Source organism: Pogona vitticeps, chromosome 1, assembly GCF_051106095.1.
Source record: "Pogona vitticeps strain Pit_001003342236 chromosome 1, PviZW2.1, whole genome shotgun sequence".
Classification (NCBI taxonomy): Eukaryota; Metazoa; Chordata; class Lepidosauria; order Squamata; family Agamidae; genus Pogona; species Pogona vitticeps.
The window spans coordinates 332,517,481-332,653,658 of record NC_135783.1 but is presented as its reverse complement, the minus strand read 5'-3'; the positions used below and the strand labels follow the sequence as shown (position 1 = coordinate 332,653,658).

Here is a 136,178-nt window from a genome sequence, read left to right as displayed (position 1 = left end):
GTGGCTGTGGAGAAATCAATTAATGCATCACTTATGTGCATGCAATCTGCCCCGCCACTTACTTGTACAAAAGAATTTCTAGCAAATGGTTGAGGTAATGTTATTGAAGTAGCCCACTTCTTGGTCCAAAATAGTCTAATTTTCTTAGCATTTTACTTTGTTTTTAATTTTACCTATATTAAATGTAAGCCCATAATTTTAAATTGTGCAGTGCTCTGATGTGAATAAAGACTAGAGTAGGCCCATTAAAGCAGTGGGGATTTGGTGAATCAACTCCGTATAGCCCATTGGCTCAAATGAACCTTTTTTAGTTATGACTATGCCACAGTAACTTGTGTCTTATTGGTGTGTCTGTTTTACCTATATATCTTCCTTTTCCTCCATGGACCGTCTCCTTTTTATCCTAACAGTCCTGTGTGGTAGGTTAGATGGAGAGAAAGTGACCGGCCTCAAACCACCATCTGAGCTTCTTGGCTGAGGGAAAATTCAAAGTTCAGTCGCCCAAGTCCTAGCTTGGTCCTGCACTCACAGTCATTTTGCTTGTGGCTCTCTCACACACAAACTCCATTCCCCGAAATAATATAAAGAAGGTCATCATCAAGTCCTTAGGCTGCTGTGGGCCTATTAAGATGGCAAGTTTGCATATGTGATTGGAACAGAAATAACTCCTTGGAGGCATGTGAGTATGTTTTAGAGGCAACAGGGTAGCAGTAACTAGGCAGTTCTGTTGAAGTATTTGGAAAGTTAATTACATTTTCCAGAATTCATTGCCCTCAACAGCTTAGAAACCTACATGCAGATCAGCGTTGATGCTTGTTTACGGCACACACAGTATGTCCTGCAGGTTGCTGAGGGGAAGTAGTTTTACCCAAATTTGTATGTATTACAGTTGCTATTTACCTTTTGGAACAAACATCTTTCAGGCGCAGGATAGTTAGTGGTGCAGGACAATCTTTGCCCAAATTGTACCTACAGTATATGATGCCAAAGCCTAGAGCACTTAGAAATGTCTGCTGCTATAATTACCCTGTTTTTATCTAGGTTCTGTGCAGGCTAAGCTGTAGGCCTCTAAGGCTCTGTATGCACAGAGACCTAGAAACCTGCCCTCGGTCATGCTCTTCCACTTAAAACCCTCCATTGGTTGTAAGAGTTGATTAAACATGGCTTTCTGTGAGGGTGGTCACTCACCCATTACCACAGAGAATATAAAGGCACATCTTTGCATATAATTTGTATATGCTGATTTACATGCATATGGAGACTAAATATAAATTTAAACAGAAATAGTCACTGTAGAAAGGGAAAATGGTGACCATGAGATGGGAGTATGATGCTAACAACTGATCAGCAACTACAAGGCCCTTTTTCTCCTTTCTTTACACATTGACCTTTAAACCACTGGTTCTTAACCTTGGATTACTCAGGAGTTTTGGACTGCAACTCCCAGAAGCCTTCACCACCAACTGTGCTGGCTGGGGTTTCTAGGAGTTGCAGTTCAAAAACATCTGAGTAACAAAGGTTAAGAACCACTGCTTTAAACCAAAATGAGACTAGATGGCCTTTCGAATAGAGATGTGATTAGTGTGTTGGGCTAGGATTCTGGAGACCTACTGTAGGTTCAAATGTTAACCCAGATACAAAATTCACTGGTTGACCTTGACCTTGGACCCGCCATACGCTCTCAGCCTCATCGTCCTCACAGAAAAACTATATACTAAAAACTATCGTACAATGCTTTGAACTCGTAAGAAGAATAATAGCATGTAAAAGTGAAAAATAAATAAATTGAAGACTATAGTTTAGCAGTCCTTCGGAGAGAGGACTGTCTACACACAAGGGCAGCAACTCTTAATGGTGGTGTCAGGGTGGCTACAGCCCCCTGGGAGGCCCTACCACATTTAGAGAGGGCCACAGATTCATCTGTTCTTGTTGCACCCTTGTTTGCACATAGCCCAAGGCCTTCCTAGTTTGATAGGGGGTCCTGAAAACTGATAAGAGCTCCTAAAAAGGCTGAAAAAAGGTTGAAAATGGCTGTACAAGAGTATATATGCACCCTCTTTCCTACGGGTGTGTTTGTGTGTCTTATTTATAGGCCACCTTTCAATAAGGAAACTCAAGGCATCTCATAGTATTAAATAGAATTATAACACAATAGATTATCAATTAAAATAAATGATCATAACAACTAAAATACATTTAATGATTAAAAACTTTAAAAACCTCAACTAAAAAAGCAGCATTCAGGGGCTTGGTTATGATTGTTAAAACCTGAAGAGTTGGGTCTTCCATCTGTTGCTGGAAGAATAAAAGGGAGAGAGCCAACCTAACCTCCCAAGGGAGGAGAGGGTTCCATTTATGTACAAAAACCAAGGGCACCACTGCTAGTGAGCAATCTGCTCCTTTCTACATCTCGCTTTTGACACCTTTTTTCCCCCGTCGGGGCTCCTGTACATGTTGAAATTTGCTCACCCTTGTATTATTCCCAACTCAACAAAGGCTGCACTTAATTGAATTTTGATAGCCATGGTCATGTTAAATGGGCAGGGATTTTTTTCCCCAGCAGGGGCAGCTTAAGGTATGAAAGGATATGAAAGCTGCGTGGCATATCATACTGTATGTGTGAGGATTATTTGCTTTTGCTTCACACTTCCAAGTCTTTCCTAGGCCAGTTGACAATGTGAAGATTTTCCAACATTAATCTTTATGAAAATCAGCTAGGGAGCTTTCAGGACTGCAAGTGACATATAGAGTGATTATTTTCTAGGCCAGTTCTAATTTCCAATTAGAGTTATAACTAATATAGCTATGCCCAAGGGCCATCCTATATAGCACAAAGATATGTGCCCTTCTCTAAGAATCTCTGACACCTCCAGCCTTTTAATCACTGCCCTTGCATGGAGGTTGGAGGTAGCATTGGCAGTATTTTTTTCTAGGCCCTGCTCCTCTGCTTTGAACAACAGTTTCATCTGCAGCAATTAGAAGGTGGTTATAGTTATCTCCACACCACAGAAAGATTTTTCTGCTAATCTCAGCTAAGGAAAGGCAGCCTATTTCAAAGTTTGATCTCTAGTATCTTCCAGAAAGATGCGCTTCATCTTCACTGTTGAAGCCACACATTCCTGTTCAATAGTGTGTTCTCATTTTCCAATAAGCTCACAGAGCTGACCCTGATAGAGTGAGGCATTTGCCTTGGACAGCAATAGTAGGAAGACACCGGAGAAAAGAGGTAGGTGTGTCACACAGCCTGTCCTCCGTCCCCTAGTGCTATTGCCATCAAATTTGTGTCTGTAAAAATACTGAAATCTGCATGAAAACCTCAACACCGCAACATCAACCCACAACTCTCTACAAAATAATAATAATGTGTCGTCATGTCAGTTCTGACTTATAGCAACCCTTCTCAGGGTTTTCAAAGTATTTTACCCTTCCCTTCTTCTGGGGGTGCCTTGGGACTGTGCAGCTTGCCCTAAGGCTACACAGGATGGTTCTACTCAGAGAAGGCACCAGGCATAGGCATCCTTCAGTCTCGAGAGACTATGGTAACATGCTCTGAATCGAGGAGTGTCCTCTCCAGAGCATGAAGCCCGGGTAAGGTAATATGGAGGATAGGCTGTTACCCAAGCAGCAGATCCCCCCTCTCCACATTGCTGAAATGGTCCAATGGAAAGGCAAGAGCCAATACAACTGGTTCCAGCAATGTCGCAGGAGTTGGTAGAACGACACATGCTGCCTTCGGGACTCCAGCTCTGGATTTTGCCTCGAGGTTAACTCCTGAAGCCTTTTCCATGAGTGGATATAGCCTAGGAAAGGCAATGAGATTTGCATAAGCCGGGGAGGAGGCACCGTGGGCCATCAAATTCCTAACCTCTGGCTCTAAAGCTGGAAACTTAAACCACTGAACTATATATACCACACTGTAGAAGTAAAATGAAAGGAGACATTTGGCCACTAGATGGCCTGGGGAGACTTTCTAAATTTAAACAAGCTTCCAAAAATCTAGGGTGGTGTATGGAGTGTTTGGGCATTCAGAAGATGTTCACTCTTAAAGTTCCATGAGAGCCTGGCAACAATCCTGATGAATAGGTAGACTATAGGCACTTCCCCCTCTTACATCCTCCCAAGGATACCATTCACAGCCGCCGCAAGTTTGACAGAAGGAGCAAAAACTATTAATTTAATTTGTTCAGTAGGATCTTGAGCGTACACCAGCATTTAAAACAATCACTTCAGTTAGCATCTGTTCTGTATTAAAAAGAAATACGTCCAATATTTACTTAATCAAGAGCAAGATAAGTCCCACTATGTTACAACCACATGTTGAGATCCAGAGTCATCTTATACTCTCCCTTTCCTCTGTTTATGAAAACTTTAAAAAAAATACCAAGTGTTCTGGTAAAAAGACGAGAGGATTACCAGTTTCAGAGCAATACAAAAAACTGAGGCTTACTTTGTGAAAACTTGGGCCAGCTGCCCATATTGTTCTCCTTGGAAGACCTGCAACTTTATAGTGTTAACCAAATCACATTCCTTGTGTAGGATTGCAGGACATAGCCTAACAGAGCCCAGTTGCTCCTAATTCACCACCACCACATGCATTGTTTATAGGAGCCGAGAGCCGCTACTCTGCTTTCCAGTTCGAGGATCCCAATGAAGTCTCTGCAGGCATTAAAATCCAAAACAAACAAAAACCAAGGGCACCCCTGCTAGTGAGCTTGGTGTTCTTTTGGCTCAGATAAAGTCCAATCTCAGCTCTGAACCCTGGGCTTCTGTCCAAATCACCCACCCCTAAGCGTTTCCTGCTCTTTCAAAGAAAATGTCCTTACGCAATGGAGTCCAATGACAAATGTTGGTAATAACATCCCAGCAGAAGGGCTGCTCAATAGTGGAATTCACTGCTCTAGATGATGGTGAACTCTACTTCATTGGAGGTTCCGAAGCACAGGTTGACTGCTTTAGTTGTTGGTCTGCCAATGATGCTGTAACTGGATTTCCTGCACAAGCAGAGAGGTTGGATTAGCTGCCTAGAACTCTACCATTACGTGATACAGTATATTTATTTTTGTCACATATTAACACCAGAGGGCATCAAAGCACCATGTTTCCTATGCTACCATTAACACAATTTTCTAGTCTACCAGTTGGCAGTACCCCTTGCTTCAGAAATTAACAGGTTTTTAGAACTTTCCTGCTAGAATGGGGGGGGGGGGGGAGGAAGAAATCCCAGATGTTGCCTGTTGGCTGCTCAGAGTCTCGGACTGGGTTCTTTCTTAGCTTTCCCTAAAGACCTCCAGTAATCCCTGATGATTCCCCCTTCCAAGTACTCTCCAAGCCTGAAAAGTAACTTTTCAAATCTGACAAGATTGTGTGTGTTTACAGTGATGTGGTGTTCTAACTGTGTTATATAGTGTATGTTTTTTACTTTTATACAGTACATACAAATGAACATATGTCTGTTTCATACAAATGAATGCAAATTCATTGTAGGAAAATGCTGGCATAGTTTTTCACAGTTTTGTCTCTTTCAAGTCATGCACCAACAGTCCAACAGATATATAATTATCCCTCAAACTTCAGACCACTCTTCTCTCCTCTTTTTTCTCATCACTCTCTTCTAAAGTATTTATTTATGGATCAGTCATAAAGTGGTACCCCGGTTTACGATTTTAATGCGTTCTCCGGGACATTTTGTATTGCTAAAAATTCACAAACCAAAACACGGTTTCCCACAGGAATGCATGCAAGGGGCAGTGCTATACACCTCCGAGGTGCAATGCATCCTGGGGAAACTTGCTTTGTATTGTGAAAAAAACCATAAACCAAGGCGTTATTTTCAATGGATTTTCATTCGTAAACCGAAAATTACGTTAACTGAGGCATTTGTAAACCAAGGTACCACTGTATTTTTATTCGCCTGCTCTCCCATGATCTTAAGGAAGGATGTGTAGCTCTTCTCCATTTTATCCTCACAAAAGCACAGTGAGGTAAAACAATATGAGGAGAAAAGATTGGCTCAAAGAAACCCCTGTATGTATCTAAGGCTTAGTGAAGTTTAGAACTCAACTCTCCCAGTCCAGCATTGCAGTTGCTACATCACATTGGCTTTCTGTAAGGGAAAGGCTTGCTGTGATATTATGCCGAGTATTTCCACAATCCCTCATTTCACATTTTTCCTTCATGAAGGCCAAGGAAACAGCCAGGATAATATATTTCCTTTACATTTATTTAAAATAATCTAGATCCTGATTTCTCTTTATTGTATGAATCTTTAAATGTTATTTTCTTTTTCATTACCAGCTGAGCATTTTGATGCGAGAATCTAAACTGAAGTATCTTCTTTTGATATGTATGTATTCATGCCTTAAGATTTATTTAAGGCAGTTCACTTACAGATGAAGAAACCTGAAAGGTCTTTTCAGTGGTGGCACCTGGGACCATTGAATGCTTTCCCTCAAGTGGTTTGCCTAAAACCCGCTGTGACATTTTGTCAGTGCCAAACAAACATACACTTGTTCTCCCAGACTGTGTGGCACCACAGGTGCTGTGTACTCCCTTCCACCCCAGCGTGTGCTCGTCCCTCATTCAACAACCAGTGTGCAGTGCCTTTTTCCTGCTCTTCACACAATTGTCCAGTCACAGCAGGAGCACAGACATCCCCTCTCCACCTCCTCTTGCAGCCATCCACTCAGATAAGGTGTACCAAGGGTTCATGCAGTGCTGCCTTTGAGTGGGCAGCTGCCTGAGGAGGTGGAGGAAGGAGGTCTTCTGCTGAGACTAGGTGGTCACCCAAAGAGCAGAAGAAAAGCACCACATGCTGGCTTGTGAATGGGGGAGCTGGCCGGGAGGTGGGGGTAGCGAATGAGCAGCACTGCACGCGAACTGGCATAAACCTCCAAACCAAGGTTTGTGCCTATCTCTACTCATTGCACAAACAGATTGCCTGGAGAGGACAGTGGCTTAACTATTTAAATTATATTTTTCTTGTTGTTTAGTCATTAAGTCATGTCTGACTCTTCGTGACCCCATGTACCAGTGCACGCCAGGTCCTCTTGTCTTCCACTGCCTCCCAGAGTTTGGTCAAATTCATGTTGGTAGCTTCGATGACACTGCCCAACCACATTGCATTCCAAGGATAAATAATTCAGATCTGGGTTGTGAATGGGGGTTTTGGGGTAAGAACTACAAGCTTTTATCAATAGGAAGATATTGTTTTAAGGGATGATATCTTATATCCTGCCTTTATCTCAGACCCCCAGCTCTCCTGTTAAAACTAGAGCTAAGAACATTTCTCTATACTCATCTTGTAAATTAACTTGCTTTGTTTTGGAAGATAAACGTGACAATTTGCAAGTCTGATTGCTCGGGAGGAACCTGTGCAGCTGGAGGATAGATCAGGCGGTGATAGGTTAAGCTAGAATACAATGCCTGAATGAAGATCGCTCAAGGGGTTTCCTGACTAAATAACAATTTGAACCTTGCTGTTATCCAGCACTCTATTACACCATGTCTGCTCTCTTTATGAGTCACTGTATTTTTCCTCTACTTAAAAAAAAAAACTGAAGGGAAATGTAATTGGGTGCTAGATTTATGATACCAATAATAAGCTTCCTGACCTCTTCTATTATCCCTCCAAAACCAAGATATTAACTGCCTCTGTCATCAACGAACTAATGAGATTAGGTCAACGCATTTAAAACCTCGGCTGCATTTGGAAAAGCTTATGTCAAAATCTTCTTTTGATCATAATAAAACCATGTTTATTTAAAAGTTAAAGAAAGAAAAGGCATTATGTTTATGGCTTCTTCTTTCTTTTCACTGTTTTTTGCATTAAAATTAATGGTGCAAAATCAAGCATCAGTGTGAGAGTTGATGTGTGTGTTGTGGGAGAGATTTCTTAAAGATTCTTAGATGAAGCAAATGGGTTTAGGACAAAGATACAGGGATCAGGACTCCAGATTAATCCCAACAAAGACTAGTGGCATGAGGACTAGTACAAAGACTAGTACAAAGTACAGATATATGTGGGTAATATCTCTGAGAAGCTGAGACTGTAAACAGACATGACAAACAGGAGGGAATGAATGAATGAATGAATGAATGAATGAATGAATGAATGAATGAATGAATGAATGAATGAATGAATGAATGAGATTATAGGCGGTCAAGGTGTCCTGGGACTGTGCAGCTTGCCCTGGCTACACATGCTAGCTCTTCTCACAGGAGGCACAGTTGGTAGATGAACTCTCCAAACCTCCGGCTCTGCAGTCAGATGCCTAAACCATTCAGTTATCCAGCCAGCCAGAAATAAATACTTTTATTAAACATGTAATAATAGTCATACTGCTGGGCATATTCTAATTCCAGAGTATGGCCATGCTGACTGGAAGATTCTGAGAACTGTAGTTGAAAAAAGTAACTTTTCAAAGTGCTGTGACTACTTTTGAACAGGGATGGAAAAGAATTTCCTGGGGAATCAAGATCTTAATGAAAATGTCAGCTTTGCACCTCCCAAGCTCCGTTCTGACACAAAGTACAGACACCTTGCTTTGGACATTAACCCATTTGTGCGGCTTATGGTAAATTTTAAGTAAACAAGATGTGGACCTTTTTAAAAATGTGAGAAGATAACCCTGAACTATACCTGCCACCACATTTTTAATCAGTGGAAAAATGTGTACAAAAATGCATACAGTAGGAAAAGCAGGCATGACAAATGAATACCCTTGTCAATATCTGGAGGAAAAGCAATGCTTTATAATGCCATCAATCAAAGAATGGGATGAGAGATCCTGGATTCTTTCTCTCTTTATTGAATATGATGCATTTGAAGTGGGACCCAAAGAGGCGTAAAATACAACAGAGCATTAAAATACAATAACATTGTGAACATCAAAATATAAATTCATTATATTCTTAAAATACAGTTAAAATTAAAACATTTCGATAGCATTTCAAAATACTAATATTAGCTTCCTTTCTTTTAAAAAAGGAAAACAGAAAATAAAAAAAGCATGTGGCTGCAATTTTTCAATTTTACTCCTTAGTGGTGAATAATTCTATGAATACCACAATTATTCTGTTTTTATTTCCTTTAGAGAGACTGCTTGAAGCTGGCGGGCATTTTATAGTACAGTATTTACTTTTGCATGCAAATATCTATTTCTGAGTAGGGGAGAGGCCTGAAACACTCTCAACAGACCAGATAACCAAAATCAGGATCAGCCCGGCAGCCACTATTAACTTTTCAGGCTTGTTCCAATAACAAGGCACCTCTGGCCAAAGTTCTCAGTTCTCACCTGAGATTCCAAAGGAGAGAGCCAGCAGCCTAAAATGCTTACAGAACCAAATCCTTTTCTGCCTCTTTAATCGTCCTCCCTCCATTAGGTTGAATGGGTGGAGACTACTGTTCAGTGACTTTATGGACAAAAATGGAGGGCACAAGAGAAAATCCACCCTCTCTTGGACTGCCCTTGGATTATGCCCCTGCAGCCTGAGTGTAAACACTGCTCCTATTCAAAGTATAGCAAAGTGTGTTGCTTATCAGACTAGATCAGATGGAAAACTATTTAATCTCTCTAGATTGAGAGCAAAGCCCAAAGTCCAGCTGAAATACATGTGGGACCTCCTCTTCGCCGATGATGCAGCTGTTGTTGCCCATTCTGCTGAAGAGCTCCAACAACGTATGAATCATTTCAGCAAGGCCTCCCAAGACTTTAAATTAACAATCAGCCTGAAGAAAACACAAGTCATGGGCCAGAGCGTGGACTCACTTCCCTCTATTATCCTCTCCATGCAAAAATTGGAGGTTGTTCATGAATTTGTGTACCTTGGCTCAATGATCTCTGACACCCTCTCCCTAGATGTCAAGCTGGATAAACGCATTGGCAAAGCAGCTACCATGTTCTCTAGACTCACAAAGAGAGTATGGCTTAACAAGAAGCTGGCGGAATATACCAAGATCCAGGCCTATAGAGCCTGTGTCCTGAGTACACTCCTGTACTGCAGTGAGTCCTGGACCCTTTGTGCACGGCAGGAGAGGAAGCTGAACACATTCCACATTTGTTGTCTCCGACGGATTTTTGGTATCACCTGGCAGGACAAAGTTCCAAATAGAGTAGTCCTACAACGAGCTGGAATTTTTAGCATGTATACATCACTGAAACAGCGACGTCTGTGTTGGCTCGGGCATGTTGTGAGAATGGCTGATGGTTGGATTCCAAAAGATCTCCTGTATGGAGAATTAGTGCAGGGAAGCCACCCCCGAGGGAGACCAAAGCTGTGTTACAAGGATCTGCGATACAAGGGAGCTCACTCCATTGTGTGGATTCAATCTTACGACTGCTGGTCTTCTGACCTTGGAGCTCAGAGGCTTCTGCGGTTTAAGCCGCAGCGCCACCATGTCCCCTAAGAAACTGAGCTGTAGGCTATTTTTCTGGGACAGATCTGGCTCTACCACTTAACAAAGTGAGCAGATTTACAGTATTATAAAAATCGTCCTGCTAGAAGGCATATCCAATTCTGGCTCCTGTTCCCACAATGAACATTCTGATGGCTGTGGGAAATTTACAAGCATAACATGAAAGGAATGTCATGCTTGTGGGCTTGCCATTAATAGGCAGCCAATTCTTTGTTATATAATTGATTCTCATTGTATCTTTAGGAATTACAAAAAGTGTTTGTGGGGTTTTTCCTATCTGGTGCCAAATAATTCAATTGTTGTTGAATGTTATGTGTGCTGACTTAGACTGACTTGGATGCATATGGGCAGAATGTGCTGCTCTGTCTCAGGCAGCATCATGTTTGGGGCCCAGCTGGTTTGAGACTTCAGTTTGGCTGGGATTTTTTTCCTTTTCTGGAAAATCTTGGGGTCATTTCCAAATCAGTCCAAGATTACCTACTTGTGCCTTGCTTGAAAGTACTATCTAATTCACCGACTATTATTAGATTTAATATTCTTAGGCCGGTTATAGCTTATTTCCCAGATTTTGTACAAATTATGCTGTATCTGTACAGTTATCTGCTCTCCGTACATTTTAAATAGATTTTTTTTCTGAAGTCTGTAAAGACCAATTCTCAGGGTTGTTCTACGGATGAGAAAGAAGTAATGGTTTTTTAACTTACTGATTTCTGAGGCTCCTACCAAATAGTTTCATTCCTGGCTCAGACAAAAATCTATTTTTAGACAGCCTTTTAGCACCGAGAGCCTACAAGCTGAGTTTACTGGAATAACTTTTCAAAGCAATTGTCTTCCTGTGCTTTATTTTCAGCAGAGACAGCTATGTACCTCAATTTATAAGCATTTAAAAGGGTGACAGAAACTCGTACTTTGCTACATGGGGAGCAGATAGTAAGTAAGAAAAGTACTCTCTTGGCCAAATGTTCTCAAAAGGGAGGTTCTGAGGCCACCAAGCATTCACAGCCCAGCACCACTTGAAGGAAGTGAGGTCTCACTGTGCTAGTGTCTCACTGTGCTAACCAAAGTCTCAGGTTATTGCTTGGTTTCTTCAGGTTTCCAGGGTGGGAGACAAACCTCAGGGTTAGCCGTGGTGGTGGAGGGTTTTGAGTGTGTGCAGTGGCTTGAAAGTCTGAGTACCCATCTGTGCTCACTACCAGGCAATCAGACAACTCACTGGTTCAGTGGGAAGACGTGTGTTGCATATTCTATTTTATTTATACAGTGGTGCCTCGCTTGACTACGTTAATCCGTTCCAGCGAAACCGCTGTTAAGCGAAATCGTCGTCAAGTGAATTTTAAAAACCCATTGAAACGCATTGAAAACCCTTCAATGTGTTCCAATGGGCTAAATACCTCATTGTAAAGCAAAGATCCTCAATAGGGTGGCCATTTTCCTGTGTCTGTATAGCGAGGAATCCGTCCTAAAGCACAGCGGGGAGCCATTTTGCACAGTGGGCGGCCATTTTAGAGCTGCTGAAAAGCTGTTTGAAAATTGTCATCTAGTGAAAAATTGGTTCCCGAAGCAGGGAACCGATCATCGTGAAGCGAATTTTTCCTATTAGAACATCGTTTTGCGATCACAAAAGCGATCGCAAAAACCTTATCATCAAGCGGTTTCGTCGTTTAACGAGGTAATCATTAAGCGAGGCACCACTGTATAGTATATTATACTATGCATGCCAATATATTTATATATCTATTTAATTCATAAATATAGCATACTCTATTGTACTGTGCATGTGTAACCCCTATGAAATATTGGTTCAGCTCAAAGAGGTGGGACTAAGAAAGAGCAAAGCTGTGAAAAGAGATTTGAATCAGAAATAGTGGGAGAACTGAAGAGACCAGATCTCTTAAAACAGCTGAGGCCCTTGCCAGCTTTGTCTAAGGGTCTGAAGATTCCACAAGTGGAGCTATTCTTTTTATGTTATGGATACCCAACCCAAGCAACCAAGAAAATATACACAAGTCTAATTTCAAGCAATTGTAAGTAAATAAATGTTTTTATTTTTTCTTTTACAAATGTCTCAGAGTGAATTATTGAGACTTGAAGTGCCAGTTAATGAAAAAGGGAACTTGCAACCATTATCCTCTGTGGAGCTCTGTACTTCTACTGTGTAGCAAAAGGGAATTTTACCAGAAATTCTGCAATAGCAATCTTGTACAACCAACTGGAGGTGTGCTAGTATGAGATTTCACATAAGTGCACGGAGAATTGTCTTTCTCCATTTAGTTTACAAAAGGAGGCCAGTCATGTAGTGTATTCTCCATTAGAGTTTGAGGAAATAGACGTCTCCAGTTTTGGATTACATGAACTTGGCAACAAGGCAAGCCTGGTTATCAGAATCAATTTAGGAGCATGCAAGGCAAAAACCAAATCATGCTGACCCTGTAGGTTCTGGGAGTTGTAATCCCAAAAAAGAGAGGAACTCTTCAAAGGTCTAGTTGGATTCAGGAGCCATGTTGTGTGGAAAAATAAGCTTCCCACACAGAAGTTACTTTTGCCCAAATTCAGGGGGTTTCCTTTCCTTATATAGGACCACTCACCACATTCTGCAAATTTTGTGTAGTGTTTTCAGGCATCTGGAAGGGCTGCTGTGTGGCAGAAGAGTGGGGAAATCTGCTACAGCCACTAAAGTAGGGCTCAACCCATTAAGCATAAAATATCTGCTTTACCACTCAGTGCAAGGCTTAAGAGAAAAATGCTGCTTTAAAAAAAAAGAAAAAGAAGGAGGAAAAGGAAAAGAAACGGAACCCCAGAATGGATTACTTGACATTACTATTGCAGTTCATCCGGCTTGCCATTTCATTCACTGCAATATAAATGAGTAGATTTATTAAGTAGGCCACCTCAGGCTCTGCAAGAAGCCATTTATATAAGCACAGAGCATCCAGCTTTCCTGCTGTGCTATTTCTCAATGACATTTGGGCCATCGATCCAGGAGCCATCTTAGCAGGACCCGCTTTCTTTGCAATATTGAGAAATGGTATTGATGTTTCCATTAGCAAAGCTGCCCTGTTCATTTTACGTTGATATTGATTTAAAACACTCACACCAGACATGGAGGCCAAAGAGAAGAGTTACGAGGAATTCTGAAAGGCCATGGATCACAATTTCACCCCGTGTATGGTCCAATTTTTATCATTCTGCATGAAAGTTGCACCTGCTGTAGAGCAGGGAGGATTAAGGGATAATTTTGTGTTGACTAGTTTAAACCAAAAGAATTGGGGGTGGGGGTGGGAATTCCAAATATTATATTCAGGATGGAAAAAACTTGAGATCTAAAAAATGCAAACATATTTTATTTTAATTTTTTATTTAAAATATTGTAAATAGGTCTAAAGGCAATGTACATCACTAATAACACAATATCAAAAGGTAAAAGCAGGACATTTTTCAAACATTTAAAAAAATTAATCACATTATATTTATTTATTTATTTATTTATTTATTTATTTATTTATTTATTTATTTGATTTATATCCCGCCCATCTGGTTTGGTCGACTACTCTGGGCAGCTTCCAAAAAAGGTATATACAATAAAATATAAGTCCAAACACATACAATAATAAAACGAATATTGAATAAAAGAAAAAAAAGAAAGAAAGAAAGAGTTAAATATTGACAGGAGGGAATGCCTGAACGTATAACCATGTTTTTAGTTGACTCTTGAAAGAGCCCAGCGTAGGGGCCGCGCGAATCACCGGAGGAAGGTTATTTCAGAGGCGAGGAGCCACCGCCGAGAAGGCCCGATTTCGTGTCCTTTCCTTCCGAGCCTCTCTCGGCGTTAGGCTCCTCAGCCTCACCTTCTGGCTCGCACGGGTGATCCGAGTAGATCTAGGTGGAAGCAGGCGTTCCATCAAGAATCGAGGTCCTAAACCATTTAGGGCCTTATATGTAAGCATTAAATGTTAAAGGGACGTGGTAGTACTGTGACTTAAACCGCAGAAGCCTCTGTGCTGCAAGGTCAGAAGACCAGCAATCGTTAAGATTGAACTCACATGACGAAATGAGCTCCCCTCACTTGTCCCAGCTCCTGCCAACCTAGCAGTTTGAAAGCATGCAAATGTGAGTAGATAAATAGGTACCACCACAGTGGGAAGATAACGGTGTTCCGTTTCCAGTCGCGCTGGCCACGTGACCACGGAAACTGTATTCTGACAAACACTGGCTTTACAGCTTGGAAATGGGGATGAGCACTGCCCCCTAGAGTCGGACACGGCTGGACTAAATGTTAAGGGGAACCTTTACGTTTACCTAGGACTTTGACTCAGTTCATGAAATTGTGTTTGCAAGGTTCATCAATAGATATCTAAGTAAACAAACAGCCCCATCAAACTCTGTATTACTCTTCCACCCCCTTCTTCTGAAAGGTTTCTCAGTATGATAAAAAGAGAAAGGTGGCCTAGAAATGAAACAAACAATAAATAAATACAGGTGATAAAGTATTGAAAGAGACTAACAAAACACATCTTTAATTACACAAAATAGTGGACCTGAAATACTAAAAAAACTTTGAACAGAAAATATGTAATTTATCATGCCCACGTCTTTGTTCCCCTTCCAAAAAAGTGGTTTCTTGGCTGCTACCCTTCCACAAAGAGCACTCCTGATCAAGCTTCTTTGGACTGTAGAAGGGTCAACTTAGCATTGCAATTAATCTGCCAGATGCTGGACCTCCTTCGGTCTCTCAAAATCATCAATTTTGAAAGTTTTCTAGGCCTTCCAGTTCTTTTTTTGTCCTTCACTTCTGTTGATTCTTCAAATTTCTTTATAACAGTTTGAATGCCAGATCTTGAATATCCAGTTTGTTTGTTGATTTCCCTTTGAGAGTGGTCTGCTGATGCCAAAGTATGATTTTATCTCTGTCAGATTCTGTGATCTTTGGCATTTTGGATGGAATGATGTGATTGAGGTGGCCTTCTTAGCAAGCTTCCAATGAATTAAATTCATACAACATGTGTATGTTATGCTCAAGCACGTCTTGCACAAACCTGGTGCAACAGACCTTTTTTTATAGCAGTCATTTTGAAATAGTAGAACAAATGGAGGTGTTAGTAATTATAGTAATTAGAGTTCCATTCCATTTACGGGAGCCAGGTGCCTGCTATTGGTCAAAGACAAAGTAGCACTAAAATACTTGCCACTTTAGCCTATAGAAGCTGTTTTTTCTGTATGTTTTTTTTTCCTGTTTTTGAATACTACATATAAATTCCTGTATTTTCTGGCTGTATTCTAATAAAGAGATTGAGAAATAATTATATACAGTGGACCCTTGACTTACAGATGGCTTGACTTACAGACTTTTTGAGTTACAGACTTCTCTGGCCGCAAAATTTAGGTTTGACTTGCAGACTGAGATTTGACTTACAGACCAGAAAAAAACCAAAATGGAACAAAAACGGCCTGTTACGGGATTAATCGGTTTTCAATGCACTGTAGGTCAATGGAGACTTGACCTACAGACTTTTTGACTTGAGAACCGCCTTCCAATACGGATTAAGTTCTCAAGTCAAGACCCCACTGTATGATCATTATACCATTGCTAAAACATTTCTAATGATGGTCTTTTGCACAATATGTCAGATATTTCATTCACTAGTAGAATGTAATGTGTTTAATTTACAGTAGGAGCCATGTATCCTTGATGGGATTGGTTCCGTGAACTTCTGTGGATGCCTGAAACTGTGGATACAAGGGAACCCTATATACAACATACAAGGGATGGGACAAAGGCCACAAGGGAGTGTCCCTCCATGCTGAATATAGGGCTGTGGCAAACCATGGATAAGTAAAACTACAGATTCCAACCCCATGGATATGGGAGCCCTACTGTACTAATCTAAAAAAGAGCTACCTCCAAAAAACATTTAATCAACCTCCTTTATGGTTTCTCATTCAATTCTAACTTCCTCCCAGCTTTCTTGTCCACATTTGTTCCTGCCCCCCCAAAAAAAACATAAACATGGAGGGTCATGGGATTTTCTTAATTTTATTGGAGAAACAAGGATACCATTCTATACAAGATCTAGATTTATACTGCAAAGCAAATTTATCATTCTATACAAGCTCTAGATTTATACTACAAAGCAAATTTATGTACAAAGTAATAAATACATTTACTGACCGGTGCAAAAATTAGAGATGTGTGAAGGATGCTAAATACAGTCGTGCCCTGCTTAACGATTACCCTGCATTACGACGAATCCGCTTTACGATGATGTTTTTGCGATCGCAATTCACTGGATGGTGAGTTTTTAGCCCACTGGAATGCATTAACCGGGTTTTAATACGTTTCAATGGTTTTTTTATTTTCGCTTAATGACGTTTTAGCTCTACAGCGATTTGGCTGGAACGAATTAACGTCGTTCAGCGAGGCACCACTGTATACCTTATAGACAGCATGTGGAAACTCATAGTCATTTGCCCCATTTTATACCCAAAACAGCCTATATACTAGAATATCGCATAATGGGAAACATACATACTAACGAAATAGTATTGTATTGTAGTGTTTCCCAGACACAGAAAACAAGGGAAAGAGCATGAAAATAGCATGAAAACAGCAAAACCCAAACATATTTGCAAAAATCCAGCATGAAAGGTTTTTCTTCTCTGCCCCTAAAAGCTTTTTTGGCAATGTATTCACTTCCATCTGTGCTGTTCTACAAACATTGGAGTAAAAACATTCCACTTGTCCACACAGTGTTGTCTCTCAGAAATGTTTGCTACTTTCCCAGGTGGCTCTTATACCATCTCTTCTTCCGGAGACCTGTCTGCATGTAGCAATACTCTACCACTATATTTTTGCTTTGGAAGTTGTTCTTTAAGAAGAGTAATGGATGACTTTCCAGCCTTGATTAATGACTTTGTTTCCTCTTTGATCTGCATTTTTTCCAGAATGAACTCCTGGTTTTAGAAAGAGAAAACATTTCTTAATATTGCTTCATTAAGGACAACATTATCAAGAATTTTACTGGCAATTTATATGTGCATAAGTGAAAGCATGTAGGTAGTGGAGGAGAACTGCAGATAAATAATGATGCGCCCATTACAGCAAGGTGTGCCATAAGGAACACAACAGTTTATTGGTAAGTGTTGTTTGGCAATTTGCTGTTACAACTTATCCAATTTCACTTAGATGTATATAAACCACTGATAAGATTCTGGCCATAATCTATTTTGCAGGAAATGCAACATTTTTCTACGAAAGCGCACATATATCCTGGCCATTGTGTGCCAAACGTCCACATAAAAGATGGGCATAAATATGAAGCATCTATTTGTATTCATACAAATCAATGCTCCCAGCGAGTAAGGTAAAGGTAAAGGTTCCCCTTGACATTTAGGCCAGTCGTGTCTGACTCTAGGGGGCGGTGCTCATCCCCATTTCCAAGCCGTAGAGCCAGCGTTTGCCCGAAGACAGTTTCCGTCGTCACGTGGCCAGCACAACTAGACACGGAACACCATTACCTTCCCACCGTGGTGGTACCTATTTATCTACTCACATTTTTGCATGCTTTGAACCGCTAGGCTGGCAAGAGCTGGGACAAGTGACAGGAGCTCACTCCATCACGTGAATTCGATCTTATGACTGCTGGTCTTACAACCTTACAATGCAGAGGCTTCTGCGGTTTAACCCACAGCGCCACCATGTCCCAACAAGTACAAATCAACAAATTTTAACAATTTTGATTCATCAGTTTGTTGGGCTATAAAATGCTTCCCCCAGCACCTAGAGACACCAAAATCACAGAGAAGCTTCCCATGACTCTCCTCTACAATATCTCTCAGTTTGGTGAATATTGGGTTTCCCCAAGCCTGCTGCTAAAGGACACTTTCATGGGGAGACACACTTTGTGGGTGTATGACTCTGACATCTGAAACCCAGAGTTCACCAAACTTGCAGGTTTGTAGAGTCAGAGGCAGCTTTTCTAAAATTTTGGTGTCTCTAGGTGCTGGGAGCGAATGTTTTATAGAGGTTTAAAGGCAAAAATGAATTGATGAATCAATTCATCGATTCATCAGAAAAAAATGGAAATTCATTATTTGTAATTCATTGACCTTGCTGAATCATGAATCAAAACGAATCACCAATTTTCTGTTTTGTGCTCATCTCTAGTCCATATTATTAAAACGGTAGTCCAAAATATCTGAAGACTACAGCCTTAGGAAGGCTACACTAGAGCCAAGGAACTGAAAGCCACCCATCAGGTCTCAGGAAAAGTTCACCAAGACTTGTATATACCAGCAGTCAACCAAACAACCCTAAGAACCTCACAAAAATTTGGTGAAGATATTCTTCCTTTGTATCTCAGCTAGAAATGCAATGTGTATGTACAAGAACATCCCTGTCTTAGTATTTCTAAAAACAATACTGTTCAGACTGTGTACCTTACATTGGACTAGGAAATAATGTACAACAGTCCATTAGAGTGTGCACAGGTGCCTCCAGAATAGCAACAACAGTGCAAGTAACAGCTAGCCTATGAAGGTAAAAAAAATTGATGTAGCTGCTTGTGAAATAGCTCACCCATGCTTCTTGCCAAAGTGGAATGAAAGTGCTAGAACCAACACTGGCACAAGGATGAAAATTTTCAAACCATAGACGCTTTTCAGTAGTAGAAACATTCTACTATGGGAAAAACTACTATTGATAAATGCTTTATTCCTCTGATCTGAAATACATGGTTGAACCCCTTATGTTGTAGTCATTCCTTAATTGCCCTGGGTCTTAGGCCCTGGTCACACTGCCCATTTGAATCAATTCCTGCTCTGATTATTTTTATATCAGTATAAAGTTAGGTGTTATATAAATTGGTAGCCATGTTCATTTTGACTGAAATTAAATCAGGTTATTTCTAGGAATTAAAACCAGCTTTGGCAGCTACATTGATGAAATCAAATACTTTCCTTTCTGCATTAGGAGCAATAAGATAACAAATTTATTGGCTGTTTTTAAATTGCTAAATCTATGGCTGCATTCATATGAGAATTTATTTAAAAAGGAATGGTGCATTATACTGTGAAGAACGGGGAGGGTGGGTCACCATAGAGGAGACCACAACTGATAATAAAAATGAGGTTTTGTTCCCTGAAAAATAAGGTTTTGTTCCCAGAAAGGAGCAAATGGAGAAGATTGCTGTAATATAAATGTAATGATGATGCAGCTATAAACGCTCAATGCTACAAAAAACCCACAGTCACAGTGTACCTAAGTGATGCATCACTAAACATTTTTGTAAGAAATAAAAAAAAACTGGGAATGTGAAAACTGGGGTGCCAATGTAACAGTAACATTCACAAAAACTGAACTGTTGTGAATTAAATCAATTTAGAAGCAAGGTCTTTTAAAAAGCCCCTTATGACCAGTTGAAAGTCACTCACTTTGCTGCCCAAATAAATAGATTTCACCCACTGGAATTTATAAATTAATTTAAACAACATTTAAATTGATTTAACTGTGGTTCTTATTGCCAGTGAGCCTACACCCTTACTCACCTGGATCATGCTCAGCTTGGACCACAGTGTCATTTCCTGCAAAGCACCATAATGCCTCATATAGCACTGCTCTGCCAAACCGGAGACTGCCAACAGCATACGGCTTAGTTCTTGGCACTAAAAAGATACAACATGGATGCTTGATTGAAATCTGCTAATTTGAATCAATTGATTTGGGCCCCGTCTTCTGGAGTAACAGAGAACAAACTTGCTCCTTCAGATATTGAAGGATGGCTATCAAACCGCTTCTCAGCCTTCTTCTCTCCATGCTAAACATACGAGTCTTCATTTCCAGATCTGTTACCATCTTTGTTGTCTTTGCTGAGACATGATCCATCACTTTGTTAATATACTTACACTGTGATGCCTAGAACTGCACAGTATTGCATACTATTGCAGATGAATTCAAAGAATAACGGAGCGGTACTGTTACTTCCATTGATCTGGGCGCTATGCTATTCCTGATGCAGCCTAGAACCGTACGTGTTTTTTGTTGTATGTGTCTAAATATTAACCTGTGGTCTGCCAAGACCCCTGGTTCCTTCTCGCATGTACTGGTGTCTAGCCAGGCATCGCTCACCCTTTAGTTACACATCTGGTTTTTCTTGTGTAAATGTAGATGTTTGCATTTATTTATTATGTATCTGCCTTTTTCCCTATGCAGGGAACCAAGGCAGTTTACAAAATGACTAAATTACACCAATAACAGAAACATAATCCTGGTAGGTAAATGCAGTTAAAATGCAAGGAAACAAATAATAATACTTGGATATCTAATATAGTAGTTGTTATATTAGACATCCAAATCTATATCTGTCACCAGGAGACATCAGTTCATCTAATATACCTAGGTGTTCCTATATCACCTCTTTCTTTATTTTGGTCTGCAGCCCCCTCTCTGTGTTGTTATTCTATTTTCACCAGGTTCAGTATTCCTTTGATAGAGCAGATCACTGCTCCTTACTCCATTTTCATTACAGCTCTGCTGGGAGGAAAATCGTAGGCCAAGAAGAGAAGCACAAGAAGACTTACCCGCTTGGTGAGGAGATCTTCTTTAGTGTTAATAAACTGCATCAAGTCTGTGTTTTTTGTTTGCAATTCATTGTACTTTGACTGAAGTTCAGAAACTTTAGCCATCACCATCTAAGTGGATTCATAAAAAGGGAAATCGGGATGGGTTATAACTTTGCAACTTGCAAAAGGAAACCTAGGTTTTGCAAGCATTATCACAACTACATATGAGAGGAGTAGTAGAGACTGGTGAAACGTTAGGAAGAACAACCTTCAGAACACGGCCAAAGAGCCCGAAAAACCCACAACAACCATTAGATCCCGGCCGTGAGAGCCTTCACGAATACATGCAGAAGTTGTTGAAGGAAATAAGCAGCACGTGCAAGACCTGCAGCAGAGGTTACAAACTGGCAAAGGGAAGGGGTGCAATTACCATATCCCCTTTCATTGTAATCTTAGTCTGGATCAGTGCGCCTGCATCTGCCATGTACAGTGGAAAGGAACTTCCTACTTTCACCATAGAAGTTTCCCACCTAACTGTATACGTAGGGAAACAATGGGAATTCTAATAAGCAGAACAAAGTACAGCAAAGATTTAAACCCCCTCCCTCCATGCCATGACTCTGACCTACTTCAGACCTTACAACCTCCTTTCCATCACCAGCTGCTAGTTATTATCAATAATATCACATCCAGTCTGGCACGGAACAGAGGCAGTAAAATGCATGAAGTAGCACTTGGTGGGCTTGGGGTCAGGGAAATGCCCTACCTTGATGTGGAAAGCCAAATAACCATTAGTTGAGTTATGAACAGTTTTCCATTTCATCACATTGCTAGCCATTCAAGGCGCTCGTTGCTCTCCCTAAAAGCTCAGCAAGCCCAGCTCTACCTAACTCCCACCCTGTCCAAACCATTCAGTGCTATCTGTTTGCATGAGAGGTTCTGTCTACCAGGATTGTTCTCCCCCAACACCCCTCTTCACTTTAGGTCTATTTCATTAGTAACTTCCATATTTAACACATAAATGGCTCACTCCATTACACTTAAACAGGAATCTCATTGAAGTATAGATGAGTGGTGTCCTGTGAGTGGGGAAACAGTTTTAACTTGGGACTGTGATTGCACACGAATGAATGAATGAATGAATGAATGAATGAATGAATGAATGAATGAATGAGTTTTACATTCCTCTTGGAATACCACTATTGTTGTTTCAATTTACATACCACCCCATAGTGCTAAAGAAACATAAGTATACAAACAACATTTTGCCTCCCAGCAAGCTGGGTTCTCATTTTATAGACCTTGGAAGGATGGAAGGCTGAGCCAACCTTGAGCTGGCTACCTGAATCCATCGGGATTGAACTCAGACCATGAGCAGAGGCTTGACTTCAGTACTGCAGTTTAATCACTGCACCAAATGACTCATGACATTCCCTTGATGGATTGTCCACCCCATTAGGGAAAACAAAATGGTGTGTGCCTGCCCTGCAGCTCCTATCCAAGCTGTCTGCACCCAAGTGTAGTGGAGAATGCTATTGTCAGTCTGGCTGGAAGCAGGGGGCACCTTCTTTGTGTCAGTCAACAAGATGTCTTAGTAACATCTCCTCTGAACCCTTGAGATCTGACTATAACTGAACTTTACTGACAAAATATCTATGACATGAATCCAAATGGTAATGTCACCTGGAGCAGATGCAACCAATAAATGGAATCTGCATAACTGTTGACTTACATTGAACAATTGACTTTACTGACTTTTCATAAAACAGTACTTGACTGTAGCCCTGTACAAGCTGGCCTAAAGCAAAAGCAGGGACATAAAGGTAAAGGTAAAGGTTCCCCTTGACAATTTTTTTTGGTCCAGTCATGCTTGACTCTAGGGGGCGGTGCTCATCCCCGTTTCCAAGCCATAGAGCCAGCGTTTGTCCGAAGACAATCTTCCATGGTCACATGGCCAGTGCGACTTAGACACGGAACGCTGTTACCTTCCCACCGTGGTGGTCCCTATTTACTTGCATTTGCATGCTTTCGAACTGCTAGGTTGGCGGGAGCTGGAACAAGCAACAGGAGCTCACTCCGTCACGTGGATTCGATCTTACAGCTGAAGATCTACAGACCTTACAGCACAGAGGCTTCTGTGGTTTAACTCACAGCACCACAAGCTGGCCTAAAGCAAAAGCAGGGACATATATGCCCTATAGGGAATGCCCTATCCCAAACATTCCCACACACCAGCATAATTCCAGACCCTTGTGCATTGAGCATGAAGGTCTTATAGCGCTATGTAATCATGACTAGCTGAACAGAGTTAAAGAGGTCCCATTATTAGAAACCCCACTGGGTCATACAAATGTGAACTAATTAGATGGGCTTAGATAAAGATTCATAAAAGTGCTGAAATAACATTACGTATTGGGCAGTGTTGTATTCTTCTTGTAAGACCCGAAATTCATGTAGGGTTTCCTGAAGGCTATATTGCTGAACAGACAATTTCCTTAGCAAACGTTCCTTTTCCGTCACCAGAGTCCTGTGCCTTTTTATAAGGGTTTTAACTAGAGAGTCTTCTCCATATGCCAGATAGCCTACAGTGGGGAAAACAAAGAACACATTACGCATGAAAGACACGTATCAGGTTGCTGTCATTATTGGCATCATTATGTATTCAGCCTTCCCACCATAGAGTTGTCAGCAGCATATATTTTCCTTACCCCTCAAAGAAGAGAGAGAACAAAAAACAACCTTACTGCGAAGAAGGTCAGACTGAATGAAAGAGGTTGAATGATCCAAGACCACTCAGTAAGTTTCACAGTACAATAAGGTCTGGAACCTAGTTCTCCCAAGTCCTCCTGAAACATCCCAAACACAATGCCACATTGGTTCAGGTTATGTCAGCCAAGATTCAAATATTGGATCTCCATTGGGTATGTTCCAGTTGTTTCAATATAATTCACTCGGATTCATATGAGGCCTAACGTTAGTTAGAGTTTCCTGCCTGTCAAGTGTGATTAAGGGGAGAAAATGTCATATAAGGCAATTATGGGAACCACTTGCTTTTTAAAAGTAACTTTCCGAGATATGTTCAAGTGTGCATGGGACAAAGTCAGCTTGACCAGTGAATATAGTCCAGCATTCATCTCAAGTGGCAGACACTGGAACATCGGAGCAAAGTGTTGGAGAAGAGATCTCTGTGTTTCGCCTGAGCTAGCGTGCTGTCTTCAGTTATTCCGTGGGATTCTCTCCCATCTTTAGTACTGAGGAAGATTCATCCAGCAGTTCAGCTTGCTTTCGTACATGGCATAAGATGGAGTACCATCTTATTATTCTTGGCCTCAGATACCAAAACAGAAGGGGCTAGTTTTCTCTTCAACCTTTGGACCTAGAAATCCTAGATGCATGGGGTGTATCCACACAAATTGGAGCTGAGCTAACGGTTTCTCCTCCCAGGAATCATTTTCTGCATGTAAATCAAGGGCGGATTCTTACATGATTCTGGCTGCCCCCAGGAAGCCATGAGAAATGTTTCCTAGTGGTGTTAGTTTCTACGCATATGATCTAGAAATGCATAAGGAATTCTCTGTGAATTCATATGTGAACCTCCTGGAATAATAACAGAATTATCTTTTGAGCTTTTTATTGCCTCACATTTTGAAATACATTTGTGGGATGCACAAAAATGTACACAAAACTGGAAACTTTGCCATCAGCACTGAGAAGAAACAGAATGAGAAGTCCAGTGACAAGCTGCAAGAAGGAAGCGTTCTTATTAACCATGCCCAAATAAGATTTAGTTATTAATGTATTAGGCCAGATAATTTATTTTTCTTTGAATACTAGTTTCATTTTATGCCTATTTTATTATTCAGCTTTATTTATACTAATATTAAATGGGTCTGAAAACCTGTTTAATGATAGTTTTGTAGGACATCATCAAACAATTAATGCAAAAGGAAATTCAGTAAATGTTTAATAATGGCACTCACCATATTCAGTGGAGGGCAATGCATCAAATATTTTTTGCAAGAACTCTTCAAACCTTTTGTACTTCCCAATCTTTTTCTGTAGTTCTTCTTGCCTAAAAAAATGTACAGGTATTTAGAACACCCCAGACATTCAGTTTATCAATACCTTTATCAGCTATTTGTTAGCAACAGGATGACCATCCCTTGCTTTACACAAGGTTTGAAGGCATCCTCTCTGTCCAGTCCAGTGGCCTTCAGGTTGCAACTAATTGGTACCTGAAGCCCACCAAGCGAGCATACAAGCCACCTCATAACAATCTACATTGCTATCCATTTCGTTTCTATTTAAATTATAGCCGTTTCCATTTATACACACCTAACATGAGATGAATCAACTCAATAAAAGTATGATGTAATTTGAGTAGTTTCTAAGACTTGTGGCACACTATTAAACTGAAGTACTGCAGTCAAGACTCTGCTCATGACCTGAGTTCAATCCCGACAGGTTCAGATAGCCAGCTCAAGATTGACTCAGATTTCCATTCTTCTGAGGTTCATAAACTGAGTGCCCAGCTTGCTGGGGGAGCGCAATGCATAGTTTGCACTCTGGTAGTATCTGAAGGAGGTTGGACAAGGAGGCCTGGGCACTGCCTCAAAGTGGGCACCTGCTGAAGGAGGTGGGGCCGGCAACTCCTAAACACCTGTTCATCCAAAGGATGAACCTGCATGAACCACTGAATCTGTGGTTCATGCCCATCTCTATATAGGACCCTTTAGACGCTGTGAATTCATGGAGATGCCATTTATTAGACATGACCTGATAGCACATAACAAGCCACAACAATGGAACATGCCTTCTGTCCTCCTCTTTTCATGATGCTTTGCCTCCCTGGATTCCAGAAATGGGTATTGATTCACTTAATTGCCCATTCAATATGTTTTTTCACATATATAGAGAACCACAGACTCAAGCAGGTTGAATTATATGTGCAAAACCACTCTAGCAGTCCAATCCCATTGCTGAATGCAACCCCAAAACCAAGCCAGGAAACTCTCCAGAGCAGATTTTCAGGCAACATTGAGGGCTGCATAGAGAGGAGGAAAGTATGTATCCTTATGCTAGTGTGACGTTAGATTTTGGCCACAGAAAGTTATTTTATGGACATTTTTCTCAGTACTGTTCCCCAAATCCCTCAACCAGCATAACCACTGGTTTTATATTAAATTGAACGGTTTGCTCACCTAGCCTTATATGGTCTATTCTGACTTATAGCAGTTCTTCTGGCTGTCAGGTAGATGTATTTTCCAGCCCTGGCCCAAATCTGATAATCATCTTTGAAAGTCAAATGTATGCAGAGATGGCTCACCATTAGTCTCGCACCAGTTCTTCTTAGGGGCGTGGCTGTGGGCGACTGACCAACACAGTCTTCAGAATTCAACAGGTCAAGAGGACTCATATGGTGACCTTATTCCCCTACAAAAGTGTCCCGAAGCTCCAAAGGATTAGGGTGGTAGGGATGGTGGATTCATTGTAAAGGACAAAGGTGGATAGGCTGGATAGTGTGCTTTAAACGTTGTATGTAATATTTTACACACACAGCATTTTGTACTGCTCTGACATCATTCCACCTGAAATATAATTTGATGCCCTCAACCTGCTGCAGTCAGAGACTTCCTGGTTAAGAACATGAGATGTCTGCACTTCTTGAGGAAGAAGAAGGGCAACTTGTGGCTGATGGTCTCACCCTGTTGATTGGGGCTGATGGGATTGGGAGTCAAACAACATCGGAAGGGTCATAGGTTCCCAACACCTGTTGAAGAATAATGTGCCCAAACACATATGGTTAATCTCATAAGCAAAAGCCACATACCTAAATTTGAGTTTTTGAATCTTCTTTTTCAGCTGAACTATCTCTTGCCTCTTTGCTGCATTGTTTTTTTGTTCCCTCCTGTACTTCTCAAGAGCACGATGCTTCTTCTGTTCACACTCTTTCAGATATAAGTCACATGCAAAACCTTGAGTCCAGCTCTGGCCAAGGAAGGAGAGAGAAAGCTTATTGAATTTAGCATCCTTTTATATAAATGGGGCCCTCCCATGACTTTATTGTAAAAAGGCAGGAGGGAGGGAGGGAAGGGAGGAAGGGAGGAAGGGGAGGAAAGTTAAGTGGAGAGTTAAAGGAGACAATTCACCATACCATCCTATAAGGAAATAAAACTTTTTTAAAAATTGGATGAGAGGCTAATTTGTTATTATTTGATTTATATGCTGCCCCATAGTGCTAGAGCACTCTCTGGCCAATTTTACAACATAATTATAAACCAGACCACTTTAGATTTAGATTGCATACCTATGTAAATAAATAATTCAGGTGCATGGTCTGTGCTGATTGACTACTGTGAGTGATTTACAATTATAGAGTGATTGGTAGAGCGGTATATTTGCATATACTGTAGATGGGGATTGGATGAGAAAAAGAAAAGAGGAGGTACAATTCAGAATGCTTTGGCCTGAGTGAGGATAAAAGAGGGTGACCGGGGTTAGGGTTTTGAGAGGTCAGTTAGGAAAACAGAGACTGTGTATGATGAAGGACAGAAGGATGCTCAAAGGTTCACAAGAGATCTGTAGTTCATTATTATTAATCTACTATAACATATAACCAAGTGTTTTATATGTTGGAAAGTGGTGAGATGTCAGTTATAATTTATGTAAACTCTGAAACTGTAAATAATAAAATGTCTGTTTCATTTTCTAAATCATGCCTACTGTGTGAGCACTACCATAAGAAATATAAGAGCAGAACCTAATAATCAAAGGTACCACAACCATCCTTTTTATGTACTGGTGATGTTGACGTTAGTATTTATGTGGATTGTCCAACAGAATCAGGCACAGAGGTGTTTACATTTATCCATGTAGTGAATTGGAACCTCCATCAAATCCTGGAGGACAGGAGATGAAGTGAAAGGCAGGAGCTTGGAGAAGGACAAGTGGATGCCACATACAGTAACAAAGGGCAATGTAGAGCAACCTTCCTCAACATGTTGACCTACAAATATGTTGGACTAGAACTCCCATAATCATCTGCCAGCATGGTCACTGCTCCTTCTTTTCAAGAATAACTGTGAGGAGGAAGCCAGAAGCTTAATTTTCTTAAATTAACTTGGCTTCCTTGTTAAATCTAGACTGGGAAAACTCTAGTTTAAAAGTTTAAACTATTTTCCTCACAAACAAGCCTGGCTTTTTAAACAGAGAAACTTTGTTCAGGCATTCAGGATGAAAGTGCGCAAGGGCAAATGGTAGTAGTGATAAGGATAATAAGGTGTGCATGTGCACAGGCACACATGTGCGTGCGCACACACACAGAGAGACACAGACACAGACACACACACACACAAAGAGTTGCCTGATTCCAGGCAGAGTGGGGTCTGGATGGAGCCTATTTGCATACATCCTTCCCCACCATTATGAGTCTGACAGACTTGTCCTTTTCCATAGCACTAGAGGCTGGGTAGCTCAGTAGTTTAGGTTGAGAGTTCAGTTCCCACAACAGCCAGCCTGTGTGGCCTTGAACAACTAGCACATCCCAGGGTGCCCCCCCCCCGAAGAAGGGAATGGTAAATGTAATGATAAAGTTTGTTTCACTACCTTGTAAGCTGTAGGCTATAAGGTTTTACATTCTCAGCTCTTTATGCAAAGGTAAAGGAAAACACTTAGAATGGAACTGGGCCTCTTTGAAGCTTTGTCTGAGCAGACACTCTTTCCTGTTAAGATAAGGTACCATGTGAATGAACTTTTGACATGAGTACACAGGAAAACGCCTAGAGAACGCAGGCTGAATAGATAGCTACAGGGAACACCTACAAGTTCCGTATCTTCTCTGACTGTTTTTTAGGCCATGTGTCTTCTTGATATGTTTCTAATTTGGATGTTATCAATTCTCCTGACTGGACAGAACTTTTTCTGATCAAAGCTGAGGCAGGCAGGATGTGATAAGATAAAAAAGGACTTGTGAACCAAATTGTACCTGTTTGTTTGTTTGTTTTACTTGTTCTGGTCCTCTGTTAACTTGCTTTTCTGTTTGAAGAAATTTATTGACTACCTTGCATTTTGCATCCATCTTTCTGATCCCATTTGGGCCACAGGCCATGATGGTTGGTCAAAATCCACAATGGTAAACCATTTCTGAGTATTCTCTACCTGGAAAACCCTGAAAAGGGTCACTATAAGTCAAAATTGTCTTGAGGGCACATGGTTTATAGAATATTGTTTAGCACTGTGTGAAAAATTACATTGCATGCACACCACACACAAAAACAAGAAACTGGGCCTTCTCGCCTCTGGAACAATATGCCTATGGAGATTTGTGCGGCCCCTTCACTGGGTATCTTTAAAAACCAGTTACAAACATGGATGTTCACGCAGGCCTTCCCTCCAGTTAATATCTGACTTCCTTTTCTTTGTTCACTTTTTTACTTTTTATTTTTAATAATAATAATAATAATAATAATAATAATAATAATAATAATAATAATAATAATAATAATTATTATTATTATTATTATTATTATTATTATTATTATTATTATTATTATTATTATTATTATTATTATTATTATTATTATTATTATTATTATTATTAAAACAAACACCAAGTGCCCTTTTCACCAATACAAAGTGATGCTTACATTTCGATCTTTCTGAAAAATTTCCTTTCTTCGCTGAGCCAGTCCTTCCAATTTCTCTTTAATCTCTTGCTTCTTTGCATCCAGTGCTATAGTGAGTTGGTCATTCTCCATTTCTTTCTTCTTAAGTTGGAACTTATGCAGAGCTTTTCTGTAATGCTGTGTAATCTTACTGCTAGAAGGCTACAAATTACATTTTTTAAAATAATCAGTTAAAGCCCAGACAGAACAGGGAATTGGAGGAATCTTATTTCCCCCCCCTCGCATGTGTGCATGTTCCTCAAGAGTACCTAAAATATTGCTTGGTGGGAGATTAAAAACAAAACAAAGGCACTGGCTTTAAATGAAGCACATTCCAAAAAGGTTTCTCAGATTTTCCCGCCCTCAAGTCAAGAAAAAAAATTATCCTCACACAAAACCTTTGAAACAGATGGCTGGGCTACCTGGGAAGAACTGAGCAGGCTTTCCTCTGTTTAAAAAGCAAAACACAACTGTGTAAGAGGAGCTATGAGAGGTATAAAATCTGAATATATCTACCACAATGCTGGAGGTCCAACTCTTTTGAAGTACTGTAATTTGTTACTCCACAGGATTAAATTGAATCAACTAAAATCCTGTTCCTAGTCCCTACTTGAGTTTATTGAATCAATAAAATTTATATACATGTTGGCTTATTCAAAAAGAGATTCCATGACTCTACCCTAACTGGGACTGGCAATAGAGTTTAGGCCTATTGTAATGGGTTTCTCATCAGCCCTACTCACAGAATGATCATTGGTCTGGGGTTATGTCTGGACTTGACAAACAGCATTGCTGGCCTTGTGCTGTGCATCCAAGGCAACAAACCATCATACTATTTTGTTGAATGGATGGGAAATACCTAAAAGAGGATCAAGAGGCAGCACCCTCCCAGCTAAGGATATTGTACTCCAGACATGTCTCTGTGTGAAGAGGGACTGCCTGCATGCCTCATCAGTCAAGCTTGCAAATCAAGCTCATGCCCAGCTTCTAATAGCAAATTACAAAACAAAGCCAATTTAAGTGCCAAAATATGGAGATGGGGAAAACTACCTACTGTGATCAGCAGGCACATTTTTTGTTGTTGAGGGAGTATCTCTTCTACATATGTGCTAAGGTTATCATCTGGTTTGACCCTTAAAATTCTAGTTGGCTAGAGATTTGATGTGGGAACAGTGAGCTTTTGCTGTCTGTCGGAGTGTATAACAAGAACAGCTAACCTCAAGAGCAATGGGAATGTGAGACACATCTTTGCTGCCTTGTTTCCTGTAAAATAAAATGACAGTTATTGGAAGGGCCCCTTCTTAGCATTCTAGAAACAGCAGTCTATGCACAAAAGAAATGTTTATATATGTCATCATACTCTAGTTTACTATGAAAAGGAACACAAAGTTTTTCTCTTTTGAAAAACTGAATATTCTTTTTCTGGTTGATTTGTTGGAATCAGTTATGACATTTGTAGCACAAAATATTACAGAAAACACATATTTGTTAGCCTTGGGTTATCAGTACAAGGCCTAGGGAACCTTTGATCCTCTACTTGTTTCAGGGTAAGCTCCCATAATCCCCCATCATGGGCGCTGAAGCCCAAAATACATATAAGGCCGAAGATTCTCCACCCCATATCTAAACTTTACATAGTAACATTCAAAATGTGAAAATACAAGATATTGGTTTGATTACCACATAGTCTTTAAAGTCCCAAGACCAATACAGCTACAAAATCTTTTAGAGACTGCCAGCAATAACAAATATATGTCTAGCAGTGAGTGGAGACAGCAAAATGCATCACAATAGCATCTCCATGACATTTCCTTGTTTCACCCATTAGCACATTTATGTCCAGGAAAAATGCCCTTACATATAAGGAGACCTTTCCCTTTTCAAGTCAAGAAGGAAACGACTGGCCTAAATCCCAAAATTGCATTAGCACCCCAGTGCTGGCACACTGGAGCATTCTTCTTTTCCTTTCTTCCCTGCAGCCTTGCATACTCCTTGAAAACAAAAAGTGCAGGGTTTATCAGACCTCTGGAAGATGTTTTGTGGATGCATGGGAAGCTACTAGAGAAAGGGGAGTTTATTATTTTTCCCCACCCTAATAATACAAGCAGTTCTAGCCATGGGACCAGGCCACTACTGTGTTTCCCCAAAAATAAGACAGGGTCTTGTATTAAATTTTGCTCCAAACATGCATTAGGGCTTATTTTCAGGGGATGTTTTATTTTTTTTCATGTACAAACATCTACATTTATTTAAATACAGTCATGTCTTCTATTTGCTGCCTAGGGTTGGAGAACGGGGTTTCACTGAACTGGGGCTTATTTTGGGGGTAGGGCTTATATTACGAGCATCCTGAAAAATCATACTAGGGCTTATTTTCAGGGAAACAGGGTAGATACCAGCCATTAATAAGAGAAGTAGTTTAACAGTGGCTCTTTCTTATTTCTGTCACTAATCACATTAATGACGTAAAGCTGCAAGTTCACAAGCCGTGCAAGAGCTTTATATAACCTGATGCAGTAGAAGGCAAACCAGCCCTAGCCTCTTCTGACTTTTCATTAAGAGGCCCTGTCATCCGTCTACTACAAATCGTCGGTGATTGAGGTCCACACAGCAGGAGGGGAAGTAGGACCAGGCCAGGAGTCAAAACTGCTGTTTGATCACATATTGCAAGACCTGCTACTCAACCAAAGACTGGGTATGTGTTTTAGTAAAATAGTCAATTAATGAATTGATTAAATTTAATCAATTTACACTCAATGAAAAAAAATAGATGGGTGGGGGATGTGTGGCCCTCCATATGTTGTTGGACTGCAACTAGTCACAGTGATACGTACCTTAGTTATATCTTGGTTGGACTACTGTAACATACACTAGGTGTGACTGCCTTTGGAAAGTGTTCAGAAAATTCAGCGGGTCCAAAACATTGCAGCAAGATTGCTAATTGGGGCTGGTTATAAGGAATTTGACACAACTCCGGGAGGCAGTGGAATATAGGAGGGCCTGGCGTGCTCTGGTCCATGGGGTCACGAAGAGTCGGACATGACTAAACGACTAAACGACGACAACGATAAGGATTACACAACCCTCCTATTACAGCAGCTCCACTGGCTGCCGGTCCATTTCCAGACACAAAAGTGCTGGTTTTGACCTACAGTATAAAGCTCTGAATGGCTTAGTTCAAAGTTATCTCAGAGACTGAACTTCCCTTTATGAGCCCACCTGGGTTTTAAGATCTTTAGAGAAGGCCTTTCTCTAAAGATCTTATTTAGTGGGCACAGGAGGGAAAGCCTTCTCTGTGGCTGCTGTTGAACTCTGTAACTCCCTTCTGTGACAGTCCAGGCTGGCTCATCCTCGCTGTCTTTCCACAAGCAGGCAAACACCTTTCTATTTAGTCAGGCTTTTTCTTCATAATTACCTGCTGAAGAGGTTTTTTTTAAAAAAAATTGGACTGTTCTGTTTTTTGCTGTTCTTGTTGATGTTTTTATCTACGAGCTTTATTTACTTAAAATATTTATATGCCTTTCTCCTTAAAAAAGATCTGAAATGGATTACAGTATTAAAAAGAAACAATATAAAAAACCAAAACAACAAATTATTATAATATTTAAAAAGGAAGAATGCCCAGGTGAGGAAAAGCAGTAGACTTATTTATATATTCCAGGAAAAAATGATCAGGCATGGGCAACTTGGAAGACTCTGAGGGAATGTGGGAAGTTCAGATGAAAAAGTCTGTGCCTAATAAATAAAGAGATAGAAAGGTAAATAGTACTAGATAGCCACATGACACGGTCCTTAATTGGTAAGTAGATAAATAGCTAAATGCAGATCAAGAACATAGGATTTTTCCTTACATCAGATCATTGGTCCACCTAGTTCTGTGTGGTCCACCATGACCCTTGTCTCCAGAATTTTGAGTAGGATGCCTTCATGGCCCTACCTGGAGATGGCAAGTACTGAACAACTTTCTGTTTAAAAAGCAGGTCCTCTACCACTAACAATAGCCTCTCCCAAAGAAACATGTGCTGAGGAGACACAGATGAACCTCCTAGCCATGGAGGAAGGAAAAATTAAGGAGAGAAGAACTGATATGTTACTCTTTCCAAAGTAAAGAGAATAAAAGGTGAACATTTTCCTTCCATGTCATGTTGTGAACCCAGATTTCATTGTGTGGACATGGGTATTCATGTGTTTATAGGCTGTGTCATGGTAGGCATCCTTCAGTCTCGAGAGACTATGGTATCGTGCTCTGTATGGAGGTCTTGGAACAGTGTCTTGTGTGGCTGAGAAGGCCAATTCGAGAGTGACAATCCCTTCCACACTGGAGACAAATCCAATCTGTCCCCTGTCCAGCTCCCTGGTTTTGCTTGTTTCGGGACTGCCTCTTTGCCTCAGTCTGCTGTACTAGGCTGTGTCACAGCCAGATATTATACAGGTGCAGGCTCCCCTGGCAACAAGATGGGGACCGTAATGAACACAGTTTTCTCGTAGAACAGTCTGCATGTTGGTCTTTCATGCAGTTGCTAACAACGCAAGAGTTCTGCCAAGAGAAAGTGCCAAACTTCCTTACAACAACTGCTGTTTCTAAAATCCCAGGATTGATAGGGGATTTATTTTCCCATGTATGCATCATTTTTAACTGCAATCCATCAAGAAAGAACTATTTCACGCTTTATCCTGAGGGCACCAAATAGGATGTCTAGAAGACTATTTAGTGGGAGTCAGAAACCGAGGTAGGCTTCCTTAGGTCTTAGTTATGGGAAAGGCAAGCATATGAATAAAATAAAATAAAACAAGACGTCTAGAATTACCATGCATGTTCCGAATTATGTTTGCTTATTTTTAAAGGGCCATGTCTTGTCCCATGCCCTGGGCTTTCCAAAGGGTTGAGCTGGAAGTTTATGAATAATAATTTTCATCTCAAATGATGGGGTGGGCCATAACTTGGCAGCAGTTTGTGGGAACTGTTCTCACACCCACTTCTCTGGACATCCCTTTAAGGCAACCGGGAAGATACAATCTTGAAATCTGCCAACCCCATGCTAAAGGAAATTGAAAACTCTGCTTCCAGTAGAGTCTGCCAAGCTCTCTTTCCCTCCCCAGCCTTGGACTCTGTGTATCAAAAATGCTGAAGGAAAAACCATCAATCCTTCCTCTAATTTAAGACCTGCAACATTTTACAGACAAAAATGGGGTTCATTTATATGCTATTTCTCATACCAAGGATCATTACCTGAGCCTCACTCTTCCTCACTGCTTCCCAAACGTAGGTGTTGCTGGAGGTTATGCACCACATTTATTTTCATATATTTTTTCTTCTACTCAGATCTGCCCATAGCATGCATCATATGTGGGCAAATGCCAGGGAATAGCCATGTGTACGAACTTCATTTCAGTTTGATTGTGATAAGAATTTAGCAAAATCTGCATATTTCTCTCTATTAGGGGCAGAAAGAATATTACTTACAAAATGCCATTCCCCCATTTAAAAAAAAAGGGACAATCTGGACATTAACACATTAAATCAAATGGCTGAAATCCAGTAGTAAGTTCCAACTAGAGAAGGCCCATTGAACTAGCATGGCCAGAGTCCTCCATGACACCAGAAGTTTGATGCCAAGAGAGACAGAAACAAGATGGGGACCGTAATGAACACATCAGAGCTTTGGTGTTGAGAGAGATAGAAACAAAATGGGACAGGGTGAGAGACAAATGAATCAAGGGGTGGTTTGGATCCAAGCCCCCTTTGGCATTCACCCTCGTGCCCCTTTCTTGACCGTCAGGACTCAGAGCACACGAAGGCAAACAATCCCCTCTTTTACACTGCTGCCACCAGGTGTTCAAAAAAATCACTTCAAGGTCTTTTAAATAGACCTTAACCCTAATCCTAACCCTAACCCCCCACCCCCCAACCTCAATTATTCCTCCAACAGATAGAGAACTTTGTGCTACCATGACAAATTTATGGTAGCCACAAACATTTACAACAGCTCTGAAAACATATAACACACACTACTGTTCCTTCCTTCTGCCTTGCTGGAATGAGCTCCCCATCCTTATGATATAAGCTGGGGCAACTCATGGACTGGGATTTTTTTTGGAGGGGGGAGCATCCCATGTTCTGGACATGAACCATCATTGTGTTAGAGGCTTTGACATCAGAGGTCCCAGAAATGACAATGTGGAATGGCTTTTTACCCTGTAAAGGAGACAGCAGTTGTGTTGATATTGCCTTACCTGTGTTCTCCTAGCTGGATCACCCCCCCCCAAAAAAAAACCACACAATTTCTTCTGGAAAAATCATGGGGAAGCATTTTCCTTTGTAATTGTCACTGGAAAAATCATGGGGAAGCATTTTCCTTTGTAATTGTCACTGTTGCAGTGCTTTAAGAATAAAAGAAGGGGAAGCAACCTTGTCTTCAATAATTCCTATGTGCTATAATCTCCAGTTACTTGTTCCTGGGGAGAGGGGGACAAATATACTCTGGTGACTTTTAAAACTTTTCAGTGCAGCCAAATGTTTTAGCTGAATCCTGCATTGTAGAGCTGCCTGTGTGGGCAAGAAACCCAGATCCAACCGTAAAAGTTGGAAACACAGAGTGGACTGTGATCTTTCTAAATTGCTACAATTACCTTCCTGCACACAGCTGTTGTCAAGGCCTAGGGAGAATTCCCTTGCACTTCCCAGGGAAGTTCTCTATCCAGGATAGCTATACATACTGTAGACTGTTCAGGCAACTAAGAGATCTCTTTACCTGCTCATGAGTGTAGCATAAAGGTTGCTTTTCTGGGGGAAATAGTGAACTGGAAATTGTTACATGAAGTTTGACTCCCTACAGTACATTGTAATATTGTTATAACGCTATATAATTTTCACATTCTCAGATCTTAAGTGAAGGGGGAGGAAGACTTAGAATGGAGCTTGGGCTCTTTTAGGAGCTCAATAATGCGTATAATAAACCCACAACAAGAGTTCTGAGGAAAAGTAATTGCAATGGGACAGGTTAACTTGGATATATGGCAAAGTGTTGAACTCTCTCCCCATTGCCAACTGTAAAGTTTACCCTCATGGCCCCTGCTTGTTTCACCAAACCAAGGACTAAAACTACGTATCCCACAAGCTGACACCAATTTGTCACAACACCCACGTGCCCCATTTATTTTTCCCTCAAAAAAGGTGCATGTCGTGTTCTCTTCTCGCTGCCGCCAGTGGATTACTTCAATCCACAATATAAATGATATATGTCAGAACACTTGTCTTGTGAACAGAAACAGAACTTATTTATTGAAGTGAAGCAGAATGAGTAATAACAAACTTTTTCAGATATTCAGTATACATAAGCAGTTCATCAACAGTTCCCTCAGTATATAGTTGTTTTCGCTTGTAATTCCATTACCACCCTCTTTACCTATATCTGTAACCAGCTCTATCTCTCTGACTAACCAACCCTATCTGACTCCTCCTTCTCCCACCAAGCCTCATGTAGCTGCTGACTCCGCCTCTCCAGCCCTCTCATAGGCTCATGCAAATCAGCTTATGAATATGAGTGACATGAGTGATGTGGCCAGTCGCCACACCAACCTTCCTCCATAAATCCATCACTCCAAGGTAATTTTTCTCACATGGTAATTTGTTCTTTAAATTGAAAAAAAAGGCTAGGCTATCGGAGGGCATGCCATTCTCAGCAAGGGGAAGCTTGGAAAGATAAGTCTTGCCCAGATCGTGTGGTATATAAGTTTGGATGCTAAGACACTTCTTTCTAGTCCAGTATGCTGTAGAAGTTTCCATGCAGCAGAAGCCAATTCCCCCAGTGGAAAATGACCTATTCTGGTCATATAATATTGTAGCATATTTACTCAAGGTCACCTGAGATATTAATGACATTCCAACTGGCCTTTGTGCTATTTTGTAGATTTCTCTGCGCAAGCTGAAACCATTTTGGCAGATTTGTTGACGGTGGGTCTTGCACCATTACACCAAGCCTCAAGCCTAAAGGCACTTACGTAATCACAGTCTTCTGAATCAGATTTGGATCTTGCTGCTGAATAATAAAAATTTCCTAATTAGATCTAGTTGTACTTTCTACCTTCACGCAGAGCAGTGAATATTTTTCACTCTAATTTTTTGCACATAACCCTTTTGGATCAAATGGAATCATCAGAAAGGGGTCAAGCAATGAAAGCCTAAGAAGCAGAACAAACTGTTTTAATTGCACTATTTAATTTCATACGTATACAAGATAATATACTATCATAATTCAAACTTACAGCAGAACTCCTGCAGAGTATCCCACCTTGTGACAAAGGTGTTAACAAAACACTCTCCCCTTAAGATAAAATGGCACCACTCTGAGGTGTTCTAGCAATGTTAAGTAATGTATTTTTGATAGCAGTTCAGAGACTCCTGGAATCATCTGATGTGTAAAAGTGACCTCTACTTAATGTTAATTAAATAGATGTAATCTTATCATGCAGACATTATTTTCCTTCTCTTAATTTTATTAAGAGAGCAATTGACATTTTGCCCATTATGTCTTTACAATAGCTTTAAATTTACTGTACTTGTAGTTACACACATCCTTAAATACCCCAAGATCATCAAACATTAGACAGGCATGCTCTACTGTCTTTCAGGTTATTTGCTTTCTGATAAGTCTTTCCCACTTATATTTGATTTTTGTAATTGCTCCTGTACAGTTTGTTTATCACAGTATTAGATATAATTGGGAAGCCTGTCATGTTTGTTCAGGAGATGTCTATTTTTAACTAAGTTAAATGCTACACGCTCGGGTGGCATGCTCTGCAACAGATACTGTCTAGTGTCATCTGACATGTTATCCAGACACTTGTGCTAAATTTGACCTCTTAGGAGATATACTGGACAAGCAAATAGATGTCTGTTTTTCAAAACAAGATTGTGGCATGGGTTTGATTCCTGGAAATGCTACATTTCAAGTGCTAATTGCAAGCATCATATTCTTTTGTCAGTGACTGAGATGGTGAAAGCAATGGAGTAGATCCAATTATTTAATTCTGCTGTTAGAACTATTTTCCTTATGAGACTGGAGGGGGCATGCAATTCTCCCTCCCTCCAAGCCCTTAATATCTGCTCCAAAGGACTACTGGAACTTTGCAGGTTTTCAGCATACTTGAGGGTTGTGTGCAGTAGGGGAAGAAGAGATAGAAAAAATAATGTTCCAGAAATGGGCATGTGGTAGCACAACATTTCATTGACCAAAATGTCCTTAGAGCAAAACTTCACTACATGTGAAGAATGCCTGCTCCTAACATCACAGTGCCATTCTACAAACCGATAAAGATAAAGAAAGAAGAAAAAAAATAAGCTATTTAATGGGTCTGGTGGAACAGGCCTGTTTCCCATGTCAGTTTCCTCTGTTTTTGTTTTGTTGTTGTTTAGTCATTGTGTCCGACTCTTCATGACCCCATGGACCAGAGCACGCCAGGCCCTCCTGTCTTCCACTGCCTCCCGGAGTTTGGTCAAATTCCTCTGTTTTAGCTGCTGCAATAGTTTATTCCTAAGAGAATTGAGGGAGGAGCTTTCAGATTTCAATGTATTTCTTAAAATTCAATAACACTTTAATTAAAAACACCTCACTGAACCTCATAACAAAACATCAGTGATATTTGCCAAGCAAAGAACAGCTATACCAGGATATTTTCTCTTGAACAGAAAATGCCTTTATTTACCTTCACCTTTATTTTGCTTAAATTCTTGTTGCATTTGTAATCCCCTGTTGCAATTTCCAGCTCTGTTGACTCCTTGATTCCTCGTCTTCCTTCGAAAAGGAAGCTGCCTCCATGACCTTCTCGTGATATTTACACAAGGGTGTGCCTGAGCCAATAACAACAGTGAGTTCCCTTCAGGTTAGACTTGTCAGTCTGAGTCAGCAAACAGCTAAAAGGGGTCTGAGGAGCTCAGATGATGATATGGCTTCCTTGGGGGTGAATCTCTGTCAGCTGGAACTATAATGTCTTCTCCTACACAGAGATGACCTCTAAAGCAAAGCGTGCTGCTTATATACCACCCCATAGCACTTCAAGCACTCTCTGGGTGGTTTACAAGTTAATTATGCAGGCTACATATTGCCCCCACCCCACCCCAGCGAGCTGGGTACTCATTTTACTGACCTCGGAAGGATGGAAGGCTGAGTCAACCTTGAGCCGGCTACCTGGGATTGAACCCCAGGTCATGAGCACAGTTTTGGCTGCAGTACAGCGGTTTAACCACTGCGCCACGAGGCTCCAAGGCCTCGTGGTGCAGTGGTTAAACCGCTGCACCACGAGGCCTTGTCTAAGGCAAGAGACAACAGCTTACAGTAGATGGGATGTTACGTTTTGCAAAGGCCCATGTATCACTTCTGCCAAGTATAGATTCCTGAGGAAATAGCATGTTTTAGCTTCTACACCCATCCAAGAGAACCCAAAATTCCCTAGTAGAGATGTGAAATTAGCAAAATTTACCTGACCGATTTACCAAACCTTTTTATATGACCATTTGCACAACCATTTATATAACCTTTACTGATTATAATAAGAAAATGTCATACAGTCATCTCTCCTTCATATAAATGGGTAACTATAACAATTTCCAAATGTTGGTGTCAAAGGCCTTCTTTATTCTCGGCAGCTTTAAAACACTTTATTGGAAGTTTATTTGTTTGTTTCTAGTTGCATATTTGACCTATTAAATGTGTTGTGAATTGTTTTAAAGGGATTTTACTGAGCAGTTTTCAATGCTTAATATGCCTGCCTGTCTGTGTATTTGTATGTCTATCTGACAGGCACACAGGGTGCAGGGATAGGACACAACTTTGCAGAATTATAAGAGAGTACTTTTTAATTTTGACATATGGTGGTGAGCAAATATTAGCTTACGGAGGGATTTTACACACCCTCATGCTTCAAAACGGGGCCATTTTCGTCCCTCAGTGTCTAATTTTGTTGCAATTTCAACGGAACTAAACCTAGGAGACATGAAGCATTTTACTGGAGGCAGAAATGTCAAAAGGAACATTAGCATTGGCTCCACCAAGAGCAGCTCCTGGCACTGGTCCTGGTCCACTTCAACCAGGTGCCAAATACGCCACGTGCCCTGCCCACACTGTGAGCATACTGGCTTTTGCAGGCCTCAAGATTCAGCAACACATGGCACTCACCTGTGATCTTGGCTGTCGATTCCAAAACCCTAGTGCTGTCAACTTGAGGTGTAGAGCAAAATAGAATTGATCCAAGGCTAATGAAGTTAACTACCCTGAAGGAAGCCAGCCAAGTGAACAATCTTCTGTTGTAACTTCTTCCCAGTTGAAATAAATCTTGTTTTGTCTGAACTGCCTGTTTTCGAGATCATGGTTCAAGGAATGGAGAGGCAACCTGGGTATCAGAATTGGCCAGTAAGTAGAACCAGACAGAATTTCCGTGCATTTTTAAGACTAACCTCCAGTTCCTAACACTATACAGAAACTACTGTCAGGAAGTACAGTGGTGCCTCGCTTAACGATTGCTTCGTATAACGAAAAATTCACTTAACGATGGCTTTTTCGGAGTGATCTTGTGCTTCAATTAACGATTTTCCCTATGGATTTTCGCTTAACGATTTTGGGACCATGCTTCACTTAACGATGACAGTTTTAGGTCCCCTTGTTTCGCTTAACGTTTTTTTTTTACAGCCCCGTTTTTGCTATTTTTAAAATATTCTAAAATGTTTAAAAAATGTTTAAAATGCTTGGAATCGTTAGTGCACCTAATAAAACCTTCGTTAACTTAATTTGGCTTTGTTCTGAGTCCTTTTGAATTTTTTGTGAATTTTTCCCCCCACTGAAATAGGCTTCAATGCATTTCAATGGGTTTCGCTTAACGTTTTTTCCTATGGGGATTTTCGCTTAAGGATGGTAATCCGTTCCAATTGGAACGGATTATCCAGTTTTCAATGCATCTCTATGGGAAATGGTGTTTCGCTTAACAATGTTTTCACATAGCAATGTTTTTTTTGGAACCAATTAAAATCGTTAAGCGAGGCACCACTGTAACTGGTTTTATTGTTCTTGAGGACAAAGAAGGAGATTTGGCTAAAAATGCGAGCTGAAATATACAAATGCAAGCTGAAAGTATGATTGCCTATCCATTTAAGTTTTGCCCTGAGTTTTACAAAAGATTGGTAATAGTTGAATAACTCTTAGTGAAGCAGTGATGTATCTGTTTTACATTTTCCACAAATATTTATGGCTAACCATCACTAAGGAGCAAAACTCAAAATTCCACTCTAATGTGTCATATCAGGACACGATCAGGTCATCAAGGGGTGCCATAGTTCAAGGGTTTTTTTTTAAAAAAACTTTGGTATGTGTTAATGCTGAGTTGAAGCAGAGGTCAATGATGGTTTTAGAAGCCAATTCTAAAGCTGCTTGTGCACCTACCTGTCTTTCTGTGAGAGAAAGCAGAAACGATTTTTAAGAACCTGGACTTTTCATATCCTGATCTGACTTCTGCTTTTACCAGCTTGATTTCCCCCGTGAGCACATAGATAGTTTACAAGAATCGGCTCAGCCCTTTTTGTTCATGGCCCTTTATCATATTAGTCGCTGGCATTATGTTAAGACAAACAGATTGACACCAAATATAGCACCTGGTTCTTGAAAGGCATCCATAGAGTGATAAGGGCTCATACATTTATTTCTACAGATAAGTCTTTTACAAGTGCTGTTAAATAAGGAAAAACTTTGGGTGGATATGCTTATGGAGGAATTTATTACTGCACATTCTACAATGCTAACTATTGTTATACAGCATTACTAATTCGTTGCTTAAGATTGTGAGCTTTTTGCATCCAATCAATTATGTGTAAGCATGCAAAAGGCATTGTACTGGTTTCAATATGAATTTTATTTTTGCCAAGCACAAAACTAAACTACTGTAAACTACATATATTGTGAAAAATTAAACTTAAATCTTTTACGTGAAGCTAAACTCATCAAGTAGCACATGTTCAGATTTATTTTAAAAGGCGTGTCAATCATCTGCCTCATAATGATTAATTAATTTCTTAATATTGCCAATTCTGCGTATACAGTACTTGAGATAGTGGGACAACTGTCTACAATGACTTATATCTTTTAAAGCAAATTTTTTGCTAGAAATTTTTTTTTTTAAGTTTCATCAAGCTACAAATTCAAGGGGTGAAGGCTGTGCCTCCCTGTGATGTCTTCTGTGAGGCAGAGGCTGTTGAAACAGTTAAATTCAGAAAACAAAAAAATAGCCATAGTTTTCATGAGGACTAGAACACTGTTTTAATGGGTGCTTTAACATCCCCATGGTGGCATTTAGCCCCATCCCTTTTATCCTCTCACCAATAGTTGGACTCGCCTCTTCAGGAAGACTTTTGATAGCCATTATTGAGCCCCTGGATACTGGTTTTTAGCTAAGTAATTTTTTTTAAAGTTTTAAAATGTTTTAAATCACTTAAAATATTTTAAGCCCATGAGAGGACCACAGGCAGCTCACAATATCAACAACAACAAAATTAAATTAAAAACAGAATAAACTACACATTAAAAATAAATTACACTATAATAATAATGTATAATTTACCGTGTTTTAATTTTACTTGTTTTAACCTTGTGAGTCACCTTGATTCTCCTTCACTGGGAGAAAGGTGGGCTGCAAATGATGCTAAATATATAAATAAAAGAAATAGGAGCTCGTATCCTTTGCTGACGTGCTGGTGGCCTGGTATGCAGCCCAGCATCTGGGCAGCTCAGCGATCGCCCTTACCCATCTTCCTGCAGTTGTATGGCTGATTCAAAACAGCCATTGCAGTCAGTCGCATCACCACATTTGCTGCTACTTCTCTCGTCACTCAATCAGGAGCAAGTTTGGCCAGCAGGAGAGTGGGGCTCCCTAGAATGGCTGCTTGGGCATGAGCCATAAGTTGCCATAGAGAAATACTTACCAATCCTCTGATCCTGGATTTCAGCACTCCCCTCTGCTGATGCAGTGGTCCAGCGGAGGGGTGCGATGGCAACCATTACCAGTCTAGCCCAATAGGGGATTGGAGGACCAGTAAGGATTTATTGTTAATACCGCCCATGGGGGGGGGAGAGACAAGCATTTAAACCTTGCAGTACAGGAGCAGTTGTTTTTTTCTAAACTAAAACTTCAGCATTCAGATTTTAATTGCAGTATTGCCATTATGAAATAAATTTGGGCATTCGGGCTCAAAAAGGTTCACCATCACTGCACTAGGCACTCAGAGGCAGCCACTGCACTCAAGCAGCAGATTTTGCAGTACTAGTATATTTTTGCCATCTATCCATGGCATGGATCCACATGAATTTTAATGTACACTCATCTCCAAATCATTGCCCATCTCCATTTCCTCGGTTGTGGCACTGATGTGAGAGGTTGGACAGGAAGCTTATTCAAAGTGGCATATTTTCTTCCCACTTGTACTCTGCAAGGAGCTGTCCATAGATTGCTCATGGTGTTGATGATGAAGATGAGGCTTGCCAGGTCTCAGAGAATGAGCTGCTCTGCCAGGAAATGGCTCGGCTCCCCTGAATCTCCAGGCCAAGCAAACAAATGTGAGGAGCAGTGGTGGAAGGGAAGGAGTGAGTCTTGTTTATTGTTACAGGGTGGCCATAGTGTTTGGGTACCCAACTCCAACCCTCTCCAAATGGCACCAGGGCTTACTGGCTTCCTGCATCTGTCCAACACTACACATAATATACTTGCTCAGGAGCTCAGACAGGGAACCCACAATGCCTAGCTCACTCCCTCACACATGCATGAAACATTATCTTCCCAATTCCTGTGACATCACAAGGCCCCACACCATGATTTCACAAACAACCACCCCAGGCATTGGGCCCCAGATATAATGAGGGGATGGGGAAGATAATCCCATGACAGTCCCTGACAAACAAGACATTTCAAAACTGTTCTGGAAAATTCTTTTATTGGTTTTGGAAAAGAGGCTAAACGGGTATCCTGAGCGGAGACAATGGCCTAGTTCAGCTCCAGCAGGACGCCTGCCTTCTGGTCCTTCACATCCCCCTGGGGAAGAGGATGCTTCGGGCCCTACGGGAGAGAGAGAGAGAGAAAACAACTAAGAGGCGAGCTCGTCCATTGCCATCAACCGGCTTCACTGACAAATGTTTTGGTAACTTCATCCCGAAGTTCTGCCTGCCAACATCCACTGGTTTCCACCAGGAATATACACCTGTTCATCTCTTCCACTCCACTTCTGAAGCCAGCCTCCGCCAGCTCCTGAATGCTTGGGTCACACACACACCCCGGCGACATCCCGATGGAACACCAGCCAGCCCATTCACACACACACACACATCAACCACCCCCCCAACACACACACACCTTCACTCCACCAGCAATTCACACACACGGTTGGGTTTCCATCCACTGATATCCACCAAGCTTCCGCCAGCTGGTTTCAGGAGGCTAATGTCCACCAGCTTCATTCGGCAACCTCTGCCGGTCTCTGTTTTGCAGCATCAGCCAGCTTCTGCAGGCAGATTCCACCAACTTCTGTCTGCCAACGTACACCGACTTCCCCCCGGTCTATCGCTGACATCAGCCAGCTTCAAGCCACAGATCCCCGCCAGCCTCGAGCTGTTAACTCACAAGCCCACTTAGCAAGTTCATCTGCTTTCCTGAGAGAACTTGCCTTGGGCAGAAGGGCTGGGTCCCCCTCAGTTGCTGCTGCTCTCTCTGCCAGACTGCCCTCTGGCCACTGGCCCCCCCTTCTGGCCTCTTGCCCTGCCCAGCAAGCCCCTTTTATCTGCCAGCAGAGAGATGGGGCTCTGTGAGGTCACAAAGACCCAGGAGAGTGGGGTTGGGTTCCCAAGGCAGCAGCAGCAGCACCCTCGGGACTGGCTGAGTCCTGAAGATGATGTCAACAGTCCCTCTGATCATGTGATTCAACCACAGAAGCTTGCATTTTGCATGATTTTTTTATTTTTTTTTTATTTGTGGCCTATTAATGTATCCCCTGTCACCAATCCCTCTGATCGTTAAATCTCCCCATGTTGGCCTTCTGACAGGATTCTAGGCTGTTGCTCCACAAGGTTATCTTCCAGCATTTGCATCAAAAGGAACTTTCTTAAGCCATGAGCTAGGGAAAAATATGGAAGTAATAAATGAATAAGGATGGGCACAGTTACACAATGCAGCCTTTGACCCTTTTTTCTGCCTCTTTTTGGACATTTTTTTCTTGCCCTTGCCATGCAAAAGATATTATAAGGAGCCCATTAAGAAAAAAAAAACCTAAATGTTTGAAACACATATGAATATTTTAACACCATCCCTGCACTATCAGAGATGCAGCTGTGTTTCAAAGACTCTCCCAGCCTTTGGAACTCCTTCCCACTGGAACGCAGATTTGCTCCATCTTTGCTGTCTTTCCACAAACTGGCAAAGACGTTTCTCTTCAGGCAAGCTTTCCCTTATGAACTGGCTGCCTGGGCTGGGATCTTGAATGGACTGTTGTGCCTTCTTGCTTTGAACGAGTTTTTGGTGTTGCTTTTGTTTACTGTTTTTATTGGGGTATTTGTTCCTATAAATTCCTTTTTCCAGCACCTTTTGAAGTGTGGCTGTCAGGGACTGAACCTGCAAAATCCTGCATACCAGACTTGCTGCCAGCCTCTGAACTAAGTTGCTCCCGTCACATTCTCCATTGCTGGTGCCATCATTAGCCTTAGGTGGCCTTTGGTTATGGCTGGCTGGCACCTATTATATGTACAGGTAGGTGCTTGCATACTGGTGTTTGCATAAGGTTTGAGTAACGTGCCCTGGTTAATTGAAAGGTGCCAAGGAGTGTCTGGGTCACGTAGCTGGTCATTTGCCTGATTTGTGCAACCAGGATGTATCCCAGCACTTCATCAATCAGCTGCAGGTACCCATGACAAGTTACTCATCTCTTATGCAAGTCCCAGTAGGATTCAAGTTAAAATGTCTATAAATAAAAACGGATGTCTACCCAATGATCTGCAGTACTTTTCAGTAATGTGCTCAATGTGAAAATACCTATTTCTAGTTTTTTCTCTTTTTTTAATCGTTTTCAAAATTTCAGACTATGGATAAGTGCAGTATTGGCACTTTGAAATAAATTAAGTTGATTTTGTGTTGCAGTTTGGGCACTCAGGCTCAAAAAGGTTCACCATCACTGGCCTAGAGAGTATGTATTTGCCTCTACAGCCCTCTCCAACTCAGTTTTCATTTGGACACCCTTCCTTCTGTTTCATTCATGGAATTAGGTTTAAAAAATATTCAAGGATAATAGCACTTACACATAATTGCAGCAGTAGTTCAAGTTGCTTGTATGTACTTTTTTGTCAATGATTCTCATCATGGGTTTATTTGGTAAGGGTGATTGTAAACATAGGGCTGGATCTAGTTGAAGAGGGTGGGTGGGCAGGTGAGTACCTTTCCCAGGTTGGGGGTCCAGTGGGGATTCTGGAGGGGACAACAAGGGCATATCTAGCTCAGGGGAAGGGCACTGCTCTTCAAAACAGGTGGTAAAAGGTTCTCCTAATGGTATTGCACTCAGGGTACATCCTATTTTCCTGCCATCCCACGATATAGCCAGCAATGGGCTCGGATGGCTCATTGGAGGCCAATGGGTCACCTGACATTTGGATTCAGTAAGAACTTTATGCTCATAAAGTTAGTTTGGTTCCTGTAACCAACAAGGCTGCTACCATTTGTTTATCCAACATCAATAAAAATGTGTGTGTATACTGTCCTTCATGAAGGGGAGGTTGAGCTGTGTTCTCAGACAGGTCACCTAGGTTTGCAAGTAGATCTTCCTTAAGGTGTTAAAAATGTTTTTATTTATCCTAGGAGGAGTTCTCTCAGTTCCAGAAATCACATATGAACTTGGTTTTGTCTGATGGACTGCCATTAGGAGACACGCTTTGTTTGTAAATTGCCCTACAGATATGGCAGCTTTATATCTTTGGAGGGAGAATGTTTTAACACCTTCTAATTATGAAGCTTATGTAATTTAGCCCTCAGGCTGGCAATTGTATTTTCTTGGGCAGGGAGAGGTATAACAGAGCTTCTTTTTTCAGTGCAAAGAAGTCTTCCTGAACAGGGCTGGCCTCTTTTGCTTCCTGGAGTAGAATGGCAGACATCACCTCCCCAGTCGGGTTGTTTTGGCATAGCAATAGAGGGCACCTGCCCTAAGGTTCTGGCCTCTAGTTCTAATTTACTCTTCAGTTCGTATCCCCAGCAACTGGTTCCCAACTCCTGGCTCGCCTCTTGATTGCTACCATGATGCTTTGAGGCAAGATTTTTCTGATGTGCAGTGGCATAGATCAGTGACAGAAATGTTCCTTTATCATTCCTTAGAGGTCTTGTCTTGGCACAGACAATTAATTCCCATAGTCTGAAGTCTCACCGCTGAGGGTCAGCTGTATTTGATATTTCTAAAGAAAGTAATGCCTTTGCGTTCCTTCAGATGACCACCACTGATATATTCCCAGCCTGCAGAGTTCAAAGACTAGCAAAAACAGATTCTCTCCTTGATAGACGCATGCCTTGAATGCAGAAATGATGACCCATATTTTATTCTGGCAATGGCAGGAAATGTCATGTCCAAGACACTGCATTGCAGTTAGCTTGCTCTTGAGATTTTGCCGAAAGTTCCTAAGAGGAGAGCAGGTTAGCACAGAGAAGAGCTTTAACAAATACCCTTTGCTTTGTTTTAAGTACTTATAAGGGGGTCACCTTGAGCCTCTCCAGCAGGCCATTTGGCCTCACTGCACAAGCCCAGAAAAGCCAAGAGTAAGGCAAAGAGTAAGTATTTCAGCTGCCTAGCAAGTGGATAAGTGCTGCTGCAGGTGGAGGAAGGGCCACTGCCTGATGTGGGACAGCTGGAGGAGGGTACATGGGTGGGAATGAGAGGGTAGGAGATGAAGGGCTCACGGTCATCATCATCAGCCATGTCAGTTGAAGGGGCGATATGGGGGGGAGGCAGTTGAGCACTGGGGCCACATCTTCTGTGTGCAAACAGGAACAAAGAAAAAGGGAAGCCACCTCTTCCCACCCAGCTTGTTTGACTGAGGAAGAGGGAAGGGGATCTGAAAACACAGCACCCAACCAGACCTGGCATTACCTCAGCCTTGGCATCCTTGTTGCCCAATGGGAGCTGTGGAGCCTGTCCCCAGACCAGTATTGGTACTGGAGATGCAAGTGGCAACAGGCATGGCAAAGGGTGCTTTGGGAGGAGCAGCACCACAGAAGATGTTTCCCATCACAAGATTTTGCCAGCCCCCCCCCCCCAAAAGGACTGCCCCACATATTGGGACTCAAACTTCCCACTCACATTGCTGGACCTGGACTTTCAGGAATCCCAGTGAAGTCAACTGGGATCCCAGATTGATTAGCTGTGCCTAGAGAACTCAACCACTTGGAAACACAGGAGAAGGTGCAGTAGGGACTGATATAGGGCCTTTAAATAAAGCTGCCACAAATGACTAAACCAGGCTGGAACCCATGAATTTTTTGCTGGAGGACTGCTTAGCCTCACAGTACTGTTCACTTCAAATTGTACTGCAGTACTCCAAATTTCTCTGAGAAGCTATGGGCTATGCTGTGCAGGGACACCCAAGACAGAAAGGTCATAGTGGAAAGTTCAGACTAAACGTGATCCACCTGGAGCAGGAACTGGCAAGCCACTCCAGTATCTTTGCCAAGAAAACTCCATGGACAGAAAAAAAGGCTAAAAGATATGACGCTGGAAGATGAGCCTCTCAGGTCAGAAGGCGTCCAACATGCTACTGAGGAAGAGCGGAGAACAAGGACAAGTAGCTCCAGAGCTCATGAAGTGGTTAGGCTAAAGCCGAAAGGATGCTCGGCTGTGGACATGCCTGGAAGTTAAAGGAAAGTTCGATGCTGCAAAGAAAAATACTGCATAGGAACCTGGAATGTAAGATCTATGAACCTTGGCAAGTTGGATGTGGTTAAACAGGAGATGACAAGAATAAACATTGACATCCTGGGTGTCAGTGAATAAAATGGACGGGAATGGGCAAATTCAATTCAGATGATTATCATATCTACTATTGTGGGCAAGAATCCCACAGAAGGAATGGAATAGCCCTCATAGTCAACAAAAGAGTGGGAAAAGGTGTGCTGGGATACAATCTCAAAAAAGATAGAATGATTTCAATACGAATCCAAGGCAGACCTTTCAACATCACAGTAATCCAAGTTTATGCACCAACCACTGATGCTGAAGAGGCTGAAATTGACCAGATTTACAACACTTTCTAGAACTGACACCAGTGAAAGATGTTCTTCTCATTATAGGGGAATGGAATGCTAAAGGAGGGAGTCAAGAGATAAAAGGAACAACAGGAAAGTTTGGCTTTGGAGTTCAAAACGAAGCAGGGCAAAGGCTAATAGAGTTTTGTCATGAGAACAAGCTGGTCATCACAAACACTCTTTTCCAACAACACAAGAGGCGACTGTACACACGGACATCACCAGATGGGCAATACCGAAATCAGATTGATTATATTCTCTGCAGCCAAAGATGGAGAAGCTCTATACAGTCAGCAAAACAAGACCTGGAGCTGATTGTGGCTCTGATCATCAGCTTCTTATAGCAAAATTCAAGCTTAAACTGCAGAAAGTAGGAAAAACCACTGGGCGATTCAGGTAAAATCTAAACCAAATCCCTTATGAATACACAGTGGAAGTGAAGAACAGATTTAAGGAACTAGATTTGGTGGACAGAGTGCCTGAAGAACTATGGATGGAGGCTCATAACATTGTACAGGAGACAGGAACAAAAACCATCCCAAAGGAAAGGAAATGCAAGAAAGCAAAGTGGCTGTCCAACGAGGCCTTACAAATGGCAGAGAAGAGAAGGGAAACAAAATCCAAGGGAGAGAGGGAAAGTTACAGAAAATTGAATGCTGACTTCCTAAGAATAGCAAGGAGAGACAAGAAGGTCTTCTTAAATGAACAATGTAAAGAAATAGAGGAAAATAATAAAAAGGGAAAAACCAGAGATCTGTTCAAGAAAATTGGAGATATTAAAGGAACATTTTGTGCAAAGATGGACATGATAAAGGACAAAAATGGTAGGAACCTAACAGAAGCAGAAGGCATTAAGAAGAGGTCGCAAGAATACACAGAGGAATTATACCAGAAAGATCTGGATGCCACGGACAACCCAGATAGTGTGGTTGCTGACCTTGAGCCAAACATCCTGGAGAGTGAAGTCAAGTGAGCCTTAGAAAGAATGGCTAACAACAAGGCCAGTGGAGGTGATGGCATTCCAGTCGAACCATTTAAAATCTTAAAAGATGACACTGTTAAGGTGCTACCCTGAATATGCCAGCAAATTTGGAAAACTCAGCAGTGGCCAGAGGATTGAAAAAGATCAGTCTACATCCCAACCACAGAGAAGGGCAGTGCCAAAGCATGCTCCAACTACCGTACAATTGCACTCATTTCACACGCTAGCAAGGTTATGCTCAAAATCCTACAAGGTAGGCTTCAGCAGTATGCGGACCGAGAAGTATAAGGTGGATTTCGAAGGAGCAGAGGAACTAGAGACCAAATTGCTAACATGCGCTGGATTATGAAGAAAGCCAGAGAGTTCCAGAAAAACATTTACTTCTGCTTCATTGACTATGCAGAAGCCTTTGACTGTGTGGACCACAGCAAACTATGGCAAGTTCTTAAAGAAATGGGAGTGCCTGATCACCTTATCTATCTCATGAGAAATCTGTACATGGGACAGGAAGCAACAATATTTGGCAGATCATCTTCTCCCACCCAGATCTACCTGAATCACCCGACATTGCCATCAGGGACAGCTGAGGGGCCTGACGCTGAGGGAGTCCCAGAAGGAAAAAACAAGAAACCGGGCCTTCTCGGCAGTGGCCCCTCGGCTGTGGTACACTCTCCCTACTGAAATTCAGCTTGCACCGTCGCTGGGCATTTTCAAAAGCCAGTTAAAAACTTGGCTATTTAAACCGGCCTTCCCTCCAGCGAATTAAGTGATTTTTTTCTCCCTCTTCTTGAGTCCTGCCATCTTGGAAATGTGCTGTTTAGAATTAATTGTAAGAATTGTTTTTTTATTTATGTATTTTTGATGTGTTTTAACCTATGTAAGCCGCCCCGAGTAGACGCTGTCTAGAGAGGCAGGGTAAAATTTGAATAAATGAATGAATGAATGAATGAATGAATGAATGAATGAATGAATGAATGAATAAAACAGTTAGAACTGGATATGGAACAATTGATTGGTTCAAATTTGGAAAATAAGTATGACAAGACTGTGTATTGTCTCCCTGCTTGTTTAACTTATATGCAGAATACATCATGCGAAAGGCTGGACTGGATGAATCCCAAGCCAGAATTAAGATTGCCGGAAGAAATATCAACAACCTCAGATATGCAGATGATACCACTCTGATGGCGGAAAGTGAGGAGGAACTAAAGAACCTTGTAATGAGGGTGAAAGACGAAAGTGCAAAAAACGGTCTGAAACTCAACATCAAAAAAACTAAGATCATGGCCACTGGTCCCATCACCTCCTGGCAAATGGAAGGGGAAGATATATAGGCAGTGACTGATTTTACTTTCTTGGGCTCCATGATCACTGCAGATGGTGACAGCAGCCACAAAATTAAAAGACGCCTGCTTCTTGGGAGGAAAGCGATGACAAACCTAGATAGCATCTTAAAAAGCAGAGACATCACCTTGCCAACAAAGGTCCGAATAGTCAAAGCTGTGGTTTTTCCAGTAGTGATGTATGGTAGTGAGAGCTGGACCATAAAGAAGGTTGACCACTGAAGAATTGATGCTTTTGAATTATGGTGCTGGAGGAGGATTTTGAGAGTCCCCTGAATTGCAAACCTATCAATTCTGAAGGAAATCAACCCTGAGTGCTCACTGGAAGGACAGATCCTGAAGCTGAGGCTCCAATACTTTGGCCATCTCATGAGAAGACTCCCTGGAGAAGACCCTGATGTTGGGAAAGTGTGAAGGCAAGAGGAGATGGGGATGACAGAGGATGAGATGGTTGGACAGTGTCGTTGAAGCTGCCAGCATGAGTTTGACCTAACTCTGCGAGGCAGTGGAAGACAGGAGGGCCTGGCGTGCTCTGGTCCATGGGGTCATGAAGAGTCGGACACGACTTAACGACTAAACAGCAACAACAACTCCAAATTTCACTGTAATTTGACTTTTTCTTGAACAACAGTACAAAAAACAACAGAAAGGTTGTTCTTTGACACATAGTTGTCCAGAAATCTCTTAATTAGGATCCATCAGATTGTTACCAAATAGTTCATTCAAAGGCATTTCCTGGAGCACCCCCCCCCAATACATTCACAGCACAGCTACAGGATGAAGAAGTTAAAATGGAGGAAAGTCTACTGTGCTCTAGCTAATTTCACTGTCAGACACAAACAAAGGACACAATTATTGGCATGTTAAAAGCTGCAGTTCTGTTTCAGAGCAATTCTGAAAGTTCATGAGAATTTCATTTGCATGCAGAGACAGAGTTCATCCTCTTTTCAGCTACAGATTTACTATTAATATTGGGACATCCATCATGGAAAGAGTGTGTGTGTGTTCGTACAAAACCTTTTATCAATAATGATGCATATAAATAATAATACATATAAATTATTACATATGGAGGGGAAAGTATCACTAATAAGGATGCTGAAGTCTTCTGGAAGTATGGGGGTTTCATTTGAGGTGACCCATAAGATATCTCAGTGGTTCAGGTATCTGGCTGCAGAGCCAGAGATTGACAGTTTGATTCCCTACTGTGCCACCTTGCGAGAAGATCCAGCCTGTGTGACCTCGGGCAAACTGCAGTCCCAGGGCACCACCGAAGAAGAGAATGGTAACGTTTCGCCAGTCTCTGTGGCCGGCATCTTCAGAGGACAGCAAAAAAAAATTATTTTGCAGCAAAGGGGCCCAGCTCCTTTTGCACTTATCATCTCGGGTCATCAGGCAATCATGTGCATTGCACAAAAATAGTTACATTGCTCAGAAATAATTGTTTATTATCTTGAAAAGGACAGATTCCCAATAGTTCTGAAACAATATGGATTATTTCGAAATTGAATTTGGAGTACAGAGACCTTTGAATGTGAAATCTTTATTCAGATCAATCTTTGAGATGCTTTCCATGGAAAGTAGGAGCTGGGCAAGAACCAATTTTAGTGTTATTCATTGTTGTGCATAATCATAAAGGACAGAAAAGAGATATGTTTGGGTAGCAATATGCTGTCATCTGGACTCTGCATGGTGAGGCATGGGGGCATGGTTGAATGCAAAGAAATCAGCATAAAACCAAGTTTGCAGCATCCTTACATTGGTGACTAACTGTAGGAGAAGGGTAAAAATAGTGCTGGAGACCCTGCCCAAACCTCATTAATACTGATGCTCCAGTGCAGGAAAGGGCAGAAGCAACCCCCAAAAGGGTATATGCTAGAACATCACTGTAGTGTTGTGGTTGGCGTACTTTGATTGGAATTTGGCAGAGCCAGGTTCAAGCCTTCACTGCAATTCAAAATCTAATGAGCAATTTTGGACCAGTTCCATTCTCTTGGTCTTTGTCTCTGCTGCCGCCTCTACCTCATTCTAAACACTGCTTTGAGTTTACTGGAGGAAAGTTTATAAATAACTTTATAAAGAAATTTAAAGAATCAAAAGTCATGAAATTAAGAACAATCCTTCGGGGTCAGACCAAAACCTTGTATGTATAGGCTGGTTTAAACCAAAATGCTGTCAGACCAGTCTGCCCCGTTTTCCATGGCCATCCAGATGTCTTTCAGAAGCCCGCTTCTGGGAGAACTGTGACACCCCTGTACCTCCTTCATATCCTATCCCCCAGCAACTGTTATTGGAAAGCCTGCCATTTTTCATTACAAGAAATGCTACACAGTCTTCAAGTTGACAAGGAGCCATTTAGATCCTCACCCTGAAGGCATATTCCCAAAAGTTTTGGAAAGTTGCCAGAAAACTCAAATGTGAAACTGCTGCTCTTCTAACAGAAAAGTGTAACTGACCTCCCAAGAACACCCTTTTTAGCAGAAAGCCCAAATGCAGAGGGACATCTTTATTTCCCTCCTTGATAAAGGGCGCCCTACATCTTCCGAAGAGACCCAGAGAACTGTTGCATCATATTGGCACTCTGTGTTAGTGATGTGGAATGTGTAGTTCTCCAGATCCTTTTGTACTGCCATTCCCATAATCCATGGGTGTGCTCATACAGGATGATGGGAGTTGTAGTCCAACAACATTTGGAGGGCCACAATTTTCCCATCCCTACTGTAGAGCTGGGGAGTCTAATATATCATCAGTTTTGAATTTCCCTATGGAAGATTGATTGATTGATTGATTTTCCATGCCTTTTTCTTTAAAAAGAACCCAAAGCAGCTCACATCATTGAAAACACAATATGAAAAGCTAAAAACTGTAAGCTTTTCACATATTAAAAAGATGATAGGCAAAAGCATTACTAAAACGTATTTAAAGGCAACAAAGATACAAACCATCTTGCAGTAGCAACATCAGAATGTAGCAGACAAAATGTTTAATTTAAACGGGGTAGAACTAGGTTCAAAAGGGTACCTGAACATAAAGCTTGATGGCCACTCATCAGCTTGCCACTATCCTTCCTGCCCAAACTAGATGATACAATTAGTGAGAAATTAGAAGGAGAGCTTCCCGAAGAGGCAGAGTATCTCTATTTACCGTAGCATGATCTTGCATCACTCAGCATGTTGCGATTCAGTTTGCTTTTCTTTTATGATTGGTTGTTGGGAGATTAAACACAAATTTCATTTTCATTTGCAGGAACTGAGCTTTGAAGGAATTGTGTACATGGAAGGAAACACTGACAAGGAGCCATATAATAGGGCATTTAATTTACAACGGAACTCCCACAGTGATGTACCTTCCAGGATTGTTTTTGTGATAAAGCAGTAACAAAGCAATGTGTGGTGATCCTGAGCTGCTTAGAGCAAGATTGGGAAAACTTGGCTCTCAGACGTTGGTATACTACAATATCCATCATCTCAAGCTGTGCCAAGGATGATGGGAATTAGAGTCAAATACAATCTGGAGGGCCAGAGGTTCCCCACCTTTCCTTAAAGGAGGCATGGACTAAAATATAACAGATATTCTGAAAACAGCCCATCATATATTTCAGGCCAACCTTACTCCTTTCTAACATGGCACTTCCCCCCTCCCTGTAACTTTCAGCAACATGGCCATATATGGCTTACTTGTCTTGGACAATAAAAAAATAACAGGGTAACACAAATCCTTCCCTTGTGTCATTTAGCAAAGTAAAGTTCTACAGATTACAGTGTTGTAGAGACAAACCTTGTACAAGTCACTTTGTCACAAACTTCACACAGGAAATCTGAGATTCAGAACAACTTATATTTTGGCTGGTAATAGTTGATCATGGGGTGATCCAGAAATAAACTCCAGACTTCAAAGACAGGGAGAGTTCAGAGCTGCTCTGCAGAATATCAACACACAGAGCCGGGAGAAAGATGCATCCAAAGGGGAATTTGCTTTTCTGAAAGAAGAGTTCACCAAGGAAAATAATTCTGATTAACCTGTATTTCCAACAGAAACTGCAAGGTAATGCAATGTATGCTTTACATATATTGATTCCATCCAGAACATGATGATTTATTAGAATGTGCGTAATAGTTCCTATCTCTAGATGATGAAATACATTGATTTAGCTGTGTGAGGACTTGCACATGTAGTAGTTTGGAAAACAAAGCACTTTTAAAATAAGTTTTTTGATTCCTTGTAAATAAATATGTAATTTATGTCTCCCCATTCTCCACATATATGCATTCATAGGATAGGAATGTTTTATGTCTACTTTTGAAACGTTATACACAGAGGCTAAGTCATATTAAGTTAACAAATAAGTTAACAAAACAAAAATATGTCAGGCTAAAAACAAAAGAAAAATTAAAAATAGAGACAGAAATGCTGCGGCACCTTAAAGACTGGCTGCTATATTTTAATGTGTGCTTTTGTGGACAAGCCCACTTTCACAGACCTAGCACAGACTAATACAGCAACCTCTTCTAAAACTGCGTTCAAGTCATTTTTTAAAATTTTCTTTCAATGATTGGATCAAGATACTAAGGTACCACTGATGGATGCAAAGGAGTAAGGAGTAAGACAGAACAGGCACTGCAAACTGATTTCATCTTAGTGTTGGTGGAGATGTCTGGTTCATGTCAAATTCACTTTTGGGAATAGCCTGAAGGAATCTAGGCAGCTGCAGACAGGAGGGGTATTTACTCAGACATATTTAATTATCTGAAAACTTTGTTCTTTTGATTTTAACATCTTAGAGGAACCATTGTGGTAAACATCACAGTGGTATTTGCCTGCTCATGAACTGTGTTATATGCATTCCATCTAAAAACATTAGCTATGAAAGCCTGCATGTTCTTCTCTATTTACGGGAATCAAGTGTTTGGAAACACAGAGGTCTTGTGACCTGCAGGACAACATGCAATAGATTCTCTCACACAGTTTGCCCAGAGGTATGCGTAAGTCAAGAAGCAGATACAAATCCTGTATACGCTTGCATTTCATTCCTTTGTATACATGTATATTTTTAATTATGCTGATGAAATGAATACAAAAGTTGATCTAGTTGTAGTAGCTCTGTTGCTCTGCATATGGAAGGGTGTAATTCTATCCTTAAGAAAGCAGGTGCAGGTTCAAATGATGCCAGTGGGACCGACAGAAGAAAGTTTTTTGGCATAAACCTTGCAGCAATATTGGAGATATTTAACCTATCTTAAATATAGTTTATACCTTGTGTGGTGTAGTGGATAGAATGACAGACAATGACTCAGGAGATTCAGGTTCAAATCCCTGCTTGGCCATGAAAACTCATGGCGATGGATAGAACCGATAAAATAACTCCTTAAATATCTCGTTTACCTTGAAAGCACAGTTAGGTTTGCTGTAAGCCAATTCCAACTTGATAGCACAAAACACACACATATTGGGTATTTGCATTTAGATATAAACATTTACAATGAGAGGGGCCATTAAAGGCAAAATTTGCAGATCCATGGGTCTTGGAGCATAATATGATTTTGCTTTAAAATCAGCTTTATCAAAACAAAACAAACAAAATCAGACTTACCACATGATTGGAGCAGTTGTGGATTCAGGACAGATCTTTCAGGCAGAAGTCCAAAACCTCTTTCAGTTCACCACATTGGGAAGTAACTGAAGTATTACACATTACCATCACTAAGGCTGTAAAGTTTAGCTGTAAAGTTCAACACAAAGTGACACCAAGCCAGGGAAAATCCCAGACACTGACTCTTTTTTTCCATCAGTTAACCACTTCTCACCCAAACACAAAGCAATTGTCGGGACTGTTTGTCAATAAGTGTGAATTGTAGAGAACACAAGAGGGTATCCTGTAGATCACAAGTTCCTAACTTTGGGGTTGGGATCTCCAAGGGGGTCATGAAGTGTTTTCTGGGGTGGCATGGGGGGGTCACCAATTATTATTATTATTTATTTATTATGTTAAATATGGTATATGCTATTTTATTTTAATCCTTTTAGCCCACAGACAGATAAATGTAATCTGCACTGGAATTGTAGGCAACCTTGAGTTCTTAGTTATTTTGGTACCCCCTTTGGGTAGATTTTCCTTTCCTGCATGCACATCACACCCACCTCATCCAAAAGAGCTGCTCTTGCTCCTTTCTCTCTGCTCCTTCACATCTCCCTGTGGAGGCCAGACATTAGCCCTTTAGACCCAACTGTTAGCCTGGTTCAGAGAGGTCTGAAGGAGGCAAGTGTGTGCAGTGCATGCTAAATGCCTAAGATGGTGGCAGGATTGAAAGGTTGTTGCTGCCACATCAGTGGCACTTTTTGCTCTGCCTGAGTCCTGTGCAGTGATGGCAGCGCAGTGAAGGGAGGGGGGATCTGGGCAGAAAGGTGTCTCCGGGTTCTGCCTGAGTCATGGAGGAGGGAGGCAAGAGGGGCAAAAAAGTGAGGGATGAGAACCAAGGAGGAGGAATGAGGGGGCTGTGGGGGATGTATTTATTTGGGCTTGAGGGGGAGGGCCTCTTCACTGAGGGGGCTTTTTGGGGAGAAGGGGACATGAAAGGAGAGTGAATTGAACTCAAAGTGTATTGCATTTTTCCTCCTCAAATTTTATCTGCCAGAGGCAGATTTACATCCCCCCCATTATGTATTATTACATTAATATCCATATATTATGGTACAAATATATTCTAAAAAATCCATTTAATCTGTTTTATTTACCCTATTAAAATGCCTTTTATGCAAATGTGGCAGGGTGGGTTTCATTATTATTGTACTTGGGTATTTTTAAAGGGTGTTGTGACTCAAAAAAAAAAGTTGGGAAACAGTGCTGTAGACCAGTAGTCCCCGACCTTGGGCCTCCAGATGGACTACAACTCCCAGAAGCCTTCACCAGCACCTCTGCTGGCCAGGATTTCTGGGAGTTGAAGTCCAAGAACATCTGGAGGCCCAAGGTTGGGAACCACTGCTGTAGACCATCTTGACTGCTGCCATTGGTGTTGTCAACATTCAGTCTGCCCTTTGCTGTGTAAAGCTTGGTATGCTTTTTACACCTAGCAAAGTGGGCCCAATATTATGCAGCAATATTCAGCCATTTCCTAGTTTTTGAATCATGTATACAGAAGCAAAGTATCCCACATTCATAAACAGGTGGATTTTTTTTGAAGAATTGCATTTCCTGGCTTTTTAAAATGGAAGTTTAAGTAGACATAGACCACATACAAAATCCAACAGAAACTTCTCTCATACAGGATTATCCAGTGCTAGGGAATCCCAGAAGATAAGCACATGATCTGTACTATGGTTGCTGGGAAAAGACAGACAGCTGGGATGTGGCTGTAATCCCTCTGTGCCAAAATATTTTGAAAGACTGTTTCTGGACTTAAGCAAACAGTTAAGCAAAAGTGTGAGTAAGTGCAACTTATAAAATGGAGACCCTTAAAACTCTCAGGTAAACTATTGTTGCTATGCCTGCTCAGCAGAATGCAGTCTACAAAGCTGTGTTTCAATTTCCAAAACTTTTCCTTTGGGAAGGTAACCTGAGGAAAAAAAGCTCTGCAAACATGTTTTGTGTGTGCTTTCCAAGAGATGTCCCCTCACCTTTTGAGAAAAAAAAAAGAGAGAGAGAGAGCTATGAGTTAGCAAAGGTTGTTACTAGAAAGAACGGTCAAGATCATCCATTCTATGGGAAAAAAAAGACAGTGCAGAAAGGCAGGGACAAAAATCTGAAATGTGGTGTTGGTGGAGAGCCTTATAGATACCACAGCCAGCCAGAAAGGCAGTCAAGTGCTCAGTCAAGTCAAGTCTGAAAACTAGAGCAAAAATGTGTAAACTGAGGCTATCCTAAGATGCACATATAATGAAAATACAGAAATGATAAGAAAAGAGAATATTGCTGGGAAAAGGGGGGCAGTAGGAAAAGAGGAAGATCTAATATGAGATGGGTTGACTCAACAAATGAATCTACAGGCCTGAGCAGAACTGGAAAAGACATTATTATCAGGAAGTGAGGGATCAGGAAGAGAGAATAAACTAACATGATATGTTGTTGGTTTGCAAGATACGAGCAGAGCTCTTGATGATAGGATATTTTGGAGGTCAGTAACTCATATAGTCACTACACATCTTGACATCTGAGCGTTCAGCCTGAAGGCAGGCGGTACAGCATAGCCTCTCCCAATTTGAAGAGACACTTGTTCAGAAGGCTGAGGCAAAGAGGCAGCCCCGAAACCAGCAAAATCAGGGAGCTGGACAGGGGACAGATTGTATTTGTCCTCAGTGTGGAATTGTCACTCCTGAATTGGCCTTCTCTGCCACACTAGACGCTGTTCCAAGACCTCTGTTCAGAGCACATTACCATAGCCTCTTGAGACTGAAGGATGCTTACATCAGAAATGACTTAATGACACATAACATCTTTGGAGTCCCCCCCTTAATTACCAGACAACTGTATAGGGACAAGACAGAATGGTTGAGACTGTGACTGGATATAGGCATCAAAGCTCTGCTAGCCATGAAGCAAAAAATCAGTAATTTCACAGCTTAAGTGACTGAGCTTCTAAATAGTTGTTCTCTTTTTTTTAAGTATCTTATAATATTTTTACAACCAGACACAGAATGCCTTTGTAGGCACAAATCTCTGTTTGGCCAGGAAGGAGTTAAAAATTCATTTGGGTCCTAATTGACACGTTCCACAGTTCAGATTGCCCTAGACTTACTTGGAGCTGATTTCCCCTTTGAACACTGCTATCAGAAGCCTGGTCATAGAAATCCTGAGATAATGTTTTCTTAGAGCATTCAGGGCTGTTAAATTAAATCAAATCAAATTAGATTAGATTAGCATATTAATCTATAATATAATTATCAACAAGACTAACCGGTTTGCAAATATATACAGGCTTATACTCTTAAGTGGACATATAATTTATGCATATTTTGTGGTTTTAGAACATACTGACTTGTAGAATTTTTACATATCTATGATTATATGGATCATTAACCTATTCATCCTAATAATGAATAATGAGCGACAAAAAGTAATGCCAATGTTTTACAGCTCTTGCTGTAATGTTTCTAATTTTTGCCTGTCCCATTGTATCTAGACAGTGGTTTCATCGCAATCACAAACACCCGTTGCAAGTCACACTGTGACCTACTGAAGAGAATGTTCTGTTTTGCAACGCTGCTTCTCACACAGTGACCTCCTGTATACTGTTTATTTTGCTTTATGTGTCATACGAAATACTTGGCAAATGTCAGTTGCAACCTGACCCAAGCAGAATATTTTTAAAGTGTGACATAACTCGGGGGGGGGGGGGGAGGAATGGGTAGAAACTCAGGGGAGAGGGAGTTGGTATGTGGCAGCTGTGACAGGAGGCCCCTTTTGATTTGGAGGAAAGCATGTAATGTCTTGAAACGTAATACCAGCTGTTGGGAATAATTTGCTCCCTATGCTAAAAAAACCACCGGGTTTAAAATCCTGGTTTCTTCATCAAAATGCACTTTACCACACACTGTTGTTTTCTTCCAGTGCATACAGCTATAATTCGCTCTGTACTGAGAAAGGGATATCATGATTTGTTGTGCATGACTTCTTCTCAGAGGCTTTCTCCAAAATCTAAGAGGCTTTTGAACATTTGGGTAAAGGGGCTATGTATGATTTAAGGCTTATTAAAGTCCACATCGTGCATTAATAAAGTGTGTTTATGCCATGTCGAGGGAAGAGAATGTGCTAGGCCCGCCTACCCGTCCTCATGGTTGCTTTTCTCACACAATAGCAATGTTTTTGAAGAGGAAACATTGTTGTATCCATGAAGACTGTGTACTCCGGAATGGGAGGAGAAGCAGGGTTCTGGCTAAGTGTAGAGCCTCCATAGTTACAAGAGGAAATATAGAACCTCCATAGTTACAACAGGTTCTCCTCTTCAGACACATTGCTTCCACACGAGGCAAGAAACCAAGGAGGGGGCAGGGCTAAGATTCTCTCTAGTAGGAAGGTGAAAATGTAGGCATTAGAGTCCTCTTTATGAGTTAATAAAACATATATATGTGGGGAGTATATATGTTTTATTAACTCATAAAGAAGACTCTAATCATCAAGTAAGCATTTTAAGAATGTGTGTGTGTTCTGTGCCATCAGATTAGACTTATAGCAAGCAGCCCTAATAGGGCGTTTGAGGTGAGATATTTAAGGAGTTCTTAAGTTTTACAGTTCTACTGCCCTAGTGAGTTTCCATGGCCAAGCGGGAATTCGAGCTCTGTTCTTTAGAGTCCTAGTCCGTCACTCTATCCACTACACCAACACACACACAAAAATATTTGTTAAAAAAGCTCACTCAGTCTTGCTGTTAGAGTCTACGGGAAAAAATTCATGATGATTGTTATTCTTTAATGTCTGATGCCCCATGCAGGGTGGATTTGCAGTGATGTGATGAATGTCTGGATACTGCTCATTATCTTGCAAAATCAAAATCATTTTGAAAATAATGAAGTTCAAGCCACACTTTAAAAATTATTTTCACTTTTAAAGCACTTTTTCTAGCACCTCCCATACTCATTCTATTATTTTTCTAACTCTCTTAATCATCATCATCATCATCATCATCATCACATGCCATCAAGTCAGTTCTGACTTGCAACAACCCTTTTCAGGGTTTTCGAGATAGAGAATACACAGAAGTGGTTTCCCATTCCCTTCCTCTAGGGCTGTGGTAACGAACCTTTTTGGGCTTGTGTGCCCAAACTGGAAAGAGAAAAAAAAAACAGCGGGCGGAGGAACAGGAAGTGGTGGTGGAAGGGGGAGTTCCGACCCAGGGGTGCCTCGAGACCCCACTTTGGATCCACCACCAGCGCCAGCTGCTCCGGATCTGATTGCCAAAGTGCCAGCACCACTGCTGCAGCTACCCTCTCAGGTTTGGCTGTGCGGGAGGGGAGAGTAGCAATCTGGTGACTTATGGCTCATGTACTGGCAGAAAGGGCTATGTATGCCAGCTGTGGCACATGTGCCATAGGTTCGCCATCGCTGCTGTAGGGGCACCCTGGGACTGTGCAGCTTGCCCAAGGCCACACACAATTGAACTCCCAACTTTTGACTTCACGGCTAGATACCTAAACCACTGTTATCCAGCCAGCCCTCTTAAACAGACAAGGTATACTGCCTCTATCACTGGAAGTGATATTTAAACATATAAGGTTTCAAATCTTGACAGTACAGTGTATCATTTCAAATGTTAGAGGCAGTGTATCTCTGTAAATCAGTTGCTGCGAATGAAAGATGAAAGACACCGTTGCATTCATGACCCAGTGGTGGTCTTTCCAAGAGTAGTTGGTTGGCAACAGTGTGAACAGAACGTTGGACTAGCCAGGGCTCTGTTCTGATACAGTGTGGCTCCCTTTATGTCATGTTCCTATTATAATTTCCAAGTATCTAAAAGAAAAGAAAGCATTGTACAACGCCCACAAAATTCAAATTAACAATCTGCCAAAAATATGATACTTTGCTTTTACATATTTAGGTTTCTCAGGGACCAGAAAGGGAGGGGGTGGTATGTGTTCAGTTTCCTCCTTGGTAAAATAAAGCTTGGGAAAGTGACTTGATTATAACGATGATGATTCTATGATGATGATGATAACTTCAGACAGTCAGGCCACATGACAAGATATTTAAGTTCCACTTGTATATTTTCCAGGTTACATATATTTATTTATTTTAAATCATCTCGTCTGACTCAAGAGAAAGTCAGCTATGTCGACGCAGGTCACTGTGACACGAAATTCACAAACAGGAACCATAGGACATGAAGAGTACAGCCTGTATAGCAGCATGAGTGAAGATGAGCTCGTTCAGATGGCCATACAGCAAAGTCTGACAGAAGATGCTTCAGAGCAGATAGCTGCACAGAAGACTACCACAGCACCACCCAGTGAACCTTACTGCCAAAATTTTTACCTTTATCCTTGGCAAAGGTAAGCAAGCAAGCAAAATGAAACAAAACAAAACCCCAAACCCAAACAAAATAAAATATAGTAATTTCACACTGTCACCCTAATCCTAAACAAAAGTGTGCACTTTTGTGTTTTTGGACTGTGATTCCTCCACTTCTCTAAGAAGTCCAGGAACTGCTGGCCACAGAATCAAATCTGCACATCTGTAGGCTTTGCCCCAGCCCTGAAAAGTGCTTTTGAGTTATTTAGGTTCACCATTCACCCATCTGGTCTTTGATTCCTCTGCTTCCTCTGAGGAAAGAAAGATCCTGTGGTGCTTCCTTTCTGCCCATTAGGCTCCACAGAAAGCACCTCCCAAAGAACTATGACTCTCAGGAAGCATCACAGCAGCTTTTTTTTTTCCTTTCATTCATTTTTACAAATAAATTACAGGAAACAAAGGTCATAGAATATAACGGTGTTGGTAAATAACTTGAGATGTCTGGTGGGTTGGCACTTAGAGGTACAAATTTGAGTTTGTGGGCTGCTATATTCTTGAAGAATTCTGTGAACTACAATCCAAAAAAGAAAGAGCATAACCATAGCCACAAACCTTTTCTTAATTTTCTTGAAGCATCGTTCTAACTATTCTGGCATAAAGGGATAATGTACGAAGTTTGACAACAGGTGTTTACTGTGGTTCTTCTTCATGATCTTTGGTGTATTCACACACATGGGTTACCGTGCATGCGGAAAACACTGTCAGAATGTTCTAGAGCCTCTAGCCCAAATAATTATTTCCCTTTTGTACCTCATGTGCATACCCAGCCTCTTTCCCTCAGTCTGTTTCTGTTCACTGTGGCAACAACACCTCAGAACTCTAGAGTTTGGTATTAATTATTTATACAAAGCCCAAATATATACTTCTTGTTTTCATCCTACTTACTTTTCTCCATTTTTCTTATCATCTGAGGAAAAAAAGTATTTTGTCATCATTACAGACTTTACCTCAGATTTTTCGAAATCTACTTCTTTAGATCAAAATCGGCCAAATGACTCTTTGGCAAAAAAAAAAAAAAAAAAAAAAAAAAAAAAAAAAAAACCAAACAGTCAACAATGCAAGAAAGGGGACCTTCAACATCAAAATTGACTTCAGCATCTTCAAAACTGAAGGACTCTGCTCAACAGAAAAAGAACAAACATGTTAGAATTGGCTTCAGAAAAGGCTATAAAGAAAGAAAAGACCCAAACACTCGTAGTGGTTTGCACTTCTGCAGAACAATCCCATGGACGTGCAGAGAAGGTGGTTCGTACAGGACCTGTTTCTGAAGGAGAGTTAAGGAGTGAGTGTCCTCATAGTACATCTATGATAACATATGACATTGGAACCAATAATATGATTTGTTTATTCATTTATTACATTTATATCCCAGCCATCTAATGGCAAGCAAAGCAAAAAGTAAAAAAGCAAAGTGTGCTGCTTATATACCGCCCCATAGTGCTTCAAGCACTCTCTGGGCGGTTTACAAGTTAATTATGCAGGCTACACATTGCCCCCCAGCGACCTGGGTACTCATTTTACCGACCTCGGAAGGATAGAAGGCTGAGTCAACCTTGATCCGGCTACCTGGGATTGAACCTCAGGTCGTGAGCACAGTTTTGGCTGCAATACAGCGGTTTAACCACTGCGCCACGAGGCTCTCATTGTAGAGGCAAGCCACTACAATGGGAGTACTCAAAGTTTCCATGCTTCTGAGAAAATTAGAGTGTCACCTCTTAGATCAAGATTCGGCTCAGGATATCCAATACTATGTACTCAAGGGGCTTCAGTATTGAAATCTGATATACAGCGCCTCGATATACAGCATCTATGCATGGTCCAAACACTGACCATATAGCAGCATAATTCCTGCTCCAGATCAAAATCAATAGCCTCTTGACATTTTCATTGAGCTAAATCATGTTCAAGGTCTAAGTCAAAAGCATCTGTTTGTCAATATCGTTAATCCCAATCTCCATCTCAGGATCCATGGTATCAGCAATATAAACCTTTTCCAGCACCACATTATTGTATTCCTCTTTCCATGGGCTGGCCCTCGCCAATGCCATTTCAGTGCTAACATAGACAAACTTCACCATCCTGGTCTTCAAGATTTGCTGTTGTCTTTACTTCTAGACATCATGGAAAAGTTCAACATCATGATAGACAATATTAAACTTCTCAAGACAATGAATCTGACTAGTAACATGGTAAATCATCTCACTCTCATGATTTCTCAGAACTGACTATGGGACCAACTCGTTCAACAGAGAATGATCCAACAGCTATGGAGAATACTGCTTGTCTGTTCATTCACAGGATGCATTGAGACTGGGATTGATTCAGAGTAATCCAGCTTTTAATATTTCTGTTCATATGAATTTCCCACCTCCACCAGACTTTGCTTTCCAGGAATCTCTGTGTGCTGCTTCGGCACTGATGATATTTCTCAACCTGTTGGTTTATTCACGGAATTCCAATGTGGGGGGATATCTGCAATTACTCTGATTTAATTATGAGGATGGCAAAATCTCCCAAGTTCCCAGTGAAGAAGCCATACATGCACACACATAAATCAACGACTTGGTTTTCAGTCAAGTAATCAAGTATTGCTTTACAGCTATCTATATTACCTACCTTGACATATCTTATTACTTAGTCATGGCAGAAGCTACCTCCTTTACCTTAAACTTCAAGATGCATTGAGAACCTACCATGTTTTCCCGAAAATAAGACAGGGTCTTATATTAATTTTTGCTCCAAAAAAGTAGTAGGGCTTATTTTCAGGGCTTGTTTTATTTTTTTCATGTACAACAATCTACGCTTATTTATTTATTTTTATTTATTTATTGCATTTATATGCCGCCCATCTAGACATAGTCTACTCTACGCCCATCTAGACATAGTCTACTCTACTCTACTCTACAATCTATGCTTATTCAAATACAGTCATGTCATCTTCTGGTTGCTGCACAGTGGTGGAGGGCGGGGTTTCACTTCACTGGGGCTTATTTTTGGGGTAGGGCTTATATGACGAGCATCCTGAAAAATCATACTAGAGCTTATTTTCAGGGAAACAGATTATACTGAGGACAAGAAGACAGAATCTATTTCGTATTCAAGCATCCTTCCCCAAAGTTAATGACTGTGGAAACTTCACAAATATAGATGAGAAGTAGATTTTCTACAAACCCAGCAAATAGCTATAAGGGCATGTTAGGGATTTGAATTTCTAATTACCAGGCAGCTATGCAATGTATTTGGGAAAAATTCAAACCTTTCATAACCTGTCTGCTGGAAGATAAAATATCTCTTCCAACTTCCTTTCAGTGAGAACCATACTCTTCAGCAATCCATCAAATTCATTCTGTCAGATACACTGTTGACTGTTCAGCAAAAAACATGGCAGTATCAATAACATTCCACAGACATGCTTGGTTAAGGCCAACTGGAATTTCAGAAGATTCCAGGCCCAGAATTGAGGATCTCCCCTTTGATGGGGAAAGTCTTTTCAGTTGTAAGACAGATGAAATAATGGAAGACTTGTTGAAAAAAAAAGAAAACTGCAAAGCACATGGGAATCAATAACTAATGACAATACAGTCACAGGAAGTTTGAACAAAATTGGAAGAGGTATATTCCTTACAATAGGAACAAGTTACCATCTGAGAAATCAAAAGGCAAAGCTCAGCTCTCTTCTCAAAGATACACATAACAATCCAGTTACATGAAGTACACATTATCTTCATCAGCAAAAAAGGAAAAAAAGAACAAAAAAAGTAAATAACACCTTTCACTCTTCTGACACCAAAACTGATACTCACTATTAACATTCCCATCTTTCGACAACAGCAATGGATCTTTAGCACCTCACATGAACACATGGGGCATACATTATCTCCAATAGTCATCCATGGTTATGTCATCAAATTCCATAGACTCCCTCCTATGGGGCCCCTCTGTATCACCACTCAGTCTCAGGTTCTAGAAGAAGAAATAATAGTGTTAATCAATGTAATACATCCAGTGCATCTAATACATGCAAAAGACAACTATTATTCCCATTGTTTCACAGTACCAAAGAAAGATAGAGGTTTTTGCCCAATCTTGGATTTAAGAGGAGTCAACAAGTGAATCAATTTTTAAAATTCCAGTTGGAGACCCAAGCTATTGTCCTTCCCTTGCTGAAAGATGGGATTTGGTTCACAATGATAGATTTGAAGGATAGGATACATACTTCCATATGTCCATAAAACAGGATCATCTGTGTTTCCTTTGCTTTGCAGTGAGAAGCAAAATACAGTGGTGCGTCGACTTACAAACTTAATTGGTTCTGGAACTCCGGTCATAACTCGAAATGGCCGTAAGTCGAAGCATCATTTCCCATAGCAATGCATTGAAATGCAATTAATCTGTTTCGGCCGGGGGGGGGGAATCACCAAAAAACATATAAATAAATCACTGCAAGACCCATCAGAAATGCGATTAATCCCTTCCGGCTGAAACGGGGGGGGGGGGGGGAGAAAAGTAAGCGAAGCATGCAAGACCCATCAGAAATGCAAAGAAAGCAAAGCAGAAAGCAAAGCAGAGCGTGCAAGACCCATAGGAAATGTAAACAAAGCAAAGCAAAAAGCAAGCAGATCGTGCAAGACCTATTTGAAATGGGGGGGGGACCAAAAAGCAAGCAACCCCCCAAGACCCATCAGAAATGGGGGGAAGCCTCAAAAGCAAGCAAACCCCCCAAGACCCATCGCAAATGGGGAAAAAAAACCAAAAAACAAGCAAAACCCCCAAGACCCATCACAGCACAGAAACATAATGCCCCCAGCCCAAAAGCACACTGCAAAACCCACCCAGAACAGTTTTTAAAAATCAGAAAGCAGCACCTTACCAGGCAGTCCCAAGCCTCCTCTGATTGCACTCACTCTAACTGTTGGGGTGAAAGAGCTACAAAGATGCAGCCTCTTCACCTACAAAAGGTCAGCAATTTGAATTCCCTACCTTTTCCCCCTGCCTTTTTCTATTTGTAACTGGAAGGTCCGGCCGCAAGTCGAAGCAAAATTTTGTGGCTGGAGCTGGTTGTAATTCGAAATGGTTGTTAAGTCAGGACATTCGTAAGTCGAAGCCCCACTGTACTTAAAGTCAAAGCCCTTCAGTCTGCCTACTACCCTAACAGTTTTCATAATGTGTATGGCTCCAGTAGCAACCTTTATATTTGAGGAATCATCACCTTTCCTTATACCAAGGAAATATGACTGGCTGGCAGACAATCAAGATACTCTTCAGAAGAATGTTCAATTTACACTATTTCTGTTGTTCAATGTTAGTCTTTGGGTCAATTGGGAAAAATCTCTTCCGCTTCCATCCCAAAAACATACATAGGAGCGATTTTGGTGTCAGTCAATGCAGCAGCATCCCAACCTCAACAGACCATGGTAAAAATTGTCACTCAAGCATCAGAAATAAGTACCAAAAAGGTCTACTTCAATATTCTTACTTCAAACGTCGCTGGGTCTTATGGCTTCTACAACAGCCGTGGTTCATTATGCGAGACTCAAGGTGAGATCTCTGCAGTCAGACAAGATACCAGAAAGTAACAATATCTATGGAATTGGCCAATCAGCTAACATGGTGGAGAAAGGCAGAAAATTTAACAATAGGAATCCCCTTCAAGCAATTGCAGTCCACATTCTTATGACAACAGATGCAAGTACTACAGGTTGGGAAGCCCACTGTATGGCCAAAACTATTCATGCCATTTGGTTTCTAATCAATAAGAGAAAATGCTTAAATTATCTAGAACCTCTGGCAATCTTCAGAACATTGTACTTTTTCTGACAGCCAGCACTGTCTAAATCGCATCAGACAACATGACAGCAATGTACTGCATGAACAAGAAGGGAGGAGCTCACTCAATGTTTCTCCTGTTGTTAACCACAGAATTCTGGAAGAGGTGCATTTTGCAACATACCTAGCCAGTAACGATTCATGTAAGTGGGGATAGCAATCAAAATGCAGATTGAGAGAAGGAGGTTGGGCATCCTACAATGTACCAGAGAAGGGTAATTCTTTGACCCAGGGGCTCTGAAACATTCTGATGATGGTTCATATGTGTTAACCCATATGTGTGAATACTTCAAGAACCACAGTTAGAGATGATTAACTTGCCCTTCTTTTTCTGAGCCAATATAATTCTGTGGCCCTGACTAGCAGTGTCAGCCCTCCCCCTCAGGTACAGGGAGGTAGCTGCCTCAGGCAGCTTATTCTGGGCGACATGAAAAGACAGCAGGCATTTATTACCATGGAGTTTTATTGTCAAGGATTGATGATTTTAAGACTGGGCAGTCTGGCCCTCATTAGCAAGGGAATGAAGATTGCCTAGGAATGAATTTGTGTTCTTCTATTGCTATGAATTCCTTGCAGTAATGGAACAACAGAAATGTTATTTTAAAAAGTCAGATTTAGGGTTTAAACACAGAAATCTTAATTCAGAGATTAGCTACAGTCGTTGTTGTTTAGTCGTTTAGTCGTGTCCGACTCTTCGTGACCCCATGGACCAGAGCACGCCAGGCTCTCCTATCTTCCACTGCCTCCTGGAGTTGTGTCAAATTCATTCTGGTAGCTTCGATGACATTGTCCAACCATCTCATCCTCTGTCGTCCCCTTCTCCTCTTGCCTTCACACTTTCCTAACATCAAGGTCTTTTCCAAGGAGTCTTCTCTCAGCTACAGTACCTGTCCCCAAATTACGATTTAAAACGTCTGGTTATTAATATTTGACAATAAATATGCTGCAGCCAAGCAACATGTCATGTTCATTGGAAAAGCAGTTTTATTTTGAAGGGCAAGTAGCAATTTGGGTCCCCCTCCCAACCTGAGAACCTTGTTCTGAAGCATGATCCAAAGCACAGATGTGCTTAGCTGCTTTTCCTCCAAAATAAAAAGTAGCCACCTTGAGCCACACCTTTAGAAAAGCATGTTTAGCATAATACATAGTTTGACAGTGGTGTGGACTTCAAAAATTATTTAAAAATGTATTCATGTCTCCCATAGCCAGTCTTCTACCCATTCATTCCTAGTTACGTACTTTGTTTGACATTGTGGTAAGATGCAATTGCTCTCTGCTGTCACTTGTGCCAAGTAAAACAAACATTTGGTCAGAATCCTGTGTAGCTTTAGGTGAGACAACAGGAATTATTTGGTTTATGTGTGTGAGAGACTGCAAGAGAGAGAGAGAGAGAGAGAGAGAGAGAGTTTTTAAAAGTTACTTTGGAGAACAGTTTTCCCACATGTGCATCTGAACACCCATGGGTCAGTTTCACCTAGAATGATTACACACATCTGTTTCTGCTGCATTGGATACAACTCTGGCAACCGTTATCCACCTGGTCTGAGCCATTTCTAAAACAAGGTCCTTCTGCACTATTGGCCCTTATTTTGACTTGTCCAGTCCTCTGAGGAAAGGTTATGTTTATGTGCCGTTCAATTGTGCTATTAGGTTACAAACTGTTTTCCATTACTTTGGGTCACAGGAGCAGTTGCATGGATATATAAAGTCTCCCTATGGGGAAATCTGAGCAGAATGAGCTTGATTAGTTTAGTTGTTCAAGCAATATACTGTGATATACACATTGAAAATACTGTGACCTAAGATATGTGGCAAAGCTATTTTCAGTGCAGTAAACAAAGCTAGAAATAGAGGCAAATCACGGATAAAGGGTTTAAACTAGGACCACATTTGTTTAAGCCTAGGATGGCCTCACAATTCTCAGCACATGAATCAGACCAGACCCCAAGGTAATCTGTAACCTGCCCATGATCCTACAGCCTTTAGCAGCAAGTCTCAGAAATTGCCAATTACCACAAAATTACCTCAGGGTACTATGCAAACATAGTAATTCCTGCACATCCCTGTTAGATGTGTCCAATTAACCTAATGAACAATTCACCTCTATGTTACATGTTCCTTTTTGCTCAGTGCAGGGTATATGGAAAATCCTTGCATATTAGGCCAGGAAAATTTGTAAAGAAGAAAGGTTGAAATTCTACTTAGCCCTTGAAGAAAATTAGCTTACCCTTCCTGTTAACACCAGAATGGGCTGAGGTAATGTGCATTTCAGGACCACAATGGCCAATCCCCATTTGGCCTTCTCCTTGGTTGCAGGCAACCCTTTCAAAACAAATTGTGCTACTACATATAAATTTTATTCTAGTCTCTTAAGAACTTTAAGGCAACATACTGACATTTTATTGCATTTATATAGTTTATTTTATTTTATTTTTATGTCCCCTTTCCTTCCATAGGCGGCTCACAACAGATAAAACTATAAAACAAACAACAGTGTTAAAATATAAATATTATATTAAAAATAAACATATATAAAGATTAAAAACCCAAATTAAAAACTGAGATTTAACTTTTAAGAAAAATATCAAGAGACCAATTATAAATCTTCTGTCCTAATGTTAGGTGGAGGGTGTACAGAACTGCCTTCCGTTATTTCTATCTGTAGTTATTTTTCAGGGGCTGGATCTTTTAATTCTTCTTCAATCCACAGCCACTGCTGTTGTCTCATATGGTGTCACTTCTACTCAAGTTACAAAACATAATTGTGTTAGGTAAACATCCCAGAACAGTACTGTGCACTAATGAGGCAGTATAGAAGTTCAATAAATGAATGAATGAATGAATGAATGAATGAATGAATGAATGAATGAATGAATGAATGAATGAATCAATCAATCAATCAATCAATCAATCAATCAATCAATCAATCAATCAATCAATAAATAAATAAATAAATAAATAAATGGCTGCTGTTTTGTTTCCTAACCACCACCAACGACAACACTGAGTTTTTTCCAAGATACATTGCTATGTATTAACCCTGAAGCAGAAAGATGAGTTCTGCTCATTGTACCATATTTTTTCGTGTATACAACACCCCAGTGTATAAGATGACCCCCAATGTTGACCCCACAAGGGGCTGCCCAGAGCAGCTGCTCCTCCGCCTCTTGCTGCTGCCGCCGCCCAATCATCCAGCGCCAGTGCTGGGGTTCACCTCCAGCTCATGTCACCACTTAGTCCCCTGTCCGAAGGGAGCCCACGAGTGGCTCTGGAGGAGGCAATCTGGTGGTGGCGGCAGCAGTAAATGGGCACGGAAGGAGGGGGAGGCGAAGAAGCAGCCACGCTCAGCCGCCTCTCACGGCTGCTTCTTCGCCTCCCCCTCCTTCCGTGTATAAAGTGACCTTCAATTTTTCCTCTAATGATTTTAGGAAAAAGTGTCATTTTATATATGGAAAAAAATACGGTAAGTTTAGAAGCCTCTTCATCCCCATTAAATTGTCCTGATGTGGTGATCCGCAAAAAAATTGGAATATATTCTAAAGACGTTGCAATGAAAAGAAAGATCCACCAGGTGTTCCTTGTTCCATCACCTTGAAACCATGGTGGAAAAGCTGAAACTGGTGATATTCCGTGTTCAGTGCATGTCAAAAAGAAACATGTCATCTTAGGTATTGACACAGCAGCTCTTCTGTTTTCCTCTTGGCATGGTTCAGAAGCGTTCTCTCAACATCTCCCCCCCAACTGTTTCACCGTGCAATTCTCAAACTTTTCTTCTCCCTGAGGTAGAGAAAGCCTGCACAACCTTCTCTCTGCCTGCTGTGGGATTGTGGCATTAATCTCCCTGTTGGCTTATATGGTCATTTGAATCTTTTGACACTTCCTCTGTGGGCCAAAAATAATCTAGAGTGAGAGAGCAGCTGAGACCCGGGCCAGAGCAAGCTGAAGCCATCTGCTTTTGTTTTAAGTCCCAGAGGGAACACTATAGGTTTTTCCCCACATCTCTCCTTTCAGTGCCCTTTTGGAGTCTCTCTTTGAAAAGGTCCTAATATGACTTGCTTTTCTTACTCAGAGTATTTTTCACTCTTTCATTCTTGCCATTATAACTTAAGACGCGCTACACAATCCGGAGGCCAGACTGAAGCATCCAGTTCAGGGGGCAGACGAAGGTACAATGGCATGTTCCTCAGCTCATCCCAACCTGCGTAAGTTCATCCTCTCTAATTTCTTGTTAAAGACAGCATTATTGTTGTTGGTGCGCATGCCTTGATTATGTGGCTACTGGGGTGTGTGTGGCATGATGCACATCATTAGAAATTTGCATAACTGGGTAAGGGAATCTCTACAAAATTGCTCCGTTTCCTCTCATTGTTTGCCCATCTTCTTCTGATTAGCTATTCCACCTGCCTCTAGGCCTCTTAATCTTTAACTTCCAGTAAGTATCTGGAATATGGTGCAGGACACTCCACTGCACTGGAGTGAATAACTTGAAACAGGATGTGAGACAGGATGCTTGTCTAATACTGATCTATTTAGTCTGATCTCCTCCCCTGTCAAAAACTGTAAAACATATTTTTTAGGTATGTTGCCGTAAAATCCATATTTCTTTCATAGAAAATTGGGAGAAGCAATGCATTAAAGACCAATAAAATGGTGAATTGGGGAAAAGGATGTAGAGATTCCTGGGTTTAGTGGGGAAAGGGTAGGTATGTTTGGGCCTCTCTCGGTCTACAGAATTACAGTGACATAATACACAAAGTGTGAAATGTGAGATAATTTCCACTTGGTATGTGGCAAATCTGTTAAAGATGCCCAACACACATACATATGGAAAAAGCACCACTATTTCACTTTTTCTACTGCATTTATTATGTGCTGCTCTGAGATCAATGTCTGTGCAGCTGGCCAAAACTTGCTTTCATAGTTTTCTTTGGTGTAAACTAAAAACAAAAACAAACAACCCAGTGTAAGAGGGCAAGAGAAGATTTTGGATGAACAGTGGCTCAAAATAGGCAAGTATCTGAAGCTACCATGGCCTCGTCTGGCTCAGATATAACTTGAAGCCATTGTTTGGCACTATACAGATTTGGTAAATCTGTAGGCACTTGACACTATGCTCTCTATTACAGCAAGTGCCCAGAACAAACAAGTTCTAACAGTTTTCATCTTCACTAGATATGTAACTTCTAAAGTTACCTATTATTTTGCTGGGGAAATCCGTTTCTCTTTCTAAGTGCTGTGAGGATTCCAGAGGACAACAGGGAAATCTGAGGGGAATGGCAGATGATATCATTTTGCCTACTAATCAAAACAAAGTGTTGCTATCCCTTGACCAGTCTGATCTGATTGGTTCATGTTTAACAGAAGAACTGAAAGACGACCATTACATCCAGGTCAGCAAACTATGGTTTGAAGTTGTTCTCTTAAAAAAAGGAAACAAAGTTTGTTTAGAGGTTTGACAGCAACACTAGGTTTCATACAGATAGCAGGTTCTCTGTTGACTCTTTGGGCCAAGAATGAATTACATCAAAACTTTTTACTGTATTGGTGAATAAATGAAAGCAGATGAGAACAAAATGATGTTTCACGATAAATTGAAATATTGATTTTGATGAGTGATAATCAAAACAGTGATGGCAGAGGCAGAGAACAAGTGGGTTTAGCTTTTAACAGGCAAGTGAATTATGAGCAACCTGATCCTAAGAATGTTTGCTTAGAACTGAGCTCCATATTAATAATTCCTAAATAAGTGCTTATAGGAAAGGATTTGAGTTCAACTTATTTGTTTTTATAGGACTGCAGCCATGACTTACCCTGGTTCAAGGTTTTCTTCTACCTTACCGCTATGATCTTTTCCATGAGTTTGCTGCCATTTCCTTGCTTTACATGCATATTATATACTAATGTCTGTGGTCTAAAGATTACAATAATAATTGTATTCTTCAATTAAGCAACTCAGGGTTGGCTAGACAGCTCAACTGGAGTGGACTAAAATGGACTTAAAGTCATGCACAAATCCAGTATGCCATTTGGTATGACCCTTGCATCCATATGGCATACAAACTTCAAGTGAACCTATTTGGCCCACTTCCCTTAAGAAAAGAAAGAAAACAAAACAAAACAAAACAAAACAAAACAAACAAACAAACAAACAAACAAAGTCCTTTCCCCCATCCTGTTTCCTCCTCCTTCTGGGAGGAAGAGTTTCATTTATTATTCTTTTTTCTGAAAGGTATAGCATATCAATGCTGCTCTAATAAACTTTAAAAAAACATTGAGTTTTAAATGACGTAACGAATTTGCAGATTCAGTTGATTAATTGTTGTTATCCTGTATATATGATTTTTTGTGTATATCAATAAAGAGTCTGCGTGAGTGAGTTTTTAATTTCTAGATACCATTTAGTGTCTAAGCTTAACAATATTGGGACACTGAAACTGCATGGGAACTTTAAAGCAGCAAGCTCTGCTTTGGTATGATTCCTGAGATAGTACATGCTAGAAATGAACCAAAATGAGGCAATCCTGTCTGCATCTTAAAAAGAGTAGCTCCTGACATGGACCCGGAAAGGTATCATTAGGAATGTTCTGCGGATGGGCTAGTTGGTGCTGACATTTACATTGTCTGTTCACTGGCAAAAGAAGCAAACCAGCCCATCCCCAGCGTGGACCAAACAGTGGGACAAAGGCCCATGTAATGAGCAGTCTGTTTAGGAGTGCCCTAGAAAAAAACAAAATTGACTATTGCAGTTTCCTACAGTCTGTACAATCTTTCCTCTATGGCCGGGAATTCTAAATTCAAGGCTGTTTTGCTGCTTATCAGGTGAAGACATTTCCCCACCATAGAAAGCTTTCCTGTGCAGGTTCTTTAATTCCCTGTTTTATCTCAAATGCTAGAGTAATTGCTGACTTATTTAGGTTTTTGTTTGGTTCAGGTAGGACTTGGAGATCAATTGTTAAGAAGTATTTGTAAGTGACGACTCATCCTCCAGTCAAAATATAGCCACCACTCCAGTTCTAAAAAGGGAGCTGGACCATTGGAGTGATATTGCACTGCAGATTGCACACAGAATGCTTTCAGATACTGTGTGATGTCATGTAACCACCCTTCCACCCAGCTGATAAGTGCCCATGTGCACTATCCAGTGTATTTTTCTACACTTCCCATGCTTGTGAACTTCCTCTTTCTGTGCCTTTTCTACACCTCTGTACCACACATCCACACTCACCCCCTGCTCCCCAGAATGTGTGTGATCTAGCTGCAGTGAAGGCTTTTTACCAGTCAGTGCAAAGAGAGCAAGTGGAATAAGTGTTCACCTTTGTAACCCACTCTGCCTGAACAGCATAATCAGATGCATTTTCTATCTACCATCTTCCTGGTACCATGAACATCTTGGTCATTGTCTTGCCTCGTGTTCTGTTAGAGCTAGAGAACATGGGAAATCACACTGCTGTGGAAAAAAACAGCTAAAGAGCATGGGAGATCACACTGTAGTGAAAAAAAGTTTTCACAATGATTGTGGCGATCGCCCATGTCACTCATGCCGTTCATATTCATGAGCTGGTTTGCATTAAGTTATGAGAGGACTAGATAGGCGGAGCCAGCAGCTACATGAGGCTTGGCGGGAGAAGGAGGAGTCAGAGATTGGGATGAGATGCAGATAGAGATAGGGCTGGTTAGTCAGAGAGAGGGAACAGACACTGAGAGAGATAGAGCTGATTAGGAAAATAGGTAGAGAAGGTGGTAATGATATAGCAAGAGAAAACAAGTATGAAGTGAGAGGACTGTAGATTATTTGCTTATGTATAATGTGTATCTGAAAAACTTCTGTTATTATTCAATCTGCTTCATTACAATAAATAAGTTCTGTTTCTGTTCACAAGACAAGTGTTCTGATATACGTCATTTATTTTGTGGACTGAAGTAATCCACTGGTGGCAGCGAGAAGAGAAAGTGATGTGAGCCTTTGTGAGGGAAAGACAAGCAAGGGCCACGAGAGCAAGTGCCACAATAATGTCACAGATGACAAAGCAAAGTAAAGCATGTTGCTTATATACTGTACCATGTTCCCTTGAAAATAAGACAGGGTATTATATTAATTTTTCCCTCCAAAAAACGCATTAGGGCTTATTTTCAGGGGATGTTTTATTTTTTTCATGTACAACCATCTACATTTATTCAAATACAGTCATGTCATCTTCTTCTGGTTGCTGCACAATGGTGGAAGGCAGGGTTTCACTTAAATGGAGCTTATTTTTGGGGTAGGGCTTATATTATGAGCATCCTGAAAAATCATACTATGGCTTATATTTAGGTTAGATCTTATTTTTGGGGAAACAGGGTACTGCCTTGCAGCATTTAAAGCCCTAGGTGGTTTATAAGATAATTGTGCAAGCTACATATTGCTCACTATGACCATCAAGCTGGATACTTAATTTACTGAACTCAGAAGGATGGAAGGCTGAGTCAACCTTGATCCAGCTACCTAAGTCTGTCAGGATCAAACTCAGTTTGTGAGAAAAGTCTTGGTTGCCGTTTAAACACTGCATCTCAAAACACAAGTACATCTTCAATGGTATATGAAGATTCACTGCAGAATGAAAACCAAACATAGAGAGGCAGGCTCTGGCAAAATTATTGTTCTTTTTACTTTTATTGTGGGACAGAAAAAAACTCAGCAGTTCACAGTTTGGTGCGAATATTACTTTGGGACAGGGTGTACATCACTTGGACTGCTCAGCCACAAATATATAATCCCTATTTAATACAACATCAGGAAAAGTGCTATATCCCAGTGTGGCTTTTTTCACTATTATGTCATACATCACAGGCAATTTTGCAAAAACTGACTAGGTTTTCAAATTTTGTTTTAAAGAGTGGAAGATCCTCTGATCTCAGCTATCAGGAAAGGCGATGAAAAGGCACTGCACAATATGATGCAGTCAGGAAAAAACCTTGCACAACCTAATAAAGATGGATGGTTGCCCCTCCATGAAGCTGCTTACTATGGACAAGAGGGCTGCTTGAAACTGCTGCAAAAATGCAAGTATCAGAAAGCAAATGGATGACAGGTGGGATGAAAACACAAAGCCTTCACAGGATACAGAGTAATTTCTTAGGTTTTATTCTGCACTGAAATGTTCATGCTTACTTATTCAATCTGTTTTTCCAAGTACAAACCACACTCTTGAGTTTCATGCTTATAACCTTCCCCCTTTCTGAGGATCATAGAATCGTAGATTTGTAAATTTAGCAGACATCCCAGGGGTTATCTAGCTCAACTCCCTGCTGATAGAGGAATACACAGCTAAAAACATCCCTGACAGACAGTCATTGAACTTCTGTTCAAAAACTTCCAGTGAAGGAGAATCCAGTATTTTCTAAGGCAGTCTGTTCAAAAAGCTACTATCATCAAAGGTTCTTCCTAAGGTTAGTCAGAATCTCCTTTCTGGTAATTTGAACCAATTAGCTTAGCCAAGTTAACAACTTATAGTTGTTCACAACTATTTTTTTTCCACCATATATTCTGGTATATCACTTGGTATGTAATGAAGGGTAAGCAATATCAAACTATTGTGGATAACAATTCTTGTGGCTGTTCCATAGGTACCCTATTTGCCGGCGTGTAAGACGACTTTTTTGGCCCAAAAAACATGCCTCCAAGTGTGTGGGGGTCATCTTATACGCTGGGTGCACTTCAGTTGGGCCAGGAAGGAGCCTGAGTGAGTGATGCGGGGCCGCGCCGGCCGGGGAGGAAGGCAGGTGGGCAGGCAGGCAGGCGGTTGGTCTGGATGGAGGGAAGGAAGCAGAGCCAGCCATGCCTGAGCAGCCAGAGCCCGCCACCAGGCTGCCTGCCGCCCCATGCCACTGAGCCAGCTGCCTGGCTGCCCGTTGCCGGAGAGCCGCTTCCCCTCCTCCTCCTCCTTCTCTGCTGCTGCTGCCTGCCCAGCCACTTCCCTTCCTCCTCGCCCTCCACACTGCTGAGCCAGCTGCCTGCTTGCTCACCTGCCACCGGAGAGCCGCTTCCTCTCCTCCTCCTCCACTGCCGCCGGCCGCTTCCCCTCCTCCTTGCCCTCCTTCCAGGGTGGGCCCGGGCAGAGCCCCAGGCAGCCGGTGCCGGCACTGCAGCAGAGCCGTCCACTCTATATTTTGAGTGGAAATATTGGGGGGGTCGTCTTATATGCACAGTTGTCTTGTATGCTGGCAAATACGGTAGGTTTGAAGCACCTCATGTTTTAATATATTCGCGAAGGCTTTCACGGATGGGATCTAATGGTTGTTGTGGGTTTTTCGGGTTCTTTGGCCGTTTTCTGAAGGTTGTTCTTCCTAACGTTTCGCCAGTCTCTGTGGCCGGCATCTTCAGAGGACAGCACTCATGTTTCATTCTGATGATTTTTTGTTGTTGTTGTTGTTTTGGTTTGTTTTGAGGAGCACAAATCTAACTGTTCCTTGGCCAAAATAACACACTCTGGAAAAGCCAGGTGGAATCCATGTAGCAATTACTGCAACCTTCATATGTTGCCTTTAAGAGGTTTTGGCGGGGGGGGCTCTTTGGGGTGCAGTGACTGTCAATCAATCCAGCAGTAACCAATTGTTCCCTCCCTGCTTCAGATTTTGAAGAGACTCATGCCTCTTTACTCAAGAGCTCTTTTCTCACTCTTAGTTGGAGTCAGTCTCTATGCAATCATGTATTCAGCAAGTGAGTCACATAGTGAGTCAGCCATGAAGCTTGTTAATCAGTTAAGCTCTGTCCATGTAACCATTTTTTCTACTCTATGCTTGGTTAGTTAGAGGTTTTTCAGCCACAAAAGTTCACATTCTGCAAAGAATCCGCAGGGACTCCTTTACGCCATGCCCTGAGTTGGCAATGGGGCCGAGAGGAGGGCCTCCTTTGATGATCTTAAATGCTCATATGGCAACAGTAGTGGGAGAAAACCCTTGGACACCCCCAGTGGTTACATTTTGCCCACCCCTGCTTTAGTGTTTGGATTGCACATGATAGCTAAGGATGATGAGGGATCCAGAAAACTAAGTTGCCCAAAGATAGAAGAAAATCAGTGTTTTTCCTGCAAAAATACATGAAAAATGCAAAAATGTAGTGGAAGTGTACTCAGAAACAGGATGCTTTGTGTCACGTACAAATGGGACTGTGTAACAAATACTTGCCATAATTATACAGTATACCAAAATGACTGATGTTGTAACTATTCAAGTGCATGATATATATTGTTAAATACTAATGTCTTCTCAATAGCTTATCCTGGGACAATTGATCATCGTACACTTCAAGAGGAAACAGCACTGTACTTGGCAACCAACAGAGGGAACATAGATTGTGTGCGTTCATTGCTACAGGCTGGAGCAGAACCTGATATTGCAAACAAATCTAGGGAGACCCCACTTTATAAAGGCACGTAACCTTATTCCCATAGGTTTGTTGACACAAATAAGCTACTTGCTTGAATGTAACCAGAAAATGGGAGTGCAAAAAGTTGTTATATACTGTATATAGGTAAAGGTAAAGGTTCCCCTTGACAATTTTTGTCCAGTCGTGTTCGACTCTAGGGGGCGGTGCTCATCCCCGTTTCCTTGCCATAGAGCCAGCATTTGTGCGAAGACAATCTTCCGTGGTCACATGGCCAGTGCAACTAGACACAGAACACTGTTACCTTCCCATCAAGGTGGTCCCTATTTATCTACTCACATTTGCATGCTTTCGAACCGCTAGGTTGGCGGGAGCTGGGACAAGCGACAGGCACTCACTCCATCGTGTGGATTCAATCTTACAGCTGAAGATCTACAGACCTTACAGCACAGAGGCTTCTGAGGTTTAACCCGCAGCGCCACCGCATCCCTATGCTGCATATACTGAGCTTCTGTTCTTCATTGGGGACATCCTTTGATTTGGCAATTCTCCCCGTTTCAAATGCGGTTTATGTAGGGATGTAGGATACACTTATTACATTTTTAAAAATTCAGATTGGCACAGAAACAAAATAGCATGAACTGAAGAACAGCAAAAATTGAAAAATGAGATAAACCAGAATTGACAGGTTCACTACCTCTGACTTATTCAAAACTTGAGCTTTGAGGTGATCGTGTGTGAAGTGATTCTGCCTTTATGATGCCTGCAATCCAAAGAGCAACAGCAGCTGAGTTTGCCTCCTTTTAAAATTCCCAGAATGCTCTGGGGGGAAAATGTGAGGTCAGTGACATTGGGGGAAATAAAAGGGATGGCTAGATCCGGTTGCCTAGCAGAAAAGGAAATTAAGGAGGTGTGCTTTGTGCTGTCATAGGCAATTTTCGCACATACAATAAAAGATGCTAATTTATAATATTTTTTCACCATAACAGCTTGTGAACGAAAAAATGCTGAAGCTGTCCAAGTATTATTGGAGTATAATGCTGACGTGAACCATCGCTGCACTCGGGGATGGACGGCTCTCCATGAAGCTGTTGCTCGAAATGATATAGAAATAGTAGAACTTTTAATCAAAGCAGGTGCTAAGATTGAAGCTGAAAATTGTTACGGAATCACCTCTTTATTTGTGGCAGCTGAGAGTGGTCACCTAGAGTCCTTGCGATACCTTGCAAAGTGCGGTAAGTAAAACTGCACAACTGAGATTTTAAGAAGATTGACAAACTCTATTTTAAACCCCCCCCCTTTTTGCAGCTGTTTAACTCATGTTCCAGCCCTTACCTGTCATATGGTTCTATCTTCAGGTTTTATTCCAACAATGTTAAGGGCAAATTCAGTAAGAAACTGAGAGTTTTGTTTTCTGAAGTTCAGTTATGGAGCCTGTTTAAAACAACAGTAGTAGAGGCCCAGAGGAAGTATATACCACAAAAAAGAGAGGCTCAACTAAGTCCAAGAGGAGGTCAGCATGGTTAACAAGCGGTGCTAGAGAGGTTTTAAAGGGCAAGGAGGGGTCCTTCCGTAAATGGAAATCCTTCCCGAATGAGGAAAATAAAAAGGAACACAAACTCTGTCAAAAGAAATGTAAGAAGATGATATGGAAAGCAAAGAAAGACTTTGAGGAACATATGGCCAGCAATATAAAGGGGAATAATAAAAGCTTCTTTAAATATGTTAGAAGCAGGAAAACTACCAGAGAAGTGGTTGGCCCTCTGGATGGTGAGGGAGGGAAAGGGGGACTAGGAGATTGCAGAGAAATTAAATGAGTTCTTCACATGTGTCTTTATGACAGAAGACTTTGGGCAGATTCTGCTGCCTGAACGGCCCCTCCTGACTAATGAATTAAATCAGATACAGGTTAAAAGAGAGGATGGTTTAGATCTAATTGATAAATTGAAGATCAGTAAGTCACTGGGCCCAGATGGCATTCACTCAATGGATATTAAGGAACTGAGGAATGAAGTCGCTGATCTTTTAACTAAAATATACCACTTGTCCCTTAAAATGGCCACAGTGCCAGAGGACTGGACGATAACACATGTCACACCAATCTTTAAAAAGGAAAGGAGGGGGGACCAGAGAAACTACAGGCCGGTTAGCCTAATGTCTGTTCCAGGTAAGATGGTGGAAAGCCTAATCCAAGATAAAATCTTAAAACACATAGAAGAACAAGCCTTGCTGAGGGAAAATCAGCATGGCTTCTGTAAGGGTAAGTCTTGCCTCACAAACCTTTTAGAATTCTTTGAAAGGTCAACAGGCATGTGGATGCGAGCAAACAAGTGGATATTGTCTATCTGGATTTTCAGAAGTCATTTGACGGAGTCCCTCAACAAAGGCTGCTGAGAAAACTCCACAGTCAGGGGCTAAGAGGGCAGGTTCTCTTATGGACTGAGAATTGGTTGAGAAGCAGGAAACAGAGAGTAAGTGTCAATGGGCAATTTTCACAATGGAGAGAGGTAAAAAGCAGTGTGGCCTTGGGATCTGTCCTGTGATCAGTGCTTTTCAACCTCTTCATAAATGACCTGGAGACAGGGATAAACAGTGAGGTGGCCAAGTATGCAGATGACACAAACTTTTCTGGGTGGAGAAGACCAGAAGGGATTGTGAAGAGCTCCAGAAGGATCTCTCCAAACTGGGAGAAAGGGCGGCAAGATGGCAAATGTGTTATAAGAAAATGTAAAGAAATGCATATTGGGGCAAAAATTAAAAACTTTAGTTATCAGCTGATGGGTTGTGAGCTGTCTGTGATGGATCAGGAAAGAGATCTTGGTGTGCTGGTGATGAAAGCGGCAACCCAGTGTGCAGCAGGGTTCTTCTTATGTTCTTATGAAGAACATCATCAGAAAAATCACAAGGGAAAAATCTACTAAAATGATCTAACTATTCAAGCCTTAAAAGAGCCCCCCTGAGAACCTCTATAAGAATTTAATTGCATTTTATACTGCAGAATGTTTGCCATACAATAAAGATTCCACTCTTCTGTCATTAAGAATTAGCCCTTTTCTAGGCTTTGTAATTGTGTCCTCAGTTACAATTATATTAAAATTGCCAAGCACAACAGAAAGGTTTTTGTTGTTTGCAATGACAGCAGATTCCCTTCAGCAGAGACTTCTGTAGCTGAGCTTATGCATGTTTGTTCAGAAGTGAGCTCCCCACTGTATAATGAACCTTTATTCCAAATTCAATGTGCACTGGACTGTAGTCTTTGTGAACTATTAAAAAAGAACAGCCTGGCATGGTAGAATTTTATGGCATGGGACCTAGTGGATTAAAATGGGGTGGGTAACCTGTAGTTCTCATATGATCCCTTGTGGTTCTCAACCTAATTTCAGAATTCCTGTGATAACATTCATTTCCAGTCCTAGCCAACTAGTTAGGGAGGAAGAATGAAGGGATCTAGGAAGGGATAGAGAGAATGGGGTGATAGAAAGGAAAGGGAGATGGCAAAAACAGAGAGATTAAGGCAGTGGGTTTGGCTATTGTTGGCTCTGGCCATTCATTGTTTTTAGTTTGCTTATGCATATCCTAGTAGTATTCTGGGGCATTAATATTCTAATAGAGATATGCAACTCTGACCACAGTGGCATTAAAATTTACTGTAGGTGAGGAAATACTTCAGATATATAATAGTTCCTTCCTCATTACCTCCTTTTGACCAAACTCTGGGAGGGCCTGAGGGACATGGTGGCGCTGTGGGCTAAACCGCAGAAGCCTGTGCTGCAGGGTCAGAAGACCAAGCAGTCGTAAGATCGAATCCACGCGACGGAGTGAGCACCCGTCGCTTGTCCCAGCTCCCGCCAACCTAGCGGTTCGAAAGCATGCAAATGCAAGTAGATCAATAGGGACCACCTCGGTGGGAAGGTAACAGCGTTCCGTGTCTAAGTCGCACTGGCCATGTGACCACAGAAGATTGTCTTCGGATAAATGCTGGCTCTATGGCTTGGAAACGGGGATGAGCACCGCCTCCTAGAGTCGAACACGACTGGACAAAAATTGTCAAGGGGAACCTTTACCTTTACCTGGGAGGGCCTGGTGTGCTCTGGTCCATGAGATCATGAAGACTTAGGCATGACTTAATGACTAAACAACAACAACATTACGTCCTCCAAGCTGGAAGTGATACATTCAGAACTCTTGACAAAAATGAAGTGTTCTTTTTAAAGGGAGCATCAGAGAGAGAGAAAAGAATGGGATAGTACTCACTTTTGGTGTGACACCCATCTGCCATCTGGGTCCTGACAGATTCCTTCTTTCCTGCCTGCCTTTTTCTTTCTAGAACATGGAGTCCTCGCTTCTATTAACATATTAACATGATATTAAAAAATAAAATTTATTTTTAAGTTTAAATCATTAAGCTAAATAATAAAATTCCTTATGTTATCAGCATGTTAACATGCCCAGTTTGTTTGTTTGTTTACTTAGTTACTTATTAACTTACCACCCAATTAATAGTTTTAAACAAATCATAAATGTAAAATTACTACAAATCACTAAATTTGGCCCTAAATTGCCCACTTCTGGGAGTTTTTGTCCAAGAATATCTGGGGGAACTGAGACTGGGACCTGCTGTCAAGTTTTACATTGGTGTAAAGTTTACATTGGTGGTATTTAATTACTGAAATGATGGATGCTTAAAATTACCAAATTTGTAACCCACTAGGTATAATGAATTTAAAAGTCATTATTTCCAAGCTCTATGTATTTGTCTTGTCCCCACATGACAAAAGATGACCCCACAAGGGAATATGACATTTTCATTAGTTCCACTAGTTAAAGTGATGAAATACCCACTACATACAGGAATTCTGTGTGTCCACTGAAATTCATCTCTTGTGTGGGTTGTGCCAATTCACTAAAATAGAACTAAATCTTGCTGTCCTCCTTGTTTCAGAAACTTCTGCTACAGAGACACATGAGTCAATGCCGGATTTCTGAAGTTAAAATGTGCCTTTCTATGTCTTTTATTGCCAGGTGCTGAAATCAATACACAGGCTGGTGACAAAGCTTCTGCTCTCTATGAAGCTTCTAAAAATGGCCATGAGGAGATTGTGGAGTTTCTTTTGTCCCAAGGGGCTGATGCTAACAAAACCAATAAGGACGGGTTTTTACCTATGCACATGGCTGCCAAAAAAGGCCACTATGAGTAAGTAATCATAGGACAGTACAGTTAAAAAGTATCTTATGATAAACTTAAACTCTGCTAAATATATGGATCTTGCAACTAGGCTAGAGCACCTTGACAGATGGCCATCAAGCCTTTGTTTAGATACTACCAGTAAAGGAGTAGATATATTAATAGTGAGTTGCTCCTAGTAACTGTACTGGCTGTCTTGCAAGTTACAATGCAGTTTAATAATTGCATGCTGCCAAGTTGATTCCTACTGAAACATAATTGTCATTATATCATTGTGTCCTCTCCACCTCAGAAACAAGCAAAAAAAATATAGAATTTTATTTTCCAACATTTTTTGTTGTTGTTATGTGCTATCATGTCATAACCAACTTATAGTGACCCTAATAGGGCTTTCAAAGTAAATGAGAAATTTAAAGAGTGGTTTTACCAGTTCCATGCCCCCAGTGAGTTCCCATGGCTGAGCAGGGATTTGAACCCAGGTCTCCTTAGTCCACCACACTATCCACTAGATCACACTTGACAACCTGCAGCCCTCTCCTGATCTCCCGTGGCATGAGATCAGGATTAAGATGAAGCTTTTAAAAACTGATATTCAAACATCAACAATTTGTTTAAAAGTTGTGAAAGAGAAGTGTTACAAAAGCTTGCCATCTGTAGTGGTTTTGACAAACTATTTGTCCAAATGACAAACTGTGACCCATATAGTCAGTTATTTTTAACCCCTTTGGTATTTCAAATAATGACACTTTTTATGGTGACTTCTCTATAAGCATGTGGATTTCATACATAATTCTGCAGGAATCCCATGTTCAGACTCACTGCAGGCACAAGAATGCTCCATGACATTAAAAAAAGTCATGAAGATGACTTCTGTTATTTTCTCTTCTTGTTTCTTGATGTTTGTTTAGAGTACACTATGCTCCCACTTTGTTTGAAAGGCCTGTGTCAATACTGTATCCCTTGTTCTCAGCAAAATATTTCTTAGTCCTCAGTATTTGTAGCTGTGAAGTGGCTTGAATTTCATTCCTTCGGTAATTTATTTCTGATCGTATTAAGAGCATTGTAAAACAGGAACCCCATTTGCACTAGTATAAATAATACTACAAAACCACGATTTCATGATGAAAATGGGAGAAGAATGCCAACAGACAGACACACTATACACGCAACTTACAATTATAATTCACTATAATTGTAAGTTGAAAGCTAAAGGGGTAAATACATAGACAAATAGCTAGAAGAAAAAGAAGAAGAAGAAAGATGAGCTTGTATTGGAATATGAATAGATAATATGTTTATATACTTAATATGAAAAGGTTGAATGATTATATATTTGATGTTCTCTTATACTCAAAACCCCTTTTTCCACCCTTTCCATGCCCTTTACCTTCTGTATCCCTTCCCCATCTCCAAATAGTTTTGAAAATAAATAAATAAATAAATAAATAAATAAATAAATAAATAAATAAATAACAGACAGACAGACACACGAAGAACTGAGTAAAAGGAGGAACCAAGAAGTCATCAAACTAAATTCAACATTATTCCCAACTAAAGTAGACCCATCAAAATGAACAGAAATTACATCGTATGTGACTAAAAACTACCATCCATTTCAATGGTTCTACAGCAGTTGGCTAATGTTGGATTTAAAGCATAGATAGATAGCACTTCCATGATCTGATGCATATGGAATGTACTGTCCAAACAGTAGTTCATCATAACTGCAAACCAGTAGTACTAAACTCATGCTAGGAAAATATATTGTAGCATAGCAAGTCATGAAGTATAAGGGTGGCAGACGTTTCAGATGATCCACGGGCCATATCCACAGTGCGTTATACTTTGGAAAAAATAGCAGCCTGGCTGTTTTCAGCGTGGATCTATATATTAGTCAATACATAGGGAGGTATTATAATTTTCTGGGATATAAATATCCTCTCATCCTTGCACATAAGGAAGAGGAATCACCAAATTATTCCTGCCCTGCAAGAGAGAGAAGTGTTTTGTGGCACGCTGAAAAAGGAAATAAGATATTCTAGTGCATATTGAACAAAACTGCATAAATAATACTTTAATGCAAACAACACAGCACACACAAAATGCTGTTGGTGCAAGGTGCATTATTGCATGCATGGTTTTTGAAGGATTAGAACCACGATAAAGCAAACTGTGCTGCTTATTTACTGCCCCATAGCACTTAAAGCAGTCTCTGGGGGGTTTACAATTTAATTAGGCAGGCTACACATTGCCACCATCCCACCCCCACCCGTGCAAGCTGGGTACTCAGTTTACTGGCCTCAGAAGGATGGAAGGCTGAATGAACCTTGAGCTGGCTATCTGGGATTGAACCCGGGTCATGAGCAGAATTCTGGCTGCAGTACATAGTGTATGTTTACATTTTTTTTAAAAAAAAGTGAATGGTTTTGTCCTTGCTGTGTAGGTGTGGTTTGTTTTTCAAAGAAAAATGACACAAATTTTGAAGAGACAGTGTTTCCACAAATTAGAGAGACCTTGTTAAGGGAAAACAGCACTTCTTGTCTCACTCTGTCCCGGATGCAAGGAATTGTAAAGCTTGAAATTTTGCCATCAAGGTGACAAATTGACTAAAATGAAGAACTGAGCAATTATTCTTTATATCCATCAGCCATACTAAAATAATGTAGACATCTAATTAACATTGTATTGTCTTGTTAACATAACTTCAGCTCTGCTTGAGCAAAGAACCATCTCAACCCATGTATTTTAATAAACTCAAGTAAACTGCAGAAGCATGACTAATGCTGGTGCTTGGCGTGCTCCCTCTTGTAGCTCTCTGTGTGATTTTTCAGTTATTATGGCTATTACAAAGCATTTGTTAGTGGTGGATAGTTGCCAGCTAAAGAGGACCCAGGCTTCTTGCCTTCCAGGGAGCATCATTGCTGGGTGAGGTCAGCCTCTCTGCTTTGAGAAATGATCTGTGCGTGAATTTCCTCTGGATGCTTTGATTATTTCTTTCTGATGTGGACATAATGTCTTGAGAGCATGAAGAATGGCAAACAAGCTGGTAGCTGATTTTTCCATTGACGATCCTGCTCCAGCTGCTCAGGCGAGCAATGAAGAACCCTGAGCCATTCAAAGTTCTGTTCTGCAACTCCCGTCAGTTTCATCTACCTTGGCCAGTGAGAAAGCGGTTGTGACATTTGTAGGCCAAAGATCTTGAATTAATTTGTTCTTTTACTTGACCCCCTTATATTGATCTATTGCATGCAACAGGCCTGTCCCAAACTGAGCTGTCCATGAATGTTTTGGATAAAAGCATTCACCATTACTCTCTCCCTGTCCTGTTCTTGCTTTTTAGATCTATCTCTGTGGACTAGGTTTTCTAGGTGTAAGGTATTGGAATCTCAATTGTGGGGTCCCACAGGGGTCGATCATCTCCCCAATGCTGTTTAACATCTATATGAGGCCGCTGGGTGGGGTCATCAGGGGGTGTGGAGCCCGGTGTCATCAGTATGCCGATGATACTCAGCTCTACATCTCCTTTCCACCTACCGCAGGAGAAGCCATTCTGTCCCTTCAGCGCTGCCTGGAGGCTGTACTGCAATGGATGCAGGAGAACGGGCTGAGGCTGAACCCGGACAAGATGGAGGTGCTAAGGGTGGGTGCCCCCACAGCCGGGAGTTTGGGAAACTCCCTCTCTTTTGGGGGGGTGACTCTCCCTGCAAAGGATGGGGTACGCAGCTTGGGGATCCATCTTGACCCGGCACTCACTATGGAATCCCAGGTGGCGTCGGTGGTCCAAACCGCCTTCTACCATCTCAGGCGGGTAGCCCAGCTGCGGCCCTATCTCGATGTTGGGGCGCTCACCACTTTGGTGCATGCACTCATAATCTCATGATTAGACTACTATAATGCTCTCTACATGGGGCTGCCTTTGAGGCTGCTGCGGAAACTACAGGTGGTGCAGAATGCGGCGGCCAGACTTCTCAGTGGAGTGAGAAAATTCCAATACATTTCACCCACTCTGGCCGCACTGCATTGGCTGCCCATCCGATTCCGCATCGACTTCAAAGTGTTGATGCTTACGTATAAAGCCCTAAACGGTTTAGGGCCTTGATATTTGGCGGAACGCCTTCTACCACCAAGATCTACCCGTGTCACTCGCGCGAGCCAGGAGGTGAGGCTGAGGAGCCTAACGCCGAGGGAGGCCCGGAAAGAAAAGACAAGAAATCGGGCCTTCTCGGTGGTGGCTCCTCGCCTCTGGAATAACCTTCCCCCTGATATTCGCGCGGCCCCCTTGCTGGATATTTTCAAAAAGCAACTAAAAACACTGATGTTTCGGCAGGCCTTCCCCCCCAGTTAATTCCTTACTCCTCTTTCCTTCTCTTTCTTAGTGTTTTATCCAATTGCTGAAAGTTTTCCACTTCGTATAATGGTTTTTATTGTTGTTGTTCTCTTTGTTGTGAGCCGCGTAGAGTGGTCTATCGACTAGATAGGTGGGATATAAAATAAATAAATAAATAAATAAAAATACTCCAAAGTTGTGTACTAGTCCTTCCCTCCAGTAGTACTCTAGGACAGAGATGGTGAACCTTTTTGAGTCCAAGTGCTCAAACCATCAACTTATTTACTTTGAAGTGCCAGCACTGCAATTAAAACCCAAATACTGAGGTTCTAGTTTAGAAAAAACAACTGTTCCTACACTGCAAGGGTCAAACACTTGTGATTTTTCCCCCTATGGGCGGTATTACCAAAGAAATACTTACCGGTCCTCCAATCCCCCATTGGACTAGACCGGTAATGGTCGCCATTGCACCTCTCCACTGGACCACTGCACCAGCAGAGGGGAGTGCCAAAATCTGGGATCGGAGGACATTGAGTATTTCTCAATGGTGACTTATGGCTCGGGTGCCCACAGAGAGGGCTGTGTGTGCCAGCTGTGGCACGCATACCATAGGTTCGCCATCACTGATCTAGACAATTGGAATAAATAAAATATTGCCTCTGATATTAGTAGTAGTATATACGCATCATGACTAATAACCAGAAATAGTCTTATCCCCTATTAATTAATACAATCCCCATTTAAAGCTAAATTGACAGTCACTGTCACATCCTACAAAAGCAAATTGCAACAGAGGAAGCAAATGTATGAAGAACTGCTTATTTTTGCCTGTCCTGAATCTCTCACCCACCATTCAACTTCATTGGATGACCCCTTCTCAAGACTGGGATTTCCTCACCCCTGCCATTCACTGGTCAGCGATTGATTCTCACCTTGTATCTTCTGTTGTCTTTACTATGTACATGTGTTGCCATTCCTCCAATATTCTCAATATAGTATGTATAGGACTGTCCTATTTTTATGTCCACAACTACTGTATCAGATAAACTGAGGGACAGTCATTGGCCCAGTGTCATCCAGTGAACTTCAAGACTGAGTGTGCAGTTTGGAATATAATCTGACTCAACAAAGAGTGTTGTGATACCTTCAAAGCTAACCTCTTCTGTGTAACTTAACTCAGACACTTTATCTGAACTCTACTTGCTACCTCAGCTTTCTGCTTCATGATAAATCAGTGTGACAGAAAGACACACTCCACGTGCATTCTAAGGGCAAGGATAGCTCATTGCCTTCAAGACTCAGAAAATAAATAATTTATATACAGCCTTAGTGATCAAGGTCATTACTTGTCCCAAGTCTGTTGTGGTCATCTGCTGTTATAAAACGCTTGAGTGCTGAGTATTTTGTTGTTGTAATATGTATGCATTGCAGTGGTGTAAAGGAGTGGAAATGATAATCTTGCTAGGTAAGTAAGGTTCATAATTTCTTTTATTTTCCCCCCTTTTCTTTTCCGGTAGAATTGTGAAAATGCTGCTTCCAGTAACCAGCCGCACTCGAATTAAGCGCAGTGGCATCAGTCCTCTGCATTTGGCCGCAGAAAATAACCGCGATGATGTCTTAGAAGACCTAATTGAGGCTGGGTTTGATGTGAATGCCACTCTATCTGATGAACGTGCTCGACTTTACGAGGACAGGCGCACAAGTGTCCTCTACTTTGCTGTTGCTAACAACAATATTTATGCTACTGAGCTCCTGCTTGAGGCTGGGGCCAACCCCAATGTTGACTTCATCAACCCATTGCTCATCTCTATCCGCCAGGGCTGCTTGAGAACAATGAAGCTACTTCTCAATTACGGAGCCAACATTGACGCTTACATTGCTTCCCACCCAACTTCTTTCCCTGCTACTATCATGTTCTCCATGAAGTACCTTCCTGTCCTGAAGTTTCTGTTAGATCTAGGTTGTGATGCCAATTCCTGTTTTAACTGTCTGTATGGGAGTGGCCCGCATCCTCCTTTAGATACTAGGAGGGACAGATATTATGATACCCAAGTGAATAGAGAGCGAAGCATTGTGCAGGTAAGTCTGGTTCCTCGTTTCTATGGCATTTGGAGGAATGTGTGGGGAGAGGCTGTTATCAGAGGTGGGAAATTTGGTTAGTTTCTTTCATCTCAATATGAAGAAATATGTGAATTTTGTTTAATTCTTGTAAAAATGAAAGCAAATGAAAATTTATGCCATGTGCACCAGTCAAGTTTCAGTAGAGTGCAGCTATTTCCAGCATTGGGAAGGCCATGTTCTACTTGTTTCTCACATACATATTGTTGTTGTGTGCTGTCAAGTTACCTCTAACCTATGGTGAATGAACACTCTTTAAAATGTCCTGTCCTCAACAGTCCTGCTCAACTCTTCTAATCTCAAGCCTGTGGCTTCCTGTAGGGAGTCTGTCAATCTCATATTTTTATTGTTCCTCTTTAGTTGTTAAGTCATGTCCGACTCTTCATGACCCCATGGACCAGAGCATGCCAGGCCCTCCTGTCTTCCAGTGCCTCCCGGAGTTGGGTCAAATTCATGTTGGTAGCTTCAATGACACTGTCCAACCATCTCGTCCTCTGTCGTCCCCTTCTCCTCTTGCCTTTACACTTTCCCAACATCAGGTTCTTTTCCAGGGAGTCTTCTCTTCTCATGAGATGGCCAAAGTATTGGAGCCTCACCTTCAGGATCTGTCTTTCCAGTGAGCACTTAGAGTTGATTTCCTTTAGAACAGATAGGTTTGTTCTCCTTGCAGTCCAGGGCACTCTCAAGAGTCTCTTCCAGCACCACAATTCAAAAGCATCAATTCTTTGTCGGTCAGCCTTCTTTATGGTCCAGCTCTCACTTCCATACATCGCTACTGGAAAAACCATAGCATTTACTATGCGGACCTTTGTCGGCAAGGTGATGTCTCTGCTTTTTAAGATGCTATCTAGGTTTGTCATTGCTTTCCTCCCAAGAAGCAGGTGTCTTTTAATTTCATGGATGTTGTCACCATCTGTGGTGATCATTGAGCCCAAGAAAGTAAACTCAGTCACTGCCTCCATATCTTCCCCTTCTATTTGTCAGGAGATGATGGGGCCAGTGGCCATGATCTTAGTTTTTTTGATGTTGAGCTTCACACCATTTTTGGCACTTTCCTCTTTCACCCTCATTAAGAGGTTCTTTAATTCCTACTCACTTTCGGCCATCAGAGTGGTATCATCTGCATATTGAAGGTTGTTGATATTTCTTCCAGCAATCTTAATTCCAGATTTGGATTCATCCAGTCCTGTCTTTCACATGATGTATTCTGCATATAAGTTAAATAAGCAGGAGGACAATATACAGCCTTGTCGTACTCCTTTCACAATTTTGAGCCAATCAGTTGTTCCATATCCAGTTATAACTGTTGCTTGCTGTCCCACAGATTTCTCAGGAGATAGATAAGGTGATCAGGCACTCCCATTTCTTTAAGGACTTGCCATACTTTTTTGTAGTCGACACAGTCAAAAGCTTTTGCGTAGTCAATGAAGCAGAAGTAGATGTTTTTATGGAACTCTCTGGCTTTCTCCATAATACAGCCCATGTTAGCAACTTGGTCTCGAGTTCCTCTGCCCCTTTGAAATCCAGCTTGTACTTCTGGGTTTTCTCAGTCCACATATTACTGAAGCTTACCTTGTAGGATTTTGAGCATAACCTTGCTAGCATGAGAAATGAGTGCAATTGTATGGTAGTTGGAGCATTCTTTGCAGCTGACCTTCTTTGGGATTTGGATGTAAACTGATATTTTCCAGTCCTCTGGCCAGTGCTGAGTTTTCCAAGGTTGATGGCATATTGAATGTAGCACCTAACAGCATCATCTTTTCAGATTTTAAATACAGTAGTTTGACTGGAATGCCATCACCTCCACTGGCCTTGTTGTTAGCCAGGCTTTCTAAGGCCCACTTGACCTCACTCTCCAGGATGTCTGGCTCTAGGTCTGGCTCTAGGTCAGCAATCACGCTATCTGGGTTGTCCGTGGCATCCAGATCTTTCTGATATAATTCCTCTGTGTATTCTTGCCACCTCTTCTTGATGCCCTCTGCTTCTATTAGGTCCTTACCATTTTTGCCCTTTATCGTGTCCATCTTTGCACAAAAAGTTCCTTTAATATCTCCAATTTTCTTGTAGAGATCTTCAGTTTTCCACTTTCTATTCTTTTCCTCTATTTCTTTGCACTGTTCATTTAAGAAGGCCCTCTTGTCTCTCCTTGCTATTCTTAGGAAGTCTGCATTCAATTTTCTGTAACTTTCCCTATCTCCCTTGCATTTTGTTTCCCTTCTCTTCTCTGCTATTTGTAAGGCCTTGTTGGACAGCCACTTTGCTTTCTTACATTTCCTTTTCCTTGGGATGGTTTTTGTTGCTGCCTCCTGTACAATGTTACGAGCCTCTATCCAAAGTTTTTCAGGCACTCTGTCCACCAAATCGAGTTCCTTAAATCTGTTCTTTACTTCCACTGTGTATTCATAAGGGATTTGGTTTAGATTATACCTGAGTAGCCCTGTGGTTTTTTCTACTCTCTTCAGTTTAAGCTTGAGTTTTGCTATGAGAAGCTGATGATCAGAGCCACAATCAGCTCCAGGTCTTGTTTTTGCTAACTGTATAGAGCTTCTCCATCTTTGGCTGCAGAGAACATGTTTAGCCTGATGCCTTCGATGTTTCCCAGCATTATTTCCTTTTCCAGAAAGTCTTGCCTTCTCATGATGTGCCCAAAGTAGGAGAATCTCAGTTTTGTAATTTTTTCCTTCCAGAGAAAATTCAGATGTAACTAATGCATATGTCACCACAGCCTGATCAGACATCTCCAGGAATGGGTGCAGCTGGCATACCAGTTTTAACACTCCCCGCCACTGCTGAGACTTAAGCTTCCAGGCTCAGGCATCAGTCCATGAATCTATCAAAGCTGTGAGCCTGAGTTTTCAGGTGGAGTGTAACCCAATGCAGCACAAATTGAACCTCTATTCCCTGATCTGCCTTACAACTGATGAGGAGCACCTTTGTCTTTCCTAGATTAGGTTTTAATCTCTTTGTCCTCACCCAGACCATTACCGATGAGACCCTGATTTTGAGCAGAAATAGAGGCCACCTACATACTGGTGATACCAAGCTCCAAAGCTCTGGACAATTTCTCCTAGCAGTTTTACTTGTATGTTCAATAGCATGGGGAAACAAATCAGAATCCGGAGGGACATCACACAAAGTGTCACATGGGAGTGTTCCAACAGCAGCTTCTGAGTTCACTCTTCCAGCAAAGATCAGACCCACTGCAAAACAGTGCCTCCAAGTCCCATTCCCAGAGAGACAATTGAAAAGGATACCATGGTTTCAAAAGGTGCTGAGAGGTCTAGCAGAGCCAACGGGGACATACTCCCCTTGTCTATTTCCTAGCATAGGTCATCCATCAAAGCAACCAAAGCTGTTGCCATCCCATAACCAGCTCTGAAGCCAAAATGAAATGGATCTAGATAATTCATTTAATCTAGGAACCCTTGGGGTCCAGAAACTACCATGCCCTCCAGCACTTTGCCTAAAAACAGATATTGAAGACTGGTCAATAATGATCTAAGAGTGGAGCCCAAGAATAAAGGGTTAATAAAGGGTTTACAACTGCCTCCTTTGAACATGCCAGTAGCCTGCCTTGCTGCAAGAAAGCATTTAGCACTCCTTTTACCTACTCAGCCAGTCCCCCTCTGGCTGCTTTTCTAAACCAAGAAAAAAAAGTATCCAGAATACATGTGTTGGCTCTCACCTCTCCAAGGATCCTGTCCAAATCCTCAGATTGAACTTAATGCATTAACACAGGGTGAGCAGGAGCCGAAGTTACATCTGCAGGACCTGTATCAACTACAGCATTCAAGTCAGAACACATCCAAATGAGTTTGTAAAGTGCCCTGCAAATTCATCACAGTAGTCACTATCTTGTTCTTGTGGCTGAACATGTAATAGTTCAACCTTGATCAATAAAACAGCTCTGCTGGGAGATTCTGAATAAGGGCAGCAGAGAAGAAGAATTACTTTGCTGCTGCCAGTGCTATGGAATATGCCTTTAAATGGGCGCTAGTCCGTCATTCGTTGGATTCGCTTCCACATTTTTCACCACTGTCACTCTAATCAATGTCCCACTTGTTCCATCACCACCAACTTTCTAGAAAACCATTCATTCTATGGGAGGGGATGCTTAGGAGTGACTGTGGTTCTGGTCTTAGCCATTTCCCCCTTACAGAGGTCAACAAGGAACATGACGGGATCGCCTGCCACTATGACAGAAAAATCCCCAAAAGCTGTTAGGAAGCCATTCCTGTAGTCTTCTGAGACAGATCATTTTAAATTGGCCGCTACCCCATGGAGGATGTGAGTTGTTCAGATCTGTTCTGACTTGGATGTGGTCGTTGGTATAACTGGAACTCAGGTCAGCGGATGTAGCTGGAACTCAGATTAACTCAGATTAACACCAGGTAATGATTTGCCTAAAACAAGGGAAGAAAGCCCTTCTACACCCAGATCCTTTCATGCAGAAAACTAGATCCAGAGTGCACTCTTCTACATGAGTGAGGCCACTTGGGGACAGATCCATGGTTGTTCATGGAAGGGATGAAGTCCTGAGCTGCTCCTAATAAGGGGTCTCACTATGTGTGTGGAAGTCCCCCAGGACAAGCAACTGAAGGGACTTCGGCATCCTCCCCAAGAGTAACTCCACCAACTCAGGAAGGGATATGTACTTTCAGGTATACACACTCAAACCCAGAAGACTGTGGGACAGGGCTCCTGGTGAGGAGGCCAGAGTCACTGTAGACCACTGTAACTCCACTTCTCTGCACCCCAGGTCTAACTTGCTGTTTCATAGAGAAACCAGATAGGCAGAACTGAGAGAGATCAACTCTTCCAGCTTCATCCAGCCATGCCCCTGTTGTATAAACCATGTTGGCATGCTCATCCAGGATCAGGTCCTAGATGGCTAGTGTTTTTTCTTTTACATGTTTATTTAATAAAAGAACAAAAAATATTCCTGTGCATATTGTATACATATACAACTCTTGGATCCACGATGCATTTCTGCACTTACTGGGTGCTGCCATCTTCATGTGTATTGCTGCTTGCCTTTGTCTGGTGGTTATTGGTCTGGCTGAGGGTAGGTAGTCATACTAGAAGCAAGCAAGAAAATTTCTGTGTAGATTATAGTAAAGGTGTGAATAGAGAAAAGCTATGGGTTGTTTTAAAAGAAAGTGGTGTGTCACGCTTGTCATGATCCATAATCTGTACTCTGGACAATTAGGACAGAATAAGAAAAAGAAGAAAACAAGACACTTTCCAACTAGCAAAGTATAGTTTATCTATTCAGTATGAATACAAAATGTATCATATGAAAAGCTGAATTAGGTTCAGAAGAAGGAGCACTGTAAATTGGAGGAAGAACATTAGTAATGTAAGATATGCAGATGATACCACATTATTGGCAGAAAATGTCAGTGATGTGAAACAACTGTATAGAGGATGTTGAAAGACAAAGTGCCACAGCAAACGTATAGTTGAACATGAAGAAAGAAAGAAAAAATGGATACAGAAGCTTACAAAGTTAATTTAACTCTAATACTGGCAATGAAGAAAATTACATTGTTTAACTTTTTATATATCTTGACTCAATAATTAACCAAAATGGAGACTAGAACCAATAAATCCAAAGGACATTGAGGCTTGGAAGGGTGGCTATGAAGGAACTAGAAAAAAGTGTCTATGTGTAAGGAGGCTTTCACTTAATCAGCATCTTATCCCTTTAGCATGCAATAAATTAGGTCCTAAAGACTGTAATGAACAATTAAAGCAGAAGATTAATGATTCACAAATAATATTGTCTCCAAGCTTAATAAAAAAGAAAGGAGAAAAGGTGCATATTAAATCTGAAAAGTTCATATCAGCAACAAGTGGAACCTGCAACAAAATGTTGCCGTGCGCTTCTCTGCAAGATTCCAGGTTTCTATGCTTTGTTCCATTCTATTTTACTTTCTCAAAGTTCCATGCAGAGCAAGTGTGATCAGATCTCTTTGAACTATATTTCCTTCCCTTCTCCTGAGGTTTACATCCCTAAAAAATTTTCTGTACCCCATAACATGAGAGAGGTATAAAAAGGATATTCTCCTGTTTCTACTGATACCTCTCTCTTGTGTGTGGACAATGCTGATTTGGCTACATGTAGTTAGGAATATGAACTCAAGGAATTAGTTTGCAATGCTGTTTAGCATATATAATGTAGAATTGAGAATTATTTTGCCTGATGGCCACTAGATGGCATTTCAACTATAACTTTTGACAGACTGAGAGTAAGAGTTTTTCACCTTCTTATACTTTTCCAGAATCAGAATTCATAAAGCCACAGAATACTTATTTTTTACTTTCAGGGCAGTATAGATGAGAGTCGTTTCTGTCAATATATGAAAAGGGAGGTTATTGTACAGACAGATTGTGCAAATATGAATGCAACCACTGATCATGTCCTAAAATATAACAAATGCATCCTCTTCAATAATTGCTAAGTGGGAAGAGAGTTTATATAGCTGTTTCATGTGAAATACCAGGCAAATATCATGAGGATCTGGCAAAGCACTTTGGAAATTAGTTTTTAAATATAGTCTCCTTCCAGAAGAATTAAACAATATTATTTATAATTAGATGGCACACCAGAATGTCTTTCAACCTGATGTTCAAAATACAAGATCCCTACCACTATAGTTTTTAATTTTATACCTTTAAAACACCAGGGAAATCAACAGCTTTTCATTAAATGCCAGATTTTTTTCCCAGTTTGGCAAAAATAACTGTAGGTACAAATTTGGTACATATCGGCAACTTGAAAAGATAGTATGAAAATATATTTAAAACCTCTGGAACAGTTGAAAACTATGCTTTGTATTCCCTCTTTCCTTTTTCCTTCTCCACATAGATAGATGTACAAAGCTAAGTCATATGATTACCCACAATATAAATTACAACGCTCCCCCCCCCCCCCCGAAACAAGGTTTCCTTGACTAAAAAATGTTTTGTGGACATTTTTGGCACTTGATTTTACTTTTTTGTGAGAACTGTGAAAAGTTTTATATGAAGCAGTTTATAAATTCTCTAATTAATTAATTAATTTGCTAACTAACTAACTAACTATCTCATTTCTCCTAGTTTTGCGAAATGATTTCCGCTCCAGAGATGAGTCGTTGGGCAGGGCCCATTATCGATGTTCTGTTGGATTATGTGGGCAATGTACAACTTTGCTCGCGGTTGAAGGAGCACATTGACAGTTATGAAGACTGGTTTAATATTAAAACCAAAGCAGGTTGGTTAACATAGTGGGTTGCTTCGCACCAGAATAAAAATCATTCACACTGCCATTCAGTGGCAACTCACTTTTGCTAACCAGCAAATGTCGTCTGCTGGGCTTCTAGTTCAAATGTCAGAGAATGCTACAGTTAGCTGATTTTTGTTTACTTGCTAATTCATATGAATGGCAAAATACTTCAAGTTTCAAATGCTCATTCATAGATCTTGGTCTCTTAAACTGAGAACCTTAGTTTTGTTGCTATACCTGGAATGTTTAAATTAAATAATGGGATAGAAAAATTAAAATAAATATATATGCTTCCATGAAAAGAAGTTTTTGAATGGCCACTTTGGATCCTTTGAGTTGAAAAATAGTAAAATGTATTTATTCATTTATTTACAAGATTTTTTTTAGCCGCGCCACTACCAGTGGTCTCTGAGCGGAGTACAATATCAAAACTTTTAAAACATTAAAACCATTAAAAGTAGGCAATATTATAATAATAAAGGTAAAGGTTCCCCTTGACATTTAGTTCAGTCATGTCTGACTCTAGGGGGCGGTGCTCATCCCAGTTTCCAAGCCGTAGAGCCAGCATTTGTCCATAGACAGTTTCCATGGTCACGTGGCCAGTGGAATTAGACACGGAATGCTGTTACCTTCCCATCATGGTTGTACCTATTTATCTACTCGCATTTTACATGCTTTCAAATTGCTAGGTTGGCAAGAGCTGGGACAAACGATGGGAGTACACTCCATTGTGTGGATTTGATCTTACGCCTGCTGGTCTTCCAACCTTGCAGCACAGAGGCTTCTGCGGTTTAACCCACAGCACCACCATGTCCCTACATTATAATAATACCCTATATTAAAAGCAGTCATTATAAAACATTAATATTAATAAATCCTGCTGCTCATATGGCCAGCTTAAGAATACTATTTAATTAAAATGCTGGCTAAACAGAAATGTGTTTGCTTGGCGCCAAAAAGCCAAAAGTGTTGGAGCCAGGCGGATCTCTATAGGGAGGGTGTTCCAAAGTTCATTTATCTTCTTGTTTGCCTTTTCCCCCCAGAATTACCCAGGTCACTTGTTCACCTCTGTCGGATCAAAGTTCGAAGTGTGATTGGGAAGAATCGTATTCCACTTATGGACACTTTGCCTTTGCCTAGAAGACTGCTTCGCTATTTACAACATGATTATAGTGAGCAATGAGCTCAGCTAAATCTGGTGGTCAATCATTTAACGGAGTGGCAGCCATATTTATAACAGAGAACACTCACGTGACGGAGAAAGACTGATACCATGGAAGAAAAGTCTTGTGTTCCTATGTAAAACAAAGAAAAGGGGACGCCTGCCAATCAGAAATGGAGCAAGAGCTAATCCAGAAGCATTTAGAGTGAAGAAATCAGGTTAAAGAACAAGTTGGGGGGGGGGAAGTGCTCTGCTATTGTTCTGAAAAATAGACTTTGAATTTCTCAGCACCTCAATATTACTAGCTATGTAAGAAGGAAAAAGCAGAACATAGACGACAAGTTCACAGAGGGCATCACAGCTTTCTCTGAGCACATATTAGCACAGATTACTGTAGCCAGAATTAGACAACACATTTCTCATTATCATAGGGACATTTTTTACTAGGTGTGATATTCACAGAATTTGTTGACAACTCTATTTGTGATCTATCAAATCACACATTATATGTCTGCATGCTCCAACTCAGGGGCAACACATGTATTTTTACAGCCAAAGATAAGTGATGCAAAAATCTTTTTAAAAACCCACAATAATGGTAACTTCTGTTTCTCTTTATTGGTTGGTCAGCCTTTATCTTTTTCTAGTTTCCTGAATTAATGCAACTTTCAGGCTGCTATTTCCATCTCAGCAAACACCACCGCGTTTACATTTTTTTTCTTCTTCTACTGGTAGTTGACTTTGTGGTTGAAATGACCACAGTGCTTCACACAACAATATAATAAAAGTAGCTGACTTTATTTCTTAGTCAGTTCAATAAAAGTAAAGTAGAAGTCCTGAGCCTTTTACAGAACAGTATTACATTTGTTTCCACGTAGTTTGTTTGTTTTTTTTTTCTAAAAGAAGTGGCTCCTGTGAAGAATTTATGATTCCAATAAAAATAAAACAAAAACCTTATCACATGAGAGATGAAATGAAAATAAATGTTGTAGTCCATCAATTAGAGCATGTCATTAAAGCCAAATTCTATTACAATAGCAGTGAAGGAAGGAAAAGATTCGGGTCTTGCATTGCTTCAGAAAGACTACAGAATAAGAAGTTGCTTGACAACAGTGGCAGTGATTTGCACAACTGCAGACAAGACACTGGATCACCCCTTTGTCCTAACCTAGTAATGAACTGGGAATATTGCTGTTCAGGGTGATGCATAAGCAAGTGCCCCAGTACAGTACTGTATCTCTAACAGTGAATGCCTTATGATTGTTGTGTAGTAATTAGTGCAGTGAAATCATAGTTTGGCTGTGGTACATTTAAACAAGATGTCCATATGACACTAAGTTTTTAAAAGGTAAATTCATTTCCATTGATGCCTGTGATTATTGTTACCATTGAATTCATGTTAAATACTTTCATGAGAAAGTATTACACTTGTGACATCATTTTTTTTACAGCACGTAACTAAATAGATACCTTAGGAATATAAGCATTGCTAATTGGTCCACCTTATATTTAAAAACCTGAGCTTTGATCATGTGCTTTTATTTTAGAAGACTGATAATGACAACAGGCCACATAGTCTAAGCAGGTGTGTCTCCTTACTGTACAGTGGGGTCTTGACTTGAGAACTTAATCCTTATTGGAAGGCGGTTCTCAAGTCAAAAAGTTTGTAGGTCAAGTCTCCATTGACCTACAGTGCATTGAAAACCAATTAATCCCGTAACAGGCCGTTTTTGTTCCATTTTGGTTTTTTTCTGGTCTGTAAGTCAATTCTCAGGCTGCAAGTCAAACCTAAATTTTGCGGCCAGAGAAGTCTGTAACTCAAAAAGTCTGTAAGTCAAGCCATCTGTAAGTCAAGGGTCCACTGTACCACCGTGTCTTCTCTGCTTAGACCATGGGGTGACAATGGTGTAGTGACAATGGTGTAGAGCTAAGCTATCAGATTCAAACAGAATTACCGGTACGTAATATTTATTATATACACAATGATACATCTCAACAGTGAATGGTGAAAATATACAAAATAGACTGTAGAACACTTTGTGGAAAAACCTATCAAAACCTCTTACATTGTAATGCAGTGTTGGGGTACAATAAGGAACACTTTGTACAGTCCTTTTTGAAAATATCCATACACAGTAATATTATCAGGGTTGAATTTTGTGTATAGTTGGTTTTCTTTTAACTTCAAATTTGTTTGGATTCTGGGTGGAGCAATGATAATAATGCTACTAATTATTTAATTTACAATCAAATGTTCAGATCTGAGGAGTCTGATAAGCTCACTTTTAAAATCCAGTGTACCAAAGAAAAATCAGCAGAGAAAAAGCCCTTTCAAGTTTCTTTCCATCATTTACAAATAAGTCACTTCAGTGGTATCTCATAGACAAAGAAGGGGGTGCCCCAGTCTTTATGGTTTAGAGAGGCACCCGCCTGCTCGGTTCATAATCTAAGGGTGATCTATTCATGTCCATTAAGTAGCAACAGATGCCATCAGGTGACTGGATCTGCACTGCAAGAAAGGTTAGCACAAACCTCAGAAGCTTCAAGCATAGCAAAGGGAGAAATGATCCATTAAAAAGCTCTCCTAGCAGCCGTGCTTTTGCTCGCTCAGGTTTGTGCCTTTTTACACAATGGGTTTACATTTATCTGCACATAGTGCATGCTACCTCTTACTTGTTTTTCCCCATCCAGTGACCAAAACGTATGTACAGAAATATTTTTATGCACAGGTTAGCTGGGCTAGGTTTGCAAGAGGCTGCTGGATTGAGAAAATAAGACTGCTTCAATACTGTGTTAATGCACTTTCCAATAATCATGTAGCAGTCTACTCTGGGGAAGGACAGGCATGGTAGCAGGTCTATGGCCTTGATGATTCCCTAGATCTGAAAACTGAACATTTTACAAAATTATATCACCAGTTAATACTATGTTTTTATAAAAAGTCAAAACAACTTTATAGAAGTTGTAAATTTGGTAGAATATTTGCAATCTTTCCATCTAGTTAGGGTGCTATAACAAGTTCCAAAGTTTTAGCATACAGAATGGTACAATATATTACTGGATAATAATAGAAAATCCCAGTATCATATATGATTTTTTTAACGAATAATTGACGAGATTTTCAAAATACTCTAGCATTCTGTGGCCTGATTGATGTATCATTTCCATAGGCATGTGTCCAACCCAACTTATGTTATAATGCATTTGTGAACTTTTGGTTTTGTTACAGCATTTTTTTAAAAAAATGGTATTTTATCAGGAACGGAATGTGCAGTACTACAACCATGTAATATATTTAGGTATTGTTTGCATTCAATTTGAGTAAAAATTGTCACGTAAGTAATGATGCTTTTTTCACACTAATTTAATAATGGTGTGTAGTAAAGAGGGTAGGTGGGGAAGACAAGAGAAAAAAAGGAAGTTCAGTTAACTTGTGGAATTTCTGCAATGCAAAGCTTAAGCTTCAAAAGATTACATAACGGTGGGCAACTTTGGCAAGTTTGCGGGTGGGGGAGGCATTTTTCAATTTTCAATACAGATCTGATGTGGCTCCAGAGCTCTGGCATGGGTGAGCTTCATCATTCACTTCACTGGACAGAACTGCCCCACAGGCACAAAGCAATGTATATGTACATCTGCTTCCTCCAGTGAGGTAAGCAAGACGATGAAGGCAGGACAAGTTTGTATGAGCAGCCACAAGTGATTACTCCATAAGGTGTCATATCGTTAGAGACTAGAGAACATAGAACAAGAGTCAGAATCACAGTGGGGTATGTTCATTAGTGGTGTACTTGGGAAATTGACTCCTAGTCACTACCCAGGCAACATACCGTATTTTTCGCACTATAAGACACACCTTTTTTCCACAAAACAGGGAGGTGGAAAGTCTGTGCATCTTATGGAGCAAAGAAAACAGATTATTTTTTCCTGTTTTCTTCTCCTAAAAATTTGGTGCATCTTATGGAGAGGTGCGTCTTATGGAGCGAAAAATACGGTATGTACAAATTTGAGAGTAGGCAGAATTGAAAAATAATTCACCACGTGCCCTGGAGTAGCCTTACAAAGAAGTTCATAGAGGTTACCAATTCACATTTTTACTACCCACATATATCCGCATTAACCATATGGGCAAATTTCCAATCTTTATTGTAATTTACAAAGGCTTCCCTGCCTGGTCCATTAAAGTAATGCAGACTCACTACCCATAACTGGGACAATGGCTGCTCATGTACCTTTTCTGAAATAATACTTTATAATTGCTTAGCTATGCCATATAATTTCACAAAAATGCACAAAACTATGAAATGTATCATTTTAAACTTTTTTTAGGTACAAAATTTCACACTAGGGCAGTCACTGAGACATGCAGTAGCAAATAAACCTACTGAAAGGAGAACAGTTTGCAAACAGAAATCTTCTTATGATAAAATATCAGTCTATAGCCACAGTTTAGTTGTTCTGATCCTTTTAAATATGTGGAAGTCTAATTAAGTTCTACATTTCCTGTATTTGGGTTGAGACATATACATATAAACTGTAAAGTCTGATTCTTCTTATTTGCTTTTCCCATAATTAATGTCTAGTAAATGCAAGAAAATGCAAGAAAGTAAAGTGGCTATCTAATGAGGCCTTACGAATAGCAGACAAGAGAAGGGAAACAAAATACAAGGGAGATAGGGAAATTTACAGAAAATTGAATGCAGACTTCCAAAGAATAGCAAGGAGAGACAAAAGGGCCTTCTTAAATGAAGAGTGCAAAGAAATAGAGAAAAAGTATACAAAGGGAAAAACCAGAGATCGGTTCAAGAAAATTGGAGATGTTAAAGGAACTTTTTGTGCAAAGATGGACATGATAAAGGACAAAAATGGGAGGGACCTCACAGAAACAGAAGACATCAAGAAGAAGTGGCATGAATACACAGAAGAATTATACCAGAAAAATCTGGATGTCCCAGACAACTCAGATAGTGTGGTTGCTGACTTAGAGCCAGACATCCTGGAGAGTGAAGTCAAGTGAGCCTTAGAAAGCATGGCTGAAAACAAGCCCAGTGGAGGTGAAGGCATTCCAGTTGAACTATTTAAAATCTTAAAATGAGGCTATTAAGGTGCTACACTCAATATGCCAGCAAGTTTGTCAGCAGTGGCCAGAGGATTGGAAAAGATCAGTCTTCATCCAAATCCCAAAGAAGGGCAGTGCCAAAGAATGCTCCAACTACCGTGCACTTGCTCTCATTTCTCACGCTAGCAAGGTTATCCTACAAGGTAGGCTTCAGCAGTATGTGGACCAGGAACTCGCAGAAGTACAAGCTGGATTTTGAAGGGGTAGAGGAATGAGAGACCAAGTTGCTAACAGGCTGGATTATGGAGAAAACCAGAGTTCCAGAAAAATATCTACTTCTGCTTCATTGACTATGTTGATTGTGTGGAGCACAACAAACTATGGCAAGTTCTTAAAGAAATGGGAGTGTCTGACCACTTTATCTATCTCATGAGAAATCTATATGTGGGACAGAAAGCAACAGTTATAACTGGATATGGAACAACAGATTGCTTCAAAATTGGGAAAGGAGTATGACAAGGCTGTATATTGTCTCCCTGCTTAATTAACTTATATGCAGTATACATCATGCAAAAGGCAGGACTGGATGATTCCCAAACCGGAATTAAGATTGCCAGAAGAAATATCGACAACCTCCAATATGCAGATGATACCACTCTGATGGCAGAAAATGAGGAGGAATTAAAGAACCACTTAATGAGGGTGAAATGGTCTGTAGCTCAACATAAAAAAAAAACTAAGATCATGGCCACCGGCCCCATCATCTCCTGACAAATAGAAGGGGAAGATATGGAGGCGGTGACAGATTTTACTTTCTTGGGCTCCATGATCACTGCAGATGGTGACAGCATCCATGAAATTAAAAGATGCCTGCTTCTTGGGAGGAAAGCTATGACAAACCTAGACAGCATCTTAAAAAGCAGTGACATCACCTTGCCGACAAAGGTCCGCATAGTCAAAGCTATGGTTTTTCCTGTAGCGATGTATGGAAGTAAGAGCTGAACCATAAAGAAGGCCGACCGCCGAAGAATTGATGATTTTGAATTGTGGTGCTGTTGTCGACTCTTGAGAGTCCCCTGTACTGCAAAGAGAACAAACTTATCCATTTTGAAGGAAATCAACCCTGAGTGTCCACTGGAAGGACAGATCCTGAAGCTGAGGCTCCAATACTTTGGCAATCTCATGAGAAGGGAAAACTCCCTGGAAAAGACCCTGGCATTGGGAAAGTGTGAAGGCAAGAGGAGAAGGGGACAACAGAGGATGAGATGGTTGGACAGTGTCATCGAAGCTACAAACATGAATTTGACCCAACTCCAGGAGACACTGGAAGACAGAAGGGCCTGGCGTGCTCTGGTCCATGGGGTCACAAAGAGTCAGACATGACTTAACGACTAAGCAACAACAACAACAACAACAAAAAATGACAGTAAAGCATAGCTTTTCTCAGAAGAATTCCTTTGAGTCAACATTGCAGAAAAACAACTCTGGCTTCTGAACTGAAAGTTTTAAATCGCTGGCATCATTTCATGTTTCACTGCGGAAAGATTTCAGTGTAAGAAGATAAGATTTTCAATGATAAAATAATAGTCCTGAGTAGATTCAAAATTGCCCTTCCCGTGGAAAAAGAATAGAGAAGGAATAGTGAATTTCAAGAGCATTTCTCATAGCTACTAGTTTGCAGTAATTTGGTTTAGTATTGTCTCACATAGTAATCTAAAATATGGGTGATTGATACTGAGGAATAATCACAGATTATCTGAAATGTTGGTGAGACAAGACCTCCTTAAACAGAGCTCAGGCTATTTCTCTCAATCCTATTCCATCCTGATTGAATCAAACCATCCTAAAATGGATTATGCAGAGAAGGTGGAGTACAGAGAAGGCAGAGTACATGATACTTTGCACTAGAGCTCTATAACTCCTGATCAATATATATAAAAAACAAAAAGCCATGCTGGGTGGACCATCTGCTTCAACATACTGTTTCTGACAATAACCAACCAGGTGTCTCTGGGAAATCCACAAGAAAATAATAAAGGCAAGTACGCTCTTACTGCTGCTACTAAGCAACTGGTATTCAGTGGAATATTGTCTCTGAACATGAAGTTGTCTTCGAAAAATATTCCCCTTAAAAAAAAAATTGTCCAAATCCATAACATGTTTCTCTATCTTTTCAGGACAGTCTACAAAAATTTGAAATATTTTAATAAGAGATTTTCATGTCGTTGTACATTGGTGCCAAACCATATCCATAATATATGCATCCCAATGTAATTTGCTAATTTATTTTACTGGTTACTCAAATGTAGTATATGCAAAACCAATTTGACTAAGTGATAGGAAAAATCACTCCACAGTTATATCTGCACGATACTTTATAAAGGCATGCATTTCTTTATCTCAGGAGCATTATATGAGTCATGCATGTTACTTCCCTGTTCTTCCTCCATAAAGGTTAGTTACACGAAGCAATGTTATTGATTATGCGGTCCAGTATCCTCATCTCTGACAAGTACCAGCTCTCTAGGGTCTCTGCAAACAGAGATCTTTTTTTACACCTGCTACTTTTGAAACACTGCCTGCTGGAAAAATTACCACCCTAAAATGTGTGTCAAGTAAGTTCCACTGTCTTTTGTACTACTGTAACATTCACCTAGAGAGAACACTTGACTACTTGCTTCTAAGCAACAAATTCACAGAATCACCAAGGGCAATGCTGCTAACAGGGCAGATGGATCACAGATTCATTTGCCCTGTTCACAATTCATAGATACACAGGTTCAGCAGCAATTCCTGCATGTATGCAGAAGATGTAAATCTCTCCAGAAGACACTTTTCCAATGGAAAACATTTCAACAGTGGAGGTTTATAAGAAAACAAAGTTTATTATTTTTGTTTTTGTTTTTTTTCACATTCTTACACAACAGAAACAATGAGTTCTTACTAAAGTGTGCCTTACACTTCTATACAAATTCTTTCTACAACTGTGAAGGCAAAGAGAAGCCTTGTCTGTGTAACTTCACACTCATCATTCATGATGCTTTCTCGGCCAACCCAAGCAGACAAGTTGTACACCCAGGATGGATGATTTTTATGGTTATCCATTTCATCATTTTCCTTTTCATTCTCCCCTTCCTTCAAGGAACTCATGGTTCATAGTTCAAACTACTCTATACTCCACTCATGCACCTTCTCCACAACCCTGTAGAATAGGTAAGGCTATATGAGAGGATCATTGGTCCAAAGTCCCCCAGTGTGCTTCAGAGCTCAATGGAGAACTGAATGGTGCCGATTAAAAAAGGGGCTCCTGCCTCACATTTTCATTTCTTTGTGTGACTTCAGGAACAACCAAGATCCCACATCCTGGGCAGCAGAACCCGGCCAGTTATTCTTTCATGCCTCAGAACTGGAAAGTTTTAACTGCCTCACTACAGCCTTCGCCTGCGTGCCTTCCCTTCTCGCGGAGATGGCCTCAAGGTGGATCTCGGGGTGGTCCAACCAAGGCTGAGTGAGATACCCTGCCACTGCAAATCAGAGGAAGGCTCACCGGCCTAAATGTACCCAAACACGCTGAAGATGGGAGGTGGCGCGGCAGGCTTTGTAGGGATAGGTTTCCATACCACAGGCCGGTGCACTTTCTGCCCTGCCCCGCTGCCGTCGGGCTTGCAGAAGGCCTCTCCTTCCGTTGGGCAGGCCACGTTTTTCCTCCAAAGCCCCAGGGTCGAGTAGGGGGCGGCTGGGGGCAGGGCGGCCGCGAGAGGCGGAGGGTAGGCCCCGGGGGAGGCTTGGGGTCTGTGGTACTGAAATGGACAGCAGCTCCAGGCGCTCAGGACCTTAACGGCCCCTCTGTCCGGCTCGTTCTGGGGACTCTCGGCCGAGGAACCCGTCCCGTCGCTGTCGGCGCCTTTTTTACTCTTCTTTCGCTCATAAAGAGGCGAGTCCTTGAGGGGCGGCGGCGGCGGCGGCGACGACGCGTTCGTTGGGAAAAGGACTCCGTTGACGCTCAGAGGGCCCGTAGCTGTCCTCGGCTCTTCCCAAAAAGAGGCGGGCAACTGCCTTTTCCTCATGGGCACTTGGTCGGGCCTGGGGGTCGCCTCGGCGGCGCTCTGGGGCTGGCGAGGGTGAGCTTCGCCCACGGGCTCGGCGGCCTTGTCGCCTCGGGGCGTGGCGGAGGCGCTGCCATTTCGGCCTGCAGAAACCTCTGCGCCGTCGGCGGCGGCCAGGCCTCGCGTTCTCGCCTCAGCCGCCTTTCGCTCCCTGACAGGCGGCGGCGGCGGCGGCGGTTGGGGCTGCATGTGGTGATGGTGGCACCGAGGCAGGCGGGAATATTTCTGGGAGAAGCGCTTGAGCTGCTTCTGAAGGTACTTTCTGTGGTCGACGGAGCGGCGGCAGGGAGCCGACTTGTCCAGGGCGGCTTTGATGTCGCTGGAGGCCAAGTTGACAAAATTCAGGAGGGTTTTCACCTCGCTGTCGGCCGAAGCCATCTCTCGCAACTCAGAGAGCCGCCTCCGGTGAGAAGGGTCGGGGGGCAAAACGTTCGTCCATGAAGTGTTTTCTCCTCCTTTGTCCCACGTCTCTGCCAGTCTGGAGGACACACGAGCAGTCACATTCACAGGGGAGATGGTAAAGTTAGGCTGAAAAGAGAGGATGAGGAATTATATAGTCTCTGACGTTACTGTGGACTTAAAACCTTATGTCCCTTTTCTCTGGAGGGGAAAAAAAATAAACAGGTTGGTATGCTAATGATTTTTAATCTGCTCATAAGGGGCTGACACATAGGATAACTCTGGAAAATTTTGCATGCTATTGGGTGATTCCAGAGTCAGAGCTTTTAGTGCTACAAACCCAAAGATATCACATGTTGAGTTCTGTAGTTCCTATCTTGCTAGATTTTTCTTGAGATATGGAAAAAGAATAAGTGGTGGGAAAATACAGGAGAGCTGCAAATGGAAGAGACGCTGTCTGGAACCCACATGAACCTTCATTAAATAGGGCATGTTATGAGAGATGCATACACATACGCATGCTTTTCATATATATGTTTTGTCTCCTAGAAAGTATGATGTGCCTGACCACATAATAGTTACTTAGTTATAAACTGCTCACATTTTGGAGCTGCATTTAGTTCCTTTGGTTGTTACAGTTTAAATGGGCTTATGCTGCAGGTCTCTTTTTCACAGTATAAGATCAGTCAATGTTATATCTCTGTTACATCAAGTATAAATTCAGGGATAAAAATGCTTCGCTGACATACATTATTGACATGTATAGGTTCATACAAATAGGGCAACAGACACTAAAAGCGTTTTCCTGTAATGTGTAAAAATGCCCAAAGATATGACAAATACACCTTCTCATACATTTGGTATGCTCACATAGCACATAAAGATTTGTGCATGTGTGTACATCTTAGCACCACTGATAACTGTTTCATGTAGTTAACCACAAAGGTATTTTACGTTGTAATCCTATACATGTCTGCTTAGAAGTATGTCTTATTGAATTCACTGTAAAGGATAGGAACCTTGGATACTAAATACTTAAAACTGCATTATAGTTTCTCTCCCATATTATACATATTTAGAATTATATTTGCACAAAGGAAAGCCACTATAAGAAAAACAATAGTTTTTTCCCTAGAAAAACAGATATTTTATCCAAACGATTAACTGATTCTAATATCGGTAATTGTCTCACATACTGTTGTTTCTTTTTCTATAGGATCACTCCAAAGACTTTGCTGCACATTTCCTTATACTGTAATACATTACTTTACAGCCATTCAGTAAACTAACAGATAATGCATTTTTGCACCAGATACATGCTTATTACCACAGCCATCCTTCAACACATAGCTTCCCCCTTCTCTCTACAGACATCACTTACCACCACTATGACCTCACTAGTTAATCTTATTAGGCAGGTAGCACTTAACCCTTGCATTGAATCTATGCATCACTTTCATGATGCTCCAACTTAAATACACGTTCCCTCCCAGCTAGATTGTCTTTTAAATATTGAGTGTTACTGTAACTCTGTGGTAGAGAAGAAGATGCTCACTAGCTAATCTTGTTACATAGGTTAGACACTACCAACCTTTAGAGAAGCAGCCGGACCCTGTGAGTGTTTTGCAGCACTTGAGTAAGCTGAATGAATATCAAGTCCTTCTAGTTAGGAGGCTTTCTCAGGCCAATCAGAAGCCACTTTGCCAAATACAAAGCATCCCAATCAGGCATTAGGCTCCCCGTTCTCACATTCTTTGCCATCACAAATTGTCACCATGGGGACAGCCACAGAAAGACAGCTAATAAATACGATCATTTCCCTGTGATTCCTACCATTCTTTTCGTTCCACCCCTTCCCCCTTTTCTTAAACACAGTCAAACATGATATTCTGAGGATGAGTAAAGAAAGTTTGTTGGAGGCCCTTTTCTTTAAACTACTCCAAAGCTGTCTGAAGGCTGGCACTAACCATGCTTGAGTAACACTGGACAATGCTAGTTTGGAAGACCTGGCTAGCCTACTTTTTAAACTGTTCTTGATCAGGGTTTTTCCCCCTTAAAGGGAGGGTGATGTCAGAAAAAGGTAGGAAAGGAACAAATCTCTAAAGAGATGTGCATATATCCATGGAAAAGGAGCTTGAGCGCTCAAGAATCTTGTCTTTATGTTTGCCCCCTCAATTGAGCCACACAAAAGCTGAATTACCCATTCAAACTACCCGGACAAAAGGATGGAGTTGGATAGTACTCTTGCATCTGTAGTCAAACAGTTAGAGACTTAAATCGAGTCGTCATGATGGAGAAAGAGTTAGACAAAGCCCATAGAATTGCCATCAGCAAACATTTTCCTGTGTCATATTAGTGGGTCTCCATGACTCCCCCTGGCCTGGGGACAATAGCACAAGTTTGCACACTCGACTACTGTCACCCTGCCAACGCTGGCAAAGAGCAGAAACAGGACAATCCTTTAAGGGGAAAGCATGCCCACTGCAGGGAAGGTAAGAAGAGAGGGAAGAAAAGCATGTGAAATGCTAATTGAGCTGCTTCCTTTATTGATTCAGAGTTATGTGAGTCCTCATCCTCCTTGCAGGGTTGTCCTTAGGGGTGGCAATAACTTAATAGCATGCTAAAGCTGGGAATCCCACACTGTGTGTTATCCCCACAGAGATCTTTAAGAATAGGAAAGGAATCAGGGAGGGGAGTTGCCCTGAGTGAATTTCAGAAATGCTAGACATTCAGGAATAAAGCCAGCTAGCAGTGCACTGTATCCAGACACAACCAAGGCTGGAACAGACACGAGTCCAACTGTTTCCAATCTTAGCACTGAAGTACTTTCAAGATATATAGGACATGTATAAGTACCATTAAATACAGTATTGACTCAGATCAAATCAGCAAGAATTTTATCCCAGCAGGCACAGGATTTTCAGGAAATATTTTAAAACAATTGAATACTGAAATACATGTTGGACTTAACAATAAAGAACTGTGCATTAGACTGCGGTACAAGATTTTATAAACAGTAATTGGGTGAATAAAGAAGATTGTTAGGATATTTTTAAAATAGTCAACAATCTATGTTTTTGAGTGGCATACACATTAAAAATGTAATATGACATACATAATTAAAAACATTGAAAATAAAAAAATGTAGTAAAACAAGTATGATAAAACCAATAACAACACATAGCAAAACTATACATAAAAACAAACACCAGGGATAAATCCTAATACATGAAATTGTATCTGGGTGGGTGCGTATGCATGTGTGTGAATCTTCAGTATTTATTTTAAAAAAATATTCATTCTCATAGCTAAGTTTTAAAAAGTGCACATTTTGAATCTGGTTTAGATAGACTTGGATCTAGTCTAAATTACTGGGGATTCTGTTGGAATCTGTGAGAGATGGTAATGACTGAAGTGCCATTGATTTTAGTGAGTATAACTATCTCAGTGTGGATTCAGTCCATTATATATACTTGAAATTAAAGAATCAGGAAAAAGTGTTCTAAAAATAGAGGAATTCTTTTTAGTCTGGAGCATGGATCCAAATTTTATTCAAGGTGAAGTTTTTAAACTTTTCCTGTTTACGAACTTGTTTACAAAATCATAATTATCATCTGTATATGAGGTTTAAACAGAAACACAAGTGGCCTTTGCCTCCAGGAGACTGCATTCAACTATGCAATTCAGTTTTTATTACAGGGATCACAGTTTTCATGTCTGTATTGTAACACAGTACATACATTCTTCATCACAGAAACATCTCAAATGATAAAAGTCCTCCAATAATTGAGTTAACTTGTATGAACGTCCCAAGGGCATACAAAATAACATGATTTTTTTTTACCCCTCTCTTTTCAGTCCCTGGTACATAAAATCTTTGAGAAACATGTCATGCCTAGAACATCAGTAACCCCACTAATTTTCTGTGTAGCAACTGGTGGATTATTGAAAGTCCTAGTTATCTGTGTGAATTGAAAGGTTATACTAAAGTGTGTTGGCAACTTGTTTAGCTGCAGGGATGCATTGCAACAATTAAGTTATTTGTGTTTACTTTGACTTCTTAGCTTCATACCACAGTTTGGCATGGAGAAGAGTTAACATGCTTTAAAAGGCACTTTAAGTAAGGAATGATTCCACTCTCCAAATCAGATTTTCCATTATCTTTTAGACATTTCTTCAACAGCAGTGACCCTTAGCTAGAAGATGTAGTAGACAAGAGATTACTATTTTTGTTGGCTTGCCTAGAGCAGTGGTTCTCAATGGTGTCTGGAAGGCAGCCTGCAGCACTGCAGAGAGATAGGCAATAGATTTGTTAACCCTTTCTTTCCCAGTATTTATAGACACCTCAACTGCTAACTATTGCTTGGTTCCATCTTGAGTGCACCACAGGGACTGAGCAGTTGAGACACTGGAGTAAAGGAGTCAGTAAGTCTTTTGCCACTGCCTTAACTTTAGAGAAAGTGGCTAAGAAGTACATCTCTATTTGTATATAAGTCTTCAGAATCAATGTCTATACTAGGGCTATATGAAAAGTTTAAAATACCTGAATTCACACTTTAGTCTCTGTTTGATGCCTAAGTTCCATCAGCTGTCTCCCAGAAACTTTCCTTCCTTCCTTCCTTCCTTCCTTCCTTCCTTCCTTCCTTCCTTCCTTCCTTCCTTCCTTCCTTCCTTCCTTCCTTCCTTCCTTCCTTCCTTCCTTCCTTCCTTCCTTCCTTATTTTATTTATTTTAATTTAATTTAATTTTATTTTATTTTTTATCCCGCCTATCTGGTCAGGTCAGGACCACTCTAGGCGGCTAACAACATAAAATAGTACAATAAATATACATATAAAACTATTTTACATAACAGAAATATTAAACAAAATGGGAGAACTATAGGAAAGGGAAGAAAGGGCATCAGGAATTATCTGATGGGAAGGCCTGCCAAAACATCCATGTTTTTAACTGATTCTTGAAAATACCCAGCGAGGGAGCCACACAAATCTCAAGAGGTAGGTTGTTCCAGAGGCGAGGAGCCACCGCCGAGAAGGCCCGATTTCTTATCTTTTCCTTCCGGGCCTCCCTCGGCGTTAGGCTCCTCAACCTCACCTCCTGGCTTGCACGAGTGACACGGGTAGATCTTGGTGGGAGTAGGCATTCCACCAAGTATCGAGGCCCTAAACCGTTTAGGGCTTTGTACGTGAGAATCAACACTTTGAAGTCGATGCGGAATCGGATGGGCAGCCAATGCAGTGCGGCCAGAGTGGGTGAAATATGTTGGTATTTTCTCACTCCACTGAGTAATCTGGCCGCCGCATTCTGCACCACCTGTAGTTTCCGCAGCAGCCTCAAAGGCAGCCCCACATAGAGTGCATTACAGTGGTCTAATATTGAGATTACGAGCGCATGCACCAAGGTAGTGAGCGCCCCAACATCAAGGTAGGACCGCAGCTGGGCTATCCGCCTGAGATGAAAAAAGGCGGTACAGACCACCGACGCCACCTGAGATTCCATAGTGAGCGCCGGGTCCAGATGGATCCCCAAGCTGCGGACCCCATCCTTGGCGGGCAGAGTCACCCCCCCAAAAGAAAGGGAGTTTCCCAAATCCCCAACTGTAGGGGCGCCCACCCTCAGTACCTCCATCTTGTCCTGGTTCAGCCTCAGCCCGTTCTCCTGCATCCATTTCAGTACGGCCTCCAGGCAGCGCTGGAGGGACAGAACGGCATCTCCTGCAGTTGGTGAAAAGGAGATGTAGAGCTGAGTGTCATCAGCATACTGATGACACAAGGCTCCACACCCCCTGATGACCCCACCCAGCAGCCTCATATAAATGTTAAACAGCATTGGGGAGATAATCGACCCCTGTGGAACCCCACAATTGAGACTCCACGGGGCCGAGACACTCTCCCCAAGCTGCACTCTCTGGGGACGGTCCTCCAAGAAGGAACGGAGCCAGGCCAATGCCAGGCCACCTATTCCCAACTCAACTTGCTTGTATAAGTAACGTATGCCCATTTTCTTATTGACAACTAGTGATGTGGTTTCGCTATGGTTCAAGTGGCATCTGTGCCTTTGTAGAGCAATGTTTGTCCTCACCCCACATTCCCAATATTTTAGAGAATCTAAACCATCACACTCAAAAAGTATGTGTCCTCCACTCACTGAGACCCTATATCTCTGCCTAATTTTCTGCCTTTCAAGTGGACTGGAGCTTGGAAATACCATATACTGCTCTCAAAACACTGTATTTTTACTTCCCCTTGTTGCTATTTAATTCCACCTGTTACTATTATATCATAAGTCTTTATTTCAGAGACCCAACTAGGCAAACATTCAGCATAATGGCTTAATATCTTTTATTTAAAGCAGGTTTTAGAAATGTATGCACAGCCTCCTTCTAAAAACGCAATAACTTGAAACTAGTTTTGATTATAATAACACCCACTAGTGCCATAACCTGCCTCATCTGGCCAAATTTGTGTTGTTTGCTGATACCCCCTTTTAGGTCACTGGCTATTTTTCTGTTTGTTTATATATTGCATATCTCCCAAGAACTTAGTGAATTATACAATATAGAATGTGATGTACCTCACAGAATACAACTGTCATTGCATTTTAGGGGGAGAAACTAAATGATATTGGCAGTTACAAAGCAGCAGCATTTTAGTGCCAAAAAGAGCTGTGGAACATTGGTGCTGTGTTTTTGATGTTGTGAACAGAATACTGCTATTTAGCATGGCTCATGGCTCAACCAAGAAGGAATGTCAGCTCTAAATTGAGGTGGGGGAGAGAATGCAACCATCTGCTATAGTCACAAGCCATATGTAATTGATCATTTTCAAGAGTATAGTAGGGAAGATAGATCAGAATCTTCTGAATCACTGGGTGAGTTACAGTGGATTAAAGAGGTTTTGATTTCCAATTATCTAACACTAGTAACGACTGGGAAGCTCTCTCCATCACCAACAGATCATAAGTGGAATTTTATATGCAATAACTTGTGACTGAGAATCAGAATCTGCTGAGTCAGTCTGTATTTTAAACCTTAGTGTATGAATTAATCATACAGTGGTACAGTACCTCGACTTACGAACTTAATCCATATTGGAACGAAAGGTTCGTAAATTGAGGCAAACTTTCCCATAGGAATGCACTGAAAACCATTTAATCCATTCTGGCTGTTTTTCGTTCTTATGTTGTGCTGTTCGCAAGTACAGTGGACCCTTGACTTACAGATGGCTTGACTTACAGACTTTTTGAGTTACAGACTTCTCTGGCCGCAAAATTTAGGTTTGACTTGCAGACTGAGATTTGACTTGCAGACCAGAAAAAAACCAAAATGGAACAAAAACGGCCTGTTACAGGATTAATCGGTTTTCAATGCACTGTAGGTCAATGGAGACTTGACTTACAGACTTTTTGACTTGAGAACCGCCTTCCAATACGGATTAAGTTCTCAAGTCAAGATCCCACTGTAGAGGCATTACAGTGGTGCCTTGCAAAACGATTTTAATTCGTTCCATGGAAATCGCTGTCTTGCAAAAACATTGTCTTGTGAAACCCAGTTCCATTGGAATGCATTGAAATCTATTTAATGTGTTCCAATTGGGGGGGGGGGAATCACTGTCTTGCGAAAATTATCCATAGAAGACATCGTCTTGCAAAACACAGTTCCCCATACCATCTTGGGGAAAAGAAATCCCCTCACCTGCACTGCCTTTGAAAACTCAAGGGGTCTCAGATGGCCTTACCCCTCTTTCTCTCTCCAGCAACAAAGAAAGAGGATAAAAGGAGTCAAAGCAGCCCCCTGGCTCCTGACAATGGTAACTCCATTTGCCCTGATCCTTTACCACAGAGGGGAAAAAAGAGAAACAATGGAATAGAAAACATCATCAGGACTTGCTGCCTGTGAAATAGGTCCTGATGAGGAAAAATAGAGATGAAAAGGAATTTAGAAAAACCAGGGTTAATCACAAGTGCAATCTCCCTTTAACATAAATTAGGCAGTTGAGCTCCCCACATTTGAGGAAATCACAGGGATCATCAGGGGCTAAGTGTTCCTCCCACAATCCTCTAGTGCAGAGTTATTAGCATAAGGTATTAGCATATGAGGATTGTGGGAGGAACACCTAGCTAATGCTAGGTTTTCCACCCACAGTTAGCATATGCTAATACCTGTCCACTAGAGGATTGTGGGAGGAACACTTAGCCCCTGATGGGGGTCCCGCAGGACACCCCAAAACACTGAGGAGCTCTCTTGGCCTCTGGCAGGACTGGAGCTGTGCAGCCCTGTACTGAGTGGGAAGTGCAGCCAGGGGGTCACCATGACTTGGGGGATTAGGGGAAAGAATGGGGTAGGAGATGCAAGGGCCATTCCAACTTATACCTTGCAAGGAAAATACTATGTTATAAAAATTATTTTCCCAGGGGAAGGCTCATCCATTGTACTTGGGGTATGTTGCTGATTTCTGTGATTTCCCCAAATGTGGGGAATTCAACTGCATAATTTATGTTAATGAGAGGATTACATTTATGATTTCCCTTTTTTTATGATAACTTTACCCTTTGGTTTCTAGCTATTTTCACCACTTTCTATCATTTAAATTTGCAACCATAGTCCCATTGGCAATCCTTTGCAAGATGGTCCCCCCCCCCCCCAAATTGGAACACATTAGTTACATAAGACCTAATTTAAAAAAGTGGGGGAGAAAGTGTATCCTGGTGTTTTTCCAGGAGGCAGACCCTGGAAAATCATCAGCATATACTTTGCTCCCAGCAGCATACACTTTTTTGGGATAAAAAAGTAGGTCTTATGTAATTAATGTGTTCCAGGGGGGGGGGGACTGTCTTGCGAAACATGGTTGGGGGGGGGAAACTGTCTTGCAAGGCAAGGACCTAAGCATCATCCAGCAAAAATTGCCTATAGGAATAATTGTTTTGGGAAGCACAACATTGCTAAAAAAAAGTCACCATCTAGCAAATTCATTGTTTTGCGAGGCAATCGTCTTGCAAGGCACCACTGTAGTTACCATAGGAACTATTGCAAAGCTGGTTAATCCATACTCTACCACTAGGGGGAAAATTTTTTTAACTTAGAAAATCCTTTAACTGTGTTTTGTTCTTCTATTCACACTGGTTGTTCCTGAAGAACTGTTAGCTATAACAACTATTTCAGAATGGAAGGATTTTTTTATTTAAACCTATGCATACAAAAGATCTTTCAAACAAACTACAAAAAAATATGAAATAAGGGAAAAAAAAATAACTCAAAATAAGCCCACCTCTCCCCCCTTCAGAGGACAGAGATTCCAACCTCCTTTGGATCCCAGATTCCCCAGGTTTCCGGTGAGCCTTGAAAAAAGTAATAAACATAAAACATTTTGCCCTAAACTTTTGTCTTTTCCTGAGCCCAAACATATATTAAGTTCCAACTTTGTTTTACATAGTCTCTTGTTTGTTCTCGTAGTACTTCTGAAAGTTTATCTAATTCTGTGATATCCAACAGTTTCTTTAGGATCTCCTCCATCGTAGGTATTTTTTCACTTTTCCATTTTTGGGCCCAGAACAACCTAGCAGCTACAAGTATATACATTAAACAATATTTGATTTTCTTATCAGTAATTTCTGACATAATATTTAAAAGTGCTATTTCAGGTTTAAAATTTAATTTCTGCTGAATGATTTCTTTATTTTTTTCTTCTTTTGACCTAAGATGAACTTAGGTCAAAAAAAGGGCAGGAAAGTTTTTTTTATTATTATTCTTAAGTCGAAGCTCCGTTCGCAAGTCGAAGCAACATTTTGCGAACTGAGCCGTTCATATCTCGAAATGTTCATAAGTGGAGACGTTCGTAAGTCGAGGTACCACTGTATTTTACGCAGATCTGCTTGTTGACTCTCAACATCCTAATAAAAATTAAGATTCTAGAAGCCTGAATTCTTCCCCTCAATGGCAAGGGAATGGATAAATTGTAACTAAGAAATCTTTAGGGTCACCACAAATGATCTCTGACCATCCTGACTATTGTATGTGAAGTCCTAAATATCTGTGAAGATTTTCAGTCATCCAGGTGAGGTTATCTGGAAGTTCAGTCATGGCACTTCTTTCTTGTTAGGTTGAAACGTTTTGCTACTTATCCAAGTAGCTTCTTTGGATAGCCAAACTGGTTCTTTAACAAGGCAAGGTCCTGAGTCAGGAGGACAATGGAACAGTCTGAGACCCAGAGCCAACAGAAGAACCTGGTCATTCCTTACATGGTGGATCTGTCTGAAAAGCTCAAAAGGATTTTTGGTAAATTTTTGTGCACTTCAAACCGACAAACACACTAAGACAGAGACTTGTCCACCCAAAAGACTGGACACCAAAACACAACAGGAGCAATATAGTATATGCGGTCCAATGCAAAGAGGGGTGTTTGGAGCTCTATATTGGAGAAACCAAACAGGCACTAAAAAGGAGAATGGTCCCAGCATAGGAGGGACAGTGGCTCAGGACCACAATCAGCAGTGTTCCTTCATTTGAAGGACAAAGGACACTCATTTGATTACCAAGATTAGGACCAAGAAGATAGGTGGTTTGAGAGAGGCGTCAGAGAGGCCACACATGTACATTTAGAAAATCCCTTACTCAACAGGGGTGGAGGCCTTAGATACAAGCTGTCTCCTATTTATCATGCTGCCCTTTCATCCATCCTCATAAAGATTAGGACCACACACATCAGAAAGACCACTCACTGTTAATGACTGTTAACGACCCATGACAATGGGTGCAGAAGGACTACAGAAGTGGGATCATCTCTCACCCCCAGTCCGTTGTCCTTCTAACAAGCCTATTCAGACCAGGGGGAAGTCAAACCAACTGGAGGATATATCAGAAATCTCCTACCAACTCTCCCTAGACTGAAGAAGCTACTTGGATGAGTATTGAAACATTTAAACCTAACAAGAAAGAAGTCCAGTTGCTATGACTCAACTTCCAGTGAAACCCTAAAATTCATCCTGAAGTTGAATCTAGAAAATAACAATGGCTTATTCATATTACATAAATAAAAGAAATACAGAATGGCAGTGGGAATGCTACACATGAGGCACTACTGTAAGGTCCTGTCATAACTTCTGCTAAATACAATAAATTTTAATATTCTGAAATCCAGCAGCTGTAACCCGTAAGTCTGATGACATCATTGACTGCAATTTTTTTTTTAAAATTACACCTTTCTAATCTATACCAAAGGGCCTGAGGCTTCCTTGGGATCTCTTTCATCCTGGGGAAGCTTTCAGGGACCATAGGATAGGGATGGAAGTTTCTAATTTCCAAAAGTTGCTGCTCCTTGAATAACTTTATTGGTAACTGCAATTTTTAGAAATTAAAGACTCCCACTCCCCCGTCCCACAGGCCCTAAACACTTCCTCACAATGAATGGGAACTCAAAGGAGTCGAGACTTTCTGGAGTAGAATCAGATTTTTTTTCTGAAAAATTATTGCAACAGATGAAGTCATTAGCCTTACATGGTATAAGTTATGTTGCTGGATTTCAGTCATTGTGTGTATTTTTAAAATATCGGAGAAATGAATCACAACATTTGGAGAAGATGAATACCAAAAGATAGCTGTATTCGCATAATGTGTAGAAGTTCATATATTGGTTTGGTAAGTGCAAATTATGCAGCATGGCAAACAGTTTGTCCAATATACCTATTTTAGCCAGGCTTCATTCTGTATGGTTGTAGCCCTAGTTTACAATAGCCTTTACTATTAGTATCAGTGGCCACTGTCTTCTTGTGGCACAGCAGAATGACTAGCACTAGCAGCAGGTTGCTAATTATAGAATTCCTTTTTCAATTTTAGGGGTGATTCGCACAAATGAGAAAAAGTAATATGCAGCCCACATTTTTTAAAAAGGAACTCTTTAATTAGTGGCACTCTGCTGGTGCGAGTAATGTTACTCCTGCTATGCTGAAGCTTTGCAGCAGGATACTGGCCATGAAATTTAACAAGAACTAGGTGAGCATTATGATGCAAATCCTCATCATCTGTATGCATAGATCTCCTTGGCTAGATCACACTGTGTGATTTTATATTTGTTAAAAATACATTTTTCTCCATGTACCAGACTTATTTATAAATACTTAAAACTGTTACTCTACATGACTGTTATATAGCTGGAGAAAAAGGGAGAAAGAGGCTCTTATTCAGTAAGATAAAAACAAGGTTTAGATGTTTTTTTTCTACTCCAAACAGTTCACAAACTTAGAAATACCTGTGGGTTCCACTTAAGTTCAAGTAGTTAAGTTATTGTCCTGGTTGGAGAAGAAGCCATCTCCAGGACCACTCAGAACTCAGACAGATCGCTCTTAGCTATCTAGTTTTAACTCTTCCCTGCAAGGTTACAATATATACAACAATGTAACAGGTATCTGAATTCAGTATACATTGACATGGCTTACATGTGTAAAAACATGAAGGATACCTAACAACATGAAGCTGGAATATATCAAGCTCTTGGTAACCAGTGTAGAATTACTTGCGTATGTAATGTCCAAAGATGTATTCTTTCCAACATTTTCATTTCATTTCTGTTTCACTTCATTTTGTCCCTCTTGTCTTCACATCTATCTATTTTTGAAACTATGAGTTTCCTGTGCCTACTTCTTAAGAGATTATCCATGGCAAATTATATGAAGAAACACTACCATGGATACGTCTCAAATTGTACTCCAATCTCAGTTTTCCTGGTGTTATTTGTGTTTAGGACCTAATACGTATAAGAAATATAATGCATTTCATGTTTAAGGCCCCAGCAAAATGTGCCATGCTGCTGCTGAAAGTTGCTCTTGATGTTGTAATGACTTCCCCTCCTTTCGAGTCCCAGTTCCCCTGCAGTTGGATGACAATAAGGCAACATAGTGAAGAGCATGATTTTCTGAATAAAGGAAACCCTTTCAAGGTCAGACTCAGGTTGAGCTGCACAGGGTTTTCCGAAGAGGCCACCAGAACTCTTTTGTTCCTCTCTGCTTTAGCCATGTTCATCCCAATGTACATCTGAAAGAAACAATTAACAATAGGGCACTCCTCTTGGAGTTCCTAATGCACTTTGAAGTGTCCACCAAGGGAAGACATAAGAATGATACATCATTTTAACTGTGAGACTGTCAAAGTCGCATAGCAATTGAAAAAAATGTCACCACATGCCTTCCCAGCATGTAGACAGGGACCAGCTGTAGAGGCACTTCATATCGGACATGTCACTCTGACAGTTGACTTCCTGGGCATTTTGGTATGCAAAGGCTTGAAAGGGGGTGTTGGGGGGGTAGAGATTTCACAAGAATAAATGCATTTAGCCTTCAAAATATGCAGAAAATCTTATTTGTTTCAAAACAACTTTTACCCAATGGGAATAATGTCTGAGATATACATGAGAAATAATTATTTTCAAAATAATTATTTTAAATTTCATCTTAAGGTAGGCTACCTACATGTAAAATATGCACAGAAAGCATCTCCATGTATACAAACTTTAGACTAAGAAAAATTCATCATCTTGTATCACGTGCAAGATAGTGGTAGCGTAAAAATAGGTTGTGGTTAATGCCTGGACAGAAATAGCCACCTTGGTCCACTTTTGAGAGAAAGGCAGGATAGAAGCAGATCCAACCAAACAGACTAGAACTCACTGGAAGGCTTACTTTTTGGTAGTTTTGACGAGAAATAAATTATTTTTCTCTGCTAGAATTACATCTGTGCAGAGTCATCTAACGGAGCTGTTTTGTGTTGCCAAAGATCTGTATACTCTGGCCCATGGGAAGAGAGCGCAGACTACACAATGGCCCATTAGAATAGATAATAATTTTCTACGCTTTCATGAGACTCACAGGTACTTTGCATAATATGTATTATTTCTCCCAAATAGCTAATTGTTGGGCTTCTACCTAGCCCAGGCCTCATGAGATGTGTCATCAGCTTTTTACTTGGGTTACTTTAAATTCTGCTGTTCATTCGACAGTTAATGTTAAATAGTGAGACAATAAAGTGAAGAAAATTCGGCATGGTTGTATGGCATGTGACAGCAATTACACTCATAAAATAAATGAGGTACAGGCCCCTGGAAATTGCCTTTGAATTCTATGTATATTGCTTTCCTGCAAGGAAAAGCAAACTTTTATCACTTGCTGGATAGCTCAGTGGTTTAGGTAGCTCTGTGGAGCCTGAGGCTGAAAGTTCAGTTCCTGTGCCACCTTGGCAAGGGCTACACACAGTGATCCCATACAGTCTCTTCCACCTCTGAGGTTCTATGATCCTTATTTGAAAGCAAGTACCAATGTTTAGGTACCCAAAGGCCTAGTTTGAGCTTTCTGGCTGTATTCAGATTTCTGTCACTAATCTGCGAGTACAAAAAGTGCTCTTTGAATAAACATTTACCCTTTTTCCTCTTCCACTTCTGCCTCTCCACGCAGCCCACTCCCCCCCCCGCACAGTAGTTTTCCTTTCAACACATCTGCAATGTAGACATAGGAAAGGGAATACTGTAACCATTTGGGAAAAGGTTTCCACATTATGTATTTTATGCATGCATGTGTTTATATGAAGTATTTATTGCTTTTATGGCCATTAATGATTGCAAGGGACGTGGTGGCGCTGCGGGCTAAACTGCAGAAGCCTGTGCTGCAGGGTCAGAAGCCCAAGCAGTCGTAAGATCGAATCCACGCAACAGAGTGAGCACCCGTTGCTTGTCCCAGCTCCCGCCAACCTAGCGGTTCGAAAGCATGCAAATGCAAGTAGATAAATAGGGACCACCTCGGTGGGAAGGTAACAGCGTTCCGTGTCTAAGTCGCACTGGCCATGTGACCACGGAAGATTGTCTTCGGACAAAACACTGGCTCTATGGCTTGGAAATGGGGATGAGCACCGCCCCCTAGAGTCAAACACGACTAGACAAAAATTGTCAAGGGGAACCTTTACCTTTACCTTTAATGATTGCAAACATGATATATCATGTTAAGGTAACACATTCTTTTAAAAGAGAATTAAAATTCATGTGTAAATTCATGTTTAAATCTAAAGATCTTTTGAAATTTGATTACTTTTTCTTTTTTTCTTTTTCTTTTTTTTCTCTCTTGCCACCTTGAATAATTTATTAATTTGTTAGCTCATGTTATAATTTTTGTGTATATTTGTATGTTTTTATTTATGTATTTGGAAGCCGCCTAGAGTGGTTGTAAGACCAGATGGGCGGGGTATAAAATAAATAAATAAATAAATAAATAAATAAAAATAAATAGCATAGAGTAGACTGTCTAGGGGCACTGATGGTGACACCCTCACAGATGCACTCAAGGAGCAAAGCTTTGTGTGGCCATGCTCAGAATTGTAGTCTCAAAAAAAAACCCCTAATTCAAAAAGAACTATAGTCCAAAAGCAATCCTGAGAACTGTAGTCCTAAAAAGTAACTTTTCTAAGCTCTGTATACTCTAACACACATTCCACAAGCTAAAATTTTTAAAAAGGGTATTCTTTACTCTGCTTAAATTATTCAAAAATCTTCATTTGTTCATCTAAAGTGCTTCCTGTTTACCGACTTGATTCTATGAGTGCAGTTGTTTAAGCCACTACAATTTGTTGCCTCCACCTATTTTCATCTGGTCCCTGGATGTCAGTTAATGTTTCTTAGTCACTCTGCCCCTCACACTGATACACTTTAATTCTGAGATGTCTAGAAACTGATAGTGTAAATTTATTAATCATTACTGAAGTTAGCAGATCTAGAATCTATACTTAAATGTTGTCCTCAGCCAAATATGAAGCTTTTTGTGTGATTCATTCTCAGGTGGAACATTTGAAGGGTTTTGGTGAATGCTACCTCAAATGTTTCAGTATTTAGTACATACTGAATATCTTTAGGTTTACACCAGATTTCAGCAAAGCAAAACTTCAAGCAAATTTGGAAGTTTCTTCTCAGGAGAAGTATCAATAGATTTTGAGCAAAGTTCAGATAATTTAAATCAGGGGTCATCAATCCCAGGTCCGCGGCCCAGTGCCAGTCAGTGGGCTTGCTAGAACTGGACCATGGATATGGGTCTCTGCCCCCGCACGCATATGCATGGTGGGCGTGTCACGCTTGCGGAGGGGGTGTTGTGCTCATGAGCACGCCACACCCCGTGAGCATGACACACACCCCCACGAGCTTGACACACCCTCTGCAAGTGCAGCACACCCACTGCAAGCACACCCACTGCAACCACAACACGCCCACCATGCCCACGGCCCCCTGCACATGGAGCCCACTCCCCCCAACCAAACTGCGGCCCTAAAACGATTGGGGACTGCTGCTTTAAATTAAATTTTTCTAGCCTTATATAGATTTCCTAAACTTGATCAGATTTCTGATATTCTAGATATGATTCCAAAATCTTGATTTTCTGAAGGTGGAAAATGATGAGCTCAGATTCATTCAAAGTAACCCTATGTCCATTATACATAACAAGGAAGGGTTGAGAGACTATGTAATATGCATATAATCAAATCCTTTGTGGATTTTGGGGTATTGATGGTGTTGGGTATGGTTTCAGGGTTTACATCACTTTGTCTTTCGATCTTTATTACTTTGGCAGGGTTGAATAATGTGCTGAAATTTGAGACTAGTGATTTTAGATTTGCATCTCTGTTTGTGGATCAGCACACATAAATTTTATTCAGCCCTATGCCCACGTTTGTCATATTCATTTCATTTTTAGTGCTGATGTTAAGTCACCTTAATTGGTGTGTGTGTGAGTGTGTGCGTGTGCCTATGCGCACATGCGCGCGTGCACATGCACAGACACATAACAAAGTCTGGAACTGAGCAAGTTTTGTGTTGTCATTTTTCATGTAGGTAGCTGAACATGCAGGGGGAACGGAACAGTTGCTACCCAGAAGCTTGCCATTCAGGCAGATGGTGGAATGATTTGATATGAATAGCCCTTGTCAGTCTCATACAGCGCACTCTTCAATTGTGCTGCATGTTGGACGGCATGTGACTAATGCCATTCTTTTGCAGGCTGCAGGCAGAACACAGCTGTTTCTTTAAGAAAGAAACTGGTTTCGCTAATGGACAGAAAATTTATGGTTAAATCATTTGATCATTAAATCATTTAATCCCATCATCGTGCCTGTAACCAACTCTTTTTCTCCTTGAGAACATTGATAGTGATGGGGGGGGGGTTGAAACTAGTTTTTTAGCTTTGCAGACTTAAGCCACTTTTTCAGCTATGTAGTGATGATTTTCAGAAATGAATAGCTAGTGCAGATCTTTGGGAGGGCAGATCCCTTTTAACGGTAACTGGCTACTCCCAACACAGCACCCAAAATATAAAGGCCAAGATCCCATGTAATGACAGAATAGAAAAAAAAACCATTAGTACCACTTCTGTGGATTTGTGAAGGCTTTCACGGCTGGGATCTATCTAATGGTTGTTGTGGGTTTTTTGGGCTCGTTTCGCCAGACTGACGTTTCACCAGTCTCTGTTGCCGGCATCTTCAGAGGACAGGAATAGCGGAGTGTAGCAGAAGCAAACGTTAGGAAGAACAACCTTCAGAACACAGCCAAAGAGCCTGAAAAACCCACAACAACCAACACTTCTGTGGGATTGCAATGTTGCCAGCTGTCACAGAGAGATGACAGAGGCAGCAAAATAACTTGCAATTCTCTAATCCAGAGGGAGTTTCCCAAATGTCTCTCAACTGATCAGTGCCCACTATGGTTTATCAGGGAGAATGTTCTCAGGAGCTTGGCCAAATATATAGTGCAGACCAAGAGAATCTTTACTGTTCAATTGCCTGACATCATAAAAAGTTAGCATGCTTATTTTGTGTGCACAAGCATATGCAGGTGTATACAAAGTTAAAGTAAGATATAATTTTCTATAGTGGTAGAAAAATATTTTTGGGGAAGATTGCCTTATTCTGTTTCTCCAAATCTGGGCAGTCCAATTTGCATACTATGAGAAACTAGGAAGGTTTTTTTTTTCGCATACCATGCAAATTAAGCTCATTGATTGTTGAATTGTTTTGCTTCCAATATATTTCAGCCTTGATATCATTTACATGGTAATCCCTGCTCTGAAAGAGGCAATATAGTGTAATGATTCAAGTATTGGACTTGGAACAGGGATAGTCAAGTTCAAATTCCTATGTGTTCACAAACTACTTGGTGTTCTTGTCCAGGTCAGTATTTTTCCAGCAAACCTGTCTTATAAATCTGTTTGAGGTATAAAAATGTGGAGAGGGGAACCATGTAAAGTGGACATGTACATTCCCAGTTCAAAGAAGCAAAGAAATAATTACATTTTGTCATGTGTGGGGCTTCTAGTAGTATTTCCATTAGATGTCTGTCAGTCTTTGCCATCAGTTTTTGCAAATGGCCAAAAAGCCCTACAAATCATAGCCCTATGATTCTCCATCACTCTCTCTCCATATCTGTGTTTGTATGTGTTGTATACATACATGTAAAACTCTCTTTATTTATCTCTTGCGCGCGCACTCTCTCTATATATACACTGGCAAGTGCCAATCCAATGCAGTGCTTCCCATATTTTGCTTCTTGTCGTTGTTTAGTCATTAAGTCGTGTCCGACTCTTTGTGACCTCATGGACCAGAGCACACCAGGCCCTCCTGTCTTCCACTGCTTCCTGGAGTTTGGTTAAATTCATGTTGGTAGCTTTGATGACACTGTCCAACCATCTCGTCCTCTGTCGTCCTCTTCTCCTCTCGCCTTCGCACTTTCCCAACATCAGGGTCTTTTCCAGGGAGTCTTCTCTTCTCATGAGATGGCCAAGGTACTGGAGCCTCAGCTTCAGGATCTGTCCTTCCAGTGAGCACTCAGGGTTGATTTCCTTCAGAATGAAGCTTCAGAATTTTGCTTCTACCTCTCTTCAATATAAGTTATTACAAACTTAAGTTTCATAGCAACCATAAATTCAGTAAACAATAGCAGCGATAGTAATAGAAGTAGTACTAAACAACCATCTGATAAATTTTAGTCTTCCTCCTCTGATTTTTCAAAACTTTTTCCATAGTAGTACCTAACTTAGCTCTCAGAAGCCTTGGGGGATAAAATGAAACTTTGTTTTTCTAGAAGCCCAGTACGATAGATACTATCACTGCATAGAAAGTTCTTTTCTATGGACTAATCCCTGAATCAGCATTCATTCCTATGGCTTCATTGCACTGTTTGCAGGCAGCTTTAGGAACAGATTTTAGATGTTTGCAGATCAGTTAGGATCAGGCACTCCCACAAGGGCAACTTTTAGAGGATGAGTCTTTATGCATCAGTGAAAGATCCTGTCACTCTGTGGACGGTTTCAGACTTTCACTAATTACATTGGTTGTTTCTTGCAGTCCAACAGCATTTGGAGAGCTGCACTTTGCCCACTTTTGATTTAAGCTGTGGGCCTGCATGAATGCCTTTTGCACCCCCATCTTATTTTAATCTTTAATCTTTTATATTTATGTTTTTTAGCTTCAAGATTGTCTTCTAATGACATACATTGTCTATTCTTATTGTCCTTAGCTTTAAATATTGCCTTTTAACTATATAAATCATTGTTGTATGCTCATTATTTTCAGCTTTAAATACTGTCTTTCAATGGTGTAAGCCGCCTTGAGTCCTTTTTAATCAGAAAGGTGGGGAAAAACATTTTATATAAATAAATATAAATAAATGCATTCCTATTTTTTACTGTCCCAAATTCCGTAGGAGGTTTGGCTGGGGATGAAGGCCAGGTACGTTTGCATTGGCATTTTGCTGAGGAGTTTATTTTGTGGGCTTTCTTTTGTTCTCCCTCGCCACATGGCCCAAGGGGGAGGGCTTTCTGCTTTAAATTAGGGTGTGCCCAGACCCTGGGTCCATTTCCCTAGGAGGTTTAGCTGGGGATGAAGGCCAGGTATGTTTGCTGAGGAGTTTGTTTTGTGGGCTTTCTTTTATTCTCCCTCGCCACATGGCCCAAGGGGGAGGGCTTTCTGCTTTAAATTAAATTCGGCACAATCTAATCCTTTCTCAAATTCAATGCTACTTTTCATTGTAAAAATATTCCATCTTCTAAAACTGCATTTCTTTTCCAATGCCACTTCCTACTCCTACTCCTTTTTCATCTTTGGCAAGAAAGACAGTGCATAATATTCCAGTTATGAAATCACAAAATTTGAACACAAAAGCTTAAATTCTGTTGTGCAACTCCACATTTGTAAATGATGATGATATCATCAGATGTGGAGATTAATCTTTAATTCAAGATTTTCTATCCCCTCTTGATTCTGTGGCTCCCTAGGTATCCCTTTTGACCTGGCGAAACCTTTCGGAGCCTTGGAATGAAGGGAAAGGCTTTGTTATCCAAAAATCACCACCAGAAGTCCCAAGCCTGGTAATGGTACTGCTGATGGTGATGTTTAGATATTTAAAGTTTCCACAGTCATTCCCAAGACTCCCAAAGTTTTTCCAGGTCAAAAGCAATCTTTATGGAGCCTTAGAAGCTGGTGGGGGGGAGAGAATCAGCCACAGATACCTTTAATATCTGTGCCTGATTATATCATCACCATTTACAACGGTGCACTTCCACCAAGAGGATTCCATCCAGAAATATTATTACAAAAAAATCCTTAACAAGACAAATCGCTGATAGAATTTGAATGAGGAAAAGTTAGCTGCTGGGAGCCAATCCATCTACCAGGGAAAACACACTATAATACACCTGTGCACCAACTGAAAATAAGTTTATTTAGGACTCCCTCTAGTGACTGACCCTAGTAATCACACCTCCAATGTGATTATCCCCCTTGCCTTCTCATGCAGGGATAAAGAATTCAGTATTGCACTTGATACTGATAGCTAGAGTTGCCCGAAAAGCAGTAGGAAAGATGAGTAACATTCCTACAAAAATAAATAAATCACTCTTCAGAGTTCAGGTTGTGACTAACCTGCACAACAGGAAGACATCAGCAGCCTTGGGACACAGAGGAAAAAAAATAATTTAAGGAGAAAATCTAAATGTATGCATTGTTGGGGGACAGGGGACATACCAAATCAGCTCAATGGTGGAATGTCCTTAGCAGCTATTGAATACTACCTGAATGTTGGGGGAAAGGCATGAGAAACTAGACTCATAGGATCTTAGAGCTGTGGGTCTGGAAGGGCCCCAATCTTCTTTTGATGCCAGAACTTCATGGCTAGAGCATCCGTGACAGATGACTATCCAACTTTTGTTTTAAAACCTCCAACAAAGGAGGACAAACTACCTTTGAAGGCAACCCATTCCAGTGCTGAAGCATCATTACAAGGTCTTCTAGTGTTCTTCTAATCAGAATCTTCTTTCTTGTATTTTGAATCCTATCCTACAAAACGGCAGAAAACAAAGTTTCTCCATCTTCTGCATTCCAACTCTTCAGATACCTGATGGCTTTGGGACCATACCCTGCCTACTAAGAAGGAAGGACCACATGGTGGGATTATAATCTGACACATTTGAAGCGTATTAGACTAGGATGCTGTGCTAGGACCACTACCATAAGTGCACTTATCCTTTGATGCTCAGGAAGCACATCTTGGCTGAATATGATGAGAATCTTCCTAGCAAAACTATTAGTTATAGGAGGACAAATGCCAGGAGATAATGGGTAACGATACATAACCAGAGGTTGGAGATTTGATGGCCAGAAATATGTAGCCAAAGATTTGATGATACCCATCTTCCAAGAATGCTGTAGTTGTGTCATGGACTGTACATGACCAAAATCCCTTCCAGTTGTCTGATTTTATGAAAAGAAAATATTACTTCATAAAATCCATATTTAAGGAGTTATAAGACTAAACTCCTTAAATATGGATTTAAGATATGCTGATGGCCCCTTCTTCAAAATTACATTGCTCAAAAACAGGATCTTGACATTTGGTTTGCTCCGTACAGCAGAAAACAGAATCTCTATCAATGATAACCTAGCCCTTCCTGCCCTCAACTATGTGCAGTGTTTTTGGATTTGAGATGGTTTTAACCAATTGTTAGTAGGCTTCTGCTCCGTATCCACCATAAGTGAAAAATCCTTCCTAAAACAACAACAAAAGTTGTTTCTCTCTTCTATCTAGTGTTATGTTATTTAACACAAAAATATGCATATGCCTGAAGCATAAGGAAGCAGCTGAATATTGTTTTATTGTTTGATTATATGTATTTGTATAGTATCGTACTATTCTTTTATTGTAACTGTATGTCTATGTTGTGAATCGCCTAGAGAATGCTTGCATACGGGGCAATATGTAAGCTGAAATAATAAACAAACAAAAAAACAGTGTGTAGTAGATTTTATATATTGCTTTTCACAGTTGTCTGTGGAAAATGTTGCTTCCGACTTAGAGCAAACCAATAAATGAACAATTCTCAGAATAACCTGCCCTCAACAGCTTCTCTTGGTTCTTGCAAATTTAGTCTGTGGCTTCCTTGATGGAATCAATCCATCTCATATTTGTTCTTCATTTTTTCCTGCCTTCAATTTTTCCTAGCATTATTGTCTTATCCAGGGAGCGACGTTCCCTTCAGTTTTCCACTAGTGCTGAACAGTGAGTCTGCTCCGCACAGATGGGGTTCCAACCACAACCCAAAGCAAACAGGTGGGGTTACAACCACAACCCAAAGCAAACCACAACCCAAAGCAAACAGCTCAGCTGAATAGCACTGGTGCAGCTCTGCACAGCCACGTAGCCCTGCAGCTCCGAGGGAATGTTGCCAGTGCATCTTGCCTTCTCATGATGTGTCCAAAGTAGGACAACCTCAGTTTTAAGCTAAAATGAGCTTGTAAAAAGATAAAGGCCAAAAGCAGTATAGAAGCGGCGAATCTTTGCTTACCGGCTCTGCTCTCATACTATCTCAAAGTGAAACTAAACTTTTGGCAGACCGTCCAAGGTATACGTAAAGCTCTCCTCTAGCACAAGTTTAAAACAAATAGATTTTTTGCTGTTAGTTTTCTTTCCTGTCCATCTTTCACACCCATACTTGCTGACTGGAAATATGACAGTATGGTTGATCTTGGCTTTCATGTCCAGTGACATTCTTACATTTGATGACCTTTTCTAGTTGTTTTTTCAGTCCTTGCCAGTTGTAGTCTTCTTCTGATTTCTTGGCTGCAGTCTCCATTTAGATTGATGATTGAACCAAGGTATACAAAATCTTTCACAATTTCAGTTTCCTCATTGTTAACATTAAAGTTCTGTAATTCTTCTGTAGTCATGATTTTTTGTTCCCTTAATATTGTGCTGCATTCCTGCTTCAGTATTTTCTTCTTACTTGTTTGTTTTATTTATTTATCCAAAATATTTTTATCCCACCTTTCTCCTCAAAATGAATCTAAGGCGGCTTTCATCAGAAGTAATTTGAAATCATTGCTGCTTTCCACCAGTCAGCTTTATGTCCTAATTTACTGATGTTTATTCCACCACTTCTCACTCTTCCTATATCAGAATCTAGTCCAAATTTCCATCTATACCAGCAGAGGACATTATACTAAGGAAATTGCTAGAATTGACAGCCTCTGTTTCTCCTTGTTTCCATGTAGGCATCCTTCAGTCTCGAGAGACTATGGTAATGTGCTCTGTATGGAGGTCTTGGAACAGTGTCTTGTGTGGCTGAGAAGGCCAGTTCGAGAGTGACAATCTCTTCCACATTGAAGACAAATACAGTATAATCTGTCCCCTGTCCAGCTCCCTGGTTTTGCTTGTTTCGGGACTGCCTCTTTGCCTCGGCCTGCTGTACAAGTGTCTCTTCAAATTGGAAGAGGCCATGCTGCACTGCCTGCCTCCAGGCTGAACGCTCAGATGTCAAGGTTTCCCATCTGTTGATTACTAAGGCCTTCAGATCCATCCTTGTAACGCAGCTGTGGTCTCCCTCGGGGGGCGGCTTCCCTGCACTAATTCTCCATACAGGAGATCTTTTGGAATCCGAGCATCAGCCATTCTCACGACATGCCCAAGCCAACGTAGACGGCGCTGTTTCAATAATGTATACATGCTGAAAATTCCAGCTCGTTCTAGGACTACTCTGTTTGGAACTTTGTCCTGCCAGGTGATACCAAAAATGCGTCAGAGACAACGCATATGGAAGGTGTTCAGCTTCATTTCCTGCCGTGCACAAAGGGTCCAAGACTCGCTGCAGTATAGGAGTGTGCTCAGGACACAGGCTCTATAGACCTGGATTTTGGTGCATGCCGTCAACTTCTTATTAAGCCATACTCTCTTTGTGAGTCTAGAGAACATAGAGAACATGGTAGCTGCTCTCCTTGTTTACTTATTTAATTTTAGGTCACCACACAAACTGCTTTGAAACCCTTCTTCCCAGATTCCAGAGGTATATTTGTGTTAATCTGTTGCAGTAAAAATAATGGGTTTTGTAGGGCTTTGAGAATAATAAATTTTATTATAGCAAAAGCTTTCATTGGCAGTATAAGGTCTGTAATTTTGGAAACCAGTAATCGGGCCTAGTCTCCCCCTGAATCCATCCCAATATCTGTAAAGATAAGCATGTACTAATTACAATATCTGTACCTGGGGCAAAGTCAGTTACCCGTAATATGTGACTCCCATTAGCCTTCCACTAACCAGCATAGCTACTGGAAAATTCTAGCTTTGGGCCAATTGACGTAGCCCTATTCTTATCAGGGTTCCTGAAGAGAGTGCCCACCAAACACCTTCTTGCTCAGATAAGCCTCTGATCTTTAAATTGTGTTACGACTAAAGGGGGTGATAAGTGCTTCCCTGTTGTTTCCTTTACAGTATTATTTAAAGTGCATTTAAATCTGTTTTGTGCTTTAATATCTTTTTAAAATCCATTTTCGTTAGCCATTTTGAGTACCATTTTTTTAGCTAAAAGGTGGGGTCCAAATGTAGATAATTACTGAAATAGAGTGACTAGAAAAAGACAGCAGGGTTCTTATATTTTTAAAATTGTGTAGAGGAGGAAACTTCAGCAAATGCAATTTGCATTAAAAGCTTACATGTGGAACTTCTAACCAAATACTAAACGTGCAGGAACTTTGCCCTCTTCCTCATCTTATCACCCTGTCTAATTTAGCATATAAAGTAAATGGTGTTTCATAGCTGAAACCAGTAGAGGGAGTGTTCTTCTTTA

General features: G+C 41.0%; 4 protein-coding genes, 3 long non-coding RNA genes and 1 other non-coding gene across 8 annotated transcripts; 3 read left to right on the top strand and 5 right to left on the bottom strand.

Moving 5' to 3' along the window:
* Positions 1-16,430: 16,430 nt before the first annotated feature.
* On the bottom strand, positions 16,431-21,097 carry LOC144587349 (uncharacterized). The gene is made up of 3 exons (XM_078387517.1): positions 20,987-21,097; positions 19,955-20,071; positions 16,431-17,362 (listed from the first exon to the last, which is right to left on the bottom strand). The coding sequence occupies exons 1-3, from the start codon at positions 21,095-21,097 to the stop codon at positions 17,201-17,203; spliced, it is 390 nt and encodes a 129-aa protein (XP_078243643.1). The 3' UTR covers positions 16,431-17,200.
* Positions 21,098-23,329: 2,232 nt separating this feature from the next.
* On the bottom strand, positions 23,330-30,888 carry LOC144587348 (coiled-coil domain-containing protein 42 homolog). Its single transcript, XM_078387510.1, has 5 exons — positions 30,849-30,888; positions 29,614-29,793; positions 26,799-26,956; positions 24,949-25,040; positions 23,330-23,550 (listed from the first exon to the last, which is right to left on the bottom strand). The coding sequence occupies exons 2-5, from the start codon at positions 29,722-29,724 to the stop codon at positions 23,330-23,332; spliced, it is 582 nt and encodes a 193-aa protein (XP_078243636.1). The 5' UTR covers positions 29,725-29,793; positions 30,849-30,888.
* A 1,361-nt stretch (positions 30,889-32,249) lies between these two features.
* Positions 32,250-52,113, top strand: LOC144586081 (uncharacterized). The gene is made up of 2 exons (XR_013540804.1): positions 32,250-32,326; positions 51,992-52,113. It is a non-coding gene; the product is annotated as an uncharacterized LOC144586081 (long non-coding RNA).
* A 3,436-nt stretch (positions 52,114-55,549) lies between these two features.
* On the bottom strand, positions 55,550-57,994 carry LOC144586080 (uncharacterized). The gene is made up of 2 exons (XR_013540803.1): positions 57,842-57,994; positions 55,550-56,230 (listed from the first exon to the last, which is right to left on the bottom strand). It is a non-coding gene; the product is annotated as an uncharacterized LOC144586080 (long non-coding RNA).
* ASB2 (ankyrin repeat and SOCS box containing 2) lies at positions 55,964-104,836 on the top strand. The gene is made up of 10 exons (XM_072986606.2): positions 55,964-56,295; positions 63,951-64,227; positions 74,182-74,274; positions 78,945-79,111; positions 81,324-81,479; positions 82,424-82,669; positions 86,457-86,628; positions 92,464-93,025; positions 100,166-100,319; positions 101,375-104,836. The coding sequence occupies exons 2-10, from the start codon at positions 64,007-64,009 to the stop codon at positions 101,512-101,514; spliced, it is 1,911 nt and encodes a 636-aa protein (XP_072842707.1). The 5' UTR covers positions 55,964-56,295; positions 63,951-64,006; the 3' UTR covers positions 101,515-104,836.
* On the bottom strand, positions 67,791-73,878 carry LOC144586079 (uncharacterized). The gene is made up of 2 exons (XR_013540802.1): positions 73,663-73,878; positions 67,791-68,209 (listed from the first exon to the last, which is right to left on the bottom strand). It is a non-coding gene; the product is annotated as an uncharacterized LOC144586079 (long non-coding RNA).
* Positions 104,837-109,413: 4,577 nt separating the features above from the next.
* FAM181A (family with sequence similarity 181 member A) lies at positions 109,414-112,708 on the bottom strand. Its single transcript, XM_020802220.3, has 2 exons — positions 112,649-112,708; positions 109,414-111,186 (listed from the first exon to the last, which is right to left on the bottom strand). Exon 2 carries the CDS (start codon positions 111,034-111,036, stop codon positions 110,104-110,106), a length of 933 nt encoding a protein of 310 aa, XP_020657879.3. The 5' UTR covers positions 111,037-111,186; positions 112,649-112,708; the 3' UTR covers positions 109,414-110,103.
* A 6,711-nt stretch (positions 112,709-119,419) lies between these two features.
* Positions 119,420-119,586, top strand: LOC140703541 (U1 spliceosomal RNA). Its single transcript, XR_012082881.2, has one exon. It is a non-coding gene; the product is annotated as a U1 spliceosomal RNA (small nuclear RNA).
* Positions 119,587-136,178: the final 16,592 nt, after the last annotated feature.

Excerpts from the sequence above, each read along its gene's own strand:
- LOC144587349 (XM_078387517.1), bottom strand. The coding sequence starts at position 21,097 with ATGGTGATGGCTAAAGTTTCTGAACTTCAGTCAAAGTACAATGAATTG. Across the intron at positions 20,072-20,986 it reads AAGATCTCCTCACCAAGCGG|TGCCAAGAACTAAGCCGTAT; the intron begins GTAAGTCTTCTT and ends GTATCTTTTTAG. Across the intron at positions 17,363-19,954 it reads CCAAGCTGAGCATGATCCAG|GAGTTCATTCTGGAAAAAAT; the intron begins GTGAGTAAGGGT and ends TTCTAAAACCAG.
- LOC144587348 (XM_078387510.1), bottom strand. The coding sequence starts at position 29,724 with ATGGAGAATGACCAACTCACTATAGCACTGGATGCAAAGAAGCAAGAG. Across the intron at positions 25,041-26,798 it reads ATTCAAAAACTCAAATTTAG|GCAAGAAGAACTACAGAAAA; the intron begins GTATGTGGCTTT and ends ACATTTTTTTAG. Across the intron at positions 23,551-24,948 it reads ATTGCCCTCCACTGAATATG|GCTATCTGGCATATGGAGAA; the intron begins GTGAGTGCCATT and ends TCCCCACTGTAG.
- ASB2 (XM_072986606.2), top strand. The coding sequence starts at position 64,007 with ATGTCGACGCAGGTCACTGTGACACGAAATTCACAAACAGGAACCATA. Across the intron at positions 79,112-81,323 it reads CTTGAAACTGCTGCAAAAAT|CTTATCCTGGGACAATTGAT; the intron begins GCAAGTATCAGA and ends TCTTCTCAATAG. Across the intron at positions 93,026-100,165 it reads GAGAGCGAAGCATTGTGCAG|TTTTGCGAAATGATTTCCGC; the intron begins GTAAGTCTGGTT and ends CATTTCTCCTAG.
- FAM181A (XM_020802220.3), bottom strand. The coding sequence starts at position 111,036 with ATGGCTTCGGCCGACAGCGAGGTGAAAACCCTCCTGAATTTTGTCAAC.